The 141,019-nt window shown below is 34.8% G+C and overlaps 18 protein-coding genes across 20 annotated transcripts; 12 read left to right on the top strand and 6 right to left on the bottom strand.

Annotated features, from left to right (window-relative positions):
* Positions 1-3,854: 3,854 nt before the first annotated feature.
* On the top strand, positions 3,855-7,344 carry LOC100246472 (G-type lectin S-receptor-like serine/threonine-protein kinase At1g11410). The gene is made up of 7 exons (XM_010648608.3): positions 3,855-5,237; positions 5,331-5,459; positions 5,716-5,918; positions 6,045-6,255; positions 6,407-6,644; positions 6,722-6,872; positions 6,955-7,344. Exons 1-7 carry the CDS (start codon positions 3,971-3,973, stop codon positions 7,258-7,260), a joined length of 2,505 nt encoding a protein of 834 aa, XP_010646910.2. The 5' UTR covers positions 3,855-3,970; the 3' UTR covers positions 7,261-7,344.
* A 12,141-nt stretch (positions 7,345-19,485) lies between these two features.
* On the top strand, positions 19,486-28,045 carry LOC100855046 (G-type lectin S-receptor-like serine/threonine-protein kinase At1g11410). Its single transcript, XM_059740412.1, is given in 9 exon segments — positions 19,486-20,905; positions 25,425-25,431; positions 26,011-26,069; positions 26,130-26,139; positions 26,457-26,599; positions 26,726-26,936; positions 27,089-27,326; positions 27,404-27,554; positions 27,637-28,045. Coding segments are annotated over 9 exon segments (2,403 nt in total). The 5' UTR covers positions 19,486-19,627; the 3' UTR covers positions 27,943-28,045.
* A 12,959-nt stretch (positions 28,046-41,004) lies between these two features.
* On the top strand, positions 41,005-42,709 carry LOC100852694 (U-box domain-containing protein 8). Its single transcript, XM_003635593.4, has one exon. The coding sequence runs from the start codon at positions 41,107-41,109 to the stop codon at positions 42,436-42,438; it is 1,332 nt and encodes a 443-aa protein (XP_003635641.2). The 5' UTR covers positions 41,005-41,106; the 3' UTR covers positions 42,439-42,709.
* Positions 42,710-51,260: 8,551 nt separating this feature from the next.
* LOC100241452 (probable NAD(P)H dehydrogenase (quinone) FQR1-like 1) lies at positions 51,261-54,481 on the top strand. The gene is made up of 4 exons (XM_059740023.1): positions 51,261-51,645; positions 52,835-52,928; positions 53,657-53,919; positions 54,045-54,481. Exons 1-4 carry the CDS (start codon positions 51,623-51,625, stop codon positions 54,274-54,276), a joined length of 612 nt encoding a protein of 203 aa, XP_059596006.1. The 5' UTR covers positions 51,261-51,622; the 3' UTR covers positions 54,277-54,481.
* Positions 54,482-61,509: 7,028 nt separating this feature from the next.
* Positions 61,510-67,892, top strand: LOC109122624 (uncharacterized). The gene is made up of 2 exons (XM_059740122.1): positions 61,510-62,583; positions 67,716-67,892. The coding sequence occupies exons 1-2, from the start codon at positions 61,788-61,790 to the stop codon at positions 67,739-67,741; spliced, it is 822 nt and encodes a 273-aa protein (XP_059596105.1). The 5' UTR covers positions 61,510-61,787; the 3' UTR covers positions 67,742-67,892.
* A 2,172-nt stretch (positions 67,893-70,064) lies between these two features.
* On the top strand, positions 70,065-73,040 carry LOC100853785 (probable NAD(P)H dehydrogenase (quinone) FQR1-like 1). Its single transcript, XM_003635132.4, has 4 exons — positions 70,065-70,556; positions 71,680-71,773; positions 72,215-72,477; positions 72,604-73,040. The coding sequence occupies exons 1-4, from the start codon at positions 70,534-70,536 to the stop codon at positions 72,833-72,835; spliced, it is 612 nt and encodes a 203-aa protein (XP_003635180.2). The 5' UTR covers positions 70,065-70,533; the 3' UTR covers positions 72,836-73,040.
* Positions 73,041-77,193: 4,153 nt separating this feature from the next.
* On the bottom strand, positions 77,194-80,283 carry LOC100264251 (transcription factor bHLH112). Of its 2 annotated transcripts, none has more exons than XM_003635136.4 (7): positions 79,672-80,283; positions 78,765-79,383; positions 78,571-78,681; positions 78,387-78,452; positions 78,210-78,275; positions 78,036-78,086; positions 77,194-77,913 (listed from the first exon to the last, which is right to left on the bottom strand). In XM_003635136.4, the coding sequence occupies exons 1-7, from the start codon at positions 80,001-80,003 to the stop codon at positions 77,764-77,766; spliced, it is 1,395 nt and encodes a 464-aa protein (XP_003635184.1). In that variant the 5' UTR covers positions 80,004-80,283; the 3' UTR covers positions 77,194-77,763. The 2 variants fall into 2 exon arrangements, with proteins under 2 accessions (XP_003635184.1, XP_010646711.1); XM_010648409.3 differs by having other exon boundaries at positions 78,216-78,275.
* Positions 80,284-90,170: 9,887 nt separating this feature from the next.
* LOC104878738 (uncharacterized protein At5g39570) lies at positions 90,171-91,942 on the top strand. Its single transcript, XM_010649347.3, has one exon. The coding sequence runs from the start codon at positions 90,725-90,727 to the stop codon at positions 91,805-91,807; it is 1,083 nt and encodes a 360-aa protein (XP_010647649.2). The 5' UTR covers positions 90,171-90,724; the 3' UTR covers positions 91,808-91,942.
* A 3,817-nt stretch (positions 91,943-95,759) lies between these two features.
* On the top strand, positions 95,760-97,151 carry LOC100853952 (uncharacterized). Its single transcript, XM_003635135.4, has 2 exons — positions 95,760-96,272; positions 96,674-97,151. The coding sequence occupies exons 1-2, from the start codon at positions 95,810-95,812 to the stop codon at positions 96,724-96,726; spliced, it is 516 nt and encodes a 171-aa protein (XP_003635183.3). The 5' UTR covers positions 95,760-95,809; the 3' UTR covers positions 96,727-97,151.
* Positions 97,152-98,114: 963 nt separating this feature from the next.
* Positions 98,115-99,234, bottom strand: LOC100853869 (transcription factor DYT1). The gene is made up of 4 exons (XM_003635133.3): positions 98,975-99,234; positions 98,708-98,881; positions 98,437-98,613; positions 98,115-98,355 (listed from the first exon to the last, which is right to left on the bottom strand). Exons 1-4 carry the CDS (start codon positions 99,164-99,166, stop codon positions 98,284-98,286), a joined length of 615 nt encoding a protein of 204 aa, XP_003635181.2. The 5' UTR covers positions 99,167-99,234; the 3' UTR covers positions 98,115-98,283.
* A 954-nt stretch (positions 99,235-100,188) lies between these two features.
* On the top strand, positions 100,189-101,738 carry LOC100255730 (small ribosomal subunit protein mS79 (rPPR3b)). Its single transcript, XM_002268600.5, has one exon. The coding sequence runs from the start codon at positions 100,365-100,367 to the stop codon at positions 101,511-101,513; it is 1,149 nt and encodes a 382-aa protein (XP_002268636.3). The 5' UTR covers positions 100,189-100,364; the 3' UTR covers positions 101,514-101,738.
* Positions 101,739-108,230: 6,492 nt separating this feature from the next.
* LOC132254473 (uncharacterized) lies at positions 108,231-112,123 on the top strand. Its single transcript, XM_059740189.1, has 6 exons — positions 108,231-109,637; positions 109,733-109,972; positions 111,005-111,124; positions 111,226-111,743; positions 111,832-111,916; positions 112,013-112,123. Exons 1-6 carry the CDS (start codon positions 109,299-109,301, stop codon positions 112,121-112,123), a joined length of 1,413 nt encoding a protein of 470 aa, XP_059596172.1. The 5' UTR covers positions 108,231-109,298.
* Positions 112,124-113,940: 1,817 nt separating this feature from the next.
* Positions 113,941-115,098, bottom strand: LOC132254472 (uncharacterized). Its single transcript, XM_059740188.1, has one exon. The coding sequence runs from the start codon at positions 115,096-115,098 to the stop codon at positions 113,941-113,943; it is 1,158 nt and encodes a 385-aa protein (XP_059596171.1).
* Positions 115,099-117,774: 2,676 nt separating this feature from the next.
* LOC132254471 (small ribosomal subunit protein mS78 (rPPR3a)-like) lies at positions 117,775-118,914 on the top strand. Its single transcript, XM_059740187.1, has one exon. The coding sequence runs from the start codon at positions 117,775-117,777 to the stop codon at positions 118,912-118,914; it is 1,140 nt and encodes a 379-aa protein (XP_059596170.1).
* Positions 118,915-119,049: 135 nt separating this feature from the next.
* Positions 119,050-121,629, bottom strand: LOC100267150 ((3S,6E)-nerolidol synthase 1-like). The gene is made up of 7 exons (XM_019218308.2): positions 121,314-121,629; positions 120,951-121,215; positions 120,492-120,864; positions 120,183-120,401; positions 119,964-120,102; positions 119,628-119,876; positions 119,050-119,514 (listed from the first exon to the last, which is right to left on the bottom strand). Exons 1-7 carry the CDS (start codon positions 121,614-121,616, stop codon positions 119,224-119,226), a joined length of 1,839 nt encoding a protein of 612 aa, XP_019073853.2. The 5' UTR covers positions 121,617-121,629; the 3' UTR covers positions 119,050-119,223.
* Positions 121,630-126,618: 4,989 nt separating this feature from the next.
* Positions 126,619-127,758, top strand: LOC132254470 (small ribosomal subunit protein mS78 (rPPR3a)-like). The gene has a single exon (XM_059740186.1). The coding sequence runs from the start codon at positions 126,619-126,621 to the stop codon at positions 127,756-127,758; it is 1,140 nt and encodes a 379-aa protein (XP_059596169.1).
* A 1,822-nt stretch (positions 127,759-129,580) lies between these two features.
* LOC100266449 ((3S,6E)-nerolidol synthase 1) lies at positions 129,581-132,035 on the bottom strand. Of its 2 annotated transcripts, none has more exons than XM_002263681.5 (7): positions 131,733-132,035; positions 131,370-131,634; positions 130,911-131,283; positions 130,602-130,820; positions 130,383-130,521; positions 130,049-130,297; positions 129,581-129,935 (listed from the first exon to the last, which is right to left on the bottom strand). In XM_002263681.5, exons 1-7 carry the CDS (start codon positions 132,033-132,035, stop codon positions 129,645-129,647), a joined length of 1,839 nt encoding a protein of 612 aa, XP_002263717.3. In that variant the 3' UTR covers positions 129,581-129,644. The 2 variants fall into 2 exon arrangements, with proteins under 2 accessions (XP_002263717.3, XP_059596330.1); XM_059740347.1 differs by having other exon boundaries at positions 130,034-130,297; positions 131,733-132,012.
* Positions 132,036-138,550: 6,515 nt separating this feature from the next.
* Positions 138,551-139,802, bottom strand: LOC109122093 (DNA mismatch repair protein MSH3-like). The gene is made up of 3 exons (XM_019218309.2): positions 139,610-139,802; positions 138,935-139,189; positions 138,551-138,817 (listed from the first exon to the last, which is right to left on the bottom strand). Exons 1-3 carry the CDS (start codon positions 139,793-139,795, stop codon positions 138,632-138,634), a joined length of 627 nt encoding a protein of 208 aa, XP_019073854.1. The 5' UTR covers positions 139,796-139,802; the 3' UTR covers positions 138,551-138,631.
* Positions 139,803-141,019: the final 1,217 nt, after the last annotated feature.

Here is a 141,019-nt window from a genome sequence, read left to right as displayed (position 1 = left end):
TGTATACACCCTCTCTCTCAAGCACAAATTAGAACACGAAACCAATTATAGAACAAAGTGATAATATCACTGAGTAAGGAGTTCTCAACAAACATACTGAGGAACGCTCTCTTCTGGCAAGGAGATCCCACTGGTATGTCGTCTGAGATTTCTTCAACCGCCCTCTCCTTCTTCTCCACCAACAGCTTCTCACTAGAAAGTCTTCTCTGAAACTCCAATTTTTCCGCCTCTCTCTCTTTTTTTTTTTTTTTTTTCTTCTATGTGCTCAAAGTTCTCCCCCCAAAACCTATCTGTTATAGCTTTTTATAGCAAATAACAGTCCTTCTACGTGAGGAGTCTTCCTCTCTCCAAATTTTATCTTATGCACCGGAAAAACTCATTTTTTTTTAAATTTCAAACAATACCAATCCACGCATATCACCTACAATCCATGCATATCATTTAAAGAGTTTTACCGTTTTCAAAAACTTCTTCAATGGTAGACTTCTTCCATAAAAATTTCAAATTATTGAATTAAATAATAAAATAAATAATAAATAATAAAATAAATAAATAAATCGAAGAATATAAAATGATAATAATAGATAAATGAATAAATAACAAGATAATAAACAAATAAGTAAGAATACTAAATAACTAAATAACTAAAAATGATTGATAATAATGAAAAAATATTAAAATAAATGAATAAATAAAACCATAATAAATGATCAAATAAAAGTGGTTAGTAATAATAAAAAAATAAAAATAAATAAATAAGTAAATGAGATAAATGAGTCATACAACCATACAAGTCATACTAAAAAAAAGACTAATGGGCCAAGTGGGCCTGAGTGAACTTAGACAGGTCTGGGGTGTCTAAATAGACCAAGTGTATCTAAATAGGCTTAGGGTGCCTAAATGGGTCAAGGGTGCCTAAGTAAAGTCTAGTCTAAATCAAGACTACCGAGGATCACAATAAAGGGGCGGATAATCCCTTAACCAAAGTCTCCGAGGTGACTCAGAAAAAGGTAAGTCGTACGAGTAGTAATGGGCAACCAAGGAACTACCGTGGAGCACTGGAAGTGAATTTAAAGACATGTGCTAAAAGGACAAAATTGAGGGTCTACAACTATATAATAGTATTTTAATATGGTGTCAGAGTCTCATTTGGTGTGAGATCATGTATTCAAATCTAATTGTATATTTATTTTCCAATTTGTAGTTGTTTGCCTATTGGGGGTCACACGCGAGGAAGGGTATTAAAAACATAATATAGCTTACGAACTCAAATCTTATAAGTAGAAAAATTATAATTTGTTTAAACCTTTAGAAAACTTGTAGTTTAACATGATTAAACTTTCATATTTTTTGTTTTGATGAGACAAAAATGTCAATTTTAGATTGGATAAAAAATTTCAAAATTATTGTTGAAATTTCTTAAGGACTTTTAACTTATGTTTGGTTTCTTGAAAATAATATGAAACAAAATTATAAGAAAATGATTCCCTCTTGTTTAACTTATTATAGAAAATATTATAAAAATTTAAATATAATTAAAATGAGTAAGAAATTAATGTATTTTTAAATTATTTAATCTTTATATAGAAGAGAAAAAACTATTTTTTTTTTTTTTTCACTTTTTCCTTCTATTTTCACTTAGTGTTTTCTATCCCTTACATTTTTCGTCAAATCTTCCAAGAACCAAATATAGGGTTATATCTTCATCAAGACTTAAACCATACATAGCGATATAAAAGCAAGCAATTAATATTCTACTATATACTAAAATGATTCCAAAAATTTCAGATAGATTTTGGTATGGCTAAAAGATTTGGAGGGAACCAAATAGAAGGAAACACAAATCTGGTGAGGTTGGAACATGGTTAGTGTCATGCACCAAATGTCAAAACACAACATTGAACAAATCTTTCCAGTTTGTTTTATTTGTCACTGCAGCAGCTATATATAACTTTTGTGTCATCTGAGTAAGTAATGGAAGGGTTATTTTCAATAAAATATGAAGTTTATAGCTTTGGAGTTTTGCTATTAGAAATTATTTTGGGAGAAAAAACAATTAATGCTCACTACCATGATAATCCCTCCTTGAACTTGGCTGGACATGTGAGTTACTTGAATTTCTTATAGCTTACTTCTTCTTCACTGTAAGCTGATGCTATAAAAAAATAAATTCAGGTTTGTAACTTATGTAGAGAAGGCAAAGCTTTGGATATGATTGATCCTTTATTAGAAAAGTCAGATCCTGCAGATGGATGAAGTGCCGACATGCTTCCAAATTGGGCTCTTATCTGTGCAAGAATGCCAACTACCTACCATGTTCTTTGGTAACAACCCTACTCTTCCTTCTCCTAAGCCACCTGCATTTATTTTGAAAATTAGCATGTAACAATGGTGAGTTCCCATCAACATCAAGTGTAGGAAGCTTGTTTTGAAGCTTGCTGATTGCTCAAGCTCTGATAAGTTGTAAAAATTAATTATTTTACCTACCAGAGGTAGTGTACACAAATATCATTAAAGTTCTCTCTCTCTCTCTCTCTCTTCTGGTTTTTCTCCAAAGGCAACAATGACGTAAAATATTGAGAAGAACCACACAGTCTAACATCAGCTTCCTCCATGTCAAGAATGAGATACAAAGGTTGTAGTGTAAAAAGTTTAAAATATTGTTCCCTGGAATGATCTCAACTTCTTGATGATTTGTTTCTGCAGCATCTGCTAATGGTTCTTGACCTGTTTCTTTCAGCCCATAGCTGCTCCATCCTTGGCCCAATCTTTTTCTATTTATTATTGCGAATTAAACGAACCCATTCCTATCTGATCATGAACTGATCTCTTGGCACAAGGCCTAGATAAGACAGCCTGTTCTTGTACTTCTTTTAATGTTGCTACTACTTAACTAACAGTTCCAAGGTAGCTGATGCTGAGGGATATTTCACAATATTCACCATATTTTAGGTACCATTTTAAATTAGTATAATATATAAAATAAAAAAGAAAATAAAGATATTTTATCCTAGGTTTATTTATATATATATATTAACTTTTTTTTATTACTTATTTTGAAAAATAAAATTTTTTATTTATAAATTTTAAATATTTTTAATCATGAGTATTATTAATAAATAAATAAATAATTATTTACTAAATATCAAATTATTGAAAATTTTCTAAATATCATTAAATGTAAGAGAAAATTTATATTTTTTAATAGCACATATAGAAATATAATATAATTTTATTTTAAACAAATATTGGAAATTTGAGAAATAATATTCATAAGCTTGCAAACTTGAAAAGCCATATTGACATTTAACAATGAAGGATTTAAATGTGGTCTTGATTTTTTGACGTCCTAAAAACAGGTGAAAACATAAAATAACATTGACTTGACCAACTCCATGGGATATAAGTTTCAATGTGGTCAATAGAATCCATAAGCATTAATCAATAATTAAGTGGGTCCTTCTTTCCCTTGACTTGGCATCGAGTAGGCTAGCGCCAGCCTCATCTTCGCATGGGAGACGGCAAATGCACCAAATATAGCAGGAACAATTGAGCAATTGGCCATTGCCAAACACCTCTTTAAGTAATGCCTTCATCCTCCCTTCAAATATCTTAAATCGATTCAATTTTAGGTAGATATCATTGTCACTTTTGACCCTTACTTTTTATCATTAAGCTCCGTCATGTAGTCGCCACTCGCCAGTTCAATTCATGCATCAAAATTGAAGTTTAACAGTTGGGTTGGTGCAATTTTGAAGTGATCAATGCTATGATAGGTTTAATGCAACTGCAACTTTGTCCAATTCATAAATGTGGCGTGGAGATAGTACAAATGCAATTCTCACGTCATTTGCTCCACTTGTTCCTTCACGGTATGCCTCGTTAGTTTGTGTTGTAGACTTTCTCTGTCTCTTCCACCAGCGCTCAGCATCGGTAACACGGAAGTCACCACTTTATCAGGAAGTCACATATGCATCCTGTAAAGATGTTTCTTCAGTACTTGATTCTATTCCTTATGCTCCCACTTTGCAGCTCCACTGACACCATAACTCCTAACCAACCCTTCAGAGATGGTGACCTTCTAGTCTCTAAAGAGTCCAGGTTTGCTCTTGGCTTCTTCAGTCCACGGAATTCTACACTCCGATATATTGGAGTTTGGTACAACACAATTCGTGAACAAACCGTTGTATGGGTTCTTAACAGAGACCATCCTATCAATGATACCTCCGGAGTCCTCTCCATCAACACTTCTGGAAACCTCCTTCTGCACCGCGGAAACACTCATGTATGGTCCACAGACGTTTCCATCTCATCAGTGAACCCTACTGTGGCTCAGCTGTTAGATACCGGAAACCTAGTCTTGATCCAAAAAGATGACAAGATGGTTGTGTGGCAAGGCTTTGATTATCCCACAGATAATTTGATTCCACACATGAAACTCGGACTGAATCGGAGAACCGGTTACAACAGGTTCCTAACCTCTTGGAAGTCCCCAACTGACCCAGCAACCGGGAAATACTCGCTTGGATTTAACGTCAGTGGGTCTCCTCAAATATTTTTGTACCAGGGTTCAGAGCCGCTATGGAGAAGCGGTCACTGGAACGGGCTCCGGTGGAGCGGTCTGCCGGTGATGATGTACAGATTCCAACACAAAGTTAGCTTTTTGAACAATCAAGATGAAATCTATTATATGTTTATTATGGTCAACGCGTCGTTTCTCGAGCGGCTGACGGTGGACCACGAGGGATATATCCAGCGGAACATGTGGCAGGAAACGGAAGGCAAATGGTTCAGCTTCTACACAGCCCCAAGGGACAGGTGCGACAGGTACGGCCGGTGCGGACCCAACAGCAACTGTGACAACAGCCAGGCCGAGTTTGAGTGCACGTGCCTGGCGGGATTCGAGCCCAAGTCGCCACGTGACTTGTTCTTGAAAGACGGCTCAGCGGGATGTCTGAGGAAGGAAGGAGCGAAGGTGTGCGGGAACGGGGAAGGGTTTGTGAAGGTGGGAGGTGCGAAGCCCCCAGATACATCGGTGGCACGTGTGAACATGAACATCAGCATGGAAGCGTGTAGAGAGGAGTGCCTGAAGGAGTGTTCTTGCAGTGGATACGCGGCTGCAAATGTGAGTGGAAGTGGGAGTGGGTGCTTGTCTTGGCATGGGGATTTGGTGGATACAAGAGTGTTTCCTGAAGGGGGCCAAAATTTATATGTGCGTGTGGATGCCATCACTCTAGGTATGCTAGCATTTAATTGTCAGGATTCATGAATGATTTCTCTCCCAGATTTACGAGATCATTTATGATGTTTTTTTTCGTGTATTTTTTTAGCTGAAAATCAAAAGCAGTCAAAAGGTTTCCTTGCGAAGAAGGGGATGATGGCAGTTTTGGTGGTGGGGGCTACTGTGATTATGGTTCTGTTGGTCTCCACATTTTGGTTCTTAAGGAAGAAGATGAAAGGTAATCAAACAAAAATTCTTATGGCTCATTTAAGCCTTCTATCCAATGTTTGTGTCTTGGGCATGGATTAACATGAAGAGATTAATAAGAAAAGCCAAACATTTCTAAGCTCAGTTACCCAGTGAATTAATCTGGGATAGAGTCTTTTTTCCTTGCTTTCATGGTATTAAGGAATTGTATTATTTCTTCTTTTTTTTCCCATTTATTTTCCCCCACAATCAAAAAAGCATTATTTATTGTTATACTTCCATGACAGGGAGAGGAAGACAAAACAAAATGTTGTATAATTCGAGACCTGGCGCTACATGGTTGCAAGACTCTCCAGGAGCTAAGGAGCATGATGAAAGTACAACCAATTCTGAATTACAATTCTTTGATCTGAACACCATAGTTGCAGCCACAAATAATTTCTCTTCTGAGAACGAACTTGGACGTGGTGGTTTTGGCTCAGTTTTTAAGGTAGTCAGTCATTCTCAAATTTGTGATGACTATTGAAATTGTTGGACTTTCTTTCATTGCACAAACATTACGCTAAGCTGAATTTTTCTAACTGTGAATAAGTTAATTCTACATGACGATTATCAGGGTCAGCTATCTAATGGACAAGAAATAGCTGTGAAAAAATTATCAAAGGATTCGGGACAAGGAAAAGAAGAATTTAAGAATGAAGCGACACTTATTGCAAAACTCCAACACGTGAATCTTGTGAGGCTTGTGGGTTGTTGCATTACAGAAGAAGAGAATATGTTAGTCTATGAGTACTTGTCAAACAAAAGTTTAGACTCTTTCATTTTTGGTATGTAGCATTTATTTTTGCCATTTCCATTTCTTTAATCTTCTAAGGTTCTTGCATAATCACTTGGAGAAGTTATTTGCCTAATAAAAATCATTATTGGTATATCCTAATATTGTTTTAATGATTGATATTTTATATATCTTTCGGCCAGATGAAACAAAGAAGTCATTGTTAGATTGGAGGAAACGCTTTGAAATTATTGTCGGAATTGCTCGAGGTATCTTATATCTTCATGAGGACTCTAGATTAAGAATCATACATAGAGATCTAAAAGCAAGCAATGTTCTACTCGATGCCGAAATGTTTCCAAAAATTTCAGATTTTGGCTTGGCTAGAATATTTCGAGGAAATCAAATGGAAGGAAACACAAATCGAGTAGTTGGAACATAGTAAGTGTTATGTTTGAGATGCCAAAGAAACATATTAGTTAATATGTTTTAATAGTTTCTTTTATTTGCTATTGCAGTGGTTACATGTCACCTGAGTATGCGATGGAAGGGTTATTTTCAACAAAATCCGATGTCTATAGCTTCGGAGTTTTGTTGTTAGAGATTATTACTGGGAGAAAAAATAGCACCTATTATCGGGACGGTCCATCCATAAGCTTAGTTGGAAATGTAAGTGAGTTGCATGTGTTGCATTACTTTTTTTTTTTTTTTTTCATTCTTTACAGTAAGCTAATAATGGTAAAATTATCAGGTTTGGAACCTATGGGAAGAAGGCAAAGCCTTAGATATAATCGATCTGTCACTACAAAAGTCATACCCTACAGATGAAGTATTGAGATGCATCCAAATTGGGCTCTTATGTGTCCAAGAATCTGTAACGGATCGACCTACCATGTTGACTATTATTTTCATGTTGGGTAATAACTCTGCTCTTCCTTTTCCTAAACGACCTGCATTTATTTCAAAAACAACTCACAAGGGTGAAGATCTATCATCCTCTGGTGAGGGACTTTTATCTGTAAATAATGTGACTGTGACTGTGCTTCAACCTCGCTAAATGCTTACACTCTCACATGTTGTATGTTTATCCTCCATGACAATGAACACTACAAGAAAAAAGCCTTTCGTTGACAGTTTTTCACCATCATGGTAGGGTATATCTGTCAAGGTATATTACTATTTATATATGTCATCTATGCCAGTGTCAAGAAAAGTTTAAAGTTATCTTGACATTTACATATGTTAAGGTTGTTTCTATTTTTACCAATGATGGAATCTTTGTTAGTATGACATATGTCAATTTTCTTTCACTTTTGTCAAGGTTGGATTCAACATATGTCAAGATTTCTTGATCTTATGTTAAGGTTAACTTGCTCTTCTATTAAGGTTGCTACAACAAATGTCAAGGATAAGTATAATATGTCAAGGTTTCTAGCTATTGCAATGTCAATGTTGGGCATTGGCCATCTGTCAAGGTTGCTTATGACAAATTTAATATTATTTTACTATAATTTTTAGTTTTAATGGAAAATGAACCTATTACCATATGAAACTTGTTTCCAAATTAAATTTGATACATATTTAATTATGATAATAATAACTAAGTCCTAAAACAATGTAAATAAATCATTACTCAAGGGGAAAAATCTTTTTCTACTTACTCTCTATTTTTCTATATGCTAAAAAAAACTAATTGCAAACATTCAATTAAGATAATATACAAACTTAAATTGGAAAGTACAATACTATCTTCATAAGAGGTGGTCACTAATTCTTCATCATCTTCTTCTTTTTGCTATATTTCTTGAATACCTAGTAGGATAGACACGACATTAATAGAAAAGTTAGTAACAAGTATCCAAATAGCAATTTTCAAATTATAAGGTACTTTCAATTGCAAGAATACATTAAACATATATGCAATTTGTAGATACCATATCTCTAGCATTAATATTCAAGCCCGACCCTCTAGAAAGACCCCAAAATTGTCAACACCTCTATCTCAAACCTATGATAGAAAAAACAAACGATGTTAACAAAAAGAAAAGCTCAAATTGTGAAATTAGATGTCTAACTACAATGAAATATTTTTAAGATTGAATTCTAAGTTTAATTATTGTGTTTTTATATTATGGACCTAAATAACTATAATAGTATACTTCTTTTTAATTTCTAAAAGGAATGCAAAAAGGAAAAGAGAAAACAAAAGTTTCAAATATATCTTTCATGTTATTTTGGCTTCCAAATAGATAAAAACTCAAATTATCCAAGAAATCGTTAAAATTAAAATTGAGCATAAATTTTAATCATCTCAATCATAAATAATGAAATATCTAAATTCAATTTCATAGAAACCACACTAACTATTAATTTCATGCACCAAATGCATCTAATCTTAACAAAATAAAAAATCAAGGATATTCTCCTTCAATTCTAATAGGATAATAGATCTTATGTGTGCAAATTTTGTCTTTATTTCAAGAATTAATAAATGCACAAGCTATCTAGTTGAGAGCTTAAATCTGTAAATTTTTAAAAGAAATAAATTAAGTAAATAAACAAAAAAGGTCTAAGAAATGGAAAATCTCCAAAATTAAAGAGAAAATCAAGCACATTTCATAAATGGGAAAGAGTTATGCAATATGCTGCTATTTTTTTCTAACTAATGTGAAATTGAAAACAAATTTGACACAAAGTTGTGTGAGAATACATCTATAAGGTTCATAGAAATAATGTGCAGATTGCCATTTAAAGCTATGTAAACTAAGAATGACAAATAGCAAATTATATTATTTATATCTATCATACCTTGTTAAAATACCATGTCAAATATTCCATAGATAGACAACTAGGCATGAGTATGAAAATGTTGTCTAGATGTTTTTCTCATAGGCAGCTAATGCATGAGTTCATCGAATTCAAAACTTAACAACAATTAAAGCTGACAAAGCACCCAATTATCAATTATTAAAGAACTCTTAATGGGAGCAAAAACTAAAACTAATAAAGCAACTAATAACAAAATATAAGAGTTGCATTGGTACCCAATATAATGTTCTTCCTAATGTAATTGTGCTCATTAAAACAAAAAACTTCACGGCATAAATTAATTGAAGACCCCGTACAAGCAACAAGAAAATACTTCATACCATTATAGTGGTAATTAAGGATTATAGAAACAATTTTAGTTGGCTTGTGACTATGAATCGAAGAATTAAAATTTTGTGAGGGTTGATTTATTGCTTATCAATAAGATAGCATATCAATATTTAACAAAAGAAAGAGTTTCAAGCAATCATGAATCATAACATTAAAATTTAGCCCTAAAAAGAGGGGAAAAAACAAAGAGAAAGAACCAAACCAAAGGAGCCCAACTAAAAATTCAAGTGCATAAATAAGTAAAATTAAATAGTTAACCATATTAAAGAGAAAACCATGTCCCATTATGCAAATTGTTTTTGTGTGCCCAAATATATAGTTCTATTTCTTCAAATTGCATTAAAAGTCCAATGGTATCTGTAAAGGAAATAGTAGAGATAAAATTTAAACGTAATCTACTCATAATTATTTCAATTAACACATCCAAATATTATGGATCAACAGAGAAATCAATTTAAAGAAAACAAAACATCAGTCTTTACTAGCATAAAACGAAAACAAAAGTTTAAAAAAAAAAAAAATTCATTAGATATCAGATTATTTTTGGGGCAACAAAATTAAGACACATAATTGCATTAACCATTGATGCCTATAAACTCAATTCGAAACATAAAAATGAAATTGAACATGAATTTCAAGCTTCAAAATTGCGAACCAAAAAAACACTTACAAAATGTTAGAAAAGAATGGGAAGAAAATTTCTAAAATAGGATATTCTAAGATGCCTTTTTTTAGTTATCTTTCTTAGTTTTTCTATAATCAAAGAGAGTAAAAAAGGAAAAGAAAAGGTGAAGATGGAAGAGAATCAGATAATAGAGTACAATTCACCAATTATCTTAATTGCAATAATTTTCAAGATTACCCTTAAGCCATATTTGACTCTTTTTTTTTTTCAAACTTTCCTCGCGTTTTAAAATGAACTTCTTTACAAATGGAAAATCCCATAACTTAACATAATAAATGATATCTGTTAGCCCAAGGGTTCTCCTAATCGGATTTTGATGATAAGAAACCATGGTTAAGTGACTAATTGGTTTAATAGTTAAGAATCTTAGGCATAAACTCGAATATTCATCAAATGACCAAATGGATACAACATCGAGAATTTTGGAAGACTTGTGATCATAGGAAATGAATGCAAGATGAATGCATGAGTGCACTTAGGATTTTCATACCGTTTCATGCAACTTAAAATACTCGGTTTATTCTTTAAAACTTCAATTTCATTATAACCCGAGTTTTAACAAATGTATCTTAGGCAAAATGTTTTAAAATTGGCATAATAATTCACTTAAAGACCTTGCCTAAGTGTTAGAAAAGAAAGGAATTGAAAAAGATAGGTTTTCGAGGCCAAAAGGCTCAACCGGTCGAGGCTTTGGCCAACCAGCTCAATCGGTTGGGGAACTAGTCGACCGGTTGCCCTTGTCTGGTCGAGGTCTAGTCGAGAGATGTCCCAAATCTTCTCTCTCCTAGTAGCTTTCTCTTCCCGATCGAGGTTCATCTCTTCTCGGTTGATGTTCGATCGAGGCAACGGTAACCCGTCAAGCATTAAATGCTCCAACGGCTAGTGAACCGGTTGACCCCTAGCTCGACCGGTCGAGGTTACCTTTTATTGTTTTTGGTTCTCGAGCTTAGAAACCTATAAATTGAGAGCTCCACTTCATTTATTGTAGAAAGAACACTTGCAATCAATTGTCTACCTACCTGTTCTTGACCAAAAAGCTCTCATTTCTTTCTTAATGCATTAAATCATCACTTGCATATCCTTTAATGCACTCTTGTGTGTCATCCTAGCTTTGTCTTGTATTTTGAGCTATCCTTAAGCTAGGTTGAGGGATTCATTCTTGTAAAAGTTGAGTGTTAAAGCCTTTAAGAGGTTTGAATCTTGAAGAGATTGTGTAAGAGCCCATTGGAGCCGGAATCCAAGTGTAAGAAGATTGGAAGCTTGGTTGAAGCTTCAAGTTAGTGGAACTCTCACTCGGTTAGGAGATTGAGGAGAGTGGACGTAGGCAAGGAAGTGTCAAACCACTATAAAACCCAAGTTTGAATTCTCTAACTCTACATCTTTATTTTTGTTTATATTGTGCTTGAACTTGTTGTGTTTGAAAAGATTTTAAAAAACCCAATTCACATCCCCCCTTTTTAAGTGTTTTTCTTAATTAAGCATAGCCTTCATTTTCTCAATATCAAAATAGAGAAGTTTGAACATAAGTCAATAGCATGAGTATATTATTTGGATTCATAGAGATAGAAAGAAACCAAACTCTGTTATTATGTTGAAAAACCAATTTTCCTAAAAGTTTAAACTTATAGGATTTGAGGTCAATGTGTTTTATGTCTATTAACACTCAACACATATTTCAATAAAAAATTTCATGAACTCCTCAAACATTTATACTACATATAACTTAGGGCACCAAAGAATATGAGTAAAAGGAGTATATGCTAGAAGTCATTATTTCTAATGTTTAGTGGATTTAATATTTATATTATTAAAAATTAATATTTATGTAAGTAAAAAATATCTCAACATAAAATTAAAAATTTTGAATTATTTCTAAAGAAATGAATTAAATTTAGAATTTTTAAATTTTAGTTTTTATTATCTGATTTACTATTAAATGCTCATTGTTTTGGTTTTCTTTATTTTTTCAATGGTCTTTTTCCACGAATTATTTCATATGTCTATAGTTTTTTCGATCTTTGACACGTGGATTATCTTGGAAAATGTTCTTAATAACAAAGAAATATTCCTTCTCGTGATGAGTATGAACTAGAATTCTCATTTTTTAGCGAATAAAACTCCCCAATTTGGTGAGGAAATGAGATAGTCACTTTTTTTTTTTGTTACTCGCATTATGTACTCAAAGTATTTATCCAAATATCCGATACACTTACGAAACCACACTTTTCCATTTCCATAATGTAACATACGTGACGATAGGCTTGCACACTTGAAAAACAATATTGACATTTAACATCGAAGGATTTAATTATGGTCTTGTGTTTTTTGGAGGTCCTAAAAATAGGTGAAAACTTAAAATAAGATTGACTTGACCAACTCAACATGTGATTACGTTGTATACGTCGATGTGGTCAATAGAATTTATTTCCCTTAACTTGGCATCGAGTACGCTAGTGCCAGCCTTATCTTCCCATGGGAACTTGAACAATTTGAGCAATTGGCCATTGCCAACCACATTTTTAAGTAATGTCTTCTTTCACCCTTCAAATATCTTAAATCAATTCAGTTTTATGTAGATATCATTTTCACTTTTAAACCTTACTTATTATCATTAAGCTTTGTAACGTAGCCGCCACTCGCAAGTTGCATCAAAATTGAAGTTTAACCGTTGGGTAGGCACAATTTTGAAGTGATCAAGTTATGATACGTTTAATACAACTGCAACTTGGTCCCATTCATAAATGTGGTGTGGAGATAGTACCATAGTTTTAAAAGGTGCAAGGCACACCTAAGGCACAAAAGTATCCTATAGCTTAGGCACAAGGCACAACACAAAGCACGCACATGAGTGAAGTGAAACCTAACCTAGTATGCATATCAATTTTATAAAATATGATACAAAACTCAATCCACTCAATAAAAAATTTATTATTTTAAAAGAAGCATTCAAAAAAAAGTAATAAAATTATGTAGATTTTAATATACAATTAGAAATTTCAAGAATAAAAGTGTTTAAAAATGAAAAGTAAAATAGACAAGGCACGCCGCTTCAACAAGGCACATGTCTTGGCAAGCAATGTGCTATAGCTAGGGAGTGGTTGTGCTTTGAGCCTAAGCGTGCTTTAAGCAAGCCTTTTAAAACTATGGTTTGGTAACCGTTTTAAAAAACAATCCTGAAAAATAGTTTTTGAGAACAGTTTTTGAAAACTATTCTCTGATTCTTGTAGAATAAAAGTATATTTGGAAACCTAAAATGTTTTTATCTTGTTTTTAATATTTTTAAATATGTTTTAAAAATAATTTTTATATCTAGTATTTTATTTTTAATCATTTTATATGTTTGTATAATTATTTCTTAAAACAATTATCAGAAAACAAGTGAAAAAGTCATAAAATAATTTTTAGTTGTCAAACACCTTTTCTATGTTTTTTGTTCTAGAAAACAAAAAACTATTTTCAAAACCAGTTCCCAAACATGCCTTTAATATGGGGTTGAATGTATTTTTTTTTTTTTCTTGCTTTCAAGGTATTAAGGAATTATATTCTTAATTTTTTTCCCATCTATTTTCCCCACAATCAAAGAAGCATTATTTATTGTTATACTTCCATGACAAGGAAAGGAAGACAAAACAAAATGTTGTATAATCTGAGACTTGGTGCTACATGGCTGCAAGACTCTCTAGGAGCTAAGGAGCATGAAGAAAGTACAACCAATTCTGAATTACAATTCTTTGATATGAAGACCATAGTTGCAGCCACAAATAATTTCTCTTCTAAGAACGAACTTGGATGTGGGGTTTTGGCTCAATTTATAAGGTAGTTAGCCATTCTCAAATTTGTGATGAATATTGAAATTGTTGGACTTTCTTTCATTGCTCAAGTATCACACTAAGCTGAATTTTCCATAAAATAATTCTACATGATGATTATCAGGGTCAACTATCTAATGGACAAGAAATAACTATGAAAAGATTATCAAAGGATTTGGGACAAGGAAAAAAAGAATTTAAGAATGAAGTAACACTTATTGCTAAACTCCAACACATAAATGTTGTGAGGCTTTTGGGTTGTTGCATTCAAGGAAAAGAGAAGATGTTCGTTTATGAGTCCTTGCCAAACAAAAGTTTGAACTTTTTCATTTTTAGTATGTACCATTTCTTTTCTATCATTTCCATTTCTTTAATCTTCTAAGGTTCTTGCATAATCACTTGGAGAAGTTATTTGCCTAATAAAAATCATTATTAGTATATCCTAACATTGTTTTATTGATTGACATTTTATATATTTTTGGGCTAGATGAAAAAAAAAAGTCAGTGTTAGATTGGAGAAAACGCTTTGAAATTATTATGGGAATTGCTCAAGGAATCTTATATCTTTATGAGGACTCTAGATTAAGAGTCATACATAGAGATCTAAAAGCAAGCAATGTTCTACTAGATGTTGAAATGCTTCCATAATTTTCAGATTTTGGCATGGCTAGAATATTTGGAGGAAAACAAATGGAAGGAAACACAAATCGAGTAGTTGGAACATAGTAAGTGTCATGTTTGATATGCCAAAGAAACATAATAGTTAATATGTTTTAATAGTTTCTTTATTTTCTATTACAGTGGTTACATATCACCTGAGTATACGATGGAAGGGTTATTTTCAACAAAATCTAATGTCTATAACTTTGGAGTTTTGTTGTTAGAGATTGTTACTAGAAGAAAAAATAGCACTTATTATCATGACAATCCATTAACTTAGTTGGAAATGTGAATGAATTGAATGTGTGTTGCATTACTTTTTTCTTTTCATTCTTTATAGTAAGTTAATAATGATAAAATTCATAGTTTTGGATCCTATGGGAAGAAGACAAAGCCTTGGATATAATCGATCTGTCACTTGAGAAGTCATACCCTGTAGATGAAGTATTGAGATGCATCCAAATTGGGCTCTTATGTGTGCAAAAATCTACAACAGATCGACCTACCATGTTGACAATTATTTTCATGTTTGGTAACAACTCTTCTCTTCATTTTCCTAAACGGATTGCATTTATGTCAAAAACAACTCATAGGGGGCAAGACCTATCATCTTATGGTGAAGGAATTTTCTCTATAAATGATGTGACCATGACTTTGCTTCAACCTCGCTAAATGCTTACACTCTCACATGTTGTAAGTTTATCCTCCAAGACAATGAATTGTATACACTATGACAAAGAGAACACCTTTTGATTTAGTGATCATAGTTAGATAATTATCAACTCTGTAAGTGTATGCTCAAAGATAGGGCAAGAATGGAAGCTTGTAGGTATAGTCAAATAATCGATTAAGTATGATTAGCTCTCAACATTAAGGCCCTAAAATCATATAATTAAAATGGTTCAAATGGAGCTAATAGTTCAAATAGTTCCATATGGGTAATGGAAGAGCTTAGAATGAAGCAATGCGTTGGTTCTTATGCTATGCCTAATGATGGAAAGACTGAATGTTCAATTGGTAAATCTTCAAATTTTGAAAATAATTGGAGACTATCACGAGGCATTTATCATATTTTCCTTTTGCTAGGATGATCAAATCTACTTTCTCTTTTAAATTCAAGGCATACTCGTGGTTCCTAAAATGAATTACTAGGGCTATTCACTTTTCTTATCAAGTAGTGAGTGACAATTGGAAAATATGCCCATTTGAATTTTGGATCGTTGGTTGCCTTTACCATAAGGCATCTTAGTGTTGTATTGATTCCTGAAATAGTCAATAAATGAAAAGAAGTTTTTCTATTTTGGGCATGGCACATGATATCAAATTTGGCAGTAGATGGATGTTTAGTATATGAGCATCTTTATTGCAAATAATTTTACAAATTTTCAGTACATTCTTCATCAGATTTCTACTTTTGATCTATCAAATACTGTAGATGCTCGAACATGGGTGTCGACTACAAGGTATGACTTCAGATCCAAGACATCTGAAATTCAAAGTTAAGAATTGATTACGTGAATCAAGGGGGAAAATATCATTAGGAAATGAATTTTTTTTTTAGAAATGATAATTACGAAGACTTTAGAGAGCGAAAAGTTGATTGACCTTGGGTATAGTTGGACAATCCAATTGATTATACTATCATCGAGTTAGGTTGGGAGAGTGAGAGCCAACATATTCATAACTTTAAGATGAAAATTGGTTTAGTTTAAGGACCTCAGGGCATCCCTAATTTGGTTGGTTTTTAGTACTGACTAATGGTAAGATTTTCTTTTCTTTTTTCTTTACTTTTTTTCCAATCTCATTGACAAATGAGTGACAATGAGTGTTAAAAGAATAATTAAAGAGACAACATTACTTCGAGGCGGGGCACAAGGGAAGAAAGACAACAAAAAGTGTTATAATTTGAGTTTTATTGCTACATGCCTCAAAGAATTAGTCCCCAAGAACAAACGAGTGAAGTGTAAATAGTGTAAATTCTAAATTATCAAGGAATTCAAGATAAGGAGTAGAAGAATATAAGAAAACATGAATATAAGGATCCTGTGAAGTTCTTAGGTTGTTGCATATAAGGAGAAGATAAAGATGTTAGTCTAAGAATACTTATTGAACAATAGTTTGAACTCTTTTATTTTCATCCTATCTTTTTTTAAAAAAAAAAAAAAAAATTTGACAATTTCTAAATCTCTTCATCTCTTTTGCTTGTGATCTCACTGTTATCACATGGAAAATTTGTTTTACATTAAAACTATATAATAGTATTTTAATATGGTGTCAGAGTCTCATTTGGTGTGAGATCATGTATTCAAATCTCATTGTATATTTATTTTCCAATTTGTAGTTGTTTCCCTGTTGGGGGTCACACGCGAGGAAGGGTATTAAAAACCATAATATAGCTTACGAACTCAAATCTTATAAGTAGAAGCTTTTAGAAAAAAATATAATTTGTTTAAACCTTTAGAAAACCTGTAGTTTAACATGTAAACTTTCATATTTTTTGTTTTGATGAGACAAAAATGTCAAATTTAGATTGGATAAAAAATTTCAAAATTATTGTTGAAATTTCTTAAGGACTTTTAAGTTATGTTTGGTTTCTTGAAAATAATATGAAACAAAATTATAAGAAAATGATTCCCTCTTGTTTAACTTATTATAGAAAATATTATAAAATTTTAAATATAATTCAAATGAGTAATAAATTAACGTATTTTTAAATTATTTAATCTTTATATAGAAGAGAAAAAACTATTTTTTATTTTTTTTCACTTTTTGTTTAGTGTTTTCTATCCCTTACATTTTTCGTCAAATCTTCCAATAACCAAATATAGGGTTATATCTTCATCAAGACTTAAACCATACATAGCGATATAAAAGCAAGCAATTAATATTCTACTATATACTGAAATGATTCCAAAAATTTCAGATAGATTTTGGTATGGCTAAAAGATTTGGAGGGAACCAAATAGAAGGAAACACAAATCTGGTGAGGTTGGAACATGGTTAGTGTCATGCACCAAATGTCAAAACACAACATTGAACAAATCTTTCCAGTTTGTTTTATTTGTCACTGCAGCAGCTATATATAACTTTTGTGTCATCTGAGTAAGTAATGGAAGGGTTATTTTCAATAAAATATGAAGTTTATAGCTTTGGAGGTTTTCCTATTAGAAATTATTTTGGGAGAAAAAACAATTAATGCTCACTACCATGATAATCCCTCCTTGAACTTGGCTGGACATGTGAGTTAACTGAATTTCTTATAGCTTACTTCTTCTTCACTGTAAGCTGATGCTATAAAAAAATAAATTCAGGTTTGTAACTTATGTAGAGAAGGCAAAGCTTTGGATATGATTGATCCTTTATTAGAAAAGTCAGATCCTGCAGATGGATGAAGTGCCGACATGCATCCAAATTGGGCTCTTATCTGTGCAAGAATGCCAACTACCTACCATGTTCTTCGGTAACAACCCTAATCTTCCTTCTCCTAAGCCACCTGCATTTATTTTGAAAATTAGCATGTAATAATGGTGAGTTCCCATCAACATCAAGTGTAGGAAGCTTGTTTTGAAGCTTGCTGATTGCTCAAGCTCTGATAAGTTGTAAAAATTAATTATTTTGCCTACCAGAGGTAGCGTACGCAAATATCATTAAAGTTCTCTCTCTCTCTTTTCTGGTTTTTGTCCAAAGGCAGCAATAACGTAAAATATTGAGAAGAACCACACAGTCTAACATCAGCTTCCTCCATGTCAAGAATGAGATACAAAGGTTGTAGTGTAAAAAGTTTAAAATACTGTCCCCTGGAATGATCTCAACTTCTTGATGATTTGTTTCTGCAGCATCTGCTAATGGTTCTTGACCTGTTTCTTTCAGCCCATAGCTGCTCCATCCTTGGCCCAATCTTTTTCTATTTATTATTGCGAATTAAACGAACCCATTCCTATCTGATCATGAACTGATCTCTTGGCACAAGGCCTAGATAAGACAGCCTGTTCTTGTACTTCTTTTAATGTTGCTACTACTTAACTAACAGTTCCAAGGTAGCTGATGCTGAGGGATATTTCACAATATTCACCATATTTTAGGTACCATTTTAAATTAGTATAATATATAAAATAAAAAAGAAAATAAAGATATTTTATCCTAGGTTTGTTTATATATATATTAACTTTTTTTATTACTTATTTTGAAAAATAAAATTTTTTATTTATAAATTTTAAATATTTTAAATCATGAGTATTATTAATAAATAAATAAATAATTATTTACTAAATATCAAATTATTGAAAATATATCATTAAATGTAAGAGAAAATTTATATTTTTTAATAGCACATATAGAAATATAATATAATTTTATTTTAAACAAATATTGGAAATTTGAGAAATAATATTCATAAGCTTGCAAACTTGAAAAGCCATATTGACATTTAACAATGAAGGATTTAATTGTGGTCTTGATTTTTTGACGTCCTAAAAACAGGTGAAAACGTAAAATAACATTGACTTGACCAACTCCATGGGTGATTACGTCGTATACGTCGATATAAGTTTCAATGTGGTCAATAGAATCCATAAGCATTAATCAATAATTAAGTGGGTCCTTTTTTCCCTTGACTTGGCATCGAGTAGGCTAGCACCAGCCTCATCTTCGCATGGGAGACGGCAAATGCACCAAATATAGCAGGAACAATTTGAGCAATTGGCCATTGCCAAACACCTCTTTAAGTAATGCTTTCATCCTCCCTTCAAATATCTTAAATCGATTCAATTTTAGGTAGATATCATTGTCACTTTTGACCCTTACTTTTTATCATTAAGCTCCGTCATGTAGTCGCCGCTCGCCAGTTCAATTCATGCATCAAAATTGAAGTTTAACAGTTGGGTTGGTGCAATTTTGAAGTGATCAATGCTATGATAGGTTTAATGCAACTGCAACTTTGTCCAATTCATAAATGTGGCGTGGAGATAGTACAAATGCAACTCTGTCTAAAGCTTTTGTCATTTGCTCCACTCGTTCCTTCATGGTATGCCTCGTTAGTTTTTGTGTTGTAGACTTGCTCTGTCTCTTCCACCAGCGCTCAGCATCGGTAACACGGAAGTCACCACTTTATCATGAAGTCACATATGCATCCTGTAAAGATGTTTCTTCAGTACTTGCTTCTATTCCTTATGCTCCCACTTTGCAGCTCCACTAACACCATAACTCCTAACCAGCCCTTCAGAGATGGTGACCTTCTAGTCTCTAAAGAGTCCAGGTTTGCTCTTGGCTTCTTCAGTCCACGGAATTCTACACTCCGATATATTGGAGTTTGGTACAACACAATTCGTGAACAAACCGTTGTATGGGTTCTTAATAGAGACCATCCTATCAATGATACCTCCGGAGTCCTCTCCATCAACACTTCTGAACACCTCCTTTTGCACCGCGGAAACACTCATGTATGGTCCACAGACGTTTCCATCTCATCAGTGAACCCTACTATGGCTCAGCTGTTAGATACCGGAAACCTAGTCTTGATCCAAAACGGTGACAAGAGGGTTGTGTGGCAAGGCTTTGATTATCCCACAGATAATTTGATTCCCCACATGAAACTCGTACTGGATCGGAGAGCCAGTTTTAACAGGTTCCTAACTTCTTGGAAGTCCCCAACCGACCCAGGAACCGGGAAAAACTCGTTCGAGATTAACGCCAGTAAGTCTCCTCAACTGTGTCTGTACCAGGGTTCAGAGCGGCTATGGAGAACCGGTCACTGGAATGGTCTCCGGTGGAGCGGTGTGCCAACGATGATGCACAATATGATAATCAATACTAGCTTTCTGAACAATCAAGATGAAATCTCTTATATGTTTGTCATGGCCAATGCGTCGGTTCTCTCGAGGATGACGGTCGAGCTCGACGGTTATCTCCAGCGATACACGTGGCAGGAAACGGAAGGCAAATGGTTCAGCTTCTATACATGCCCAAGGGATCGGTGCGACAGGTACGGCCGGTGCGGACCGAACAGCAACTGCGATAACAGCCGCACCGAGTTTGAGTGCACGTGCCTGACGGGGTTCGAGCCCAAGTCGCCGCGTGACTGGTTCTTGAAAGACGGCTCAGCGGGATGCCTGAGGAAGGAAGGAGCGAAGGTGTGCGGGAACGGGGAAGGGTTTGTGAAGATGGAAGGTGCGAAGCCCCCAGATACATCGGTGGCACGTGTGAACATGAACATGAGCTTGGAAACGTGTAGAGAGGGGTGCCTGAAGGAGTGTTCTTGCAGTGGATACGCGGCTGCAAATGTGAGTGGAAGTGGGAGTGGATGCTTGTCTTGGCATGGGGATTTGGTGGATACAAGAGTGTTTCCTGAAGGGGGCGAAGATTTATATGTGCGTGTGGATTGTTAAAAGGTAGTCTTTTTTCTTCTCTTTCCTTGTGTGTTGAATACAATACTATATAGATTCGAAGCAAAGGAACCTATTCTAGCCTATACATATCTTGCGGCAAAAAATAAGGCCATCCCTTGAAGTATGGGATTTACATAAACAGATTTCTATACTTATCTCATTAGACAGCTCACGCCAACACTCCCCCTCAAGTTGGTGCATAGATATCTTTTATGCCCAAGTTGTCAAGTGAGTTGTAGAAATTCCTTGCAGACACTGCTTTTGTGAGTACATCAACCAACTGGTCTTCTGATTTGACAAATGGAAGCTAAATAATCTTTTCTTCAAGGTTTTGTTTGATGAAGTTCTGATCCACCTCAACGTGCTTAGTGCGATCATGTTGAACCGGATTGTGGGAGATAGCAATGGCCGCTGTGTTATCACAGAACAAGTTCATTTCGGAACTAGGAGCAACACCGATCTCAGCTAGCAGTTTTTTCAGCCAAATGAGCTCACACATTCCCTTGACCATTCCCCAAAATTCAACTTTAGCACTAGACAGGGCAACTACTTTCTGTTTCTTGTTCCTCCATGTAACTAGGTTGCCTCCCACAAAAGTAAAGTACCCAGCAGTGGATTTCCTGTCTGTGATGTTCCCTGCCCAGTCCGCATCTGTGTAGCCAGCAACCTTCAAATGACCATTCTTTGAGAACATAAGCCCTTTCCCTGGAAAGGACTTCAAATAACGAAGTATTCGCATTACAGCATCCATATGGTCTTCAATCGACCAGTGCATGAATTGACTCACTACACTCACAGCATAAGCAATGTCTGGCCGAGTATGAGATAAATAGATGAGTTTACCCACTAACCGTTGATACATCTGTTTGTCCGCGGTACCTGGTCTACATATTCTCCAAGTTTATGATTTTGGACAATTGGAATATCAGCAGGCTTACACTCTAGTAATCCCACCTCTGCCAGCAAGTCTAGTATATATTTCCTTTGGGAAAGAAATATGCCTTGTCTTGACCTTGCCACTTCAATGCCCAAAAAATATTTAAGCCCCCCCAAGTTCTTCATCTCAAACTCAGTTGACAATTGATCTTGAAGCCTGGATATTTCTTCTACATTATCCCCTGTAATTATCATGTCGTCTTCATAGACTATGAGGGCTGTTATTTTTCCCAATCGATGTTTTAGGAAGAGAGTGTGGTCAGAGTTGCTTTGTTGAAATCCATATTTCCTCATTGTCGAACTCAACCTGCCAAACCATGCTCGAGGTGATTGCTTTAGTCCATACAATGCTCGTTGTAACCTACATGCGATCTTTGCCTTTGATGTAGCAGTGTAGCCTGGTGGAATATCCATGTAAATCTCCTCTTCAAGATCGCCATGGAGGAAGGCATTTTTTACGTCAAGTTGGTGCAATGGCCAATCTAAGTTTGCTGCAAGAGATAACAGAACTCTAATAGTTTTTAGTTTTGCTACAGGTGAGAAAGTTTCCTGATAATCTATACCATGTTTCTGTGTATAACCCTTTGCTACCAACCTTGCCTTGTATCGATCAATCGACCCATCTGCTTTATATTTAATAGAAAAAATCCACTTGCACCCCACTGTCTTCCTCCCTTCCGGCAACACACTCAAAACCCATGTATTATTTTTCTGCAACGCCTCCAATTCTTCTTTTATAGCTTGAGCCCATTTCGGATCCGAGAAAGCTTCTTCAACCCTACTCGGAATCTGACATGAGGAGAGTGTATGTGCAAAAGCTCTAAGAGGTTCAGATAATCTTTGTGTAGACACATAATTGGCTATTGGATACTTGGATCGTCGTTCTTCTATGTCTGGGGAGTATCGATTTGGAGGCTTGCCTCAATTGTGTCTGAAAGGTAGAACATAACCCGCAGATGTATCTATAGCATTAGTTTGTAAAGGTGTGGTAGAAGAGCTTACCTTAGGAATATTCTCAGTAGGAGGGTCGTTGGGTACTAAAGAGTGAGGGAATACATCAGATTCTGCATCTTTCGATGATTCAGGTACTGGTTCAGCTTCAGTTCTCAGAGGTTCAGGTACAGGATCATGTTCAACCATGTCGTTGTCATCATTCGGATGTGTTGGATTGTCACCAACGTCTAACACTTCAACATCAGACCAATTCCGTTCTTCACCATAGATCTCTCCCTGAAGAGGGGAATTGGATATCGGTGAAAAAAAAAATTCAGATTCAAGGAAGGTGACATCCATGGTAATGTAGGTTCTTTTAGCAATGGGATCGTAGCATCTGTATCCCTTTTTATGTACTTCATACCCCAAGAATAAACACCAGACAGCACATGGGTCCAACTTAGTTCGTTGATTTTTATGGAGGTGAACAAAAGCAACACAACCAAAAATTCGGGGAGGAATCATCAAAACAGCCGGTAAGGAGACATGATAAGAAAGCACCTTTAGTGGAGTCTGAAATTGTAAGACTTTGGTGGGCATACGGTTCAGTAGATACACGGCTGTGGTAACAGCATCACTCCAGTATCTATTCAGCACATGTGCATTGATCAATAGAGCACAGGCAGTTTCTAAGATATGCCTATTTTTCCTTTCAGCAATACCATTCTGTTGTGGGGTTTGTGAACATGAGGTTTCATGGAGAATACCATGGTTGTTGAAGTATGTCTGGAATTGTTGATTAACATATTCCCCTCCATTGTCAGAACGAAGGATCTTAATTCTTGTAGAGAATTGTGTCTGAACCATGGCATGAAATGATTGAAAAATAGAAAATACTTCATCTTTGTGTTTTAGGAGGTAAAGCCATGTCATTCGTGTGCAATCATCAACAAATATTACAAACCAACGATGACCAGAAGACGTAGTTACTAGTGAAGGTCCCCAAACATCGGAATGTATTAAATCAAAAGGAATCATACTTTTATGCATGCTCATGGGATAAGAAGCCCTATGACTTTTGGCTAAGATACAAGTATCACATTTAAAATCTAAATGTGTTACATTTGAAAATAACCCAGGTAATAAGTGCTTCAAATACCCAAATGATGGATGCCCAAGTCGATGATGCCATAACCAAATCTGTCTCTCCTTGTTACCAACCTTGTGGTGCATGTGATTTGCTCTTCCCAAACTGAAGGCATCCACATAGTATAACCCACCCCCCCCCCCCCCTCTTAGTACCACGCCCAATTATCTCCTTGGTGAGAATATCCTGAAGAAGGCAAAAAGTAGAATACATCAATACCACACAATTAAGATCTGAAGTAACTTGGCTTACAGACATCAGTCTATTTGAAAGAGAGGGTATAAGTAATGTATTAGATAATGAAAGGGAATGAGATAAAGTCACTGTTCTAGCCCCTCTAACTGGATAGGTGACCCCATTAGCATTTGCAACACAGCTCTGTCTCAGCTGAGTTGTATTAGAGAAATCCTTTGAATCAAATGTCATATGGTTTGTAGCCCCAGAGTCGAGAATCCAGTCCTCATCATCCTTGTGACTAGAGATATGAAATGCCTTACTCGAAGTACCTGAATCATGTGAAGATTCAGCTTGAGGAATGAGGGATAACGAAGCATCACAGGTAACCACAGCAGCTCTCCCAGTGTGGTTATCATTAGCAATGATTTCCCCTTTTTTTCGTGCTTGAAGGTCATTCCACCAATCTGGATATCCATGCAGTTTGAAGCAGGTGTCACGGGTGTGTTTGGAGTTGCAGCAATGGGTACACTTCATGCCGTCAAATGGTGGTTTAGTTTTGGATGAGGAGTTGGATTTCCCGCTGCTTAGGGAAAGAGCTCCAGGTTTCAGTGGCATCTAGTGATGGCTGGCCTTGATCCCTTTGGAAGCCATAACTGCTCCTAGAGGAGTATCTGCACCCGAGATCATCACGGTCTACCTGACCTCTTCCCTACGGACAAATGCATAGGCCTGTTCCACCGTAGGGAATGGTTTAATTTGTAGAACATCACTCCCAGTTTTATCCAATCTGTCATCTAGTCCATCAAGGAAAGTATAAACTCAATCTTCCTGTAGAATGGAATTGTATTTCTGTATGTCAATAGCACACTCCATCGGGTTAGGACGACAAAAATTGATTTCTCGCCACAGCCCTTGAAGGTCGTTGTAGTATTTTTCAATGGATCCACCCGCCTACTTCATACGAGTAACCCGACGTCGGAGATCATAGACTTGAGACGTGTCTGTCCCATCAAAATAGGTTATAGCAACAGAATCCCAAACCTGTTTTGCAGTTGGGAATCGGATAAAATTGGCAATCAAGGAAGGGTCCATCGAATTGATCAGCCATCCCTTGACAATGGCGTTTTTGGTGCGCCATCTCCTGAATGAAGGATCGGTTTCTGGAGGCTGAGGAGAATCTCCATTGATATATCCCAGCTTGTCCTTGCCAGAGATATACATCTCGACAACCTGGGACCATAAGGCATAGTTGGATCCTTCCAACTTGATACCGATCGGAGTAGTTGACGAATCAGCAAGCAGAGGTTGAGGGGAGGTCTGGGCTCTAGTCAGGACCTCGGTCATTCTTGTAGTTAGATCGCTAAGGATGGAATCGGTCTGGGGAATGAGAGGTTGTGTTATGTCTCTAGATTCCGCCATGGAGTCTGTCGGTTCTGGTTTGACAAGATTTGCTGTATATTAACGGATAACCGGCTGGAGCACTGTGAGGTAGCAGGAATCAGAGGGAAGCAGCGCTGGAAATTGACTAGGAAGATGAAGATGATACCAGGTGGGTCTTACGGAGTTTTTTTCTGGTCATAGTGGCTGAGCAGAGGTCCTAGGGACGTGCTCTGATACCATGTTAAAAGGTAGTCTTTTTTCTTCTCTTTCCTTGTGTGTTGAATACAATACTATATAGATTCAGAGCAAAGGAACCTATTCTAGCCTATACATATCTTGCGGCAAAAAATAAGGCCATCCCTTGAAGTATGGGATTTACATAAACAGATTTCTATACTTATCTCATTAGACAGCTCACGCCAACATGGATGCCATCACTCTAGGTATGCTAGCTTTTAATTGTCAGGAATCATGAATGATTTCTCTCCCAGATTTATGAGATCATTTATGATGTTTTTTTTTTCGTGTATTTTTTTAGCTGAAAATCAAAAGCAATCAAAAGGTTTCCTTGCGAAGAAGGGGATGATGGCAATTTTGGTGGTGGGGGCTACTGTGATTATGATTCTATTGGTCTCCACATTTTGGTTCTTAAGGAAGAAGATGAAAGGTAATCAAACAAAAATTCTTATGGCTCATTTAAGCCTTCTATCCAATGTTTGTGTCTTGGGCATGGATTAACATGAAGAGATTAATATGAAAAACCAAACATTTTTAAGCTTAGTTAGCCAGTGAATTAATCTTGGGTTGAGTCTTTTTTCCTTGCTTTCACGGTATTAAGGAATTGTATTATTTCTTAATTTTTTTTCCCATTTATATTCCCCCACAATCAAAATAACATTATTTATTGTTATACATCCATGACAGGAAGACGAAGACAAAACAAAATGTTGTATAATTCGAGACCTAGTGTTACATGGCTGCAAGACTCTCCAGGAGCTAAGGAGCATGATGAAAGTAGAACAAATTTTGAATTACAATTCTTTGATCTGAACACCATAGCTGCAGCCACAAATAATTTCTCTTCTAAGAACGAACTTGGATGTGGTGGTTTTGGCTCAGTTTATAAGGTAGTCAGTCATTCTCAAATCTGTGATGACTACTAAAATTGTTGGACTTTCTTTTATTGCACAAACATTACGCTAAGCTGAATTTTCCTAACTATGAATAAGCTAATTCTACATGACGATTATTAGGGTCAGCTATCTAATGGACAAGAAATAGTTGTGAAAAATTTATCAAAGGATTCGGGACAAGGAAAAGAAGAATTTAAGAATGAAGCGACACTTATTGCAAAACTCCAACACGTAAATCTTGTGAGGCTTTTGGGTTGTTGCATTACAGAAGAAGAGAATATGTTAGTCTATGAGTACTTATCAAACAAAAGTTTAGACTCTTTCATTTTCGGTATGTACCATTTATTTTTTGCCATTTCCATTTCTTTAATCTTCTAAGGTTCTTGCATAATCACTTGGAGAAGTTATTTGCCTAATAAAAATCATTATTGGTATATCCTAATATTGTTTTAATGATTGATATTTTATATATCTTTGGGCCAGATGAAACAAAGAAGTCATTGTTAGATTGGAGGAAACGCTTTGAAATTATTGTTGGAATTGCTCGAGGAATCTTATATCTTCATGAGGACTCTAGATTAAGAATCATACACAGAGATCTAAAAGCAAGCAATGTTCTACTCGATGCCAAAATGTTTCCAAAAATTTCAGATTTTGGCTTGGTTAGAATATTTCGAGGAAATCAAATGGAAGGAAACACAAATCGAGTAGTTGGAACATAGTAAGTGTTATGTTTGAGATGCCAAAGAAATGTATTAGTTAATATGTTTTAATAGTTTCTTTTATTTGCTATTGCAGTGGTTACATGTCACCTGAGTATGCGATGGAAGGGTTATTTTCAACAAAATCCGATGTCTATAGCTTCGGAGTTTTGTTGTTAGAGATTATTACTGGGAGAAAAAATAGCACCTATTATCGGGAAGGTCCATCCATAAGCTTAGTTGGAAATGTAAGTGAGTTGAACGTGTGTTGCATTACCTTTTTTTTTTTTTTCATTCTTTACAGTAAGCTAATAATGGTAAAATTATCAGGTTTGGAACCTATGGGAAGAAGGCAAAGCCTTAGATATAATCGATCCGTCACTAGAAAAGTCATACCCTACAGATGAAGTATTGAGCCACATCCAAATTGGGCTCTTATGTGTCCAAGAATCTGTAACAGATCGACCTACCATGTTGACTATTATTTTCATGTTGGGTAATAACTCTACTCTTCCTTTTCCTAAACGGCCTGCATTTATTTCAAAAACAACTCACAAGAGTGAAGATCTATCATCCTCTGGTGAGGGACTTTTATCTGTAAATAATGTGACTGTGACTGTGCTTCAACCTCGCTAAATGCTTACACTTTCAATTTATCCTCCTTGACAAGGAATTGTATACACAATGTCATTAAGAGAACACCTTTTGATTTAATGATCATAGTTAGATAATTAACCAACTCTGTAAGTGTATGCTCAAAGATAGGGCAAGTATGGACGCTTGCGGGTACAATCAAACAACTAATCAGCCCCATTGAATTTATGAACATAAACTGTTTCAACATCATGGCCCTAAAATCATATAATTAAAATGGTTCAAATGGAGCTAATTCTTTACACATGCTCTGCTAAATAGGATCTATCGAACGACAAACCAAATAGTCCCATATTGGTAATGGAAGCACTTGGAAGGAGGCAATGCATTACGATTCCTAGGCTATGACTGATGACCGAAAGACTGAATGTTCAATTGGTAAATCTTTGGATTTGCAAAATTTTTTGAGACTATCAGGAGATGTTTATCACATTTTACTTCTTGCTAGGATGGTCAAATCTGCCTCCTCTTTTATATTCAGGGCATACCCGTGGTTCCTAAAATGAATTACAGGGCCATTCACTTTTCCTGTCAAGCAGTGAGTGACAATTGGAAAACATGCCCATTTGAATTTTGGATGGTTAGTTGCCTTGACCATAAGGCATTTTGGATGGATAATTACAAAACAAGGAATTATATTTGTTTTTCCGCTTTGGGCATGGCACGTGAGATCAAATTTTACAATATATGGATGTTTAGTACATGAGCATCTTCATTGCAAATAATTTTACAAATTTTCTGTACATTCTTCATTGGATTTCCATTTTCTCTAAAATATTGTAGATGGTTGAACATGGGTACGTGCAGACTATAGAGTATGGCTTCGGATCCAAGACATCTTAAATCCAAAGTTAAGAATCGATTATGTGAAATCAAAGGGAAAAATATAATTGGAAGTGGAAAAAACATTGAGAAATGATGATTACAAAGACTTGAGAGAGAGAAAAGGCTGAGTTTCACGCCTGACTAGTATAGCCACATGCCATTTGTTGATTAACCTTGGGTATAGTTGGACAATCCAACCGTTGACACTTGTCGAGGTAAGTTGGGAGAGGGAGAGCAGACATATTCATAACTTTAAGATGAAAAAGGTTTGGTTTAAAGACCTCAGAGCATCCCTAATTTGGTTGGTTTTTAGTACTGGCTAATGAGAAGATTTGGTTTTTTTCTTTTTTCCTTTAATTTTTTTATAATCTCATTGACAACTGAATGATAATGCATGTTAAAAGAATAATTAAAAAGACACCATTACCTCGAGGCGGCGCACGAGGAAGGAAGACCACAAAAAGTGTTATAATTTGAGCCATGTTGCTACATACCTACAAGAATTAATCCCCAAAAACAAAGGGGTGTAGTATAAGTAGAATAAATTCTGAATTATCAAGGAATTCAGGATGAGGACTAGTAGAAGAATTTAAGAAAACATGAATATAAAGATTTTAATCTATGAATACTTGTCAAACAACTTCTTGAACTTTATTTATTTTCATCCCATACTTCTTTTTAGTTTTTGACACTCTCTACATGTCTTCATATCTTTTGTCCGTAGTCTTGCCTTATAACATGAAAAAGTTGTTTTATATGAAATCATATAATAATATTTTTAATATAGTATATATCATAGTTTCATTTGATGGTAGATCATGTATTCAAGTCTCACCATAGGTTGGTTTACCAATTTGTAGTTGTTTGTCTACGAGAGCTGGAAATAAGAAAGGACATCAAAAAGCATGATATATATATATATATATATATTGCGAACTTAAATTCCATAAGCCTAAACTTTTATAAAAATTGTAATTTGAGATGATGGAACTTTATATTGCGAACTTATATTCCATAAGCCTAAACTTTTATAAAAATTGTAATTTGAGATGATGGAACTTTCATACTTTTTGTTTTGATGAGACAAAAATATCAATCTTAGATTAAAAAAAAAAAAGAAAAAAACTTCAAAATTATTGTTGGAATTACTAAAGGAATCTCAAGTTGTGTTTGATTTCTTGAAAGTAATATGGAAAAATTATAAAATAAAAAATGATTTTGTATTTAATTTATCACCAAAAATACTATAAAAGAATTAAATATAATTAAAATTAGTAAGAAATTAGTATATTTTTAAAGTATTTAATTTTTATACAAAAGAGGAAAAAAAAATACTGTTGATTTAGATTAAAACACAATATGTAAAAATAATTTATTAACTTTAAATCCATTTGTTATTTTTTTTCACTTTTTTTTTTCTTCTATTTTCCTTTACTATTTTCTTTCCCCAAGAACCAAATATAGGGTTATATCTTCATCAAAACTTAACCATACATGGGGATATAAAAGCAAGCAATTAATATTCTTCTATATACTGAAGTGATTCCAAAAATTACAGATAGATTTTGGTATGGCCAAAAGATATGGAAGGAACCAAATTGAAGGAAACAGAAATCTGGTGGGTGGAACATAGTAAGCGTCATGCATCAGATGCCAAAATACAACACTGAACAAATCTTTCCGGTCTGTCTTATTTGTCACTCCAGCAACCATATATTACTTATATGTCACCTGAGTATGTAATGGAGGGATTACTTTCAATAAAATCTGGTGTTTATAGCTTTGAAGTTTTGCTATTAGAAATTATTTTGGGAGAAAAAACAATGCTCACTATCATGATAATCCCTCCTTGAACTTAGTTTGACATGTGAGTTAATTGAATTTCTTATAGCTTACTTCTTCTTCACTGTAATCTGATGCTATAAAGAGATAAATTCAGGTTTGTAACTTGAGGAGAGGAGGCAAAGCTTTGGATATAATTGATCCTTTATTAGAAAAGTCAGATCCTGCAGATGGATGAAGTGCTGACATGCATCCAAATTGGGCTCCTATGTGTGCAAGAATGCCAACTACTTACCATGTTCTTTGGTAACAACTCTACTCTTTCTTCTCCTAAACCACCTGCATTTATTTTGAAAATTAACATGTCATGATGGTGAGTCCCCATCAACATCAAGTGTAGGAAGCTTGTTTTGAAGCTTGCTGATTGCTCCAGCTCTGATAAGTTGTTAAAATTAATTATTTTACCTACCAGAGGTAGTTTACACAAATATCATTAAAGTTCTCTCTCTCTCTCTCTCTTTCTTTTCTGGTTTTTGTCCAAAGGCAACAATAATGTAAAATAATGAGAAGAACCACAGCCTAACATCAGCTTCCTCCATGTCAAGAATGAGAAACAAAAGTTATGGTGTAAAAAGTTTAAAATATCGTCTCCTGGAATGATAAAACTTCTTTTTGATTTGTTTCTGCAGCATCTGCTAATGGTTCTTGACCTGTTTCTTTCAGCCCATAGCTGCTCCATCCTTGGCCAAATCTTTTTCTATTTATTGTGAGTTAAAACGAACCCATTCCCATCTGATCATGAACTGATCTCTTGGCACAAGGCCTAGATAAGACAGCCTGTTCCTGTACTTCTTTTAATGTTGCTACTACTTAACCACTAGTACCAAGGGAGCTGATGAGGGATATTTCACTATATTCACTATCAAATTTAAATGTTAACTAATTACCTATTTTACCATATTTGGGTTGTTGAATATAACATAGAATAAAATAAGACAAAAAATAACATATCTTTAATCGGTTATGGGATTTTGGATATGTTATTGAATATATTATTCACTATAATTTGTTTTATATTCATTCTAAATGACATATGTTAATTCTAAATTGAAATATAGGTAGGTATATGTGTATATATATCATGTACAAAAACATTATTTTTTTAAAAAAAATATTTTGACATTATTTATTTTGAAAAATAAAATTTTTTAGTTAAAAATAAAAACTAAAAAATTAGTTATGAAATATATGTCATTTCCACATTAAAATTAAGTGGGTGGCCCACTAACCTAGTATTTAGCCAATTAAAAGAATACCCAATATCTTTAAACTGTTATAAAGATATTTACCCTTGATGGAGTGGGTAAATTATAATAATTATAATATTATTATTTAGAATAAAAACAGTTATTCGAATAACACGTTTAGAACGGTTTTTGAACGTGTATTCTTGGCCCTCTTCTCCTATCAATAAGATATATATATACAGAAACCCCTTCATGTGCGGTGAGTGCTCTCTTCCATCAATTACAGAAAACAATTTTGTGTATTAAGGTTTGATAAGGAGAAGAAGAGATCAAGGATTTAAGATCTATAAACTGAAGGGAAATCTCTCATGGCTGCGTGTTCTTCAAACGGTATGTAATTTATTTTTTAATTAATGTTTTTATTATTTTATTATCAGAAATGAGTTTGAATTCAATGATCTGGATTATTGTGTGTTAATTTTCGTATTAAATCTCAACAATTGGTATCAGAGCAAGGTTGAATTTAAATATCCAGAATCATTGTTTTATAAAGATTAAATTTTGAGATTTATCTTTGATTAATTCGTCTCACTAAAATGAATAATAAAAAAAATTAATTAAACAAAGTAAAGACCAGCCTCAACGCGTAGAAGGAAGATTTTTATTTTTCCTTGCAACGTTGACTGGATCAATGTCGGTGAGGGGCGCTGGTTTGGCGTCAGTCCGATGGCCGTTTTCAGGCGCCATTGCTAGCCATTTTCAGGTGCCATTGCTGGTCATTTGGCTTGTCAACCCCTTAGCCACTTGATTCAGACCCGGAGAATTAGGCCTCATGAGTAGACCTTGCACCCTTGAGAGCCTAGGCGGAAAGCAAGGAAAGCCTGGAGGTTTGGTGGTTCAAACCCCAGGAGCTAAGTGTGGGGATCGCGGACAAGTCAAGCGCGCACTCCAAATAAGCGTTACCGAAGGATCCGGACATGTTTGCCCGGGGAAGTTGAATCGTCCTCCTTTCCCATCTGGCGATAGGGGTGCCGAATGTGAGATATCCAGGTGGAATAAGGGATTCCCGTCCAGGTGGAATGAGATGATTATTAAAGATACTATTTCCTTGATTTTTTTTTAACTCAAATAAAAGAATTAATTTCATCTTGTGAAATTTTATCCAAATGACAATTTATAAATGTAAGGTTAACTAATTTAGATAGTTGCCAAAGTAACCTAAATTAGTGAGCCTTGTATTTATTGAATTGCATAAAAGAATAAAAGGAGACTTGTAAAATTCTTAATAATTCTCTTTATAATTAAGAGAATGAGACTAACCCAAAGGAGAGTCAATTTCTGCTAATTATTAATTAATGTTTTTATTTTGTGTTGCTTAGAAAGGTAAAATGGATACCCAAAGGTAACATATAAATGACACAAAATAGTAAAGTGTTTTAAGCTCCCTCCAAGTGAACATTGGATATGTTAAAATTTACCCAAAGGAGAATTTTAATGATATCAATAGTTCATTGCTATTTATTTTATACTTGAGGCCTTATTGTGAGCATTGTTCTATTTTGTACAGTTCCCACTTCATTACACTCTCTTGCATCTGGAATGACTGTTTTTTATGGGTCGAACTTTTCTGAATGGTATGAAAGGGTTCAATTCTCACTAGGCGTATTGGATCTTGACCTGGCTTTAATAACGGATAAACCTCCTGAAGCTACGGATGACAGTACTCCAGAGCAAGTGGAACAATCAAAAGCCTGGGCAAGATCCAACAAACTCAGTCTGATGTTTATGAGAATGACTATTGCCAATAATATCAAGACCTCTCTCCCTCAAACCGAGTTTGCCTCGGAATTTCTGAAATCTGTTGAGGAGCGCTTCAAACACGCTAATAAGTCCCTTGCAGGCACATTGATGGCTGAATTGACCACCATGAAATATGATGGTCAGAAAGGTATTCAGCAACATATTTTAAACATGACTGAAAAGGCTGCAAAGCTTAAGGCACTAGGCATGGGTATGGATGAGTCCTTCTTGGTACAGTTTGTCCTTAACTCACTTCCATCACAGTTTGCTCCATTCAAAATCCACTATAATACTAACAGTGATCAGTGGAACTTGAATGAGCTCACCAGTAAATGTATACAAGAGGAAGTGAGATTAAGACAAGAAGGACATAATCTTGCTCTTGCTGTAACTCATGGAGTCACGAAGAAGAAAGGAAAATTCAAAAAATGAAAGAACTTTCCACCTAAGAAAAGCGGACCTGGGGAAGGTAGCCAGAGTCATGATGGAAAATTCACAGTAAGTTGCTACTTTTGTGGCAAGAAAGGGCATGTGAAGAAGGACCGTATCAAGCACAAGGCTTGGTTCGAAAAGAGAGGTATAAATCTTTCTTTTGTATGTTATGAATCCAATCTTGTTGAAGTTCCTTCAAATACTTGGTGGATTGATTCTAGAGCCACAACTCATGTGACTAATTTAATGCATGGATTCCTTACAACCAGGAAACCAAAGGAAAGTGAAAAGTTCCTCTATATGGGAAACCGTCTCAAGGTTGAAGTGGTAGTTGTTGGTACCTATCGCTTACTATTAGAGACAGGTCATCAGATGGATCTTTTAAACACTTTTTATGTACCTTCTATCTCTAGGAATTTAGTTTCCTTGTCTAAATTAGATGCTACTGAATATTCTGTTTTATTCAGTTTTGGACAATTAAGTTTGATGTTAAATTCTGTTACAGTTGGTTCTGGTATTTTATGTGATGGTTTATATAAAATTTCCTTGAATCATGAATTTTCACAAGCTTTGATAACCCTGCATTCAAATGTTGGTTCAAAATGTGGCTTAATTAATGAAAATTCTTCAATCTTGTGGCACAGAAGACTAGGGCACATCTCTAGGGAAAGAATTGAGAGATTAGTGAAGGAAGGAATTTTACAAAATCTTGACTTCACTGATTTTCATGTATGCGTGGATTGCATAAAGGGAAAGCAAACTAAACATACAAAGAAAGGTGCCACAAGAACTAATGAGCTCCTTGAGATAATTCATACAGATATTTGTGGACCACTCTCTGTTCCATGTTTTACAGGAGAGAAATATTTTATCACCTTTATAGATGATCTATCTCGTTATGGTTATGTTTATCTAATGCATGAAAAGTCTCAGACCATTGACATCTTCGAGATGTTCACAATAGAGGTCGAGAGACAATTAGATAAAAAGATTAAAATTGTGAGATCAGATCGAGGCGGTGAATATTATGGCAGATATGATGAATCAGGACAAAATCCTGGTCCTTTTGCCAAATTCCTTGAAAAGCGTGGCATTCGTGCTCAGTACACAATGCCCGGTACACCACAGCAGAATGGTGTTGCTGAAAGGCGTAATCGCACATTAATGGAAATGGTTAGGAGTATGATGAGTTACTCTTCTGTACCTATTTCATTGTGGGGTGAAGCCTTAAAAACCGCAATGTATATCTTGAACAGAGTTCCTAGTAAGGCAGTTCCAAAAACTCCTTTCAAGTTATGGACTGGTAGGAAACCTAGCTTGAGACATATACATATATGGGGTTGTCAAGCGGAGGCAAGAATCTATAACCCACATAAGAAAAAGCTTGATTCAAGAACGATATCTGGATATTTCATTGGCTATCCGGATAAATCAAAAGGGTATAGATTTTATTGTCCTAACCATAGTGTGAGAATAATTGAAACCGGTAATGCCAGATTCTTAGAGAATGGCGAAATCAGTGGGAGTAATGAACCAAGAAAGGTAGATATTGAGGAAATAAGAGTGGCTATCCCACCACCTTTTTTACCTCAAGAAATTATTGTCCCTCAACCTGTTCAACAAGTTGAGGAAAATGAGCAACATAATAGAGATGGTTCATTACCACCAGAAAATATTGCCATTGAAAATTCTGTAGAGCCACCACAACCGGCACCTTTGAGGAGATCTCAAAAAGAAAGGAGACCTACCATTACAGATGATTATGTGGTGTATCTACAGGAATCTGATTTTGATATTGGGATAAGGAAGGATCCGGTTTCGTTTTCACAAGCCATGGAAAGTGATGATTCTAGTAAATGAATGGAAGCTATGAATGAAGAGTTGAAATCTATGGCCCATAACGATGTCTGGTATCTCATTGAATTGCCTAATAATTGTAAACCCGTCAGCTGTAAATGGGTCTTTAAGACAAAGCGCGACGCTAAAGGCAATATCGAACGATTTAAGGCCAAACTTATGGCCAAAGGTTTCACTCAAAAGAAAGGTATCAATTACAAAGATACCTTCTCTCCGGTTTCCAAGAAAGATTCACTTAGAATCATCATGGCACTTGTAGCTCATTTTGATTTAGAGTTACATCAAATGGATGTGAAAACTGCATTCATAAATGGGAATTTGGATGAAGATATCTACATGGAACAACCTGAAGGGTTCGCAAAGAAAGGAAATGAACACCTAGTTTGCAAATTAAAGAAATCCATTTACGGTCTTAAACAAGCTTCCAGACAATGGTATATTAAGTTCAATAATACCATTACATCTTTCGAATTTAAAGAGAACATTGTTGATCAGTGTATATATCTGAAAGTTAGTGGGAGCAAGTTTATATTTCTGATACTGTATGTGGATGATATTTTGCTTGCTAGCAGTGATCTTGGTTTATTACGTGAAACCAAGGAATATCTCTCTAAAAACTTTCATATGGTTGATATGGGTGAGGCAAACTATGTTATTGGCATCGAGATCTTTAGGGATCGATCTCGAGGAGTGCTATGTTTATCTCAGAAAGGATATATTGATCGGGTTTTAAAGAGATTTAATATGCAGTCATGTTCATCGGATATTGCACCTATATTGAAAGGTGACAAATTAAGTAAAATGCAGTGCCCAAGGAATAACATGGAAAGGGAGCAAATGAAGAAAATTCCTTATGCATCAGCTGTGGGGAGTTTGATGTACGCTCAAACATGTACAAGACCGGATATCAGCTTTGTTGTAGGTATGTTAGGAAGATACCAAAGTGATCCAGGATTCGAACACTAGAAAGCTGCAAAGAAGGTGATAAGGTACTTACAAGGGACAAAGGATTATATGCTCACATATAAAAGATCAGAACAATTAGAGGTTGTCTGTTACTCGGATTCTGATTATGGTGGTTGTCTCGATAGCTTAAAGTCAACTTCAGGATTTGTCTTTATGCTAGCAAATGGGGCAATCTCGTGGAAGAGTGAAAAACAATCAATTACTGCTTCATCCACAATGGAGGCTGAGTTTGTTGCCTGTTTTGAAGCTTCAAGTCATGTTTTATGGTTGCGGAATTTTATCTCAGGGCTTGGTGTTGTCGACTCTATTGCTAAACCTTTGAGAATATATTGTGATAACACCGCAGTTGTTTTTTTCTCTAAGAATGGCAAATTTTCTAGTGGATCGAAACACATGGATTTAAAGTATTTAGTTGTTAAAGAAAGAGTCCAGAAACAACAAGTGTCAATTGAAATATTAGGACCACACTTATGGTTGTTGATCCATTAACTAAAGGATTACCTCCAAAGGCATATTTGGAACATGTTATGAGAATGGGCCTTTTGAGTAATCCATAATATGTATGCTAATGAATGGTGGTTATGTAATTGACAATTTGCGTATTAAAATTGTTTTTATTTATTCTTGTTTTCAATTATGGGTGCACGTTTTATTGTTTGATAAACAAGAATTGTCCTGACAAGACAAATTACAAGGGCTATTTGGCATTAAGGACTGGGTTAGTAAGGGTTATTGATGTGTGGTGCATGGAAAGAAACATGACATTATGGTCATGTGACCGCCATGACTCGCATTTATGATCTAAACTATTCAGTATTATGGTATATGATTTTGGATGTATTGGCTAAGTTTATTGAAATCGTGATCACGTGTCAAATTTATTTTCCAGTATATATTTTATATATAAACTATATATATTATAGTTTTCATAATCGGTTTAGTGGGCCAAGTGGGAGAATGTTATTTCCACATTAAATTTAAGTGGGTGGCCCACTAACCTAGTATTTAGCCAATTAAAAGAATACCCAATATCTTTAAACTGTTATAAAGATATTTACCCTTGATGAAGTGGGTAAATTATAATAATTATAATATTATTATTTAGAATAAAAACAGTTATTCGAATAACACATTTAGAATGGTTTTTGAACGTGTATTCTTGGCCCTCTTCTCCTATCAATAAGATATATATACAAAAACCTCTTCATGTGCGGTGAGTGCTCTCTTCCATCAATTACAGAAAACAATTATGTGTATTAAGGTTTGACAAGGAGAAGAAGAGATCAAGGATTTAAGATCTATAAACTGAAGGGAAATCTCTCATAGCTGCATGTTCTTCAAACGGTATGTAATTTTTTTTTAATTAATGTTTTTATTAATTTATTATCAGAGATGAGTTTGAATTCAATGATTTGGATTATTGTGTGTTAATTTCCGTATTAAATCTCAACAATATATTGTAAAATACATTAAAAAAAAACTTTTAGAGTATTATTTAATATATAACTTTTCATATATTGAATAATATAATATAAATTTTTTCTATTTATAAATTTTAAATATTTTAATCATGAGTATTATAAATAAATAAATACTTTTTTTACTAAATATTAAATTATTGAATAATCTCTAAATATCATTAAATGTGAGAGAAAATTTATATTTTTTATCCAAAAATTGAGAAATAATATTTTAGTTTTTATTTATTTTATAAATTAAATATAAGTATGACATAACATATTTCATTTATATATATATATATATATATTGGATATAATGTCCAAAATATCCCATTATTTATCATTTCCACCGGAATATGATACCTTAAGAATTAAAAATTTTATTCTATGTGGTGAATTATGTGTTAATTTATCCTCAATTTATATTTATGTGCAATCACTTTCTTAAGGTTTTTTTTTCTTTATTTTTTCTTTTTAACTTTTTCCTCTAACTTATCTTTTCTAAGTTGTTATAATTCTTTGAATGTGAACATAATAGAACTATCCACCTAATCTTCAAAGTAGTCATACTTTAGAGGGCACGATATTAAAATGACCATGTCAATGTCTCATTTTTTCTTTATTATATTTTTAGTAACTATCATATCTCATTTACCTACTTTCAGTCACCCCCTTCTTGATCAACAATCTATTGCATTATAACTTTTCTTTTTAAATTCAATACAAAGACCAGTCTTCTGAATTACATCTAATCAATTTCACCCTCTACCTCACCCTTTCCACTTAGAAGACGAGTAAGAATTGGCTTAGAAGATGAGTAGGAATTAGGACCTTTTCCACCTAACATATACTAGTCAAAGTTTGATTATTTTGCGGATTATGGAGGTCTCAATTTTCTTCATCAAAGGCGGTGGTAGAAGTGTCACAAAAATGATTTGTGAAAAAGAGTGACAATGATGATGATCGATCATAGCGGTGGGGAGATTGATAGTAATAAGATTTGATTGCAATAAGAGTGGTCATTAACGATCATAACTAAATATGATGGTGACCAACTTCAAATATCGTGATGTTTCTATGACTCAATATTAATACCCTCACTCTTTCATATCCCATTCACTTTCCAAATATTATATTATTAGTTTTTTTTTATTAGACTTTCATTTTTTTCACATGAAAACGTATAAAAAAAATATTGTTAATTTTATAAAGAAGTAGTTTTTGGAAAACCAGTTCAACAAACTTGTGGTTGAAGCCCTTTCACCTAATTAGTTCAAGCCCACCCGTGATATGAAAGATGCTTCTAATTTCTTTTTCCAATTTCTTCAAAGTCACCGGGCAAAACAAAGAATATATTATAATCCTCCAACTTCGTGGTGGCGGGGCCTCCAGTCCATTACAAAACTTTGAAGGCCGAGAAAATGAAAGATATTGGAAAAGGAAAAAAAAAAGTTGTGCAAGGAAAGAAAAACAGTTGCGGGTGTTTATTTGACAAAGGGAGAAGAACAAGGAAAAGGAAAAGGAAAAGGAAAAAACAGTGAAGGGATGGGACATGGGCATAAGCCATCAGGAAGCAGTAGCAAAAACAACCTAAGCCACTTACCCTAGAGAAACAAAATTAAAATTTTAGAGCTCTCTGTGGCATGCCTTCGATGATTGAACTTGGACTCTCTCTTAAACCACCACTTAAACATAGAAGAGAGGGGGGTGGACATGGGAGCAGAAGACATAAATTAAAGGAGAAAACAACAAACAGAGAAATGAAATGAAGAAGAGAAAGAGGCCACACACGTAGCCCAGGCTCATGGATCACGTGGTTTGATGAGTGACATATGAAACAGGAAATGAAAAGAAAGAGGAGGAGGAGGAGGTCCACATGGCCATTCACGACAAAGCCCCTCAAACCCAAAGGGGCTTGGCTATTTGCTAAAGCCTAAAAGGAACGCGTCGGCAGTCTTGTGCTCTAAGAGGCTCACATTCTTCGACCTTTCTAATCCATCCGTCACTCCCCAGCTAGTCCCTCTCGCTGGATTCATTGATTCAATCTAATCCATCACTTTCATCACAGCTGTCCATCTCTCTTCATTTTCATTTTTCATCTAACAAATGTAGGAGTGCTTTAATTTCCTTCGTAAATTACTTCCTTAATAAGACAACATAAATTTTGAAAATATTTATTCTGTGTCTTAAAAAAGCAAGTAGCTTTCTCGCATTAGCATATCAATAAAATAGCAGCTTGCATATAAAGATGGTGTCTCAAACTGTCTTATTTGGGCCATTTATTTATACAATTATTTTTAAAAAATAAATAAAAATAACAAAAAATAATTAAAATATATTCTAAATAATATTATGGCTGATCCTTCCCTGATAGGGACAAAATCTTTAAGTAGAATTTGTTTGGAATTTCGTTGTACAATTTACAAATTCCAAATAAAAATTTGGACTCGTTGCAACTTGCAAGGCCCATGATTTTCAAGCAATCACATCCAATATTAAAAAAAAATTAAAAAAATGAACCAGTCAATTCCACCGAAGATTAGTTAAAATTTTTACTTCATTTGAATCATTCTATAATCGCCATCTGTCCAAAATCTGTGAGTATGCAATGAATTGGCGAAACTACCCCTCTTAAAGCATATACTGAAAACATTGCTTTTGTTGTCATTAATGGAAAAGGTTAAGAGGAATGATGAGTTTTCTCCCTTTGAAAGGAAACCCATTTCTTTGCCTCCGGCAAGTAACCGACGAAATTGAAAAAAGAGACCATAACGGTAATGGGCGGTCCAAAGTACCCCTCCAACTTCAAATCCTATGTCAACCACAGCCCGGTCAACATCAAGGGTATTATGGTAACTGAGGTCGCCTTTATACCCACGTCACAGGCTAGGGTTCTCAGCCTCAGGTTTATTTCTTCTGTCTGCCCTACAAGGAAAGACCAAAACCTCAAAAACCCTCTACTGAGTTGGAAAGAGGAGTCAATTTTGGAGAGAGAGGGAGGGAGGAGCGAGTTGAGAATGGCGACTCAGTTTCCCGACGATTTCAAGTGTCCGATTTCTTTGGAGATAATGTCCGACCCGGTTATACTGTCGTCGGGTCATACTTTTGATCGGTCGTCAATTCAGCGGTGGCTGGACTCCGGTCACCGGACGTGTCCTATTACTAAACTGCCTCTCTCTGAGCACCCCTCTCTCATCCCTAACCATGCTCTGAGAAGTTTAATTTCCAACTATACCCTTGTGTCTGCTCCAAAACCACAGCCTCATCCGGAGCCCCAAACCCTAATCGCTACTCTCACCTCACCGTCTTCTCCGCTCCACTCCAAGCTCCACTCGCTCGACCAACTCAATCAGTTCTCCAAGCGTAACCCGGCTTTCCGTCGGCGGTTGACCGAGTCAGGCGCGGTTTCGGCGGTGCTGAACTGTGTTGGCTCGGAGGATTCGAGTCTGCAAGAGAAAGCGCTCTCGCTACTGTTGAATCTCAGTTTGGATGACGATAACAAGGTGGGTTTGGTGGCGGAAGGCGCTATCGGTCGAATAGTCGCCGCTTTGCACGGCCGGTCCCCCGATTGCAGGGCGGTGGCGGCCACTATGTTGACGAGTTTGGCGGTGGTAGAAGTGAACAGGGCCACGATTGGGACATACCCATATGCTATAAGGGCGCTTGTTTCGCTACTTCGAGACGGGAAAGGTAGAGAGAAGAAAGAGGCTGCGACGGCACTATATGCTATCTGTTCGTTCCCGGATAATAGGCGAAGGGCTGTTGAATGTGGGGCGGTACCGATTTTGATCAGAATTGCAGATTCGGGATTGGAGAGGGCAGTTGAAGTTCTGGGCCTTTTGGCAAAGTGCAAGGAAGGAAGAGAAGAGATGGAGAAATTCAATGGTTGCGTAAAGATTTTGGTGCGTGTTTTGAGAAATGGAAGCTCGCGGGGTGTACAGTATGCACTGATGACTCTGAATTCGCTGTGTAGCAATGGGGATGGGATGTGTTTGGAGACGATGAAAGAAGGGGTCTTAGAGATTTGTATGGGCTTGGTAGAGGATGATAATGAGAAGGTTAGGAGAAATGCTTCAAGTTTGGTTCAGACTCTGCAGGGAAAACATTAACTGTGGAAGAGTTTGAGGGAGATGAAGTGTGCAAGAGATATGTTTTTCTGTGACGCCACTTGGTCCTTTGTGGAGGTGAGTTGGGTGTTGTTGATTGGTTCTCCTATTTTGGATAATTCATGTACAAAAGAAAAAAAAAAAGGTTAGATTTTGGTGGGCATGTGGCTTTTTTGTATTGTACATTTCAAATAAAAATGACATATATGAGCTCTCTTCTTTTTGGAAAGTTTCAATTTTGCTTTGTAAATGATAATTCTTCTCGATTCACAAATTTTCCCTGTTTTCAAGCATATCTTATCTTCACAGCATTGCCTAGTAGTTTTCCATTTGAATGATTCACTTATAAATAAGCTTCAATGCAGTTGTGATAGATTATGCTATCAGGAGGAATGAAGAAACTAAATTAAAATTTTTAATGAAGCTGGTTGCTTCTTTTCCTTCACAAACATTTTATCTAAGAAGTTAGAATTAGGAAAGTACAAGCAACACTGTCGAAGTTTGTTCATTTCCAAGCCTTCTATGTATGGTTTAGTGTTTTATAATGGCTATCATCTGGGATAGTACAATACAATTTGTGCTTACTTATCAAAAAAAAAAAAAAAAAAATCATCTGGGATAGTACAAGTTGACCTGTCTTCGTTCCTATTTTTTATTGGGCCCTGTAATTGGTGCCACACCTTCCTGCTGAGTTCCAGCATGGGATAAAACTTGCCTCTCATAGTTCTCTCTGTGTTCCTAAGTTAAGCGCTGCTACAAATCAGCTTCTTTTCTTTTCTTGGGTGATTCAATGTCTATCTTTTTTATAGCTAATGTTTTTTCCCCTATTTGGTATATGGAATCAAACTAGGGCCTACCTCATCCCCGTCTCAACCCATTGACATTTGAGCCGGACCTGAAGCTCTCCTAGGTGGTTGAATATTGCTACTTGGATTTTGTCTGAGGTTATTGAATTTATACCAGTATAGATACATCTAAGTGATAACTTTGTTGTGTAATATTTGCACCCATTATTAACCAAGTAAATTGTTTCCTTTCTTCAAAAGCTGCTTAAATGTATATTAACTTGGACACACAATGCTTTGATCTTAGTAGTCAATATCATACTTTTATGTAACTTTATTGATATTTTAGCATCATGCATGATCTGGGAATAATATCTGAATATCATATGGAATGTTAGGCTTTTATGAAGACTGCGGTAGTTTGCTACACAAGGTTTATGTCAGAGGAATTTGATGAGAAGGATGAATTGAGGTTATTGGAAGTCTTTGTTATTTTGTAATTTTTTTTTCTTTCTTTTTTTTCTTTTTTTGATAGGTAAATAAGAAGGTTTAGAAAAAAAAATTTGATGAGAAGGTTTTTTTTTGTTATTTTGTAATTTATTTATGAGATGTTAGAGATAGAAGCCTCTTTTTTAGAGATTTAGTAATTTTCTTGAACTTCGTTAAAATGCTGGCTAGGCTAGGAGAAAGAGTATTCTTTTAGTGGATAATGGAATTTAATCTAGAGGCAGAGATAATGGTTTTGTCCCAAATTTGGAACTTTCATTCCATCATTCCTTCTATCAACCCACTTCAAGGTCATGGACTGTTAAGAAACCTTGCCCCCATTTTTTTCTCTAGTGTAGTGCAACAATCATCGTTACTTAAATTGCAGTTCAGAGATTCTTGTTTGTTTGGTGGCAGTGGAATGTGGAATGCAGTTCCTGTCCCTTGCTATCCCATTATAAGGTTCACATAGGTAACATGATCCAGAATGATTATGAGAATTCATCCCCTTGTAGCATTGAAAAGTGAGCATCTCATTCTCATTTGGGTTGGTAATTGAAAAAAAAAATGTCAAATTCCCTGTATAAGTTGAAACTGCATTCAAGTTCCTCTTGCAAACAAAAATGAGGGCATCTCTCGTCACTTCCCTCTATCTCATTAGTTCAGTTTCACTCACCCTCTCTCTCTCTTTGCATCACTCCCTTGTTGAGTATGGTCTTAGGGTAAGTGTGTTCTTTGTGCCTAAGTTAATTTTTGTTGGAATTTCTGATTTAGTTACACACATTTGAACAGATTTGGGTATTTCAAATAGGGTTCTTGTACATCTCTTGGATACTGAGAGTTGGTGTTGCTTGGTTTATATTTTGGTTGGGGTTTCCAACTCAGTTGCCAGTTGTGGTTGGAAAGATTTTGGGGTTTGCATTAGGTTTTTGTCAAACCTAAAGAAAGAGGGAACAACTTAAATCTTTTATTCCATCCTGCTACTGCCCACCATGGAAATGGAAGTTGGACCAATTTTGGAATTTGGGTTAAATTTTTTGTTAAACCCAGAGAAGCTGGAGAAACTTGATCTTTTGTTCCATTCCTTCATTTCCAAACTTGGGAGTGGGAAGTTAATGTGACTCTCTGATTTCTGATGCATCTAAATACAAGAATAATAAATGGCAGCATCCATTCTCATTCCTAGGTTGCAAGCCTGCTAAAAAAATTCTCATTCCTGTGTTGCAAGCTCATCTTACGGTGCCTCTTTTTGCTCCTTTTTTATTATTTGCCTTGTGTGTGTGTGTGTGTGTGTGTGTGAGAGAGAGAGAGAGAGAGAGAGAATGTGTTTCTTTGTTGTACTTGGGTTTTATAATCTAGTGTCCTAATCATCTCTTTTAGCTTTTATTTTTATTTTTTCCAAATTTTGTGGAAATCTCTATTGTGCACAAAACTTTTTTCTTTTCTTTTTTTGTTGATAGGCACAGAAGATTTTGATTTTGCACTTTCTTTTTGCATATATCCCTGGTTGCTTCATGGTTTATTACTTGTTCTTGTTTCCAACATTTTCCTAGTGCTTACCTTCTCATATACAATACTTGAACAAGTTAATGATGTGATTGGATTACAAGAACTTTTTACTATGATGCCTAGATTCCTTGCTGATTGTTGCTTTTCACTTGTATGGGGGAAACCGTTGCTTATCTGATTGATTCTCTGTCCACTTGCTTGTCATTAAAAACTAACTCATTTTCTAGTCACTGTAGGATTCCCCCATATTTAGCAGATGGAAGATTTTGGATTCCGTTTCCTAAATGTTTATTTAGTAGTGAGTGTGCCCAAGTCCAGTGACTTTTTGTGTGTGAATTTGTATCACAATCAAGATAGAAAGTTGGATTTAAAATGTTCATCTAATTACATCCTTTGCCTTGTAAGAATGCCTACTGTTGAATTACTGCTGAAGTAGCTACAGTCCTTTCCCCAACATGAGGGTATAAAACGTCCAGGGTCTTGAAATGTCAGTTTCATTCATTTGTCAATTTCTGGAATTCAGCATGTTAGAAGATATCCTGCACAGAGCATGTACCTGAGATGAAACTCTTTTGATGTTTTGCTATGCATTGTATTGGAGATACATGTCATAATCCATAATCCATTGGTGTTTTCTTCCTTGTTGGTTCCTGAATGTGTATGCCTTAATCTATCATTAAGGAGGCATAGTTGCTGAGGTGGATACACTGGTGGAAATGTTAGGTTTGTCTAACTTGGAAATCTAGGGTCTGTCCCTCTGGCCTTCTTTGGAGAATGGTTCTTTATATTTTGATTCTCTGCCACTGGAAGAAGTGAACACTTGAAATATTTTGACCAAAAAAAAGGGTGCTGGTGTAGGTAGACTGGCTAGTACCAAACAACATTTGACTTGGCCAAAAAAAAAAAAAGAATATATGGAAGGCTGCTGGCTACTTTCCTATAACATTGATGTTATCGATATTAAAACTAGGTTTGATGGATTCTCCTTATATAATATTAGTAATAAGATATCTTTATTGTCAAGTTGTATTTGACTATTTGTTGCTTTCTGAATGAATATTGTGGAAAGAAGGAAAGTAATATTTTCTGGGAGAACCAAATAACTTTGGGAAACTCGTGGTGGGGATGGATCCAAGTTAGGAAATGAGTTACGTCTTTGATGAAGATGTTCATACATTGTCCTTGACAGAAGTTTGCTTGTGCCTTTGTTAAATTTATTCACATGCACACCATCCATATGTTCAATTATCATTGATTCATGTACATGATTGATTATGGATATGCATAGTTGTGTTTGGAGTTTGCTAGTAGAATGGTCAAGATATTCCAATCCTCTGAATCGGTTGCTGGTTGAACTGCTGATGAGACCTAGTTCTGGATGCATGCCCATCAAGTAGTTTTTCATACTAACAAGCCCTAGTCAACTCTAAGAAAAGGTTTAAGCTTGCACATTCAAACTACTAGAATTTTACTCTCTATTCTGTCATTTGGAGTGTTTGATGATTTCCAAATTAGCTGGTTCTGAATACCGCGTGTAAAAACAAAAGGCTAAAAGAGTAAAGAGACTGAAACCAAGAATGCAAGATAAAAAATTGGAATTTAGAAATATCCCTGATTAGCGGATGATTGAAATGATGAGATCTTCCACATTGCGAAGAAAGAGTGGTGGTCCCAACAATCAACCCCTTGACTGGGACGGTGTGGGTGGCTGACCAACACTCTCAATTCTTTAGAAAAAGGAGGAGAAGATGTGGACAGAAAATACAGTGGAAAAGAGTAGTGGTGAAACCAACAGGAAGAAGAAAGTCCTCATAATGCTATCCTCTCAAAGGCCAACAAACACCCAGGCCATGATTGAGGTGGAGAAGGTGAAGTGGCACTTCTCCAATAGGAGGGTCTTGAAAAGAAAGATCTGGGGAGACATTTGGTCTCCCCTCCCAAGCACGCAATGCCTTTGGTATGATGATAGAGGGGCCTATAGACCATCCCCTTCTGTGGAGTGTGGACCAAAATCCATTTCTCCTGTGAGATAGTGAGTGTGTGTGATTACCACCATCTTATTATTAATGTACTTCTAATGGAAAGAAATGGACGAGAAAAGTCTGGGAATTGCTTGAAGAAAGGGGTGCGACTGGTCGAGTCTCCTTTCATCGCACAAGGGTGATGCCTAGAATATTGCTGCTGTTAGGAATTTAGGATAATAGGATGATGTGAAAATACCTTTCCAATGTACCCGTTCCCCATGTCTGCAAACTTAAGGATATCGGTAAATGATCCATCCTGTGTATAAAGATATTCACTTCATAATTAAACTACCGACAAACTAAACTTATTATATTAATGACAAATTAAATTAATCGTATCGTAAAATTGCATTGAATTCGAAAAAGGTTATTTATATTTTATTTTTTATTTTCATGTTCTAACATTAGTGTTTATTTCATTTCTTTTTCTTTGAGAATGCATTTAATTAATACAATCTTTTAAAAAATAAAATTAATAAAATCTTGTTTGATATTGAGTTTTTGTTCATCGGATATCATTAAAAATAAACATAACTAAATTTTATATAATACAAACGTATCATGTAGTAGAATATCCTTTCGTAACTTATTTAATAATTCAAATGACTTCGGACTACATTTTTGCTCACTCCAAAGATGACAATGAGCCATGAAACCACAGGTCAAAATTTTTATTTATGAGATAAAAGAATACTTATTGAACACTTTACCAACTTGTTTCTCACATTTAAAGTTTTCATTTATCTTTTGATGCATTAAACTCCTATTTGCATATCATCCTAGTATACCTTTGTTGTTCATTCTACCTTTCTTGTATTTATATGTATGGTTTTCATTCACATTTTTATTAAAGTAAGAAATTGAGTGGTAGTGCTTCAAGTTAAGGATATCCTTAAAGAGAAGTTGTAGTATCCATTAGAGTCAAAAATTCAATTGTAAGCATTTGAAAGTTTGGTTGAAGTTTCAAACTAGTGGAACTCTCACTTGGAAGGAGTTTGAGGAGAGTGGACGTGGACGAAATTGACTGAACTATTATAAAATTTGTGTTTACTTTCTCTTTACTCTTATATCTTTATTTTCTTTCTTCTATTATTTTTTATTAAGAATTATTTTCGAAAAAGTTTTGAAAAACCCAATATGCTCCCTTCCTCCTCCCTCTCTTGGGTGTTTTCTTTAGACAAATTAGACTTTTTTCACAATATACATATAATAAAATAAGTAGCATGGAAGCAATCTTCACTAGAGCATACAAATATGCTAGTCTCAAAGAAGATGTTGTAGCACCCAAGTTCTCATTATGATATGCTATGAGAGCAAAAAACACCTAGGAAATGAGGATGTGTCATAGCCAAACAAGTGATTTGCGAGATAAAAGGGAAGCACAAAACAAAAAGCTAGATTGTAAGGGAGATATTTTTGAAGTTGTGTTCACCAAGCTAAATGACCTCAACTCATTATTTTTTCAAGAATTATATGAATTGTTTGATTTTTTGTTAGCCACCATAATAAATTGATGATACATCAAAGAAAGACCAATGTAGATACCGTGCTTACTATCGAGCTCACAATCGCATTTTACAAGAATTTAGGAGTCTCAAAACATATTGTGGAGATATATCTTAAGCAAGGAGAGTGTTGCATCAATTATTTCCAAAAGGCAAAGAAAAGATAAAAACCTCTTTAAAATTACAAGAAGAATTAAACAAAACATGTAGTGGAGATGTACCTTTTAGTCCTATTCCACTATTTTTGCATGGCAACAAAACCCCCTCAATTTCTATAAGATCAAGATCAATAAGGACCTCAAAATAGTAAAGGGACTCAAGATACTTAAACTTAGGGAGTAGTTGTTTCCTATGGTGTGGAAGCTACTGAACCACAAGGGACACAATTTTGGCTAGAGGAAGATCACAAAAGGCTTTATTCAATATCTATCTATCCAGTAAATGATAAACTTCTAGGTCAAGTCTTTCTGAGACATTTATTAGAACCGATAAATGCCCTAACTAGCAAAAAGAATTGGAGATCTTTTGGACTTCTATATGCCATATGTTATGAGATATACTATTTTGTATACTCATATGATATTATTATGTAACATTTATTCATTTTATTTGGAAAGTTTTATTTAAAACAATACAATAAAATATTTTGATACATATAAATTAATCCACTAAAATAAGTGAATATCTAATATAAAAATATATTTACTTATTACATAGTCTTAAAAAACAAAATAAAATACTTATATAGGTCATCTATCCATTGTTCGTAGTTACGCTCATATTCATTTTTTATTTAAAATATTTATGTTCCTTTTAATTTGTAAGTTTCACAAAGTATTTAAGGTGATTCATTTCACTTTCATGTATTTAAATTTTTAGAAAATATTTTCTAATTTTCAAAATGCATTTTCAAATTTTTAACTTTTTTAAATTTACTAGAAAATAAAATTGTCAAACATGTCGTTTAATGAGGGCCTAGCTTTTCTATACGAAAGAAATAAAATTCTGTAGCCATGCTCCAAAGATGACCGGAAAACTTGCAATGAACAGAAGATGACCAAATTGTGCTCGGTACTTTTCTCTGTAAGCATGCAACCAGTACTATTTGACCCAAGTTTTCCTGCAGGAGCAGCCCATCATTTCTGAACCAGTCAGAGCAAGAATCAAGCCTTTCTCCAGAGGCACTTGGGGGGGTGGGTTTGTTTGCTTGTTTTTTTTCAAAGTGGATGGCTAGGTGGCCACCAGATCTACAATCTTCTAGTCGCAAAAGCACGCAGGCATCACAAATTGGGGACAAAAATCTCCAATGCTTTCCCACTCTTAGATATGCCAACAGGAAGAGATGGTGGCCAAGGATTTAACCAATTTTAGGTCCATTTACCACCTTGCAAATGCACTTGGACCAGCTTACCCAAAATCTCAATGCATTGGCCATTTTGAAAAAAATTAAGTGACCCCATGTTTTAAAGCAACAAAATCATTGCTTGTAAGCGTAAATGGGATGAAATTTAGAGGGAATTAAGAAGAGAAGCACGCTTCTAGACAAAGGCATTGATGCCAATTCCCATGTTTAGATTCCTCTGCAAGACACAGACAAGGACAAGTTCTAATTAAAACCCCCCGCATTACCCATGTGCCCTCCCTCTCACTCTCACTATCACCTCTTCCATTGCCCAAAGTCTTCATTGCAACCCATAAAATTATTGAAACCCAACTCATAAGCTTAATGGCATTAATACCCAAATCACGCCTAATATTCTACATGTCATAAACCACATTTGAGGATTTCAATTATCAATGGCCCCACTACAAACAGTACTGTTTTTTTCTTTTTTCATGTTATGGCAAGCCTTTTCCAAGAAGAAAGAAAAAAGGACCAAAAAAAGAGAAAATATTTTGCCTTTTAAGGTTAATGGTTTCCTTCTAATGAACAAATAATATGGAAATGAAAGCTGATCAATCCACTAATCAATTTCCTTTTTCATGACATTGTGTCATGCAGACATATTGCACACATCATAACATTAAAAAAAAGTTTAAAAAATCATGTCCAAACTTATGAAGTTAATTTTTCTATATGAAACGTGTCTAAATAAAATTCCAAACCGTCCAAAAAATAAACAAATTTTCCTTCACAGTCTTTTTCAGCCGCCTGCATGCATATTATTCCACCGGTGACACTTGCAGATTGGATAATTTTCCTCATAAACATACCCAGAAACAGTTGACCCTTCATACATTTTGATGCATTGTCTTCATCATAGAAGGAACGATCAATATCAGATGACTTTTCCAGAGTCCTAATTTATTTTTACTAGAGATAATACTCCAATTCTATTTGATGCCCTCCCACCAAACCTGTGTGAGGCCAATGCATCAAAATCTCTAACAAAGGAAAGTGATAATTATTTATTTTTGGACTATTAACCTTACATGGTAAACGGTGAAAGCTGATTGAATTTGGGGATGATCATCAGTATCAATAGAAGAAAGGCATGAAATATTTTCGTATTTGAAAAATTTTCTCATCTTTTCATTGTTAACAAATAAGGTATGTATGAAGACTTTCTGGATTATATAATGGTATTGTTTTTATGTTAAGGAAGAATAATCAAATTATTACGAAAATAATTATAGGCATGACATCAAGGTTCCATATAAGAGTTAGCAAAAATTGACCCACCATAATGATGCAATTAGCCCATTAACTAGGACTCTTTCAAATGCCGCGGCCTGGTGCTCTTCTGGGAAGTCACTATAAATAGCACCTCCTCTGTGCTTCATTTATCAACTTTTCATTTTGACTTTCGACTTTTCGCTTAAACCCACAAGCACAAAGGAGAGACAAAGCGTGGAGAGAGCAACAGATACTCCATTAATGGCTGCCAAACTCTATATCGTGTAAGCATTACCATCTATCCTTCTCTCCGTGATCTCTTTGTGCATGTATATGGTTCCTTTTATGATCTTCTGATGGTCTTGATTTGGTGATATTCGCTTTATGTGTAGGCTTTATACCGTCATTTTATGATTATGATCTCTGTTTCATCTTTCTGGGTGTTGTTTCTGTGATTTGTATCTCTACTTTACACTGCAATAGATATAGTGTTGTTCTGATTTTTCTTCTCAGCCATGTGAACATAGAGATTACATGAATGCTTCCTGGTGGACTGTTGGGTAGCAAAATCATAAATCATGTTCAAGAATTTGGTGCAATGGCCTTGTTTATGGGTGGGGTTGGATCTGCATTTTCACTTATCTGCAATGGCAATGTTTAGTCTTTTTCACTTCTAATTTTCTCAATTGCAGTACCAGATTCAGTTTCCCTTAAGATTTTTGAGAATAAAAACAAAAACTAATTCATGTAGTCTGAAACCATTCGCCCAATTGCACTGGGGGCCTGGATGTGCAATGAAGGCTTATCTCTTTCATATTGTTCTTATAAATGGATAGTTGTTGGAAAAAAGGAGAAGAAGAAAGGGGGATCAAGTCATGTTCTGCAGAAGATCCATTATCTCTGGTAAATCAGTAGAGTTGTGGTCGTTGTACCATGTGACTTTAACATATGCAGTGTATTCATTGGTTCTGTGTGATTATTGAGGGATCCCTTTTCTTCGTCGATATTATGTTTTCCCAAACTGGGAAAAAGGAAGTCATACTTCTTTTTAGATCCTAAGTAAAGTTTTTTGAACTCATGTGGTTTCTATATTCCATTTCTTTTGTAGGGTGGGCCTCACATTCATCATGACTGAAATTAGTTCTTAGTAGAATCTCTAATGTGCACAAAACTTAAAGTTCTTAAAATATTCAAAATCTTGGATCTTGTTAATTGCACTACATTTCTTCTATCCCACTTCTTTTCCTGGCACAGAATTCTTTATAACTCATGGATCTACTATGCACCCATTTCTATGCATTCACTATATAAATTTCATCCACTTCATCAGCCTTAATTTTATGGGTCAATGTCTTCACTTGTGTTACTACAACTTCATAATATAATATTAAGGGCCTAATTTTATGAGTCAGTGTCTTCACTTGTGTTACTATATCTTCATAATATAATATTAAACTATTTAATTCTGCACAGTTACTATTCAACGTATGGACATGTTGAAAAGCTTGCTCAAGAGATAAAGAAAGGAGCTGAATCTGTGGAAGGGGTAGAAGTGAAACTATGGCAGGTGGGTGGTTTTCTTAAGTTCATTATTTATTCTTTTAAACAGTTTTGAAGCATAAATTCCTTTTTTTCAATTGAATCATGTTTTGCTGGCATTAATTCATCTATAAATCTGAAAGAATTGTAATCAGTAATTTGTTTTTGTAAGTACAAAATTTTAAGATAACATAGGGCATTTATTTGGGTGGGTGGTGTTAAAAAATTTATTATAATAAAAATATAAAACAATTTTTTGTTCTTAAAAATATAAAATATCTTATTTTTATAAGAGAATATTTATTTTTTTTATTTGTTTCTAGTTGTTTTTACATGTTTTTAAAGGATTATTTTAAAAAATAATTATATAAATATGAAGAATGATTAAATATAAATTACTACATATAAAAATTGTTTTTAAAATATATTTAAAAACTTCCAATCAAATTTATGTTATGTAGATCATTAAAGAACAATTTTCAAAAACTATTTTTATGGAATTGTTTTTTAAAACAGTTTAAATTTTTGTTCTTGGTCTCAATTTGATTTGCAACAAATCAATATATTTGTTGAAGTATCGAAGTTGGTCTCTCTGCTTAATAGGATACCAATGCCATCATTCTAAGTGTTAGATACAACTGCTATTTTCATGCATTAAAGTGGGGATTTTCAAAATTTTACACATTTTGTTCATCATATGCTTCTGATTGGAGTGTGATTTAATATGGATTCACTTGTTCCTCAATCGGCAAGCAGGTACCTGAAACACTCCCTGAGGATGTTCTTGGGCTGATGGGGGCACCGCCTAAGAGTGATGTACCAGTTATTACACCTGCTGAACTTTCTGAGGCCGATGGGTTTATCTTTGGTTTCCCCACTAGATTTGGAATGATGGCTGGTCAATTTAAAGCATTCTTGGATGCAACTGGAGCGCTATGGAGAACACAGCAGCTTGCAGGCAAGCCTGCAGGCCTTTTCTATAGCACTGGGTCTCAAGGAGGTGGACAAGAGACTACTCCGTAAGCTCCCTTTTCACAAATCCCCCAATTCCTAAGGCCTCCTTTATTAGGCATCTTTGTTTCTTTTCTCTCATCTGCTAAATACAGTGCAGAAGAATTTTCTCACTTGTGGAAACTGTGTGCAGTTTGACAGCCATCACCCAGCTTGTTCACCATGGCATGATCTTTGTTCCCATTGGATATACATTTGGAGCTGGCATGTTTGAGATAGAGCAGGTGAAGGGTGGTTCCCCCTATGGTGCAGGAACTTACGCTGGGGACGGCTCAAGACAGCCTACTGAGATAGAGTTGGCGCAAGCTTTCCACCAGGGGATGTACACTGCTGGCATCACCAAGAAGCTCAAAGGAACTGCATGATTTCGTCTCACCATTCAACTGCATCTTCGTCTACCACACTGCATTTATTTTGTTTTAGTGTTTCAGTCCCCAAACTTTCATTTTCTCGCAATAATAATATGCACTTTGGCGTGTTAAATTGAAGACATCTCCAATGTAGAACTCACCAAGTTTCTACAATACAGTGGCTTCTATTAATGATGAGGTTTGCACACTCTTATATCTAGTTCTCCTCGATTTGCTTGGTAGTTGGTTAGGAATAAGGCGTCACAGAAGTGTCTAGTTTCAGTCTATCCACAAGGCTTGTTCTGTTGCTATGCAGTTTGTTTGCACTCTGTTTTTCAAGCAGGGAAATTGGCAATGGACTAATTGAGACCCAGATTTCCAATTTCATCAGAAGGTGTATAAACATAATGAACCACTTCCATTTGTTCACTGTGGGGATTCCTGCCAAGCAGGCATTCAGCAATAGCAATAAATGTTAAAATCAAATAATACGTTGCAATTTTGTTATAGCCGACAATGGGACTGGTTATATGTTGGCCCAAACATTGTTGAGACAGGGCTGGGTTTGGAGTCTCGCTCAAACAGGTTGGGAGCTTGTGTTGTTTGCCCTAATCAATAGAGGGAATAAGATCTCTCTCCAGTGTCACTTGTGTATCAAGATGTGGTCCCAAGAACAAAGGCGTGGAAAATTCGAATTAAAGAAACTGAAAATACAGATGGACTGTTCCCAATTAATCCATATCACATATCTATATAGTGAAAGACGTGGTTACCCATTTGTAAACATATTTACATACGAAAAGGATTTTTACAAGAGAATATCTCCAAGAGTGATCCATGTGATCTCATCGAGAGAGAGAGAGAGAGAGAATGTCCCAGTCATGACAATAACTTACATATGTGCAGAAAGTATTTTTCTCAGTTTCAGGCCACCTTTTTCATTCTCCTTTTATCTGTTGGGTTTGCAATCTCTTGGATAGATCATAGATCTGCTCTAATCCATATCGAAGTTGGAGAAACCTATTCTACACGGCCTTCACCTTTCATCACAAGGGACTACTAATCAGGCACTGAAACCAAGACTAAGTCCTTCAGAAAGAGTTGAATCCCACATTGTACACTGCTGTTGCCCAATTGGATCATCCAACCTGTTTAATTAGCAATCTGGCATTGAAACCAAAGCTTGACTTGTGCCTTCTGTCGCAAGCTTTAGGCAACATACCTAACAATCCCAGCTCCATTTTGAAGGGGACAGCTCGAGAACTACCCTTGTGCTGCCTTTGCCTGCGGCTAGTGTGCACACGACTCCTTGTACTGCCCAAGTGCTGCAGTCCTTTTGCCGATCTGATGCCACAAACCCACTTTCACCTTATTTCTTCCCTCAAGGCTGCCCTCATGGGTGCAAGGTGCCCACCCATGATACCCTTAGTGGCCATAGTGTCCAGGTCAAGGTACGGGTGCTGACACATGGCCAGAGCAATATCCCTTAGTTGTGTGGTCCTTTAGCTTGTCCCACATCATTTGATAGTGGCAATATAAATCCTTCGACGATACTAAATTTGCGCACAAACAAAAAGATAGGAGTAATAAAAAGAAGGTAAAACTAAATGAAAAGAAAACAGAGTAACGAAGTAACACAAACCAAGGAAAAAGAAGGTGAAAAAGCAATTCTATAACACGAGTATTACGCTCGTCTAGATCGTCTGGAACAAGCATTAAAGACGGCTGCAGTGAAGACGATGCCACAGAATGAGGTATAGGCATCAAATCAGTGAGTGAAAAATGGTGGAACATCTTTTTTGAAAAAAGATGTACCCTTCTAAAAAACACCCCCCAGTTGTCAACAGTGGTTGCGGGGGCATAACTGGGCATGGTTCCCTATTCACAGGAGGAGCAGTCGATCGAGGAATTATGGGCCGATCATCTCGTGGGAGAAGTGAAGGCTAACGAGCAGGGCGTTTAAAAGAAGGCCCCACAGAATCAGAAAATGCTCGAAACCGTTTGCTTATCTTCTTGGAGCCGCGAGACAGACCACTGACAGTATTCACCAAAGGGACGTCCGGAAGAACTCATTGTTGCACCCTCACTCGTCTCAGTCAATATTGATCACGAGAGAATTCTTAACTGACAAAGAGGAAGTAACGTAGTTAACCACGGTCTGATTCACTTCACTTGCTGCGGTAACCAGAACCCTTTAATCTTCGGCCCGTTCCCGCTCACGAGCAACCGTTTCAGCTTGTTTAATGTCTATATAGCCAAGATGAAGCTGGGGGGTTATACCTGTCCAAAGAGAAGACGGGGTATTTGTTGAATACGAAAATGCACTAGGTTCATCAAAATCGCCTTCAATCGGGATGATGACAGAAGTGATTGGTAATATCTTAATTTCCTTTTCGCTAAGGTGAAGCATGAAGTTAACCTTATCAAAACCCTCTGGTGGAAGCCATTCAACTCGTCTACCCCGTTCACTGAGACTTGTTTGAATGACAACAGGAAAGTTTGTAGAAAGAAAAAGGAAAAAGAAAACAGGAAGGGAGAAGTTGAAGGGAACAAATCGTAGAGAGAAACGGGCAAAATCAAACTGTACCAGATTTACAAAAGGACCCGTTTAAGGGGAACTCCTGTGAAGATCCTCCTAGGTTACAACCCCAATTTCCCAACACTATGACGTTACCACAAGTCGCCCCTTTGCTGGTGGTAGGCAACCCGACCACTAGTTGTAAGGAATGAGTATCAACGGAGAGAGAACTTCCCCAAGCAGACAATTTTAAAGGATAAATAAAACAGACCTCCTCTAAGCCCAAGTGTAACTCATGAATAAAGTTAAAGGATGGAAACACCAACTAGAATGTGAATAATGTTCAAGTGCACATGTCCGAGATGTATTCGAGTATAGTATATGATCTTGCCAAAAATAAACATCCCAAAATGTACCTATGATTAAGGTCCTCTACAAGATATAACCTTCAATTAACACCAATCCGCTTTCCTACCTACCATTAAAAGCAAATCTACAACCACTTTTTTGGCCGCTGGTGGTCAAGGTCAGCAATGAGTTGGCTAGATACTAAAAAAGATAGTCAAACATATGGAAGAAAGAGGGAAGAAACTCTCCCGAAGCTTCATGTAGGAGGAGCATATATGTAGCTCCTCCCCAACCAAAGAGAGGTCGGCTCCCCCTTGAAAAAACTCTCTCAAAAACCCTGAAACTCATTTCTGCATGAAGAAACCTCCTTTGAATCCAGAAATGGTAGAACCAAAGTTTTCAATTATTTATGAAGATTTTTTAGCATTTTCAGTATAGAAACTGATGCACCAAGCCCCACCGCAAGGTGATCACAAGGCCAATACATCAAATCATTTGGCTCCCACACTTGGGTAGTATCATGAACCTCCAAAGGATCACTAGGGAAGTGAATACCTACATCTTCAAGAATGGAGTATGAACATCAAAAATCAAGTTCTCATACCTGGGCCAAGGTTATTCCATGACCTAACCCGTCACTACTTAAATCATGTGGACTTTCCTCTAGGCTGTGGGATGCGACATAGTCCCCAATAGGCTCCATCACTTCCCCTTCAGTCTAAGTAAAACTAGATGAACAACCAAAATTTGATCGTGACATTTTTTTTCAAGGGACAAGCAAAGACACTTATACAAAAGACATCAATTTAGCCACTAAGAAAACGTAGAGCCGACCCCCAAAAAATCCCTTGAGGAAATAATACTATGAATGGAAAGAAAAAGCTTTCCAAGGAGACGCAAAGAACGTAGGGAAATACAAGAAGGAAAACTAGTGGAAAGCAAACTAGAAAAAAAAAAAAAAAATCTACTGAAATCAAGACAGTAAATTTAAAGGAAACGTCAAGAAACTTACTCACCAAACAAGGAAGATTGAACAACAAATCACTACTTGCAAAGATGAAGAAGAAAACTCCTTGAGTGAAGCAGTTCTCTAAAGCCAAACTAAATAACATGATAAAAGAGAAAGAGAAGGGTGTAAATAAGGAAAGTCGATGGATAACCAAAAATGTTTAAAAAAGGAGAAAAAGAAATAATAAGAAAGCGGAGAGGTACCACATTAAAGAGGGAAGAGAATGAGAGCAATCATAACTCATCGCCTTCTGTAAATTTCTAGAAACCTTCAACACGTGGCAAGAAATGATGCATTTTTTTCCATTAGGGGGTAGCTGAGTATAAAAACAATGTGTTCAAAATTTTTTCCCACCAAACTCATGTTATGCCCAAAAGTACTGCTTTTGAGATGTGAAGAGGACAACTCAAGAACTGCCCGTCTAGATATAACGGTTGCATGATCCCCACGTAAACTTTGGCAAATATTCCTCGTTGTATGGCTTCAGAATGAACCGCCCGTATTAGGAGTAACATGGGGTGGCCATATTAGTGATACTACGGGGAGCTCGTGTTAGCGATAACACAGGATGACCATGTAAGTGAAAACACGGGAGGCCTTGTCAATGATTACACAGGCAAAGTGCACCTAGAAAAAATTCTTTTCTATTATGACCAAAACCTTTGAGAAAGTGACAAGTGTAAAGGATTAAAGGATATCTATACTACTATAAAAAGTGTAAGGTGTTTGTCAATTTTTTCATTTTAAAAATGTCTTACTACTTATCTTTTAATTCTAAAAATACCTCTCATCAATTTATTTCTTATAGTCTATTAACATCTAACATTGCAAAGTTTATTCCATTATCATAACATATTAATATCAATTGACGTTAGACATGTTATTCTCTTTAAAACCCATAATACTATTTGACTCTTGAGGATGGGCATAAGCCCTATTTTTTCAATGCTCACATAACCCTTTTATATCTTTTTTTTTCATCTCCATGGTTGTAGGAACTTCTTCAAGCCCTTTGCAAAATTACCATCATAATGTTCTTCTTTGCCACAAATGGCAGCCAATTCGAGACTTTGTTTGGAGTTATGGTTATAGTTTTGGAAGGTTTGGATCAATGAAAGTGTTATGCCTAGGACAAAAGAGAGTTTTAGTGAAATGCAATGTTTTGTGCAAAGCTGAGAATTTGTACAATGGTGGCAAAGAAGGTGTTCCTGAAAAGAACAAACATTTTGTACAGTGGTTTCGAGAGTTGTGATCGTATTTGCACATACATAGGGTGTAACGCCCAAGCATTTTCTTTTAAGGGTAATTTAGGAAATTGTTATTAATAATTAAATTAGTTAATTAATTAATTTAATAAAAAAAAAAGGGTAAAAGAGTAATTTTACGATTAATACCCTAGGTATAAATTAGAAATTTTATTCTTTCCCTTCTTTTCTGAATAGAGTTCCTGTTCGCAGAATTCCAGAGAACGTAAGGTTGGAGTCAGATTTCAGGGTTGAAGAACAGATCTCTATAGGTAAGATTCTAACCCCTAGTTTAATATTTTAAATTCATTGATTAATTTCAAACACATTAGATATATTTTTTTTGGAAAACCCCAAATCTAGATTAGGGTTAGATTTTTTTTTTTAATTCGTTTTAATATCAAATAGTGAAAATTTAATATTTTGATTTTAGTATCCAGGAAGGAATGAAAAAAAAAAAAAAAATGGGGGCGTACATGTACTGTGCTGGAAGCCACATGGAAGGAGTATATATATATATATATATAATGAATCATGATGATGGCAAAAAAAAAAAAAAAAAAACTTGCTTTTTGGTTTGGTTTGGTGTACCCGAGAATGAGTAATGGTTAAGTAGCTATTGAATTGGATAATAAAAAAAAAATGATATTTAGTTTTAGATTAATAAATAAGATAATAGTAATAATGGTATTTTTATAATAAATAAAATGAGAGATTTAGCAATATATATAGAATTTTATAATGAAATAAAGTTATAATTTAATTAAATTAGTAATGTGTTATTAGAAACAAATTGAGAATTTATTAGTTTTATTTAAATAAGGAATAGATTAGTTAAATTATAAATAAATAGTAATAATTGTTTCTCTTATGTATATTAGGTGAATAGTAGATTATATTTTTTTCAGAATTATTCTTCTCCCAAGCTTTCAAGGACTTCTTTTGAGGTAAGGGAAGTTAATGTAATATTTATAAAATTAAATTATTTTATATGTTATTTTGAATTGTGGAAAATAAAATGATATTTTGTTACCATGCATGGATCAAATTGTTTTGCACTAAATGTTATGTTGGAATATTTTGTTTTATTTATGACACAAAATATGGAGATATTATGTTGTGTAAATTTGAATACTTGAACAAAAAAAAACATCACTCTGGTTTATTTGGCCCTTGTCAATGAGATATAATAGTTGACTATTCGGCCCTGTCAACGGGATATAATAGTTGACCTTTACATTTCATGGTGGGAATGTAATTGATTTAGACCCCAACCTCTAGGGGTTTGGTTAGAGGTTACTAGTACTAGTAGTGTTTGGTACCGTCCACCAGGAACAATTTGAGGCTAGCCACCCATTTGAAAAGTCCCACCTAACTGGGCATTTGATATTTGATAACCAGAGTAATGAAAATTGAATGGATTTGATTGAATCTTATGTGAAAGTGTTTGAATTTAATATGAAAATGGTTGGTTGAATTTTGAATATATTGGTATTTTTGAAACTCTGATATTTGATGAGAAAAAAAAAATGATATCTCCTATTTGAAATGAAAATATTTGATTCATGAATTGCATTAATTTTCCTTATTGGGCTGTGAGCTCATTCCCAATTGTTGAAAATTTTTCAGGTACTCTTAGTTCGGGTGAGGAGTGATGGCTAGGCTGAGGAATGGTCATCATTAGGATTTGACTTAGGATTTTATGTTGGATTTTGTTTAACTATTAGTTATGTTATTTTGGATCATTTGGTATTTGGAAGTTATTTGGAAATTGAATTTTGAGGATTTTAGATTTTGTTTCCGCTACTTTGAGCAGGTATTTGGTAATTGGTAACATCCAGTTACATTATGACTGTTTGGGTCAGATTATACTTTAAGCCTTCGGGTTTGAGGTGTGAAATGACCGTCACGCCCTTGGAGTGGGTCTTGGGGCGTGACAGAGTGGTATCAGAGCACTAGGTTGTGATCTTGATGGGAACTTGTTTAGTGTACCTTTGGGAATAGATGAGTGACGTATTAGTTTAAGTTTCAACTTCATCTAGTCTGATTCCTTTTATTCCTTACAATTCTGATTTACTTATTTGACTTTTTAGTGACTAATTTAGTTACACCTATTGCTTTATAGGACACCATGCCACCAAGGAGACCTGCATCTTCCCAAAACAGTCAGGCTAATGATGATGTACCTCCAATTGAGGGTTTGCCTCCCGTGAGTGCAGAAGGGATCTATAGGTATCTTGGGACACTAGCTGGTTTAGTTGAACGCCAAGCTCGAGCTGTTGGGACTAATGTTTAGGGACAGTCTTCATCTTCTAGGGGTAGCTCTTTTGATGACTTCAAGAAATTGGGTCCTCCTTACTTTTCTGGTGCTACAGATCCCACAGAGGCAGAGGCTTGGATCCTTAAGATGGAGAAATTCTTTGGTGTCATAGATTGCTCTGAGGAGCAAAAAGCCTCTTATGCAGCTTTTATGTTAGATAAAGAGGCAGATCATTGGTGGCGTATGACTAGGAGACTTTTGGAGGATCAGGGACCCATAACATGGAGACAATTTAGGGAGGCTTTCTACAAGAAGTATTTCCCTGACAGTGTTAGGCGGCAGAAGGTGGGAGTGTTTATTCGTTTAGAACAGGGGGATATGACTGTGGCTCAGTATGAGGCCAAATTTACAGAGTTATCACGTTTTTCCCCACAATTGATTGCTACAGAGGAGGAAAAGGCATTAAAGTTTCAGGATGGATTGAAGCCTTATTTGAAGAACAAGATATCTATTCTGAAGCTTGGTGTCTATTCAGAGGTTGTTGACAGAGCCCTTATAGCAGAGAAAGATAATGAGGAGCTTCATCAGTATAGGGAACAGCAAAGGAAGCGAAATAGGAGTGATGGTGCTCATGGTAATCAAGCACAGCGAAGGTCTACATCAGGAAGAAATCAGAATAAAGGGAAGACAACGCAGAATTTAGATGGGGCTTGTCCTACTTGTGGTAAGAAGCATGGGGGTAGGCCATGCTATAGAGAGACTGGAGCCTGCTTTGGTTGTGGGAAGCAAGGACATTTGATCAGAGATTGTCCAGAGAATAGGAAGTTCATCACTGGGAAGCCTAAAGAGGAAAATAAGGAGGATAAACAGAAACCCAAAGCCCAAGGACGGGTGTTTGCTATGACTCATCGAGATGCTCAGGCCACTTCTGATGTGGTGACAGGTACTCTCCGAATCCACACCTTATTTGCTAGAGTCTTGATTGATCCTGGATCAACACACTCTTTTGTTTCAGTATCTTTTGCTGGTTTGTTGGGTTTGCCTGTTGCTAGCATGGACTTTGATTTGATTGTTGCTACTCCTGTGGGAGATTCTGTTGTGGCTAGTAGAATGCTTAGAAATTGTATTGTGATGATTGGTTATAGGGAAATGCCAGTTGATTTAGTACTCCTTGACCTTCAGGATTTTGATGTGATTTTGGGGATGGATTGGTTAGCTTCCTACCATGCCTCTGTTGACTGTTTTGAGAAAAGGGTGACGTTTAGTATTCCTGGTCAGCCTAAGTTTAGCTTTGAAGGGAAGCATGTGGACAGACCATTGCGTATGATCTCAGCCTTGCGAGCTAGTAGCTTGCTCAAGAAGGGTTGCCAAGGATTTTTGGCTAGTGTGGTGAGTAATGAAAGTGATTTGAAGTTGGAAGACATACCTATAGTAAGGGAGTATCCTGATGTCTTTCTAGAGGATTTGCCTGGCTTGCCACCAGAGAGAGAGGTGGAGTTCACCATCGATCAGGTACCAGGAACAGGTCCTATGTCTAAGGCCCCATACAGGATGGCACCTGTGGAGCTTAAGGAGTTGAAAGTTCAGCTTCAGGAGTTATTAGACAAGGGTTTTATCAGGCCTAGTGTTTCACCTTGGGGAGCTCCTGTTCTATTTGTGAAAAAGAAGGATGGCTCAATGAGACTTTGCATTGACTATAGGGAGTTGAATAAGGTGATAGTGAGGAATAAGTATCCCCTTCCTCGGATTGATGATTTGTTTGATCAGCTACAAGGTGCTTGTGTGTTCTCTAAGATAGATCTTCGATCGGGTTATCACCAGTTGAGGGTTAGAGGGGAAGATGTACCCAAGACTGCTTTTCGAACTAGGTATGGGCACTATGAGTTTCTTGTTATGCCTTTTGGTTTGACTAATGCACCTGCTGCTTTTATGGACTTGATGAATAGGGTATTCAAACCCTATTTAGATCAGTTTGTGGTGGTTTTTATAGATGACATCTTGGTATCCTCAAGAAGTAGAGAGGAGCATGAAGGCCATTTGAGTATGGTATTACAGACCCTCAGAGATAAGCAGTTGTATGCTAAACTGAAGAAGTGTGAGTTTTGGGTAGACCGAATTTCTTTCCTTGGGCATGTGGTAAGCAATGATGGCATCTCAGTTGACCCTGGCAAGATAGATGTTGTAGCTAATTGGAGAAGACCTAGTACTGTGACTGAGATTCGAAGTTTCTTGGGACTTGCTGGTTACTATAGGCGGTTTATAGAAGGGTTCTCTAAGATTGCCCTACCTTTAACTAAGTTGACACAGAAGGGAGTTAAGTTTGAGTGGTCTGATGATTGTGAATGTAGCTTCCAAGAGTTGAAGAATAGATTAGTGTCAGCTCCTATTTTGACTATCCCTTCAGGTTCAGGAGGATTTGTGGTGTATAGTGATGCCTCTCATCAGGGTTTGGGTTGTGTTCTTATGCAGCATGGGAGAGTTGTAGCTTATGCTTCTAGACAGTTGAAGCCTTATGAAAGGAATTACCCTACTCATGATTTGGAGTTAGCTGCTGTGGTTTTTGCACTTAAGATTTGGAGACATTTTCTTTTTGGTGAAACTTGTGAGATATTCACAGATCATAAGAGTTTGAAGTATCTATTTTCCCAAAAGGAGTTGAACATGAGACAGAGAAGATGGATAGAACTACTTAAGGACTATGATTGTATTATTCAGTATCATCCTGGGAAGGCGAATGTTGTAGCTGATGCCTTGAGTAGGAAGTCAGTTGGTTCTCTAGCAGCTATTAGAGGTTGTCAAGGGCAGTTACTTGAAGAGTTGAGGAGTTTACAAGTCCACTTTCGAGTTATGGGCTTAGGAGCACTTGTAGCAAATTTTAGAGTACAACCAGACTTAGTTGGGAGAATTAAGACCCTACAAAAGAATGATTCCCAATTAGTGCAAGTTATGGAGGAAGTTAAGAGGGACAGTAAGCCTGATTTTGTTTTGTCAGATGATGAGATCTTGAGATTTGGGACTAGACTTTGTGTCCCAAATGATGAAGACTTAAGGAGGGAGCTTTTAGAGGAAGCTCATTGTTCCAAGTTTGCAATCCACCCAGGAGGGACAAAGATGTACAAGGATTTGAGGCAAAACTATTGGTGGTCAGGTATGAAGCGTGATATTGCACAATTTGTGGCTCAGTGTTTAGTGTGTCAACAGGTGAAGGCTGAACATCAGCGACCAGCAGGGTCTTTGCAGCCACTTGCTATTCCTGAGTGGAAGTGGGAGCATATTACCATGGATTTTGTGATAGGATTGCCAAGAACCTTAGAGGGTAATAATGCTATTTGGGTGATTGTTGATCGGTTGACAAAGTCTGCTCACTTTTTGCCTATGAAAGTGAACTTTTCTTTAGATCGTTTAGCTTCTCTTTATGTGAAGGAGATTGTGAGAATGCATGGAGTACCAGTTTCTATAGTGTTTGACAGAGATCCTCGTTTCACTTCTAGATTCTGGCATAGTCTACAAAAAGCTTTGGGCACTAAGTTGAGTTTTAGTACTGCTTTCCATCCTCAAACTGATGGCCAATCAAAAAGGGTAATTCAGGTTTTGGAAGATTTGTTGAGAGCTTGTATTTTGGACCTGCGAGGTAATTGGGATGATCATTTACCTTTAGTAGAGTTTGCCTATAACAATAGTTTTCAAGCTAGCATTGGGATGGCACCTTTTGAGGCATTGTATGGTAGGAAATGTCGATCTCCTATCTGTTGGAATGATGTTGGAGAAAGGAAACTTTTGGGCCTTGAACTTGTGCAGTTGACTGTTGAAAAAGTTGCTTTGATTAAAGAAAGATTAAAAGCAGCTCAAAGTAGACATAAGAGTTATGCTGATCATCGTAGGCGAGATTTGGAGTTTGAGGTGGGTGATCATGTGTTCTTGAAAGTTTCACCTATGAAGTCTGTGATGAGATTTGGGAGAAAAGGAAAACTTAGTCCTCGTTTTGTGGGTCCGTTTGAAATATTAGAAAGAATAGGCACTTTGGCATATAAAGTAGCCTTACCCCCAAGCCTGTCTAAGGTTCATAATGTGTTTCATGTTTCGATTCTAAGGAAGTATATTTATGATCCTTCTCATGTTGTGGAGTTGGAGCCTATTCAAATTTTTGAGGACTTGACCTATGAAGAGGTACCCGTTCAAATTGTGGATGTGATGGATAAGATACTACGACATGCTGTTGTCAAGTTGGTAAAGGTCCAGTGGAGCAATCATAGTATCCGAGAGGCCACTTGGGAGTTAGAAGAAGAGATGAGAGAAAAGCATCCTCAATTATTTCAAGACTCAGGTATGTCAAGTTTAGAGGACTAAACTTTTGTTAAGGAGGGGAGGATGTAACGCCCAAGCATTTTCTTTTAAGGGTAATTTAGGAAATTGTTATTAATAATTAAATTAGTTAATTAATTAATTTAAAAAAAAAGGGTAAAAGAGTAATTTTACGATTAATACCCTAGGTATAAATTAGAAATTTTATTATTTCCCTTCTTTTCTGAATAGAGTTCCTGTTCGCAGAATTCCAGAGAACGTAAGGTTGGAGTCAGATTCCAGGGTTGAAGAACAGATCTCTATAGGTAAGATTCTAACCCCTAGTATAATATTTTAGATTCATTGATTAATTTCAAACACATTAGATATATTTTTTTTGGAAAACCCCAAATCTAGATTAGGGTTAGATTATTTTTTTTAATTCGTTTTAATATCAAATAGTGAAAATTTAATATTTTTTTTTTAGTATTGGAATTTGGGAGATCTTAAGTTTTATTAAAAAAAAAAAAAATCCTTGGAATATTTCGATTTTAGGTTAGGGTTAATTAAAAAAAAAAAAAAAAAAAACGCGTGTGCACAACACTGGAAGGAAGGAAGGAAAAAAAAAAATGGGGGGCGTACGTGTACTGTGCTGGAAGCCAAATGGAAGGAGTATATATATATATATATAATGAATCATGATGATGGCAAAAAAAAAAAAAAAAAAAACTTGCTTTTTGGTTTGGTTTGGTGTACCCGAGAATGAGTAATGGTTAGGTAGCTATTGAATTGGATAATAAAAAAAAAATGATATTTAGTTTTAGATTAATAAATAAGATAATAGTAATAATGGTATTTTTATAATAAATAAAATGAGAGATTTAGTAATATATATAGAATTTTATAATGAAATAAAGTTATAATTTAATTAAATTAGTAATGTGTTATTAGAAACAAATTGAGAATTTATTAGTTTTATTTAAATAAGGAATAGATTAGTTAAATTATAAATAAATAGTAATAATTGTTTCTCTTATGTATATTAGGTGAAGAGTAGATTATATTTTTTTCAGAATTATTCTTTTCCCAAGCTTTCAAGGACTTCTTTTGAGGTAAGGGAAGTTAATGTAATATTTATAAAATTAAATTCTTTTATATGTTATTTTGAATTGTGGAAAATAAAATGATATTTTGTTACCATGCATGGATCAAATTGTTTTGCACTAAATGTTATGTTGGAATATTTTGTTTTATTTATGACACAAAATATGGAGATATTATGTTGTGTAAATTTGAATACTTGAACAAAAAAAAACATCACTCTAGTTTATTTGGCCCTTGTCAATGGGATATAATAGTTGACTATTCGGCCCTGTCAACGGGATATAATAGTTGACCTTTACATTTCATGGTGAGAATGTAATTGATTTGGACCCCAGCCTCTAGGGGTTTGGTTAGAGGTTACTAGTACTAGTAGTGTTTGGTTCCGTCCACCAGGAACAATTTGAGGCTAGCCACCCATTTGAAAAGTCCCACCTAACTGGGCATTTGATATTTGATAACCAGAGTAATGAAAATTGAATGGATTTGATTGAATCTTATGTGAAAGTGTTTGAATTTAATCTGAAAATGGTTGGTTGAATTTTGAATATATTGGTATTTTTGAAACTCTGATATTTGATGAGAAAAAAAAAATGATATCTCCTATTTGAAATGAAAATATTTGATCCATGAATTGCATTAATTTTCCTTATTGGGCTGTGAGCTCATTCCCAATTGTTGAAAATTTTTCAGGTACTCTTAGTTCGGGTGAGGAGTGATGGCTAGGCTGAGGAATGGTCATCATTAGGATTTGACTTAGGATTTTATGTTGGATTTTGTTTAACTATTAGTTATGTTATTTTGGATCATTTGGTATTTGGAAGTTATTTGGAAATTGAATTTTGAGGATTTTAGATTTTGTTTCCGCTACTCTGAGCATGTATTTGGTAATTGGTAACATCCAGTTACAATATGACTGTTTGGGTCAGATTATACTTTAAGCCTTCGGGTTTGAGGTGTGAAATGACCGTCACGCCCTTGGAGTGGGTCTTGGGGCGTGACATAGGGACAACACATTTGTTGTCAGTGAAATCATTGTCAGTCCCTACTTGCGAATAAACTTTTATTGAGTTTCACAAAAGTAATTTGGAGGATTGGTTCAACAAGTGGTGATACTCCATATTCAACTATGCTTTTCTTTTGTGTTTTAGGGACTAAGTAACCATAACACGCATATTGGTGAAAGGAGATTGTTGTTTATCCCCTATTTGTTTAAAGAAGGAATTGTGTTTATGGAGTTGACAATTTTTAGCACTCAATGGGGTTTTTTAGAACACAATTAGGTTAATTAGTGTTGTCATTTAGTGTTCTTGATGATTTTGCTTATATGTTTATCAGAGAAAGATTGGAACCCTAGGTGTGTGGTAAATTTGAGAGCTAATCCAATTTAGTATTCATGTATACATTTTTTTTTAATAAATTCTAATTCTTTATTTTATAATCCAACTTTTTTGGGAATTGAAGTTTGCTACTTATTTTATAATTTTAGTATTTTTGTAAATACTTTTAATTGAATGTTAATTTTAGAATGATGAGAACTCTTTAAGCAATAAAATCTTTCATTTTTTTTAATATAAATTATTATTCTAGAAAGAAATTCATTTCTTTATTTTATAATCCAATGTTTATACGAATCGGAAACTATAGTTCTTTGTTTTATAATCCAATATCCATAATAATTGAAAACTTCTTTATTTTATAATACAATGTCTATAGGAATTGGAGATTCTTAATTATGCTATAAATTTAGTATTTCTACAAATGTTTTTAATTTTTCTTATTTTATTTCTTTTAATTTTCTTTTTAACTAATATTCACAACTTAAATCTTATAATAAGAATAATATAGTTATTTATTTTAATTGAAATTAAGTGTTTTTTTAAGAGTTTTTTTTTTCATTTTTAGTTTAGCTAAATCTTCATTTTGGAATTACTAGATTTTTTTTCACAATCTTTATTTATTTTATTTTTTTAAATACCAACCACTATTATTAAGGAAATTTTAAATAACTATATTTAATGATTTGAAAATGGAATACCAAGCGTATTTGGGAGATCAAATTTTTATTCTTAATAAGATATTTCTATTTTTTATTTGTTAATGATTTCTTTTTACTATGATTTTGTATTACAATCCAATATCATATAGTTTTTTTGTGTAAATAAATTGATAAAATTAAAAGAAATTGACAAGGAAAGTATGTAAGAAAAAAATATGTTTGGATAATTAATCTAATTTGTATTTCTTTTAATATTCATATACTTTTTGTAAAATAAATAAAATTTGGTATTGCTAAGGACTAATGTAATATTTATTTTGCTTAACTTCGAAAAAAATAATTTTAAAAATAATTTTACTATCTAAAATTTTGATATGGAAAAGTGTAACTTTATTTATATTCCATCCAAGTCATTTTTTTTTTCAGCTTAATAATTTTTTTCCCATTTTGTTTTATGTCTAATTCATAATTTTTTTTATATTTATATTTCAGCCTAATAATTTTTTTTTCTGTTTTGTTTTATGTCTAATTCAATTTTTTTTACTTTGAATCTCTTTTTCATTAGTTTTCTATAAATATTTTAAAAGAATAAATTCACATATTCTTTTTTTTTATTGGATTTTTTTTGTATTAGCTCATGTGCATGGCACGTTAAAACTTCCTAGTATATATAAAAGCGAAATGAGAAAGAGGATGATCTTTTGAGACTACAAGAAATAATATGGAAATGAAAGCTTATCCATCCACTAATCAATTTCCCTTTTCATGACATTGTGTCATGCAGACATATTGCACACATCATAACCTTAATTAATTAGAAAAAAAAAAAAAAAAAACACTAGTGTCCAAATTGATACAAGTTAATTTTTCTATATGAAGCGTGTCTAAATAAAATTCCAAACAACCCAAAAAATGAGCAAATTTTCCTTGGCAGTCTTTTTCAGCCGCCTGCATGCATGTGATTCCACCGATCACATTTGCAGATTGGATAATTTCCCCATAAGCATACCCAGAAACAGTTGACAGTTCGTATATTTTAATGCATTGTCTTCATCATAGAAAGAACCATCAATATCAGATGACTTTTCCAGAGTCATAATATATTTTTCCTACAGAATAGTACTCCAATTCTATTTGATGTCCTCGAAAATGATCATTTGCAATTTTGAACTATTGATATTACAGGCTAAAAGGTGAAAGCTGATTGAATTTGAGGATGATCATCAGTAGAAGAAAGGAATGAAATGTTTCCGTAATTGAAAATTTGTCCCTTCTTTTCATTGATAAAAAAAATAAGGTATGAAGACTTTCTGGATTAGATATGGATATTCTTTTTAGGGAAGAATAATTATTTTCAAACGCCCCGGCCCGGTGCTTGGCTGAGAAGTCGCTATAAATGACACCTCCTCTGTGCTTCATTTATCAACTTTCATTTTCCCTTTCAACTTTTCGCTTAAACCCACAAGCACAAAGGAGAGACAAAGCGTGGAGAGAGCAACAGATACTCCATTAATGGCTGCCAAACTCTATATCGTGTAAGCATTACCATCTATCCTTCTCTCCGTGATCTCTTTGTGCATGTATATGATTCCTTTTATGATCTTCTGATGGTCTTGATTTGATTTGATATTTGTTATTCCGTCATTTTATGATTATGATCTCTGTTTCATCTTTCTGGGTGTTGTTTCTGCGATTTGAATCTCTACTTTAAACTGCAATAGATGTTGTGCTCTTCTGATTTTTCTTCTCAGCCATGTGAACATAGAGATTACATGAATGCTTCCTGGTGGACTGTTGGGTTGCAAAATCATAAATTATGATCAAGAATTTTGGTAGACTGGCCTTGTTTGTAGGTGGGTTAATGGGTGGGGTGGGATCTGCATTTTCACTTATCTGCAATGTTAATGCTTACACTTTTTCACTTGTAATTTTCTCAATTGCAGTACCAGATTCAGTTTCCATTAAGATTTTTGAGAAGAAAAAAAAAAGCCAAAACTATTTCATGTAAGTTTGAACCCATTCGCCCAATTGTAATTGGGGCCTGGATTTGCAATGAGGCTTATATCTTTTATATTGTTCTTAGAAATGGATAGTCGTAAAAAAGGAGAAGAAGAAAGGGGGATCAAGTCATATTCTGCAGAAGACCCATTAGCTCTGGTAAATCAGTAGAGTTGTGGTCATCGTACCATGTGACCCAACATATGCAGTGTATTTATTGGTTCTGTTTGATTATTAAGGGATCCCTTTCTTCATCCATATCATGTTTTCCATTGTCAGGAAAACTGGGAAAAAGGAAGTCATACTTCTTTTTTGATCTTAAGTAAAGTTATTTTAACTTATGTGGTTTCTATATTCATTATCTTTTGGATGGTGGACCTCACATTCATCATGACTGAAATTAGTTCTTAGTAGAATCTCTAATGTGCACAAAACTTGAAATTCTTAAAATATTCAAAATCTTGGATCTTGTTGATTGCACTACGTTTCTTTTATTCCACTTATTTTTTTCCTGGCACAGAATTCTTTATAACCCATGGATCCATTATGCACCCATTTCTCTGCATTGACAATTCATCAGCCCTAATTTTATGGGTCAATGTCTTCATTTGTGTTAGTACATCTTTATAATATAATATGAAACTATTTAATTCTGCACAGTTACTATTCAATGTATGGACATGTTGAAAAGCTTGCTCAAGAGATAAAGAAAGGAGCTGAATCTGTGGAAGGGGTAGAAGTGAAACTATGGCAGGTGGGTGGTTTTTTTAAGTTAATTACTTATTCTTTTAAACAGTTGTAAAGCATAAATTCCCTTTTTAACTTGCATATAACACATCTATAAGTCTGAAAGAATTGTAATTAGTAATTTTTTTTCTGAGTATAAAATTTTGAGGTAACCTGGCATTTATTTGGGTGGGTCGTGTTAAAAATTTTGAGGTCTACCATTTTTTCAGTATGACTTGCCAATTGCATACCAAAATATCTACTCTATGTTGACTTTTGAGAATGTAAGACCTTATTTGGCAACTGTGTTTTAAAAATGTATTGTATTATCTAAAACAAAAGAAAAAATGGAAAACAGGATTGCTATTTTCATGGGATTTTCAAAATTTTACACAATTTGTTGATCATATGCTTCTGATTGGAATATGTGGTTTAACATGCATTCACTTGTTCCTCAATCTGCAAGCAGGTACCTGAAACACTCCCTGAGGATGTTCTTGGGCTGATGGGGGCACCACCTAAGAGTGATGTACCAGTTATTAAACCAAATGAACTTTCTGAGGCCGACGGGTTTATCTTTGGTTTCCCCACTAGATTTGGAATGATGGCTGGTCAATTTAAAGCATTCTTGGATGCAACTGGAGCGCTATGGAGAACACAGCAGCTTGCAGGCAAGCCTGCAGGCCTTTTCTATAGCACTGGGTCTCAAGGAGGTGGACAAGAGACTACTCCGTAAGCTCCCTTTTCTCAAATCCCCCAATTCCTAAGGCTTTCTTTATTAGGCATCTTTGCTTCTTTTTTTCTCATCGGCTAATTACAGTGCAGAAGATTTTTCTCACTTGTGGAAACTGTGTGCAGTTTGACAGCCATCACCCAGCTTGTTCACCATGGCATGATCTTTGTTCCAATTGGATATACATTTGGAGCTGGCATGTTTGAGATAGAGCAGGTGAAGGGTGGTTCCCCCTATGGTGCAGGAACTTACGCTGGGGACGGCTCAAGACAGCCTTCTGAGATAGAGTTGGCGCAAGCTTTTCACCAGGGGATGTACATTGCTGGCATCACCAAGAAGCTCAAAGGAACTGCATGATTTTGTCTCACCATTCAACTACACCTTCGTCTACCATACTGCATGTATTTTGTTTTAGTGTTTCAGTCCCCAAACTTTCATTTTCTCGCAATAATAATATGCACTTTGGCGTGTTAAAATGAATACATCTCCAATGTAGAACTCACCAAGTTTCTACAATACAGTGGCTTCTATTAATGATAAAGTTTGCATACTCTTATGTCTAGTTCTCCTTGATTTGCTTGGTTTGTTGGTTAGGAATAAGGCGTCACCCAAGTGTCTAGTTTGAGTCTATCCACAAGGCTTGTTCTCTTGCTATGCAGTTTGTTTGCACACTCTGTATTTCAAGCGGGAGAACTGGCAAAGGACTAATTGAGATCCAGATTTCCAATTTCATCAGATGGTCTGTAAAGATAATGAAACACTGTGGGGACACCTACTAGCTGTAGTGTGATTGAAATATAAAAGCAATTTGAAAAGGGTTTAGAAAAAATCTTCCTGATAATTCACCTCTTGAGTTGTTTTGATTTTGATTGATTACACATTGAAAAATCTGTTGTGCCCATCTTATGGGTCTTTTTTCTCGAGAAACCTCAATGTCAAGCAGGCATTCAGCAATAGCATAAAATGTCAAAATCAAAGAATACATTGCTATATTGTTATAGCCGGCAATGGGACTGGTTATATGTTGGCCCAAACATTGTTGAGATAGGGCTGGGTTTGGAATCTTGCTCAAACAGGTCCGGAGCTTGTCTTGGTGGCCCTAATCAATAGAGGGAATACTCTCTCTCCAGTGTCACTTGTGTATCAAAATGCGGTCCCAAGAAGAGAGGCATGGAAAATTCGAATAAAAGAAACTGAAAATACAGATGGGCTGTTCCTAATTAATGCGTATCACTTATATATATAGATAATGGCATGGTAAAACTAGTACTGTTGACAGTTGTAGTGAAAGATGTGGTTACCCATTTATAAACATATTTACATACAAGAAGGGTTTTTACAAGTGAATCTCCAAGAGTGATCTATGTGATCTCCTCATCGAGAGAGAGAAAGAGAGAGAGAGAGAGAGAATGTCCCAGTCACGACGACATCTTACATATGTGCAAAAAGTAATTTTCTCAGTTTCAGGCCACCATCTGTTGGGTTTGCAATCTCTTGGATAGATCATAGATCTACTCTAATCCATTTCAAAATTGGGGAAACCTATTCTACTTGGCCCTCACCTTTCACCAGAAGGGATTACTAATCAAGCACCGAACCTAAGACTAGGTCCTTCAGAAAGAGTTGAATCCCACATCGTACACTGTTGTTGCCCAATTCGATCATCCGACCTGTGTAATTAGCAATCAGGCATTGGAACCAAAGCTTGACTTGTACCTTCTAGGGATGGCAACGGGGCGGGTTCGGGGCGGGGCGCCCCCCTCCCAACCCCGCCCCGTTTATTTAAATCAATTCCCATCCCCGTCCCATTTAAAAAATTAAACGGGGCGGGGCGGGGCGGGTATGCTACATTCTCATACCCGCCCCGTTTAGCTTTTTATTTAATTTTAATTTTAATTTTTTTAAAAAATTACTTTTAAATTTTTTTAATTATATTAAAATAAATATATTTTATAAATAATTAAATAATTATATTTTTTATAACTTATTTTATTAAAAATAATTTATTATTATCTATATATTAAAAATAATAAAATAAAAATTAAATTAAATTAATTTTAAATTTTAAATTAAATTTAAATTTAATTTTAATTTTATATATAATCGGGGCGGGGCGGGGCGGGGTAGGGCAATACCCGAACCCGCCCCGGGTTTCAAAAAAAATCCCAAACCCGTCCCATACCCGTTTAGAAAAATAATATCCCACCCCATTAGGGGCGGGTACCCGAAATGACCCGCCCCATTGCCATCCCTAGTACCTTCTGTCTCACGCTTTAGGCAACATACCTAACAATCCCAGCTCCATTTGTTCACAAGTAGCACGTTTACAAGCACCAAGTCAGCCATTTCACAAAATAATTGCACCGGAAGAAGTAGACATGACATATGGATTATTCCTTTTTCATTTTCGTTACTGTAAGGTTCCGTACAGCATTCTTGAATATGAAAACAAGCAAAATATCTTTGATTTTGAAAAACTTGAAGACTGTTGGGAGAGTATATTTATGCTAGCAAAGAAACATCACATCAGAGAGCATCCCATCCCAGGGGTACTATGAGAGAAGGTATATAATATTTTGGGAAGCCAGTATGCAAGGGTGCTTGGCATCACAACCATTGAAGAATCTACACTGATACATCAATCATCTCCAAAAGGGATGAAGCCACATGTCATGGTTTGTCAATGCACGGCCCAGAAGATTAGATTCAAAGGTGGTGGCAGAAAGAAATAACCCTTTTAACACAGAAAAAAAAAATAAAGAAAAATAAATAAATAAACTTGTAGCAGAAGACAAAAGTGTATATATATAGAGTACGCCATTGATTAGCCGAAAAATGAAAAAAGAAAGTCTGCCATTAAAGTGAGATTGTAACTGCTGAAGGTCTGTATACTTTATTAGCATCACAATGATGCCAAGATGCTTTTCCTTTTCTGTATTCCTTTTTATGTTTCGTCCGTCTCCTTTATATTAACAAACCATACCTTACAAAAACTATAAGAATTAAATTCCTCATGGACTGTACTCGAGAGCAAGAGGTACTGATCCCGATGCTTCAAGTAATGGTATAATACCCATCAGACGATCAATTCAAAAGTCACCAAAAGATGATAAAGCTGGGTGCCCAAGAGATACCAATCAATATGATTTTTAACTATTTAAAGTACTTTTTCATGATTAGTCACTTGTCACTGGGATTCTTCAATATTAAGCTTTGTTTCTGTTTCTCTCATAATTCATTGCTGCTCTTTACATGCTCCTTGCAAATGTGTGATGTTGCTTTATTTATGGGATTAATCTTCATTATCTTATTGCTCATATCTTGGATAGATGTAGGGGGGCATCTCAAAGTGATTAACTTAAAACAAAGACTTCCTTTATGATTTCATATTCACTGATTCTCCATGTCTATGTTCGATTTTGATATTCAGAAGTCATTTTTACTGTTGAGTTGAATTGAGATGCATTCTCCATATATAGACATCCATGAGACCTTGACTTCCAACAACTGATTCTCCATATCTATGCTCTATAATTTTTGATATTTCACTAGTCATTTCTGCTTAAAAGGAAGCTTGCAGGAAAACTTTTTAGTTTTTGTTTTTTTGCTCAAACTAGACGCAACTTGCAATCATATGAATAGAAATAAGCACCGTTTACTGTAAAGAATTAATTGCAAACAAAACATGTGTTCATGTTCAGTATGTTGCAAGGAAAATCATTTATGAAGACATAAAGGCATATTACAATAATGGCTTCAAATAGTAACAACCATGGCATTGTATGTTAGATGATTTATACATTTATATATATAAGTATATTATAATCTCCAATTAAAAGAATAGTGCAGATATATGTATTCATTGCTGTGGACTATCAATTGGTGGAACCGAAAACAACTTCACACATTGGCTTGGGAAGGATTTGTGACCACCCAAAATTAGTTGTGTTTTTCACAAGTAACAAAAGTTTTTTCAGCAGTTTAAATCTCATTTTCTCTATATGTTGATAAAATACTAAATTGATATCTTAGAATTCTCCATGATTACATGAAAACAATTAAAGCGGCACTCAAAAGGAAAATTTTCGATCAAACTCTTGGGTTTTTAAACTTTGATTTTCAGTTCATTGTAGTGAAATTAATATCAATGTATTTACGGTATTAATTGCCAATGACTTCACAAAGGTGGTGAAGAACTTCAACAAAGGTGTGATCCACTAAAAATCAATAAAAGGAGGTACCTTGAGTTCCCTAAAAACCGCCTGGCATTCAAGACTGGGTCTGGAATGGCGTAGAGGGCTTATAAAAAGACTCACGGCAGATCATGTAATTGGAGAACCGTCTCCGAGAGTTGGTCTTTGGAACAATCTCATATATATATAAGTATCTCTGATTTTGCAAATAGACAAGCAATTCAAAGAGTAAGCTGCGCAGAAACATAAACTGTCGATGTGGGAAAGAGACATGAGGTTGGGTTATCTTTCTTCACCACAGGGTGACCACAGCACAGAAACGAGAATGCCGTTTTGGAGTATTAGAGTTTGAAACGCGCTCACACAAGTGGACGCGCGCATGCAATTGAAAATTAAGTGTAAAGGCATAAAACAATAAGCAGAAACCCAAAAAGCAGGAAGAGTGGGCCGCCTCTGAGTCTCTGACTTCCACTACCACATTCCAAACCAATAAACAAATGAAAAGCTACAACCCCAATCAAATGACCTCCACAAACTCATTGTTCACTTGTATTCTTCAATTCAATGATCTCACCCTTTATTTTTCTTTGCCTTTACTTTCTTTTCCTTTACATAAATAAAAGGATGTGCCAGTCCTATACAACATACAGAAACAGGAACAAAAGCCCCTTTATCCAGTTCTGCTAAATTCAGCTCCTTTAACAACAAAGCACCTCTAAACTAATCTGAATTTCCGCTAAATTTAGCACCTGTTCCTGTTCCTAACCCGCATTTAATTATAATACTTGAATTATTACAGCAATATATTCTACTCCAATGGTCCCTAATCATTTGGTAGCCTACATCATTCTGCTTGTATCTGGCCCAGCATTGCCTGTCCTTCCTTGATGGGTCACTTCCTTTCCTTTCTCTTTTTCTTTGTGTATTTTTTTTAAGCTTTTTCTCAACACCAGCACAGCACAGCACAGCACAGCAATGTGGCTCTTCTAGCTTACATTATCTTCATCCTCTTTGTAAATTGAAGTTATCATTCCCAACTTGGCTGGGGACGTTTGATACCATAATTCTTGTGGAGATGGCTTCTCTCTCTCTTTACCTAAAAGTTCCTCCAAATGTTGGTGTCCAATAATCAGCTGTAGTCTCGTTAGCAACTGGGAAGGTGCTCGAAATTGGCACCAAGCAAAGTCCTCGGCTCCTTAGGTCTTGTTTGGACCCTTCTGTGTCCTTCAGTTTTTCAGAAGTCTGCAAAATGGATAAATGCTTCCTAAGTTATTCTGAGAAGTGGAATCCTAAAGTAAAATTATGCTTGTTTCCTTTGGTACGACTGCTTGTACTGACTGAAGAATAGTAGAAAACTATTGTACCTGTTGTGGTTGAATGGGAGCCCCATTTTTCATATATGGAGTGCTTAAAACCTGAAATCAAACCCAGAAAAGAGAATAAATATATTAGGCTAGTCAACACATCCATGTCTACCAGCTAGGGTTTTCCCATCAATTGATTAACTGTTTCAACAACAAGATGATAGTGGAACCTACACTGACTTGATCATGGAGGAACTTGATGTACTCGATGGCCTCATGGAGAACTGATGCAGTATCAGTCTGGAACAAGCATATGAATCAAATTAGCCCAATTATGCATTTACTAATTCATATTGAAAAGATTTTGAAAATTCTTCTATGAAAAAGCAAAGGAAAAATCCAAAAACTTACCTTTCCGAAAGGGGAAACCAATTGCTGGAGTGCAGTGATTCGGTCCCCTAGCTTCTCTTTACGGACCTGATAACAAAGCTACAACTTGTCATCCGTTTCTTTCAAGAAAAACAATTCATAATTATTACAAAGGGAAGGATTGAAGCTCTCTCTAATAAAAACCTTCATTGAATCTATATTTTACCTTAAAAGTTGGTAATGGCGATGGTGTTTCAATTCGAGGCCTTTTGAATGCAGGTTCAGCGCTGCTCTTCTTCAACACTGATCCCGAGTCTCGAACTTCCTCGGTATTGAGCTGGAATTCGAATATATAAAGAACAATTCAGTTTCAGAAACCCTAGTCGAACTCATATCCTATCTAGCTATCATTATATTTACCTTTGTGGTGAGCTTGGAACAATTGGGCTTCTCTTCAAATGTTGGTGTGAGAAACTGCGACTGCGGTGAAGGAAAAAAGCTCGCTCTGATATCATTTAGAGCCGCCGCAGAGGCATTCCAGAAGGGTGTATTGTTGGTGAAGTGCAAATGACTATTAGGTTGCTGCTTAGGCAATGAGGGTTTCATGTAGGGAGAGTATTTAGGCCAGGAAGGCGATAATTCATTCATGCTTGTCCGGTAATTCGCCATAGATGAATAGTTCATTGACCGGTTATCAAAAAGATACTGCTGGGGTTGAGGATCAGGGTCATATAAACCTTGCAACAATGTGGAAGGGTAGCCATATGAAGCTGAACCCATGGGAAAGCCTGAAGAGAAGCCTTGGCAAGTCACTGTACTGTCGCCGGAGCTATTGATAGAATTTAAACGCTGCTGGTCTAATGCAAAACCCTGATTCATGGGCTTAAGCGCGCATATGGATGAATCTTCACCGCCAGTGGAAAAGTTCTTCGGACTCCAATCCTTCTGAATTTGAGGAGAATCCATCCCATTCAACCTCGAACTCATGTCATCTTGGAGCATGGAATGATAATTGCTCTCAGCTCTGCCGCTACCACGACTGGAAAAAACAAAAAAGATAAAGAGAACATAAGAGAAACCGATTGGTAAGCAAAATATTATGTAGTGCTTTTTTTCTGGTAAAAGGAATTTAATTGATTAAGTTGACCAAAAACAAATCTCAAATATCTAACTTTTTTCATTGCCCGTCCACAAAGTATTGACTCTTAGAACTTTTGAGATTTAAATTTCAACGAATTCAAAAAAGAATAGTTGTAAATCATCATAACTAATTAGGCTGCTATGCACCAAATGGAATTAAAACAGTTAGGCGCAGCTCCAAGCTTACATCAAAGCTGGATTCCAATCCGTTGTCGTCGACGATGACGAAAGGCCAAAACCCATCATTTGCAAAGTCGATTCCATCAACATGCTGCCACCGCCGCTGGCGGAATCCGGCTGCTGGGGTTTCTGAATATCTTGGAAAACTATGGAGCTATCGGAAACCGAAGCGGACTCCTCACACGACCTTGCCTTGATGTCCACCATCTCAGTCGGCCACCCAAAGCTTCCCGTATCATTCAGCGCCGTGGAGCACGGTGATGGCCCTCCGATGAAGGAGTTCCTCGCCGGATTCCACCATGTTCCGCCGCATACCCCCGTCTGAAATTCATCTGCCATCGTTAAACCTCAAAGATACAACACCTTTGATTTCTCTATATGGGAATCTCCCTTTCTCTTTCTCCTCCTCCTCCTTCTTCTTCTTCTTCCTCTTCTCGTTTCTCTATCCCTATCTTTGAGTTAGGTTTATAAGAAAGCAGCTCAAGACTTGGGGTCTTATTTATATATACAACGGTTTGAGGGTACGGACGGTGGAAACTACCGGAATCAGGTTGACATTTCAAGGGATGATTGGACAAATGAGAGCCCATTTTGAATCCAATTCTCTTTTTCTTTTTTTTCTTTGATTTCATTTTTTTATTTTTTTTTTATTTTAGAAATTCTTTGTTCTCTTTACCTTTTATTTATTTATTATTTATTTGTGAGCATTCGTGTTCCTTACGAACAAAGCGAAGTGATATGATGAAGGTTCTTGATCTGGCTGCCACGTCACAGTTGCATGGAAATAGCGTACCTCTATGTATAAAGGGTTAATTTACTAATGCCGATTAATTAATTAAAGAAATGGATAATTAGGAGAGTTTATAATCGAAGACCGTAGAGAGTAGGTCAATGCGCGTGAGAGTCACTCGAAGGACATGTGAATTAGTAGAAGGTGAGAGGAGGGAAGTAGCTAACACAAGTGCAAGTCTGTGGTAAATTCCCAAGGTATTCCCCAACCTTATCTCACCACCCCATCTTTCTTTCCTTCTACAATTTTGTACCACAAGCTAGTGATGCAACCCTTTTTCTTTCTTCCTTTTTTTTAAATAATATCTTTAGGTATTATTTTAAAATAGGGGATAAAAAACATTTCACAAATTCACAATATTTTTAGAAAATAAAATCATTTCCATAAATGACCACTTCAAAAATTCATGATTTGTTTTGTGGAAGGACAACATTATAATTTGACAAAGTAGATGGTATTCATCACAAACTCTTTGAAGATACCACTAGTTAAATTTCTTAAGAAAGAGAATAAAAAAATCAAAATCAAAAGTTTTATTGGAATGAAATATGTAATTTTATTATAATTTCCTCATATTAAAAAAAATTACATTTATTATTATAGATATTTATATAAAAAAAACAAAAGATATCTTAAATGAATGGATGAAGAAAAAAAATTTCATTTCTTAGGTCCGTTTAGTCATTTTTTCTATTTTTTAAAAATATATTTTTTATTGTTTAATTTAAAAACAATTTTTAAAAATAAATTTAACAAAATATGATCAAATGGACTCATATTTAAAAATAAAAAAAATTGGTAAAAACAATTTCTACATATTATCTAAAAATTATTCTTTATTTTATTTTATTTTTAAAAATAAAAATTTATTTTTAAATTATACGATGAAACAAACTCTTAAACCTTATTTGATGAAATAGATTTGAGACAAAGTAAGCAATCTATCTACAAAATGAAAAACCCAAAACTGGGGCTAATGGGTTTCCCAAATTTGAGGAATGAGTACCCTCATGTTATGATGAAACATAGATATTTTTTTTTATTTCAAAGTTCAAGTTAACAAAAGAATTGAAAGAGAGATACTTTTGATTTCTACCATAGCAAACATGTCCTTATAACATAGGAGAAAAGCCTTCACAGTTGCCAAGAAAATTGAAATTTAGGTTGTTATGCCTTTTCGTTCATGTGGATATTTACAAGGTTGGATTGAATCGTGCCACAATCCACATGGCCTAGGTAGAAAGTTAATTAGGCACCCAAAATCCATATGCCCTTTCTCAAGTTTCTAATAGTGCTAAGAGCACGCATTCTCCATATAGCACCTCCCATTGGGATTAAATCAGAATAATAGTTCACAATGGCCACACCACACATTCAATGTTAGAAAGCACTTGCACAAGAATGGAAGCTTCAGTATACCAATACGGTTCTGGAATAGACAAATGATTGGAATTGGCTTAAGAAAAAGCTTCTGCTCCATTGAAAGATAAGCCCATTTTTTCATGCTTGTTCTGCACGTACCACTGAGATGGAGTCCACTCCATCCATGAATGAATTTTAGCATTTGCACTTAACATGTTAGGAGGCAATGAATGGGAAGAAGAAGATTTTTAACTTAGTTGTAGTCTAGCGAAACCGCACAGTTGACCCAACAATTTGGTGCTCGTTTGTCGCCAAAAAGCGTAGGAAAATTCCTAATTGGGTTCGTATGTTGTGAACCGAATTATCACCTTTGTGAAAACAACCACAAACATTCGATGATGTTCACATAAACTCTACTCATCATGTAAGAGTTGATTATTCAGAAACAAGGGGACGAAGTTAGGAGTTTGAAAGGGGGGGGCGCGGCGGAGTCGCCACATTCATTGCTGCAAGCTCACTTGACACTGATGCCTCTTGGTTGTCGATTCGGCTCATTGAAGAATTATGCCATTGTTTCAATTTCTTGTTCGTATGAAGGTTCACATGTGATTTAATTTTCTTCCTGTCATCAAACCTATGGACCACCACCATTACTTGACGGCATTGCGAGGGTTCACACCCACAGCCCACAACCATGAAGAAAACCTTCATCATGGACAATTAAAGCCAGCCATCCTTTTCCATACAGGCAACATTATTTCCCAATGTGGATATCAGCTGTCCAAATATGTAAATACGTCGAGGATGATGATGATGATGATGATCCGCCCAATAAGTATAATTCTTTCTGATTCAATTCTACATTCTACATTTTGGTGTGTATATACAAAAGATGCGACGTGATGCTTGCGAGGAGAGCGAATGGTAATGAGTCAACGTGGGACCGAAGAGGCATGCGCTCGCGTGCCACGACACCTGGGGCCAAAGAGTCAAACCCAGATTGTGACCTCTTTCTACATCCCCATCATTGCCCTTTCTCATTTTTCTCAGCCATCCTTCCTCAAAATTTAACCTCCAATTTTCCAGTTGTCCAATCAGATCTATTGATCCCTTTCAAATTATGTGAATATGTGAAGGAGAGCGCGTGTGAGAAAGGTTGAGAACTTGAGGGAGAGGTAGAGGTAGAGGGAGAGGGATTGACCTCAGAACCCAAAAGAGAGGTAAGACACAGCGGTCGCTTTCCAGTTGATGCAAAAGGGTATTTCATTAGGTGACACCCATCCACTCCTTTGGATTTTCTACTTGTCTTCTTATGCTCTGTGGAATGTTCTCTCTCTTCCCAAATTCACCATTTTGGCCCTCAATACCCTTACGTCATACCCCATGACTCCCACCAAACTTAATTGAGTTGTTCATCAATCTTAGTCTTAATCAATATCCAAATTAGTATATACATGTTTTTTGTTTTTTTAGTTATTGATTACCCCCACTTGCACACGTTTTCACTGGATCACCCAAATTCCACACGTGTTCTCCCACTTAATTTTAAGAAATTATATTCTTGTAAAATAGAGCTAAAATCATTTTCTTGTTTCCAATTATACCATGGAGTATAAGGTTTAAACAAATGCTTACAAATAATATTTAGTGATGTCACATTGAGGTCAGCTTGAGGTGTAGAAGATGACAAAATAGGACCGGGTCCCTACAAAGTGGTGACCCACTAGAGTACCACGGATCACGTGGCACGTGGAAATGGCCCATACAAATAATCACAATTATAATTCAATGAAAAAAATAATAAAATAATAATAATAATAATAATAATGCAAAGAAAGACGAAGACGACACACGAGTATGTGTGTGGCCATGGGTTGACTCGGGGGTCGGCGTGCAAACGAGTGTCTCCTATGGCTCATATGTTTTTTGTCAATTAGTCAACCCAAAACTCACTAAATTCCACCACAGACGTTGACCATTTTCCCTTTTTTTTTTTTTTTTTAATTTTCCTTTCATATAACCAATTCTCCAAGTCTGCATACCACGTACATTTACTTGTAGATGTGTTTCACGAAAATGTTTCTGGGCGTTCCCTTTAAATTATTATTATTATATTATGCTATGATTAGCTGAGTAATGCTGTAACCCAATTGGTGGGTTGAAGTTGATTTCTTGCCTAGCCGTGTGGAATTGAAACACGACTCCGTGCCCAAAATGTCACGAATCGGTGCAATTTCAGTCTTATGACATGAGCTATCTTTTTAATTGTTTAAAAATAATACTAATCTTTCTACGCGTCAACAGTCTTTTATAATTAAATTCCAATTCAATGTCAAAACTGAAAAAGAAACGTGAAGAACCTTTTTTGGTTTTTTTTTGTTTTTGACAGGTTCATACTAAAGTTTTACCCTCGTTGACCAATTAATTTCACTAAACATATGATCATTAGCTAAACGTCAGAAGGCAGCTATGAGAATGTTTGTCCTCTGAAGTACCAAAGGGTTAGGTTGAGATTTTTTCAAAAAAAAAAAAAAAAAAGTCAGCTAGCATCGATGTTGTCACCAATGGTAGCATAAGATTTTCATATTACTAAATTTGGATCAAGCCACCATGGTTTAAAATGTTAAAAAATAAGGATTGAGTTATCAAGGATTTGTTATTTTATTTAGAGGATCAAGAAACGGTCAAGTGTCAAGCATTCAATATTATATAAATGTTCACGCTCAATAAAAAAAATAATTAAAAACAAAATTAAAGCTCCCAACTTTGCTTTTTTATTAAACCATCCTATCCGATCCTACCAGTTCAGATGGTTTTATTGTTAATGTCTATATCAGAGTTTGGTTGCTCAAATCCTTGTAATGCTCACCTACTCTTTCTGAACACATAGAGACGTCTTTTTAGAATTAGGGTTTGCTCCCTTTATGGCCATTTCTCCTTGGATTGACTTGTGTGGATTGAACTTTGAACTCATCTTCCACCAAAGGGAAAGTCCCTTCAATTCCGGAGAATGACAAAATATTAATCATTGGCTTTGTGAACTTATGAAATGTCACCAAAAAATTTTAGTCTTCCCTTGGTGGGGTTGACACGGATAATTGACCCATGTTGAAAGCTACATTTCCTTGAGTCATCATTGAGTCTCTCACATTTCATGATCCCCTCTAAAATTGAATTTGGGACATTGATTGAATTATGGGTCATTCATTGTCCCATGTTTGTCTACATAAATTTTTGTAAATACTAAAGTTCTTGTGATGTTGAATTTAGGGTATTGATTGTTGAAAATAATTTTGATAAAATAACATGTCACATGTTCCTAGATTTGCTCATTATGAGAATGACCAAAATTCTCTAGATCAAGAATACAAGCAATGTAAAATTTTGAATTTATAAATGTTATGCCATGTGGCTCTTCTCTAAATGACATCACACTTGTAGCCCAAGAAATAAACAAAATAAAAAGAGGGTCAATTTTATTCTAATTGATCAAAGGACTTTCAATGGGGTTATATAAAGTGGTATTGTATTAGGTTTCATGATGGTAAGATGGAGTTGAGAGGAGGGTTGGACCTACTCTTTCTCTATCTTTTCTCTCTTGCCATAATTGCTAAAGAAAGAAAACCCCATACTCAAATTTGTATGTCCACACACATTTTCCCCCTTTTGCCCCTTACCTTGGATCACTTTTTCCCAAAGCCTCACCTTTATGGAAAGGGTAATTAGAATTTTCACAACACTAGAGGAATGGTGTAATTCCTTGAGGGAGGACACTCAAAAAAAAAAAAAATTCTTCTTCCACATTTGGAAATTCAAGCAGAGAAATCATTCTTGAGGCCTCCTCAAATGGGTGGTGAGTGATTCCCACAGTGGGTGAGTAGATGATTAAATATTTGGCCTCTCTTCACACTTGGCACAATTGGGTGAATAAGCTGAAGGGTTAAGTAACTTACCCTACATGATAATACAAACAAACTTCCTCCAACGATAATCATATGAAACAATATGCTTTGGACTATGTGAGATTAGGCCATTTGAGAATTGGTAGCATAGATTAGATGTAATCTCCTCATTTATGTTTCTGATTTAAGTCAAACAGAGGTGAGCTAAGCTGTTATCCTTTAAGACTACAATGTTGCTTGACTCCAAGAACAACATTCCAAAAAACCCACCAGAGAGGTTAAACTGCTCTTCTTAATTCACTAGGGATTTTGAGGGTATTAGGAACATTAATAGATGTGTAGAATAATAAATTCAAATGACCTTAGGCTATATCCACAGAAGAAGACATCAAGGAAGGGCTAGACCATATTTTAAGAATCCAACCCAACCGGTTAGACCTTTGAATTAGCTAAGGTTTTTGCCTATTTTTAAGGATTGTCCCATTAAAAACCTATTCATACGGTGACCAGGTTTGAGAACCAGTCCATTAATTATTTTTAATTTTATATTTTATTTCAAATTTTCATCATGAAAGACGTTTTGCTCTAACTCTAGATCCCAAACTCGAAATTTAGAACTCAACAAATTGAAGCGATATTTAGGTTTTTTTATATTATGAAAATTAGTAAATTATTAGAAAAATAACTTTTAAAATTTGAATTTATTTTGTTGCTATTTTTAATTATTTTTAGATGTATTTTTAATTGTTTATTATTATTTTAAATTCTAATAATATATAAATTATATATTTATGATGTTATATGAATTTTAAAATTAAATAAATTGTGAAGAAAAGAAAGTAACAATTTTGGTATAATAATGGAAATAAAAAAAATTCCAGTCTTTTTATTTTAAATAAAATAATGAGCTATTCCAGTACTCCAAATACTATTGAAATCTTTGTATTTTAAGATGTAAAAATAATGTAAATCATAACTTTTAAAAAAATATATATCTTTTTTAATAAATATTTATAAAAGTATACTGTCAAATATATATATTTTTTTTATGTTACTTTCATTTTTATTTTTTATGTATTATTTTTATTTAAAAAAAATTATAAATATGTTTTAAAAAAATATTGATCATTCCAACATTTTTATTATCATTTTTATGTAATAAAAATTGTGATAACACTGTGGACATTTGGCACCATCTTGTTTAAAAGAATTTGTCCATTTTTTTTATTTAGAAATTTAATTATATTCCTCCACCCTAAAAAAAAAAAGAAAAAAAAAGGAGAGACTAGAAAAATTTTCCATATCATTTATATTTTATAATAAGCCAGCTATAAACTTCATGAAAATTTTGAGAAAATTGAAAATTGGAAACTTGGAGCCCAAATAGCTATGAAAAACTAAGCAGAAATTAAGACCAGCAACAGTGTAAGGATAAGCCTAACCAAACAACATTCTAATTTGGACAAAATTCTATGTTTGGGAAAAGAAAATTTCCCATCATATCTCTTTTTTCCTTTCTTACTGGAAGATGCAAATTCCAGTGAGTAGTGCTCATGAATTGGAAAACCACAAGCTTGTCTACCATATTAATGGAGTCTACTTTGAATATTTCTGCAGTCAAATGTTTGACAAGCCAATCCCTTCTCCCCATATCAATGCTTATCTTCCTGATATCTTCAACATCAATTCCCTTCCCTTTCTCCCTTGGAATCTAACTCTATCATACTAAGGAATATACATATACTGAAGTCATTTCCATGAGGGTATAAATCCCTAACTGTCCACAAGCTAGAAGACTAGCTAGAGAACAGTCTTCTAAGAAAATTGTAGTTTAAAAAGTGACCACCCTACACAAATAAATAAGGGTTTTCATAGCCAACCTTCTTCCTTACTTTGTGCATATAATTTAGAACAAACTGGTTTTGTTTAACTGCTGACTTGATATTATATAGGGGAATGGGTTGATCACCTTAATTTACTCTCCTAAAATATGGCTGTTTGAGGGACTGAATTGTCGTTGACGTATCTCATCAGGCATTTTCCTGATCTTTGTTGAACTGGACTTTCATGGACTTAGTGATGTAATGGGCACCTAATCTTGTAGCCATTCGAATGGAAAATAAAATAGCGAATTCGTCAATGCCTTGAACCATTTTAGTCTTGGTTCCTTTTGAAGATTCGGCGTGTTTCATTGCCTACGAGTCAATTGTGGAGAAGAAAATGAGGGTCAGTGAGAGCGACTGAATACGTGATTACGTGAGTAGGAAGGCGTTAGATATATGCTTAACAAAAAACTTAGCCAAGGACTGAGCTCATAGGAAGTTCTGTAAAGAGTATTTTTCTCCATGTCAAATGAGAATTTTCACAGATTCCAGGCAAACAGGTTTGGTGAAAAGTAGAAGAGAAAAGCTTTTGCAGACTGTAATATTGGAGAAGTTGAGAAGAGAATAAGCTTCTGACAGACTCTCCCACTCCATGATTTTAGTCAATTAAGGTGCTTCTTTTTTCAGTATGGTTATTAGATAGCTCAGATTGGAACAAATGATGGGAGTGGGATGTGTGTGACATGCCTAGAGGAAGCGGAACCATGGCATGTATTGACATTGAAAAATAAATATCATCATCGGAATCTGAGACCGGGGGGTGGTTGTTCAAATCTGATAGGATGTAATCATTATTTAATGGTTTAAGATTTTAGTATCTTACGATTCCTTCTCAAACCAGGACCACTAGAAAACCCAGAGACAAAAAATCTTCAAAAGTAGCAGGAAAAAACAAGTAGAAAGATTTGAAAGAAACCCTTAAAAGAGGGTCATTTTCCCTGATTGTAAACCTCCTTCCTACGCACTCGCATTCCAAAATTTGTGCCTTGTGGCCCAAACTAGAGAATTTGGGCACTCCCACCATCCTAAGTCTAAATGGAGTCTAGGCCCAGCCTTGGACCAGCCTGGGTTTGATCCGAAGGTCTGAATTTGGCCTCTCATTCTCAAGCCCAATTTGTTGACCCTCCACCCTCAACATCACCTTTTGTAATCTCCCTCAACTTGATCCAAAGGGCCGAGTCATGTTTGCTGAGAAGAAATGGAAATAGAGAATTCTTTTTGATTGAAATGTGGTTTGCGGAGGTTGCTTGTATTGTTAGAAAGTTTAAGCAAATGAGGTTTTGTTTAGAAAGTATTTTTTAAAACAGTTTTAAAAAACAATTTTTAAAAATTGTTGTATGATATATTTTATAAAACAAAAATTCATTTAAAAATTTGAAATATTTTTAACTTGTTTTCTAGGCTTTTAAATATATTATAAAAATAACTTTTTCCATTTAATTCTTTATTTTTATTCACTCTCTATATTTAAATAATTATTTTTAAAACATTTTTTAGAATACAAGTGCAAATAACTGAAAATAATAAAAACATGTTATCATAATACAATTTAAAAAAAAAATTAGAAGTAAAATATTATTTCCTGTTTTTTAATTATTAAGTGAATTTTTCTTTTCTTTTTTTAATTCTGAATAATAAAAAAATTGACAGGCCTAGGGTTGGGCCTAGATTGTCAATTAACTGATTGCCCGCTATATAAGATGTGGTTTTTCTTTTGGGCAGAAAATGGATTCAAACTTGAAAAAGGGAAGGAATCTGAGCTAGTAAGCGAACGCTTTGCGCTGGTCCTAGATGGTTTACCAGACAAGCAAACCACCATAGAGGGCATTCAAAAAAATTTTCAAAGGATGGCTTCTTCTCATGTTGTAACTTATACTCAATCCCCTTTTTGTTAATCAACTGTTGTATAAAGCTCAATCCGTCGCAACGTGGTGGATAGCAATTGGCAACCAGTCATTTGGCACGGATATCTACCTAGATGCGAGAGGCCCCCTCCCACAAAGCAAGCTTAAATGCACTGCCTTCAACTAATACTGATCCTGTATTTAATTTTCCGACACAAAGCCTTTAGTAATAGAGAGAAAAGAAAAAGAAAGAGAGAACCACTCTTCTTTCTTGAAAAAAATTTGACGTTTCTTTTAATAATGTACATGTGTCTTCAAGTCACAAAGATTATTTTTAGAATTGTTACGACCTATTATGTATAAACAAAGCTCATAATATAAGAGATAATAAGAACATAACCGGCCGTTCCTGAGTGACTGAGAGAGATAGTCCTAAGCGACCGAGGTGGAGGTTGTCTGAATATATGCACCTCGGCTTCCCTTATAAATACTTATTCTTTTGGTGAGCTTATAGCTAAAAAGAATAAAAAGAGTGAGGGCAAAAGATAAAAAGTTTTTCCAGAGATTCAAAAGATTAAAGGGAAAAGGGGAACCAAGGTTGCTTCCAATCCCTACTTGCTTAAAAACAAAGGGAAAGGGTTCCTTTATAAAAAGGTAGGACCATTTGTCTCTTTCTTTCACGTGGTTTTGAACTGAGTGTGGAAACCCAGAGGCAAGAGTGTTGGTACTTTTCTCCCCATCACTGCATCTTTCTCCTACTGAAATTGCCTCCGTGGCTGGGCCACTATAGTTTTATCCAAGAGTCTTAATATCAGACCATACTCTCGGACCCATCAGCTCAACCCCACTATTTTTCACCTTTGAGGCACCATCATTCTCACTTACCAAGCAAGACACCATCTTTCACTCTAACCAACTAGTGAGGCCAAATTTCTTAAGATTCCTTTCCACTCGCCTCAGAGTGCTAAAAAGTAAACATTTCCATCATACCCGTTTTTCTTTTTGGTGCCCAGATGACAACAAATTCCTGTGCTTACATAAATGCATTTCCTCATTTTCATTATTATTGCTTCACACCCATTACCCTCGCCATGTGGCTAAGATTTGAGAGGCCTGGATTTTTCTAGTACGTATTGAAGAGTTATCCTGAAAGATTTCGGTCTGATTATGAATAAAAACCAGTTTCCCTTCTCTGAGGCTGTACAGAAGAGGATATGTAGTGGTGGCCTCCTTCCATGATTGCTGTCAGAGAGAAGAGAATAACAGAGTTGATTGATCTATGATGGCTTACTTTGGATCCAATTATTATGAGGCTGAGCCTGGTATCTACCTTCCAACCCCTAACGGTGGTGGTTATGATTTTGCTCCCAGCCACCACGCCTTAGCCCCTTACTCTGGCTATGAATTCAACGAGCCCAGCTTTTTCCAGTATGGTCCTAATCCTTTTGTCGGTGCTTATGATCCCGCCCCAAATCGGTCGACAATTTCTTACTCTGTCTCGACCGTCAGCCAGTCAGAGCTGGTTGTGTATGACCCTACTCCTTATGGCGGTGGCTATGATCCTTTCCACACCCAATTCACAGTCTCTTACAATAAGTCGGGGTTCAATGAGCCAGATTTTGAAGAGTATGATCCAACACCTTACGGCGGTGGGTATGATATTGCTCAAACCTATGGGAAACCCCTTCCCCCATCTGATGAAATATGCTATCCCCGTGATGCGCCGCAGGCCATTGCCCCATCTTTGGATCCATTGCCTAGTGGGAAAAAGGAGGAGGATCATGAATCTGCATCAGAACCACAGAAAGGCAGCCAACCGTCCAAGGCTAGTGAAGAAGAGCAAGAGCAGCAGTCGCATGGTGGCACAGAAGATGTGCTGAACAGGGGATATGAAAATGGCCATGGAAGCAATCTTGGGGAGCCTCTGGGATCTAGCCAGAGTGGAGAAATAGAGGGGAATTACTACGATGATTACTATCCTTGGACCGGTTATGAATATGACTACGGAAATGGAAGAAGTGACAAACACGAGAATGAGAAGCAAGTGCCTCAAGATCCATGGGGATACAGCCCAGAAGCAATGGACTTTTGTGAGAGTATTTTTGGTCATTGGCCCTGCCTGTACAAGCAGAAAAGGCACGGACATCAAGGAACCACGAATGAAGAAAGAAACAGCAACCAGTGGAAGGGAACTGAAGATTTTATCTTTGGAAGTTCATATCCTTACACCCATCAAAGCGATGAAGGAGGCAGCCATGGGGATGCCATCTATGGCTATGAAAGGCATTATCAGGAGCAACCTCATTATCCACAGGTTGAGAATGAAGAGAATTCATGGTTGAAGAAATTCAGCATATTTTGAACACTGCAGCATACTTGATCTCTGCTTTATTTCAATTTCCATTACCAATTGTTGTAAGTCACGCAATAATTCTTCAGATTTATTCGAGATCCGTCTATAGTTTTCATGAATTACATCAAAAGCACTGAATTATAACCGATAGAACATGTTATGTTTCAGAAAATTTCCAGTTTGTTCAAACAGTTGATGGGAAATGGAAAGAATTTGGTCAGGGGAGATCCCCACATTGCGTCATAAAATGCGCATCAATTATTAGACTTTACGATTGTGGCCAAACTTAGTGATGAAAATTTGTCTGCAACTGGCTCTATTTGCGTTGGGTCTAGTTGTCTTCTTATCCTTCATAACACAATTGTTAAGTGGTAGACCAAATTAAACAAATCAATACATAGGAAGAATTTAAAAACATCAGTTTGGTGATGGTAAGTTGGTAACACAATGCCTAGTAATCTCATCAATCATTTGATATTTTGAATGGGCTGGTTCACATCAAGCAGAATATCCTTCCTCCCTCTAGACTGTTTAACAATACATGCAATCCAAGAAAGCCACATTATATGTACATTAATGGTTATAAATTAATACAAATTCTATTACCCAAAAACATATAAATATAAAAAAAATAAAAAATAAAGCCATCAATATTGGGAATTTCATTACAATAAATAATTTAACTATCGTAAGAGCATCTTGTCAATATTATATATTTTCAAGGATAAAAATATTTATTTTAATGAAATATCGGTAATTTGATTCTATGAATATATTGGGAAATATCGATCAAAATTTTAATAAAAAAATATTGATTGGATGAAAATTGATCAAAACTTGTAGAAATATTGGTGAATTTTTTTTTAAATAATAATAATATATATATATATTGAAATTGATTTGTTGAAGAAATTGGTACACTCATGATATAATTTATAATATTTAGCAATAATATCATGTGTGTGGATAAAAAAAATATGAATTTCATAAGTGTACCCTCATATTAATTTATAATAAATATTTGATTTTATTAAATACCAATAATTTATACATATTATACACTAATGATTCACTTCAGTCCTAAAATAAAAATCAATGCGGTTTCATAATTTTATTAGACAAATAAATCTTATCTTGTTGGAGACAATATTAACACCATTATAGAGTTTTGTTAGTGTTGATTGTAAAAACAAACATGTCATGCATAAGCATCTCGATCCTATTCATCGTCTCACCAGAGAAATCATCTTTTATCGTTGGATCAAGTCCATATTGAAAATGGATGAAATCTAGCTATTGTGATACTTTTCAGTAATTGTCGAAAGTTGCTTAAAATGTAAGAAAGGTTCTCCTAATTCAAGTGAGAGATATATTTTAAAACAGAAGAACAAGTGCAACATAGAATTCTAAAGAGAGGGGCATCAATGGGGTTGCCCCCTTTTTTTCTCTTTTTGTTTGAGGTTGTTAAAGGTTTTTTAAATTTAATTCCATCATAATATAAGGACCAATCATGACAGGCCAGGCCTATGAGGTTCAAAATTAATCATTTTCCTTTTTTTCAAACACATGGAGGGGGTAAAATGAAGCTCATGACTCTGCATTTACACTTGGAATTCCCTTTGGAATGTTCCTCAGATTGTGGGATGCTGCCCCCTGTTTTTACAAACCCAACCCCAACCCCAATTCATCCTATATATACATATTTTTAATGAAATTAACTCTAGTTTAAAATTGATGATTATTATTCATAATTAAGGCATGAAAAAATGTGATTTTAATTACTTGAGAATGCCCCCTAACGCTTCAACATCACCTTCTGTAACAGTATTGCCGTATTATTAACACCCCCATTAATTTAGTTTTTTGTCACATTAAATCACTATTTATCATAATGTAAGAGCACCCATTACTACTATAGTCTCTATGGATCAAAGGTACAAATAATTTTTATTTTTTTTTTATTTTTTTTAATTTTATAAAATATTTGAATAAATTTAAGGTATAAGGGATTGGAAAGACATGAACCTAAGATTTACTACTTCGGGTTGGTGGAAAAAAACAATAGGAGGGACAGAAAAGAAGGTGGGAAGGAGTTGGCAAGGCAGGCCCAAGAAAATAAAAGGCAGAAGACACTCCAATCAACACATGTACGACCATATAATTAGGGAAGGGCAAGGAGTCATGAAAATGATTATGTATTGTTTCGTATTATTAAAATACAGCATTAGCTTTTGTGGCCTTTGATTTCTCTGCTGTCCTGTTGAGTCTCACCCTCACCCTCACCCTGGGTTTATGGGACATTCAATTACGTTAATACCCTCGATTGGGTTCATACTGGATTGGGCACTATTGGACAGCTTACATCCTCCACTCTAATCATATCATTATCAAATTTATTTTTAAACTAATTTTTGTGACATTTACCTTCGTAATTAAGGTAGCGATTCACGATCATTCTGATCTGTTTCTTGTCTATTTCATTGATGGAAATTGATAAAATAATAATAATTCAGGAAATAGAGAGCAACAAGAGCATAATTCTGGGGTCCGAGGTATTTAATTCTAATCCTCTTTGTCCATGTTAGTGTGCGATTAAAGAAGGAGTAGAAGATTGAGGAGGGTATAATATCCACCGTTGGATGAGGTGTGGGCCCGGCCAATCAGGTTGTTCTTCTTTTATTAGTCATTCCTTGGCCTCGGCTGAGTGGTGTGAGCCGTTTCTTTCTGACACGATTCGTCCCTGGCCCTCTCCCTGTTCTCCACCACATCCAGTTGCCTTATGCCAGGTCAGCATATGCAAATTTAGTGAATCACCCCCCTGTGAAGAATTTTTAATGTCTATCCTTAATAATGGAATCCGAGATTTAAATATTTCTCATAAAAAAAATATTTTTTTCTTATCATATTTAGTTATTTATTTTGAAATATATATATATTCTTATACTATATTTGGGTCTGAGAAATGTAAAAAAATAATTATAATAATAATAAAATTTTTCATTTAATAAATTATTTCATTTCTTTAAATTTATTTTTCTTATTTCTTATAACAAGATTAAATAATTATAAAATATATAAATTTAATATATATTTTTTTATAGTAAAATCTATGAGAAAATCATTTTTCTTTAACATTATTTTTTTTCTCAATATTTTTCAAAACCAAATATAATCTTAATAAATGCACTATTTCTAAAATTATATTTGGTTTCTAAAATTAACTTTTTATTATTAAATACCTAGAAAAAAAATAACAAAAATTAAGGAAAAAAAGAGAGAAATATTAATCATTTTCTTCTTATTTTCCTTTTTCTTTAAAAAAAGAGTGATGAAAGTTTTCCAAAAATACATTTATTAGATAATTTAATTTTTTTTTACCTTTCCTTTTTTAGGAATAACTAAATAAAATCAAAATTATATAATTCTTCTTTATAACTTAAACAAAATTTTCCTGTGCCTTAAGGAGTTCTTATTTATTATTGTTCTTATTTATTTGAAAATTTAAAAATAATAGCCACAATAATTAGTAATTACTAGGCTGTCTCCGAATATTTTTCATTATAAAGACTCTATCATATTAATAATGATAAATGTATTTTTCCATTTTATAGAAAAAATATATAAACTATCATTAAATCTTATGAAGGGTTCTTGTGAAAATAAATTATTATTATTATTTTTTTTTAAACAGCCTCTTAAATGCAACGCTACATGATCCAAAAAATAATTTTTAGTTTATAAAAATTATCAAGCAATATATTGTGACAATAAATAAAGTAATTTAATGGGAAATTGGCATGGAATACAGATAAGAAAAATTGACATGGAGGTTATTTTGGTAATATCATAAACCAAAAAAGAAAAAACAAATCATTATTTTTACCTAAAACCAAAAATATCAGGAAGGGTAGTGTGGTCTATTCAACTTTGCCAACTCATTTTTAAACAGTCCCTTTCTGAGCCCAGTGTGTCACTGCAAAACCTGAGCAGCAGCCACCAGCCAGATCAGCCATGGATTCTCTGCTGCTTCTTCTCCTGCACCATCGTCACAGACCCTTCGCAATGTCTTCGATGCTCACCATTTCTGCAATTCTCGTTCTTCTCCCGTTCACCAACTCGTACTCCATACAGGACCTCCTCCGAAGCAGAGGCTTGCCAGCAGGGCTCTTCCCGAACAACGTGAAATCCTACAATCTGGACCAGAGGGGGCGTTTGGAGGTGTACTTGGAGGGACCCTGCATGGCCAAGTTCGAGAACAGAGTCTACTTTGAGAGGGTGGTCACGGCCAATCTCAGTTACGGTGGGCTCATCGGAGTGGAGGGTCTGACTCAGGAGGAGCTATTTCTATGGCTTCCGGTTAAGGACATCATTGTCGACGATCCCAATTCCGGTCTCATTTTGTTTGACATTGGTCTTGCTCATAAGCAGCTTTCTCTTTCTCTCTTTGAAGATCCTCCTGTTTGTAAACCTCAAGGTACTTTTTCTCTCCAGTTTTTCAATTTTTGGCCTCTGATTTTGTTCTGGGTCTGAGCCTCCATGCTTGTTTGTTGCATTGTTTACTGGGTCTCCTCTTTTTTCCGTTTGGTTGTTGAGAAACTAGAGAAAGAGTAAAGAGAAAAAAAAAACTGAGACTTATATTGGAAACTGGAATTAGCTCGCGTACAATTGTTTGCTGAATTGGGTAGCCATGAACAAACTTAACCTTTTAATAATGTTTTCTTTCCCCTTAGTTTTATGTGCAGTCAAACAGAGGATTACTGAGTTTCAATTTTATAACTTCGAGTCTTGTGTGGAATCGTTAATTTTCAATTGCATTTCTCAAATGAATCCAAGGGTTTCCTGAAATTTAACCGTGAAATTAAATATATCATGCAGGGGTTTTGGAGATCAGCGGGAGGAAGAATAAGGAGTTCCAAACCCAGAGATGAGATGAAAGACGAACTCCACCCTTTGAGATGATTTCCTTTCTTTTTCTTTTTGGACCTTCGTGTTTTTTTTTTTTTGGAAAAGAAAAAGTTGGATTAAGGTTCTTAGATGCTATTAGACCTGTAAAAAAAAAAAAAAAAAAAAAAAATTAAAAATTGGGTATAAGATTTGGGAATCATAAGAGAATTTTTTTTCCAAGTTCTTAATTCATACAGATATGAAAAGAAAAAAAAAACGAATCTTAAGTGATTGTGTTCATCACTTAATCTACTTATCTCTGAGGATTGTTTTAATTTAATAAAGCTTCTTTTCCCCAATAAGGGAATGAAGTTTGGGTTTTGTGTGATCCAGATTCTCATGTAAATGAAGTTGAATTGAGACACCTTTCTGCCAGAAAATTAAAATTATGATAAGGTTGTATCTTTTCTTTTTCTTTTTCTTTTTTTGTGGCAGAAATAGGCAAAAACTGAACTGATATTTTGGTGCCATCAATTATTTTGCAAAATTGGGAAAAAAATAGAGGAGATTCTTTATGAAGTAAGCCCAACCTTTTATAATAATTGATTTGGACAACTCAGGCTGCAAATGCTTAACCCAGAGTGGTAGGGCATAATTGAGATCCCAACTCCAGTCAAGGCCGGGTTATGTTCTGGTCCTTAGCATAGGACAACCATATTGGACTGAATGGCTTGGCCTATGTGGACCCATATGTCTGTGTTGTCCCTGTAAGCCTGATTCCATTCTATCTAGGACTCCTTATTATTCATCTAAGTCTTCCAAAATTACCTTACTTTAATACACCTCACCAACTTGAGTCCAGTCGGGTCTGTTCTGGGGTTGGGCAGCTTGTGGAAGCCACAGACATGGGGTTTTCTTGGGCTCCTCCCGTAGGTTTTTTTGAAGGGTATTGGAGGTTGTGTTTTGGGTTCAGATTGGCTACTGTTTTTTTAACTTTTCACACAGCGGAAGTTAACCAGGTGTGTACCTCAGTTGAAGGTCATGGGTGGTTTTGGATTACAGTGGGATTTTGCTTACTGGGCTGTAGGCCCCCTTTCACTTTAGGTTTGTTTTGTGGGGTTCATTTATTTACCTTTCCTTGGGTCATGGAAAAATCTTTATTCTATGGACCTGCAGGATGGTGAGGTTATTTATATATTTATTCCATCTTCTTGTCAAAGGAACATTGTGCATCTCATGTATTCTGTAATGCTTTGCCAACTAAGCTCTGTCACAGATTTTCCCAACAAATTTGTAAACAAAAAGACCAGTGAATGACCTGTTAGCAATTAGCAGTAGGAGAAACCTGCCCATATATGAAAAGTTGCAAGCTTTTGAATTGATTGAGTGAGCTTCTGTAGTCTTTTACCCTCAAGCTCCAGTGGGCAAGGTGTTGAAATGGTTTTCTCCATACATTAGATTCCATTAAATGCAGAAATTTCATATAGTTTCTCACTTATCAGACCCATTGGTATGACTTCAAAGCAGAGAAATAGCCAGCAGCTGTAGTCAGAAATAGACTAACCTAGACTAATCAAGAGAGAATGAATTATCAATGATGCTTATATGCCTTTAATAATCTCCTGCAGCAACTCCCTGGTTTCTGCAGCTGCAAAGGTCTCACCATAAATTCCCTGAAACCATGTTACATGTGTCAATTCAAGCTTACGAAAACCGATCAAAGCATGAAGAAAGTAGTTCTTCTCCTAGCTCACCTCCACGCATGCGGTAATAAGAATTGCTCCTTTGGAGGTAGTAACAGAGGTATCTGTAAATTCAAAGCCAAGAAAGTTCATGGCTTCTACCAGTTTTGTGAAGCTACTCCTCTTTTTCTGAATTACTATCTTCAACCAGAATTTATTCCCATCTATATTAGTCACTTCAACATCTTCCTGCAATGATCAATACCAAAAAAACACTAATCATTATGAAAAAATCTATATGTTTTACAAACTAATAGTATGCAGAACCAATGGAATATATAACCTCGATTCCACATTTGTTCATCTCTTCTGCAGCATCAATGGTTTCGCTCCTCTGCTTTGCTTCCTCTTCAGAGGATGCTTCCATTTCAAGAAGCTGGTCACTGAGGTCCTTCACATTCTTCTGAAGTTCCTTAATGTAAGTGATGGCATCCTCAATAATGGTGGCTTTATTCATCTAAAACCAGGCGACGAACCAAAATTAAAAAATAATGAAAAAAGTAAGGTCTGTTATATTGAATGAAGAGAAATTCAGGTTCTGGGTAGTCACATTTGTGATGATAGGGACTAATGCCCGCAGAGCAAGGAGCCTATCACTGAGTTTCTGCCTCCTCCGCCTCTCCGCTTGAAGGTTCTTAGATTTGTATTCCCTTTCTTGCCCTCTCATTCTCATCCTCCCTTTGCCACTACCTGCTCCTTCACTTACGCATGATCCATCTGGGGCACAGTCCGCATATTCCATTGTGGAGATTGGTCACTGTCAGTGTTAGAAAAATGAGAAAGCAGAGAGCTCCTGAACTGGCACATATATATAATAAGTAGGAGATGGGGGTGATTGGTTATGAAACTGCACCTCACAAGACCAACACTTGTTCTGGAGAGAGAGAGAGAGAATTTTCATGGTGAGGGGTTGTTGAGTTTTCGTACAGTCTCACAATGATCAGTTCAGTTGGTGTGAGTTCCAATTGGGCAATTCAGTTCAGTTCTCACTTGTTGGAATCCTAGTAACTCAGCTCATAACATAATGGCTCCACTGCACCAATCTTCATCGTTAATCCATGGATGTGGAGTCCTTGCACGGCTGGGATTAGATCACAGGGTTATTGGTATCTAATATCAACCATCCATTTCCGGGTGCTGAAAAAAAGAGCTGCTAAGTGACTCTTCATATAGAAACTGAAAAGTGTGTTGGCGGTTAGGACTATTGACTGGAAAGTACAAGGGAGTTGTTAGGCCACGGTGTCTTCTAGCTAAAGTACAGTTTGATTCTTTAAGAGTGGGATAAATTTACATGCTAATTTGGTAAAAATTTAAAAATTCAAAATCCCATTATATGGAAACAATTTAAATAAAGAAATGGACTAGGGTCAAGATTATAAATTTGGATCAAATTAAGAGCTTGTTTGATCATGTTTTTAAAAACAAAAAATCATTTTTAAAAGTAAAATAAAATAAAAAATAATTTTTAGAAAATAAGTATAAATCATCTTTATCAGTTTTTAAAAATAAAAGAAAAATATAAACTTGCTTCGTCATTTTTTTAAAACTTATTCTTAAAAATAAGTTTCAAAAAATATAGTTTTGTTAAAGCTATTGTTCAAAATATTTTTTTTTATTAGTTTAAAAATCATATTTTGAGACTCCCTTTTGATACAAATTTAGATATTTTGAAATAAAAATTATAATTTTAAAATAAAATTTTAAATTTGTACTAATTTAATTAATATTAAAATAGGCTCAACCATATTTTGGCAAGGCCATATAATATTTTTTTTCCTTAAAAATTAAAATGTAGGAAAACCTAGTCTGAAAAATTAGTTTTAAAGATGGAGCGAAATTATTATTCCAAAACCCTAAGTCGTAACCAGTAAGCAGCCTAAAACCCTTCTTCCCAAGAAGAAACAGCAAGGCCGAATCACAAACGCTGTCCAGACTAAACGATGTCGTTTCTCTCGCGCCGACTCTACCGCGCCTTCTCCACTTCCACAGCTGCAACAGCCCAGGCCACCGGCAACCTTGAATCCGTATTCAAGGACATCTACCGTGAACGCAACCTCAAAAGACTAGTCCAGAAGTTTAAGAAGTCCTCCGAGCTAGACCGGTTTCGAACCAAAACCGGCATCTACGAAGAGACGGTTCGCCGACTCGCCTCGGCCAAGCGCTTCAGATGGATCGAAGAAATCCTCGAAGAGCAGAAGAAGTACAAAGATATTTCCAGAGAAGGCTTCGCGGTTCGGCTTATCACTCTTTATGGGAAATCAGGTATGTTCGACCATGCGTTCAAGGTGTTCGATGAAATGCCGGACCAGAAATGCGAGCGCTCCGTGTTGTCGTTCAATGCCCTTCTTGGGGCGTGCGTTAATTCTAAGAAGTTCGATAAGGTTGAGGGGTTTTTTAGTGAATTGCCGTCAAAGTTGTCGGTTGAACCAGACTTAGTTTCATACAATATTGTGATTAACGGGTTATGTGATATGGGCTCCATGGACTCCGCTGTTGGTATGCTAGATGAAATGGAGAAGAAGAGTTTGGAGCCGGATTTGATAACGTTTAATACCCTTTTAAATGGGTGTTATACGAGCGGTCGTTTTCTAGATGGAGAGAAGATCTGGGGTCGAATGGAAAAGAAGAACATTCTCCCTGATATTAGGAGTTACAATGCAAAGTTGGTTGGATTGGTATCAGAGAAGAGAATGTTGGAAGGGATTGGCCTAGTTGAAGAAATGCAGACTAAGGGTATTAAGCCTGATGGGTATAGTTTCAATGCTTTGATCAAAGGCTTTTGTAATGATGGGAAGGTGGACGAGGCTACTAATTGGTATGGAAAAATGAGAGAAAATGATTGTTTACCTGATAAATTAACTTTTGCAACACTTGTTCCCCTTTACTGTGAGAAGGGCTCTTTTGATCAGGCTTTTGAGCTGTGTAAGGAGATCTTCAACAGGAAGTGCCTAGTTGATGAGGTGTTATTGCAGAATGCAGTTGATGGATTGGTTAAGGGAGGTAAAGTTGTGGAGGCCAAGAAACTTGTGCAGCTGGGGAATTCAAATAGCTACCGTCGTTATAACCTGAAAATTCCCACAGACAAGTAGTGGAATCACTCTGTTATTCTTATTTCAGTATGTGTTCTAGTTCCTTTATGATTGTTCAACTATTTTTCTTATTTAAGGCAAGATTCTTATAGAGCTTGAGGGCTGAATAAGTACTTGAGTTTTGGTCAGAAAATGCTTTAATCAGGTACTAACAACCATTTTTGTGTTCACTCTTATTTTTGAATTTCTTGTGGCAATTAACTAGATACCTTTTCTTGCTGGTGATCTCACTGATTATTTGTTTTTAATTTAATTTTCAAATTTGTTAATAGGCATACCGGTGACATTTGGTCTTAAATCTTGATATCGAACAATTCAACTAAGAATGCTTTCATTAGCTCAATAGTTGGAAATGTAGCATGTCATTTTGTTATATGTTTTTGTTTTCACTAAATAACTTTGTTATATTGTTAATATATGTTGCATGGTATCATTTCATTTTCTTATATGTTTATGTATCTCACTAAATAACTTTGTTAGATTGTTATATATGTTGCATGGTGTCATTTTATTCAGTTGACAGTTTTTAAGGTTTTCTCTAGATTTTGCATGCGTAACTTATAAATTTTGATGTCTAGCTCAAGAAGATTGAAAAGAAAAGCACTTGTAATCCTTATAATTTATGGTACATGCTTTGTGCATATTTTAAGCTTAGTGAAGGTTGAAAACTCAAGGACTGAGTTTAGTTTGGTAACTAGATTCACTTTAACTGAAGTTGAAATCCTTATATAATAAAACATGATGTTTCAGTTTCAATGTTCAGTAGATTTACGAACATAATTCTGATTTCCTGGATGACTAGATATAAACTTCTTGGATGATTTCTTTAAATTATCTTATGTAATAGGTGATGGCTGGTATTAACAAAAGAAAGGGGACAACCTGAGTAAAAATGTGAAAATATGACAGAACCCCTAAAGAAATTAGGGGAAAAAAATTAAGGGTAATGGAGGGAAAAGAGCAAAAGAATAAACAGAACCACCTATCACCTAGTACTATACATCACCCAATGCTCAATTCTTCAATAAAATCCAAAAATGATCAATTAGGATTCATATTATACATAGACAATATCATTTTTTGTAAGTTTTCAAACTGAAATTTTATAGGTCTTTTACTCTCACCACAAACCTCAAGTCATGCTTAAAGAGGCTGCAGCTGACACCTGTCTCCAGATTCCCATGAGCTTACTGAGCCATTTAACCAGTTATTGCTTCAAAGTCTTGCAGAAGATCTATTGAATAAAAAAAGAACAAGATGAATCAGAAGATGATCCACACTCTTCCCATCCCTGTTGTGCATATTACATCAATTTGGGATGCTCCTTCCTCTTTTCACTAAGTTGTCAATAGTAATGAGATTTGCCCAATTTACTGTCTACACAGAAGAAGCCACTTTGGGACCCTGAATTTCTCTTACAGGGAAGCCAACAACACTATATTCCCTCTCCTTGTAAAAGGACCTAATAAGAATGTTTTATTCAAAGGCATCCTCAGAATGATATCATCCTCCTTTTTCAGGCTCACCTGAATGTGTGCAAAAATGAAACAACCTCCTCCAGCTTTCAGCCATGGAAGAGTCTAGTAAATCTTGGAACCCGAAAGCTACCTGCATTCCCTTGGGCCCAAGTCCAACTTCTATATTTTTATGCTTTCTGGATCAGTTGGAAAGAGTATAGAGAAGTTGCAAAGAAATTTTCTGTAGGGTAGGCTAGAGAAGAAGACTTGCTGAGGTAATGGGAAAATAATTTGTTGCCCAAAGTAGGGGGTTGGGTTAGGCATCAGGTATTAGGAAAAGATGAACAAGGAAAATTCTGACACATCTTATTGGAGGCTCTTGTGCAAAAATATGTCAGTCCTAAGTTTATTGTAAAGGGTTTTCTTACCTGCTTTTGATAGGAGAATAAAATTTATCAAAAAGGAGCCTAACAAAAATGGTGGCACCAGAAGTTTATAAAGAGTGCAAAAGGTGAGAAAAAGGGGGAAAAAAGCATATTCTAAACTTCCTAGCCCTTTCTAGAGAGTTAATAAAGTGAGTTAAGATCTAGAATTAAAGTCCTAGGGGATCATATTCCAAGAATACAAAGTATCTAAAGAAACTCTTCACCTTCACTTCCAAACTTTCCATACCAAAGATCTTCTATTCCACCCTAACCAAATACACAAATCAAGCAAACATGGGCAGAAATCCAGAACCTCCTACCACTTGTTCTAACAAAATATCCAAGTCAGCCAAACAATTATTCCTTGTATGACCAGGGACACACCTGAGCAATACCAAATAGAGAGAATGATATAGCCCATAAGTTTGTGTCAAACCATTGAGAATGAAAATTTGATTAGTTAACTCCTCATCTCACTCACAAAGCTTTTTGGTCTTGAACATTATCTGTTTTAAAAGTGCCCTAGTTTGCAATTATAGTCTGTAAAGCTATTTAACAATCAAGTAGAGCTTTTGGGTAATCCAAAAGCTGCATTACATGGTTCTGATCAAAATAAAAAAGAAAAAGCTGCTCTAAATGGGGGCTAAGTATGACTAAAAGTGGAATGTTGGGTCATGAAGGTAAGGGGCCATTTGATATGGGGTTCTTGAAAGATATTAGGAGAGTTTACGGTTGGTTCTCTGCCCAGATTCAAGGTGCCAGAATAATTCTGGCTCAATGATTAGTTTGGAGAGGGGAGAGCTAAGGATGAGGTTCCTAGGTTTATTCAGAATATTCATAATGGCAGTAAAGAAGACAATTGCATTCTGCTTGATTTATCCCAATTCAAGAAATGAATTTTTCAGGAGTAATTAGATGAAATGAAACTTAAGCTAAAACCCTTGTGTAACGAGAGTTGATGTCACATGTTTGGTGATCAGTATTTTGCACAAGATTTTACAAATTTCAATCCACTTCCTAGATGAGAAATTTTGTTCAAACATTCTGCTTAATTTGTTGTACCTGTTTTCCACTTCAACAGTTAAAAAACAAAAAAAAAAAGAAAAAAAAAAAGGAAAAGAAAAAGAGACATACTGCTCACTCAGAAGAAGGAAATTGAACAGGTTGTTAAATTTTCTGGGTTTTTTTTTTGGTTGCATGGGAAATGTTCTGTTCTTGAATAAACTGTTGGGACACTGAGGATGTATGTTTCTGCACACTTGGTTCATTGCAACGCCAAATCTTTTCCCTTTGTTTGTTCTCATCTTTTTGTAGACATCAACTAGATCCAGGTATTGGGGCACCTACTGCAGCTAAAATAATACCCAAATGGTGAGAATGTTTATGTCTGCATTGATTGAGCATGTCACACTTGATTCAGCATAATGCCGTATCTATTCCCACTGCTTGATCTCATCCCCTTGTCTACATGGATTTGCATTCACATCAAAGTTAATGAAAGTAAAGAACTTGGTGGCGCTTAATTTTTTTCCCCCATATATTTCCTTGGATGGTGAATCTCGTAATAGTCCAACTTATTGAGTTGATGGCAGTACAGAAAAAGGGCCTCCTTCAAATGATGGATTCATTTGATTATTTTTCATTGTTACTCTTTGCGATGATATTTATGTTTTTGGTGAAGTGTCTAATCAAGTCTACATCGTAACCAAGCCATTATTGAGAATTTTATGGGCTATAATTTTTTTCTTTATGCATTTATTTATTGTAGTGACTCTTAGCCACGGAAAGTAAAATTTTTTAGAGCTTGTTACATTTTAACCCTCAATCTATACCATGTCTTGCACATTGTCCTCTTAAGTTTAAACTCGAGAAATGTACCTTTCACGCTATATAATTACATGTAATGTACATTTTTTGACTCATGGTGTTTTTTGAATGGGAGGTGCATGTGTTTTTTGTGTAATCGATGGCAAAAATGTCATTTTTTTAAGTGAGGGCAAAAGGGTCATTGTCATATTAAAATCCCAAATTCCAGCCCTCTTCTTCCTCATCAACTATTCCTCCTCATTGCTGGTGTTGGATCCTAAAGTTGAAACCCTAGAATCCGAAGGAAGCTAATGCAGGGTTGATATTGAATAGAAGACATGGAATTCAATGATATTTCTTTCTCTTGCAATTTCTTTAATGGGTAGAAATATGTCAGGAAAGAGGGTTAGGGTTAGAGTCAGACTTTTGTTTTGATGTTTCAAAAAATTTGGGGAAATTTTGGGGAAAATAAAACTCGGCAAAATTGAGGATTAGAGTTTAAATTTTTATGTTATGCTATCGTTTTAGGGTTAGAGTTTTGTTTTAATGTTTTGGAAAATTAGGGGAAATTTTTGGGGAAATTTTGGGGAAAATAAAACTTGGCCAAATAGAGGGTTAGAGTTTTTATGTTATGCTTCTATTTTAGGGTTAGGGTTAGGGTTTGATGTTTCAAAGAATTGAGGAAAATTTAGAGAAATTATATCTCGGGCAAAGAAGAACAACTGAGATGGAGAAATTATATGGGATTCAATAATCGCTTTGTGGGGATTAGGATTCTAGGGCTTCAAAGGGGAAGAAAGAATGGGGAGGAGGTGGGTTGCAATTTGAGGAGCAATGGTCGACCAGAAGAGCTGGAGGTTGGGGTATTATAAAGAAATTGACCTTTTTACCCTCGGTCATGTGAATAACCCATGCCCTCCTGTCCAAAAAAGTAACACCATTAGTAAAAAAAATATATATATACATTGCATATAATTATATAACATAAATGGTATATAATTACACTAGAGGTGTGTGTAACTTTTGGCCCTAGGTTTGCTCCTTAATGGTCATTAGTTTGAGTCCCCTCAAGGCCATTGGAGGATTTACTCAATCATTAACTTTAGGGTCCCATAGGATTAGTCGAGATGTGCGTAAACTGGTCCGGATACCCACGGTTATATATATATAGTATGAAGGGCATATTGTTTGATTTTAAATTCAAGGGCGTAATGTGTAAAACATTGTATAGGTTAGGGAGTAAAGTGTAATAAATCCAAAATTTTAATCTTGAACAACCTCCACAAGGCAAGAAAATGCAGAGGATTTTGTATTATTAAATAACATTTGATGGCAATATCTGATTAGTCAGCACGCCCGTATGACATGGGAAACAGAATAAAGAGGATTTTGTATTATTAAATAACATTTGAAGGCACATTAGTAATTACTCAGCAAGCCGTGGCACCATATTGAACAAAGGATCTCAAGACCAACAACAAGCAGTGGGGAATATTCTTGTTTTTTTTATTTTATTTATTTGTTATTATTATTACTAAAAAGGTTTTTTAAATCGGCAATTTTTTAGATAAACATTATAATTATATTTTTCCTTAAAAATAATTATAGCATTGTTTTTTTTTTTTAATAATGGATCCTAATATATTAAATTTTTGCCTATTTAAAAAAAATAAATAAATTATAAGGAATAAATATATAATAAGTGAAAAATAATTGTTTTAATAACGAATATATGATTACTTTGTACATAATAATGTTTTACAGAAAATTATAAAAGATAAATATTAATATTAATAAATTTATAAATTGTATTTATTTGCTAAAAATAAATAATAATAGTTTATAAAAAATAATAAATCTTAAGAATATTTTATTTAGAATAACCATAAAAATGAGTTCAATTCATTTTCAAATTGTAAATTAACGAATTGTCTTCATTACATGTATAAAGTTTACTTCTCAATCACTGTTACAAGGGTTGGGTCTAAATTCTAGTAATAATTGGTATGATTTTATTTATTTATTTTTAAATGATTACAATCAATAACAAATTAAAACATCAAGTCTCACATGATTTTAAATGTGTTTATTTAGTTAAAAATTGAGAAAAAATATTATTATTTAGAAGAGAAATCGATATATGAGAATTTTAAATATTAATTTATTTAATTTTTTTAGTTGTAAATTATTTTTAAGAATTACTAAAATGTGTAAAAAAAAGGGATAACCGATTAAAAGGGACAAAAATCCCTCAATATTGCAAAACTAACCCTTTACTTATTTAGGTCTCAAAAATGACCCAATTCGGACAAAAATACCCCCTCACCCCCTCAGTTATCTTTTTCAGCCATTTTTCCCTCCAACTCCAATTTTCTCTTGTATTGTGTCTCTTCGTTACCCTTTTTCCCTCCAACTCCAATTTTCTCTTGTATTGTGTCTCTTCGTTACCCTGCAAACCCATTTGTTCCATCTGTTAACCTGCAAGAAAGAAATCACGAAGGATTTTTCCGTTTATTGCAAGAGAACAAAAAGGCAACACAATACAAAGAAAAAACAGAAAGTAACTGTTTCATTATTTGATTTTGGTTTTTCGAACTGTATATATGAATCTTCATCCATGAAATGAGAAAAAACCCTAAGTGTCTTATTTTGGTTCTTATTTTTTTCTTTTAATCAAACCCGATTTTTCATCTTTCTGATATTGTGTGTTGATTCAGTTCATGAAAATGGAGGAAGAAAAAAATTCTGTGATGAAAAATACGAAACAGAAGAGGTATAAAATTTTGGGAAAAAAGAGAAGTGAAAGAAAGCCAGGTTTTGAAACCTCTTCATCGTCATCAGAAAATGAGAAGAAATCAACTGATTCAGTAAGCATTAATTGTCTACTTGAAATTTTGATTTTTAATTTTTTTTTTAATTTTATCATTTTTAATAGATTTTTTTTTGTGAATTTATTTTTCATGAATTGATAATCTAATTGTTGGAAATGTTCTCAGTGAGGTTATAGTCCAAGGTTTAAAGCAATATTTGAATTATTAGAAAAAACTAAACTTAACTACTATCAAGTTTACCATCAAAAGGTTTTGAAATTTTGTGTAATGAAGTTATTTGTTATGAATTTATAACGTATTTGAATATAATTTTTGTGAAATTATTTTATCCAAATATTTAGAATTTTGATTTAAATATATATGTTAAGAAGAAACTGAACTTAACTGCTATCAAGTTCATTGTCAGGTTGCAATTTCAAAATGGTTTTGTTTTGTTTCAAATTTCAATAAACACTAGAATAATGTCTCCAATTTTTTGTAGCTGCAACTTACTAAAATATAATAGCTTCAATTGCATTAGTAAAATAATATCTTTAGAATATTAGCATTTGACATGACATCCTTAAATAATAGGAAAATAAAGTCTATGTTAAGAAGTAATACAAAATGATGGATTTAACATAGTTGGATAAGTTTGGTAATATAATTTTGCTCAATTTATATTGATATTTTTACAATTTGTTATTATTTTGCAGATTGACATTCCTCCTCCTCTCCTATCTTTTATATCTAAAATATCTAAAGAGGAGTACTTTCCTGGAAAAATTGCATGTTTGTCTCACTTGGTAGCCATTGAAAATATTAAGAAGAAATTGACTGAACCACAATTGGAGATGTTTAGAAAATCATGTTTTGGTCATTTTTTACTCCTTCCCGAACTTAGATTTTCAGCCCAAATTGTTCATCAATTGTTGTTACGTCAATGTGAAACCAAAAAAGACAATGAAATATGGATTTTATTAAAGTCAAAGGGCTTAAGATTTAGTAAAGAAGAGTTTGCATTGATTACGGGCTTGAGTTTTGGTCCTATTACAAAATGTGATAAAAAATCATTATGAATAAGGGACACATACTTTAAAGGAGAAAACAAGGTGCGTAATGATGAGTTGGAGAAAGTTTTTCTTTCTTTAGGAGAGGAAAAGAAAAAGAAAAAGAATAAGAAAAATAAAAAAAAAAGGATTTGAAGATGAAGAGGTGATAAAGTTGGCACTTTTGTATTTTTTAGAGCATGTTTTATTTGGGAAAGAAGGAAAAAATTTGATAGATATGGAATGGGTTGCTTTGGTTGATAATTTGGAGGCTTTTAACAAGTATCCATGGGGGGGGATTTGTTATGAGAGGACACTATTTGGTTTGCAAAGAGCTTTGGAGAACCGGGTATCCAAATACCAAGATAAAAAGAAAACAAAGGGAGAAGCTGCAGTTGAAGCATATAGTCTTGTTGGATTTCCATATGCATTCCAGGTTTGGGCATACGAGGCTATTCCACTTATTGGATTGAAATATGCCACTCGTGTATCTGAGAGGTATCCTCGAATATTAAATTGGAGTGCAACAAGTGCTCCAAGGTCTACTGAGGTTGAAAATGTATTTCTAGAGCCTCATGTAAGTAATTCTTTACCTTTACATTTTAAGAATGCAATTATAAATATTATTGTATTGTTGTTTATTAATAATTATATTTGATTTGGACTTTGTAGTTAACTTTTCATTCGCTTCTAACACCCACTTTAGAGGAGCAACAACAAGACTATTACAAGCATGTAGATAAACAAGGAGCTTCAGCAGAAATGTTGCACCAATCAAATGCCTCACAAGATGCCAAGAATGATGACTTAAGGCATGAAAAAAGCTCATCTGACACTGCTGCATATGTTGCTGCTGCTACTGCTGCAATGGCAGAAGAAACAACAAATGATGCAATCACCCCATCAATAGAGGTAACTTAAACTAAACTTAGCCATCATAAATAATGCATGCATGTTTTTTTTTTTTTTGGTACTTTATTTAATATAAGATGTTCATTCCATAATTAACATGTGGAACCTGACCTTAACTATAAATAAACAAGAGCTATTACAAAAGCAACCTATTCATTGGTTGATTACAAGGGTAAAATAGGTATTTACAAAGCTAAAAATCAAGCAAAATATCTTGGAGAACCGGTAGTGGAATAACATCAACAATGTCTCAAAACAGGGGATTCAAAGGAATTTCGCAATGTGCCTAATCCTTCTTGCGAAATTTTCGCAATGTGTTTCTTCATGGTGCGAAATGGCAAAATTTCGCACCATGAAGAAAATCCCCTTGCGAAATTTTCGCAATGTGGCTCTTCATGGTGCGAAATGGCAAAATTTCGCACCATGAAGAAAATCCCATTGCGAAATTTTCGCAATGTGAAATTCACCTTGCGAAATTGGCCATTTGACATGATGCAGTTGTCTTCCGAAGGCCATATCTTCCTCATTTCAGCTCCAAATCATACACGGTTTGAAGCGTTGGATTCTTGACTTCCTAAGCTTTCAAATGGTATATAACATGCAAAAATTGGACTTCGGGAAGTGCCTCAAAAGTGCGAAAGAAGACTGCAGCTGTTTTCTTCACTCTGTTTTCCTCTTCTCCATTGCTTGTGCTCGTGTTTCCACTTGAAATTCAAGCCTATAAACGTACAAAATCCTTGCTTAACTCGCCCAAGTAGCTCCTCCAACAATTGGCATGCTTGAATTGGTTCATAAGCTGATAAAAACATGTAAACTTGCCACAAAATGGTTAAAACCAATTACTAAGGACCTTAATGAATTAATTGGGTTAAATGAATATGATTACTACTCAAAGGTGCTTAAAACCATTATAATTAGGTCTACAAAATAGCACTTTTTGGTAGTAATCACAAAGTGAACAAACTTGTCATAATATATATATAAATATTGTAAGTGTTAAATTTTTATTTCATTTATGTGCAATATGTGCAGAAATTATGGATGGAGTTTGTGAAATTCAGACAAAGCTCAGAGTTAAATTTCAATCATCTAAAGAAAGAAATTGAAGGACTCAACTTGAAGATGGATGAATTGAAACAACTTTTATTAGAAGTTAGTGACATGTTTACTTGTTTAAATTTTCTAATACTTCAATGTTTTGACATTTGTGTTTTCTCATATTTATTATTATTGGGTGGTGTATGCAATTTTAGGTTAAGAGTTCGAATGAGGAACACGGTATGCATGACACTAGATTCAGAAAATCTAGTACAAAAGAAAATGATAACAATATGGGCTTTGATTTCCAGACTGGAATTTTTGAGGATGTTACAGATGATGAAGTGGAGAGAAATGACATTCCCATGGATGTGAACATTGATATGGAAGCTTCTAGAAACCTTCAGCTTGCAGAAAAACACATGACTAAAGAGTTGAAAGATGACTACTCTATTGATGATCCAGTTATTGATATTGCCAAGTTGTTTGGTACCCCAACTATGTCGGGCGAGTTTTCAGTATATGTCATACCTCACCATCTATCTCCTGCCATTTTTAAGCGAAGGCGTGAGATTAAAAAGTCTCATATCTTACAGCACCCTTTTACAGATCCCACCAAGAGAAAGAAACTAAGAAAAGAGATTGAGAAACCATTAACTTCATTTGATCCTTTGCATCCAATCTCTGAAGAAGCATTAGAGTCCTTTCAAAAGTGGATGAGTGATGACCAAGGGTAAGTTGTATACATCCATACTTGTAAATTTGTGTTCTTCACAAGTTATAAAATTACTAATGTTTTTATTTTTATTTTTATGTCAAAGGTCCACAATTGACATTGACTACATGCATATAGATAAAAAATGGTTTCAATCACTGTCTAATCATGGTTCATGGCTTGCTGACACGGTTTGTAAATGATGCATTTTGTTTTTATTTTTATTTATTATTATGTTCAGCTTACAACCAAATAATATAACTAATTTACTTTATTGTAATTGTTAGCACATTGATGTTGCCTTCTTCTTTTTCCGAAAGCGGCGAATAGAAAATCCTCATCTTTTTTCCCAAAAGTTTACCACAGTAGATACTATGTTTTGGGTATGTGTAGTTTGAATTTTAGTTAACATTTTTAATTTTTTTGTAATAATGAATCTTATGATCTTGGTTATTTATTTATGTATATTAACTTTATTCTATGTAGAAAAATGCTCAAGCAAGATGGATTAAGCATGGCAAGAAGTGGAACCAATTCAAATTACTAGAGAATGACATCCTTATTGATTATGCCAATGGTTTGCAGCCTCTTTATTCTGTCAAATGGCCTGATGTTGACATTGTGTATGTCCCTATCAATGTTCGGGCTAGTCACTGGGTATTAGGAGTTGTCCACCTTCATCGAAGGATTATATACGTATATGACTCATTGATGGGCATCAATAATAATGCAAGATTGCAAGTTGCCATTAAACCATTAGCCAAATTGTTGCCGCATATATTGAATGCAATAGCATATTATGGTTTTCATGGTGACACAAAAGTTAACTACCAAGAATGGGAAATTGAACGGCTGCAAGATATTCCTCAACAGGAAAATGAGTAAGTGATCTTAAATTTACTTTCATAACTTATACACTTAATCTTTAATAATAGCCCTAACATTGATTATTTGTGTACCATGCAGTGGTGATTGTGGCATGTTTGTTATCAAATATGCTGAATACTTAATGCACAACCATCCATTGAAGTCATTAACAAGTGCACGAATGGACTGGTTTCGGGAAAAGATGGCAGTAGAGTTATTTTATATGAAATACTTGCCTATGTAATGAATTCATGTTGATATTTCACATTTTGATAATGTAGTTGGATGGTTTGTTATATGTAATTGGATAGCTTCATATATGTAGTTAGGCATTTTGATAAATGTAGTTGGACAGGTTGATATATCTACTTGGATATTTTGATGAATGTTGTTCGATAGTTATGTATACAATTGACCTTTTAAACTAAACTTCAATGTTGTCAAGTTGTTATGGGTACAAACTTGAAGGTAATTAAGTCCACAGTCTTAATAGAACACATGAACTTAACTACTATCAAGTTAACTGTGAACAAACTTGACAGATATTAAGTCGAAATCTATTCCAGAATAACATATTTAATCTGGACTTAACAGGTATCAAGTTGATCTTCTATAGACTCATAAGAAGTTGTGTCTACAATTGTCATTTTTACCTGAACTTAACTATTGTTAAGTTATTTTATGAACAAACTTGAAGGTAGTTAAGTCCACAGTCTTCAGACAAAACCTGAACTTAACTATTGTCAAGTTGTTTTATGAACAAACTTGAAGGTAGTTAAGTTCACAGTCTTCAGACAAAACCTGAACTTAACTATTGTCAAGTTGTTTTATGTACAAACTTGAAGGTAGTTAAGTCTACAGTCTTCAGACAAAACCTGAACTTAACTATTGTCAAGTTGTTTTATGAACAAACTTGAAGGTAGTTAAGTTCACAGTCTTCAGAAAAAACCTGAACTTAACTATTGTCAAGTTGTTTTATGTACAAACTTGAAGGTAGTTAAGTCCACAGTCTTCAGACAAAACCTGAACTTAACTATTGTCAAGTTCCTTATCAATAAACGTGAGAACAGTTGAGTCCATAGTTTGAGAATAAACATGTAATTTTCATTTATACTTTATACATAACTCATCATAACATATATGTACAAAAGTAAAAAATATCTCCATTTCTATGGTTATGCAAAAAAAGGGGATCATTATTACAATATTCATCTATGTGCTTATCCTATCACCTTATACAAAAAAGTAACTTACATTTCTGTTCACATGGGTACCAAAAAAACAAAAAAGCTCACTATTACAGTTTTCATTCCATGTAAGTTCATAGAGTGCCAAAGCTATCATGATATCAAGGGATTGGTCGTTTGCATGTTTTCCGATTATGCCCATATTGACCACATCGACTACAACGAGATGTGCGCTTGCCCTCTCCACCAGAAGGAATTCTTACTTTCCTTGGTCTTCCTGTTGGGCGTCTTGTTTTAGGTGGTAACACAACTTTATCACGAATATGATTAGGTACTACCCAATCTATTTCATTTCCAGTTGGATAAATACACCCTGAATATGAAGATAACAATGCTTTAGTAGTAAAATGCTTGGAGCACAAAGTGTAACATGAAATGTTGTAAAATCTACAAGCAGCAATAGCATGTGCACATGGAATATGATCAAGATCAAATTGTCGACATGTGCATGAACGAGTGTCTAAATTCACTTGAGCACTAATGCCAGCATAGTTAACATTACACTCCTTGGAGTTGATAGGTTCCACTAGATATGTTGCTGACATATTATACCTAGAACGAAGTTCTCCATCAGCCCACATGGTAAGTTCAGTTGACATTGACATTGCTTGTTGTTGACGAGTCACAAACCATTTTTGAAGTAAGTTTCTCAATTCTTCAACCAATTGCAAAACCGGAAGATCTCTAGCATTTTTCAACACAGCATTAAGGCTTTCAACGATCCTTGTCGTCATGATATTATATCTTTTTTCGGTAGAATATGAACGTGCCCATCGATCAACACCTATATCCATCAAATATCTTGCTGCTCTTGGGTCAATCATCTCTAGTTGCCCAAATATAAAATTAAACTCTGAAACACGATAAGCATGGGCAGCATCATGGAACAACTTATGAATTGCAGGATTCTTGAACTTTGTCTTCAAATTTTGTCCAACGTGATAAGTGCAGACACCATGCCTCGCATGGGGAAATACTTTATGTACTGCTTTCTCAATGCTACCATGTCGATCTGATATCACAAACAAATCATCAATGTGTCCAAGTGCATCATGTAGTTTTTGTAAAAACCACTCCCATGAGGCATCATTTTCTGAATCACCAATCCCAAAGGCTAAAGGGTATATCTGATTGTTGCCATCTTTACACGCTGCAATAAATAAAGTCCCTAAGTACTTTGCTTTCAAAAATGTCCCATCAACTGCAACCACAGGCCTTATTGATGTGTGAAACCCAGCAAGAGATGCACCAATCGACATAAAAAAGTATTTGAATTGATTATCACAATCAGTAACTATATCAGTAATGGTACCAGGATTTTTTTGCTCTAAAACATAGCAATAGGATGGTAAAGTGTTATAAGACTCCTCAGGTGATCCCCTAATAGAACCTAGAGCAAGTTCTTTGGCTCTCCACGCCTTATCATAACTGATTTGAATGCCATACTGCTTTCGAATGTCTGCTACAATGTCATTTGGTCGAAATTCACAACCAATCCCTTGATATGTTTCTCTTATACTCTCACCAATCAACCAACTACTTGCATGTCGATTGTCACGAGACATCATATATAACCGACAAGTGTGTGTTGAATAGAATTTCATTATTTGAAACATATTCGAAATCCCCAACTTGGTAGCACGAACTCGCCACTTGCATTCTTTATCAAAACATTCAACAAGCAATAACTTAGTAGTGGATTTAGTTGTTTTGAACTCAAACTTCCTTTTCAGAGCCATCATATACAACTTCCTTTGTAATTCTTTCTTACTTGAGTAAATTTGGTGTTCTTCTAGATGGTCATCACTAATTCCACTAACTATAGGTTGTTGCATCATGTTTTGTCTTTCATTTGCTACATCTTCGATTATAGTGGGATTGTCATGTATGAACCCATCACTTGTATCAATCATGGTCAAGATTTCTGCACTCTGAGCTGAACCAGTTCTGAATGAGCCAATTTGGGTCACTTGCTTATCACTAGTAGGGTTAGTATTCATTCTATAATCCTCCTCATTAATTGCAGTCTCATTCATGTTCCAATCATGAACTTTATACCCTTCATGTGACTCATTTTGAAATCTTGGTCCATTTTCACCATCAACAGTAAGAGTTTCAACTGAATCACAATGAATGTGTCTACTTTTATGCATCAACATTGAGTCCTCATTCAATTCTTTATCAATCTCAGAAGACATATGACATTCGAAATAAGAATTGAAAATTGATTTCTGATTGTGATTATCAATTCTCTTTTCAACTGTGATGCACAATGGAACAGGCAGCTTACCATTTGTACAATTTAAACCAATAAAGAATTTCACATCCCCATCATCAGTTAGTTGTATAGGACTTGTGGGTATGTTGGCATTGAATACATACTTCATTGAAAGAAAACAATTTGTTGGATCTAGCTTCAAAATATGATGGACAACCCCTAATAACTCTTTATATGATATAGTTTTCGTGATCTCAATGCCTTTACCTTTACTTCCTTCGAAATAGAAAACATTTCCATCTCGTACCCATTCTCCTTCATGTAAAAGCATTATTCCTACTTCATCAACCACTGAAATAACAGAATAATTCAATTAGTGGCATCAACAAACAATATTAGAATATTTTTTAGTTACATCATAGCATTAGCACCAATAAGTAGGTATTAATTTTTAAAAACTCATTCATTATTAAATACATATTATTTCATTACACATATTTATTTTTTTAATAAACAACAAATAAATAACATTATTAATCATCTTTACTACCTCAAATAATACCAATAATGATATAGAAATACAATGTATATAGTTATTAAATAAATTCAGACATTGTAACTCTAAACTATTTTAAACAATAAAAATATATTTGTTTACTAAAAGATTGGTTATGTTGTAATTTATTTAAGGTCAAGGCTAATTTGCAAATGATTCAACTCAAATTGAGTATAATTAAATACAATAACAAAAATATAATGTTACTATAAAATAACTATATACAATCTTAACTTACTTCAAGTTCAACTTAACACACGTCAAGTTCAACTTAATATCCGTAAGGTTTTGATATATAACTAAAAAAGATAACTTTATATATTATGTCAAAACCCTATTAACACATATATTTACATCTATATAAAGCACAAATGTGCAAACAATACCAAAACCATCATAAAATTCCATAAGTTTTATTACTTACCATCATTTGATTTTTCCATATAGACAATGTTTCTCCACGCTACACTTTTTAAGCTGATTGTTTCCTTCTTTTAATCCCTTTTTTCATGGCTGTAAATGATATTAAAAAAATTATAACAATTTCAAACTTATTTAAATATTTACTACATCTCATTAAATGTTTGAAAATATTCAATAAATAAAACATGAAAGAAAAAAAATATGGAAAAATAAAAATAAACGTACACTGTTTATCCAACCACAACTTAAAGCGCTTTAAGTTGAAGAAATCTGAAGAGAAACTGTGTGAGACTTGAAGAAATGCACTGAAAAGAGAGAAACGGAATAACAGGAGAAAATGAAAAAAATGAGAAAGTGGAAGAAATAATAAAAAGGAGGTGAATGGAGGGAAATAAAATTAGAATGGGAGGGAAAAAGGAGTTGATGTAGCTGAGGGATATTTTTGTCCAGATCGGACCATTTTAGAGGCTATTAAAAGTGGAGGGTTAGTTTTACAATATTGAGGGATTTTTGTCCCTTCTGATCAGTTTTCCCTAAAAAAAAATCAACGCACCAAGTCTTATTTGACTTAAAATAATTTTATTGAACAAAACAATTCAAGAAAATTAGCAAACTACGCTGCCTCGCACCTACCGTCCGATCTGAGTCAGCATTTGCCCCTTTCATTTCAGTAGAACTCTGCTATACTCCCAACAGTTTTATACCTAGCATTCTGCGGCGCAACGTTACACAGCAGTAATGTCGTCTCTGGCTCGTCGTCTCCGTGGCATCTTCACCTCACCTCTGCCGGCCACCACCAAAACTCCAGCTAAAATCATCAAGCGTTCGTCTTCCAATAACTCTAGACTTAAAGAAATGGTCGACAAGTTCAAGAAATCCTCAGACTCCAAGCGATTCCGATCCCGCTACGGGTACTACGAGAAAGCGGTCCTCACACTAGCCAAGGCCAAAAAATTCTCATTCATCGAAGACATCCTGGAACACCAAAAACAGTACAATGAGATCTCCACTGAAGTCTTCGCGATCAGACTCATGACTCTGTATGGGAAAGCGGGTATGTTCGAGCATGCCCACAAACTGTTCGATGAAATGCCAAAGCTGAACTGCGAGCGCACCGTCATGTCTTTCAATGCTCTTTTGTCAGTGTGCGTTAATTCGAAGAAGTTTGATAAGATTGATGGGTTTTTCCAAGAGTTACCGGGGAACTTAGGGATTGTCCCCGACGTCGTTTCATACAATATTATTGTTAATGCATTTTGTGAGATGGGGTCATTGGATTCAGCACTTTCGGTGCTTGATGAGATGGAGAAGGTTGGCTTGGAGCCTGATTTGATTACGTTTAATACCCTTCTCAACGCGTTTTATCAGAGTGGTAGCTATGCTGATGGCGAGAAGATATGGGATTTAATGAAAAAGAATAATGTTGAATCTAATGTTAGAAGTTACAATGCCAAGTTGCGAGGAGTGATTTCAGAGAATAGAATGTCAGAAGCAGTTGAATTAATTGATGAGATGAAAACCAGTGGGATCAAACCTGATGTGTTTACTCTCAATTCTTTGATGAAAGGCTTTTGCAATGCTGGAAACCTAGAGGAAGCTAAAAGGTGGTATAGTGAAATTGCGATAAATGAGTTGCCTCCTGTTCGGGCTACTTACATGACACTCATCCCATGTCTTGTTGAAAAGGGTGATTTTGAAATGGCTACTGAGCTGTGCAAGGAAGTCTGCAGCAGGCGCTGGCTTATTGAACCGGCTTTATTGAAGCAGGTGTTGGAGGGGCTGGTTAAAGAGTCAAAAATTGAAGAAGCAACTGAGCTTGTGGAATTGGCAAAGTTGAAGAAGTTTCGCATTACACTGGAACTGCCTTCAGATAAATAGTATATTTTGTTGAATTTTTGCAGTGATTTAACAAAGCAGGCTCCCAGTATGGGTTATGTTAGTTTCTGATTTTCGGATCTTATCAGTTGTACTTTTTACTTCACTTTTATCCAGTGTAAGATAATAAATCTCTGATTCATAAACCAATTCCAACACTTCCGTATCCTTTTATTCTTTCTTTTAATATGGAAGCTGGCTACCTTAGCTACCATTATATGAAGAAACGAAGAGACAATCCTGTACTGATACATTAAGCACATCAGTGGCTCTTATATTTTAATTTTTTGATTCTATATATATAGTACCTCCCTACAGGGGAAATGCTTCAAAGAGGAGGGACTTCATATGTTCCTCAAGGTGTGGAAGACTCTGATTGTCATCATAACTGTACATCAAAGGAACCATCCTTGCAATGTTAAGGGAACCCTTTGAAAAAGAAGTTGAAAATGGATGCTGAGAGAGGCACTCCTTGTTGAGGCGCTTCCATAAGTCTGAAATCATATAGGTCACATTTTGCCGTGCATTTTCCATGGAAGAGCCTTGGTGTTCCTTAATGTAGCACTCGATGTATGACCCGTCGTGGCCGTCTTGATTCTCATCCTGTCAATGAATCCATGAATGTGTTAGTGTTGATTTAAAACTAAGTAGGCTAAGACACTATCAGAACTAAGGAATTAAAGACTTGAGACATGAATAACCTGGTTTTACATTACCTTGGCGCTTCCCAGGTCGTCCCAAAGACGAAGAATGGCAGCTGTGGAAGATATGATGCTGGGGAAGTCATCCACAAGATCCACATTTCCCCTGGTTATGCCATGGCCCAAGAGAAAGAACAAGTGAACAAGCACCACATGTACCCCTGAACTGATGACCCCGTTTTTCAAGTACTCGTCGGCCTTTGGCACATGCCCAGAGGCAAACCATTTGGCTTCTACTAGAAACGCATTGCATAAACTCATCCACTGTAGCAACAGAGAGAATCCGTTTAACATGTGGTGCTTGTAATTCTCGTGAAAATTCAATATCCATAGACAAATGAATGTACATACCGTCTTCCGTAGCGAGTCTACTGGGTTCCACCCGTGCTCTTTGTAGACCTTGTTGCTGATTTCATTTGTGATTTCATCTAGAGTCTTGAAGCATATCTTCATGTAGTTTGGTAGCGTCTCGAAAGCAGCTATATCCCATCTGCATGCAAAAATTAACGGGTCAATTTAGTGGAACTTTGGTACGGTGATGAATGGATTAATTCCATTGTTGATGCCTACCTATTGACAGCTTCTGTAAAGAGAGTGAGCTCATCAAGCGTTCCATGAACATCAAAAATGTCATCGATTATATAGATCATAGAGATGGGTTTTGTGAGCTCAACCCTTTGCTCTGACAAGCTTGGATCGGGGAGTACTGCCATGGGCCACATGTGCCATTTCAGTGGTTGGTCTCTTGCAAATTTCAACTCCTCAGCCAAACCTAGGTCTTGCCACCATCTAATAATATGATGGGTATTTACGATTAGAAGAGTCTTAAGAATATATGAAACCAAAATACTTAACAGGTGAGTCAGTTTTCAAACTTACTTCGAAATTTGAAGTAATTCCTGCTGATGTATGGATTGAACCATATTGAAATCCGCTTTTGCAAGTTCTTGCAAGACAGTCAGCCATCCATTTGGCCCCTGGAAGTCCTTAAGGAAGCTTTTGGCCATGAACCTTGGCAAGCTCTTATGATGGGGATGCTCCAGTGTATGCCCAACAACTGTAGCTTCGTGGTGATCAAGATGTTCCAACCCTGCGTTAAGGAGTGTGCTGCTGAATCTTTGGGCTTCCTCGAGGATATCTTCTCCTTCTATACTCAGTTGTGAAGCTTCATATAAACCCAACAATCCCTTGATGTCTTTGCTGAGATTTTGTTTAAACTTCCCCTCCTTGTTCTTGAAGTTGTTAAACACATCTATTCATGAACAATAGCCAGTAAATTCCTATTTGAAAAACAATGCGACTCATAACAAATTTTGCTGAAGTCAAAAGAAATCCCACCTGCAGGCACATGGTAACCTTCTTGTCTCAATAGCCGAAAACGAAGAGCAACCTCGTAGAGATCCTGAATGCTCTCACCGTGAGTGCTGGCTTTCATATACTGTCTCTGTAGAACTGCTTCAATTTCCTCTTTGAAGTGGTAGTCAATGCCCAACCTTTGTATGGCATCAATCATCATCAAACCTTCCAGCGTATCCTCTCCAACTTCACTGAATACGTTTCTAATTTCATCCAATCTTTGTGCATGCTTGATGTAAAATTCATCCTGCAAGAGAAGCGTGTCAGCCGCGCGTAGTTATTCGATAGCTAAAATCTAGCAGAATAAGAATTAAAAGAAAATGAAAACGGAGACGTAAACTTAACAGTAAAGCTGAGATGTTGAGATTGATGATTATGCTTTCTTAAGGGCTTATAAACCAAGGTGTGGTCGTGGGCAATGCTCCATTTCTGAGCAGTAGGCACAAGCACAACATTGTTGAATTTGGACTGGCCTAGCTCTGTGAATTTGTTAGGACCAACTGGAGGAATGGAGCAAGCGTAAAAGGCAGGAGAGAATCCCATTGGGAGAGCGAGAAGGAAGAGTAACTTTAATTCAGAGGGATAGAACGAAGGATTGAAGTTTGTGTTGCTGATACAGCACAAGGGACCAAATTTATAGAATTTCATAAACGCGGTTTGTGTGCTTACATTCTACTGGATAAGTTTACCTTCCTAGGATGCATCTACTGACTAGTTTCGCAGAGGCCATGTTTTACACGTTCCAAAATGTGAAATATCTCTTCTCGTGTCTCACGATAAAGCACACATGGGGAAAAAATTGCTGTCACTTCAAATATCTGGACGACAAGTCAAGGAGTTTGTGACTTTGTCGGACAGAACGTACACATGTGGACCAATCTTCATGATACTTATGTAAAATGAATTGGTTTATTAAAAAAATGTGATTATTCTGGATTACAAAAAAGTGTTGGTGATTGTTGCAGAGGAAATGAAATAGAAGTTATCATATATATAGCTAAGACAGTTATTGTACAATCTTGGTTTTTGTAACCCCAATAATGTTTGGCAAAGAATTTTTTTTTTTTTTTTTAAAGTTTCTAATAGTTTGATTTAGTATACAAAATAAGATTTATATATTTTAAAATTATTTAATTTTATAAGAGAAAAAAATGGAAAGAATTTAAAGCTAAATATAAAGACAATTTATTAATTGGGTATATGTTTTTATTTTTCTATTTTTCTAATCAAACGTAAAGTATCCAAAGAAAAAAGACGGTGACATAATTCAATATTTTTCGACGTAAATGGTTGACCAATCTTCTTTGTTGTCCAAGATGCTAAGACTTTTATTTAACAACTCTAGTAAAAAAAAACAAAACAAAAAAAAGAGTCATTATGGTTATTATTGTACTTCAGGTATTGTCAAGGACTACTTTATGAAAATTATCAATAAATGAATTGTTTTTGTTTGAATCCTAAAATGAAAAACAATATATAAAGTAACTTTTATGAGGTGAAACTAAGTTAAAAAAACTAAATTAATAACAAAATGGATATTGATTTTTAATTCAATTCTAGAGCTTTACACAATCCAACTTAAAGTATAGAAAAAGAGATAACAAGGGTTTCTTAAGTAAAATGATCTTAGGATTTTAAGGTCTTTGGCATTTCGCAACCAATTTGAGTTTTATAACTCAAAACTACATCTGAAACCTATTTTTTCCTTTTTTTTAAAAAAATTCCTAAAATCATCAAATGGATGAGATTAATTACTGGTTTAAGGTTTAACTTTTTAACCCTTCCTACTCCTTATAGTTTTGTTTCGGGGTAAATAACGATAGGGAAGACCATGATAACTAATGATCAAGAGTTACCAAGAATCATTAGTATCAGGTAATAACATACCGTATCATTTCCTAAACTAACTCACAAGAATATGATAAAAAAGTGATAAATTGTAATTCAACCAATAGTTAATCTCATTGTTATAATGGTTTATCCATTGTCTCTATAGGTTTCCTAACCTTTATGTTTTCATGCTTTAAGCTTTGAGTTGACTTTTTAGCCTCTCATGGGGGTGATGTCACATTCACAATCCATAATAGGGTAAAAATTCGTAATTTGAATCAAAAGAAAATAAAAACAATATATTCAATAAAGAAAACCAAAGTTCTCGTTTTCTTCCCCACAAAATTATTGAACTCCTGGTAAACCCTAGAACTAAAAGAGTTTTTATAATATCATTAATTACCTAACATGTGACACACTCTCATTGGTCATTTATTACAAAAAAATATTTAAAAATGACTAAATAAAATAATAAAATGGTGATTTCTAGTCGTATGAGGCCCACTTAGGGCAGATGAAGTGCCCTAGATGCAATTCTTAAGGTAAAAGAGGTGAAATAGTGGGTGAATTTGAAATTGGAGTCATTTCGAATTGGATTTCAAATTTATAAGTTGTATTTCGAATTCATAAGTTGAATTTCAAAATGGTCATTTAGTTTTACGCAATTATCTTTAAATGACCATAACTTCTTCATTTCAACTTCGATTTGCATATTGTTTGAAGCGTTGGACTTCTAACTTCCCAATATTTGAAGTGATATTTAGTATGCATAAAATAGATCACAAAAAGTGCTCAATTTTTTTCCTCAAGTTCAAAGTACACGTTACCACTAGATTTTGAGTTTCAAACTTCCATGCAACTTGATAAATTTGCTTCATGCCGCATAATCTATGTTCGCTTGCCTTCATTCTTACTCCATAATGGTTATTTCTCATTTTTCACACTCATGATATCCTTGTCTTTCTTTTCTTCATGGTCCATGAGCTTTTGACTTGCTTATTTCATCATTTAGAACTTTCTTGATCTTCCAAAATCTAAGGTGATTCAACTTGTACCATTTTCTTCCATTCAACTTGAGATAAATCTCCAAAATACAAGTTAAAGTCATGGCTAGGGCCTTTGTATCGATTTAGGTCAAGTTAAGTGATTTGAGTGTCCTCTGGTGCACAAATCATATCGAATATGTGCCATTAAAGCACATATTTGGGCTTCAATCAATGGTCCAATGCTTGCTTGCCACATGATAATTTTCTTGTCTCAATAGGTGAAATTGAAGTGCAACCTCATAAAGATCCTCATCACAATCACCATGAATGCTAGATTTCATATACTGCTTCTTCAAAACTACTTTAATCTCCTATTTGAAGTGATAATCAATGCCTAGGTGTTGTATGACATCAATCATTAGCATGCCTTCCATTGCATTTTCTCTTAGTTCGCTAAATACATGCTTAGCTCCCTTTAACTTTTGTGCATGTTCATTGTAGAACTCATACTGTAAAGTTAGGAACTTAGAAAGTTTGAAAATGCATGACATAATAAGAACTACAAAAAATTGGAAAGTAGTAAGGCAAACTTAACAGTAAAATTGACAAGTTCAGGTGGATGGTTATCTTTCTTTAAGGGGGTAGAAACCAAGGTGTGATCCTGGGCAATACTCCATTTGTGAGTATTAGGCATAGACACAATTCTGGTGAAATTAGTCTTGCTTATTTCTCAAAAGTTGTCTAGGTCAAGTACTACAGGAATGGAGCAATCGTAAAAGCCACTTGGAATGGAGATTTTGAGAGATAGAAAAGCAGGTAAAGAAGATATAAGAAAAGTAAAAGTCTAGCTAAATAAGGAGTTTGCGATGAAAGACGTAAGAGTGACAAAAAAAAAAAAACTTGGAATAGAGATTCTAAGAGGTAGAAAAACAAGTAAATTATACCTAAGTCAGAAATAGTACATTGAGAAAGTTCTTCATAAGTTCAATATGTAGAATGTCAAACCTGTTAGTACTCCATTAGCAGCTCATTTCAGACTTTCATCTACCTTATCTCCACAATCAGATGATGATGTTGACTATATGTCACGAGTTCCATATTCTAGTGTAATGGGGTCTCTCATGCAGGTTATGGTTTGTTCACGTTAAGATTTATTATATGTAGTCAGTAGATACATGACAAATCCTGATAAAGAACATTGGAAAGCAGTTTAGTAGATTTTTAGATACTTGTGTGGCTCAATTGATGTTTGTTTGCATTTTGGGAGAACTAGAGATGGAGTCATTAGGTATGTCGATTCTGATTTCGTTGGTGACCTTGATAAAAAGAGATCTCTTAAAAGGTATGTTTTTACTGTTGGTGGTTGTGTTATTCGTTGGAAAGCTACTTTGTAGACTACAGTTGCTTTGTCTACTATCGAGACCAAGTACATAACTATTATAGAAGCTTGTAAGGAAGCTATTTAGTTGAAAAGACTATTTGGTGAACTTAGTGACAACTTGTAGATTACCACAATTCTTTTTTTTTGTGATAGTCAACTATTTTCCTCACAAAAGATCAGATGTTTCATAAGAGGACAAAACACATTGATATGTAGTATCATTTTATGCGTGATATCATTGCTCATGGTGATATTGTTGTGGGCAAAGTTAGCACCCATGATAATCTTATTGATATGATGACCAAGACACTCCTTGTAGCCAAGTTTGAGCATTACTTGGACTTGGTTGGTATTCATTGTTGAGTTGCCCTTTGGGGTTTGTGGAAGAGGTGAAGAGCTTTTGATGAAGATTGGAGTTTGTTTTTAATTCCTTACATTGGAATTGATGTCGAGGTGGAGATTGTTAGAGTTTGGTGACCTAGATTCTTTTTTGGTCCAACCTAAAAAGTTTGCGGTGCGACATATGTAGTGAATAAAATTTATGGATTTTTTGGGGGTCTATGGTGGTAGCGAAGGGATTGGGCCGATAGAATTTAGGGTGTATATATATATATGTGATGGTGTATAGGATTTAGGGTTATGCAGTAGCTTGTTGATTCTCTTCCATTTTATACCAATTTTTTGATATAATGGATTTTCTTCTCCTCTTCTCATGGTTTTTCACTTAAATCTGTGTTATTATTTTCTTGTTACTTATTCTCGTTTTTCTATAATAATTAATTTGGAGAGGGGAGGACTAAGGGTGAGGTCCTTAAGTTTATTCAGAATGACAGTAAAAAAGACAATTACATTCTGTTTGATTTATCCCAATTCAAGAAATGAATTTTTCGGGAGTAATTAGAAGAAATGAAACTTAAGCTAAAACCCTTGTTTAATGAGAGTTGATGTCACATGTTTGGTGATCAGTATTTTGCACAAGATTTTACAAATTTCAATCCACTTCCTAGATGAGAAATTTTGTTCAAACATTCTGCTTAATTTGTAATTACTCAGCAAGTCCTGGCACTATGTTGAACAAAGGATTTCAAAACCAACAGCAAGCAGTGGGAAATATTCTTGTTTTTTTTTAATTTTTTTTTATATTAAAAAGGTTTGTTAAATCGGCAATTTTTTAGATAAACATTATAATTATATTTTTCTTGAAAAACAATATAGTACATGTTTGGGCATAGGGTAGTACATGCTTAAATAATATAATGTGTCTAATGAAATAAAATAAAATATTATTTTAATAAAAATTATTATGAGTAATAATATTTTAAACTGCGCTGCCTCGAGGGTCTACCGTCCGATCTGAGTCAGCGTTGGCTCCTTTTATTTCAATACAACTCTGTTATACTCCCAACAGTTTTTTATCCCCTACCATTCTGCGGCCCAACGTTACACAGCAGTAATGTCGTCTCTGGCTCGTCGTCTCCGTGGCATCTTCACCTCACCTCTGCCGGCCACCACCAAAACTCCAGCTAAAACCATCAAGCGTTCGTCTTCCAATAACTCTACACTTAAAGAAATGATCGACAAGTTCAAGAAATCCTCAGACTCCAAGCGATTCCGATCCCGCTACGGGTACTACGAGAAAGCGGTCCTCACCCTAGCCAAGGCCAAAAAATTCTCATTCATCGAAGACATCCTGGAACACCAAGAACAGTACAATGAGATCTCCACCGAAGTCTTCGCGGTCAGACTCATTACTCTATATGGGAAAGCGGGCATGTTCGAGCATGCCCACAAACTGTTCGATGAATTGCCAAAGCTGAACTGCGAGCGCACCGTCATGTCCTTTAATGCTCTTTTGTCAGCGTGCGTTAATTCGAAGAAGTTTGATAAGATTGATGGGTTTTTCCAAGAGTTACCGGGGAACTTAGGGATTGTCCCCGACGTCGTTTCATACAATATTCTTGTTAATGCATTTTGTGAGATGGGGTCATTGGATTCAGCACTTTCGGTGCTTGATGAGATGGAGAAGGTTGGCTTGGAGCCTGATTTGATTACGTTTAATACCCTTCTCAACGCGTTTTATCAGAATGGTAGCTATGCTGATGGCGAGAAGATATGGGATTTAATGAAAAAGAATAATGTTGCTCCTAATGTCAGAAGTTACAATGCCAAGTTGCAAGGAGTGATTTCAGAGAATAGAATGTCAGAAGCAGTTGAATTAATTGATGAGATGAAAACCAGTGGGATCAAACCTGATGTGTTTACTCTCAATTCTTTGATGAAAGGCTTTTGCAATGCTGGAAACCTAGAGGAAGCTAAAAGGTGGTATAGTGAAATTGCGATAAATGAGTTGCCTCCTGTTCGGGCTACTTACATGACGCTCATCCCATTTCTTGTTGAAAAGGATGATTTTGAAATGGCTACTGAGCTGTGCAAGGAAGTCTTCAGAAGGCGCTGGCTTATTGAACCGGCTTTATTGCAGCAGGTGTTGGAGGGGCTGGTTAAAGAGTCAAAAATTGAAGAAGCAACTGAGCTTGTGGAATTGGCAAAGTTGAAGAAGTTTAGCATTACACTGGAACTGCCTTCAGATAAATAGTATATTTTTGTTGTTGAATTTTTGCAGTGATTTATCACTGCATGCTCCCAGTTTGGCTTATGATAGTTTCTGATTTTTGCAGTGATTTATCCCATGTGTTTAGATAATAAGGTCTATTTGGTTGCTGTTTTTAAAAACTGTTTTTATTTTAAGAACAGTTTTTTTGTGTTTTCAAAAACAAAATTATGTTTGAGAATTGGATTATGCAAAACGGTTTTTGTTCTCAAAAACAAAAAATACATGTTTGGTTGAGTTAATAAAAAAGTTTTTTAGAACAAGTAAAATAAAAAACATATTTAAAGGTTTTTTTTTCTTTAATTAACTTGATATCGTAAGCATATAAATAATTTTTAAATTTATATTTTATTAAAATTTAAAAAATTATTCTCAAATTTATTTACACCAATTATAATTTTTGTTAACTTTTAGTAGATAAATATGAACATGGAATATGATATAGATAAATAAGGTCAAAAATTAATAAAATAAAAAATAATTCAAATAAAAATATAATTTTTATACCATTTAAAAATAATTATTGATTTCCTAATGCAATTTAAAATATTATAAGATAAAAAAAAATTACATGATATAATAAATTAAAAATGATTTAATTGTAAATATAAATATATTTACCATGTTCAACATATAAATGTATCTTATACAAACCATGTCATTATTTATTAAATATGATATTGCCTTTTACATGATATAATAAGTTAAAAATAATTCAAGTATAAATGTAACCTTTATAACATACAAAAATAATTATTGATTCACTAATATAAACCTATTATTAAAATGTTGTTTTTATAATTATGATTCTTTTAAAAATATATTTTTTAAATAATTATTGATTTTCTACTTTAATTTGGAATGTTATAAGACAAAAAATTTAGATTATATAATAAATTAAAAATATTCAAATGTCATCCAGGTTATTCTCATTAAATCTCATGGTGCATATAAATCATAACATTCCAGTTTTACTTTACTTTCCCAAATATAGTTTTCCCCGTCCCCATGTTCACCCGATTGCAAGTTTGCAACCCACGATAGAAGCTCTCCCTGAATAGTCGTCGTCACCAGAAAAGGTATCCAATGCTTAGTCCACTTAAATCGACGTTGAGGAGTCACCATCCATCAACCGCAAAGCTCCCATGCTTCGTTGATTGTGGTGAGGTAAGTGAGCCTTCATCTGTCTGATCTCTCCTCTTCTAGACTTAAAAGGAAGTCACGACTCAGTTAAATTTCAATGTTTCTTCTTCCTCTGATTTTTTTGGAAAATTTTATGATCTTTATGTAATGATTTGAAAGGGAAAAAAATCAATGATTTGAATTAGAAAAACTTCTGTAATTTAATTGATTCAACCGAGTTACCTTATGGAGTTACCTTCGTTTCGTGCTACTAGAGATGCCGCCACTATGCTGGAGAAGAGGAAATGTGAGAACGGGAAGAAAAAAACATGGAGAACAATTGTTCTCTTATGATTTTTTTTTTGTTCTGTAAACAGTAAAAAAAACAGGGAAAACAACATTTTTTTTGTTCTCCAAAAAATGTCATTTTGAGATTCTCCAAAAAATGTCATTTCAAGAACACGAATAACAAGAAAAACAAAAACAATTTTTTCAACTAAACAAGTTTTTAATGTTTTTTGTTTTCAAGAACAGGAACAGTTCTTGAAAACACCAACCAAACAACCCTAAATCTCTTATTTATAAACCAATTCCATCACTTCCGTATCCTTTTATTCTTTCTTTTAATATGGAAGCTGGCTACCTTAGCTACCATGTATGAAGAAACAAAGAGACAATCCTGTACTGATACATTAAGCACATCAGTGGCTCTTATATTTTATTTATTTTTTATTCTGTATATATAGTCCCTACAGGGGAAATGCTTCAAAGAGGAGGGACTTCATATGTTCCTCAAGGTGTGGAAGACTCTGATTGTCATCATAACCGTACATCAAAGGAACCATCCTTGCAATGTTAAGGGAACCCTTTGTAAAAGAAGTTGAAAATGGATGCTGAGAGAGGCATTCCTTGTTGAGGCGCTTCCATAAGTCTGAAATCATATAGGTCACATTTTGCCGTGCATTTTCCATTGAAGAGCCTTGGTGTTCCTTAATGTAGCACTCGATGTATGACCCGTCATGGCCGTCTTGATTCTCATCCTGTCAATGAATTCATGAATGTGTTAGTGTTGATTTAAAACTAAGTAGGCTAAGACACCATCAGAATTAAGGAATTAAAGACTTGAGACATGAATAACCTGGTTTTGCATTACCTTGGCGCTTCCTAGGTCGTCCCAAAGACGAAGAATGGCAGCTGTGGAAGATATGATGCTGGGGAAGTCATCCACAAGATCCACATTTCCCCTGGTTATGCCATGGCCCAAGAGAAAGAACAAGTGAACAAGCACCACATGTACCCCTGAACTGATGACCCCGTTTTTCAAGTACTCGTCGGCCTTTGGCACATGCCCAGAGGCAAACCATTTGGCTTCTACTAGAAACGCATTGCATAAACTCACCCACTGTAGCAACAGAGAATCCGTTTAACATGTGGTGCTTGTAATTCTAGTGAAAATTCAATATCCATAGACAAATGAATGTACATACCGTCTTCCGTAGAGAGTCTACTGGGTTCCACCCATGCTCTTTGTAGACCTTGTTGCTGATTTCATTTGTGATGTCATCTAGAGTCTTGAAGCATATCTTCATGTAGTTTGGTAACGTCTCGAAAGCAGCTATATCCCATCTGCATGCAAAAATTAACGGGTCAATTTAGTGGAACTTTGGTACGGTGATGAATGGATTAATTCCATTGTTGATGCCTACCTATTGACAGCTTCTGTAAAGAGAGTGAGCTCATCAAGCGTTCCATAAACATCAAAAATGTCATCGATTATATAGATCATAGAGATGGGTTTTGTGAGCTCAACCCTTTGCTCTGACAAGCTTGGATCGGGGAGTACTGCAATGGGCCACATGTACCATTTCAGTGGTTGGTCTCTTGCAAACTTCAACTCCTCAGCCAAACCTAGGTCTTGCCACCATCTAATAATATAATGGGTATTTACGATTAGAAGAGTCTTAAGAATATATGAAACCAAAATACTTAACAGGTGAGTCAGTTTTCAAACTTACTTCGAAATTTGAAGTAATTCCTGCTGATGTATGGATTGAACCATATTGAAATCCGCTTTTGCAAGTTCTTGCAAGACAGTCAGCCATCCATTTGGCCCCTGGAAGTCCTTAAGGAAGCTTTTGGCCATGAACCTTGGCAAGCTCTTATGATGGGGATGCTCCAGTGTATGCACGACAACTGTAGCTTCGTGGTGATCAAGATGTTCCAACCCTGCGTTAAGGAGTGTGCTGCTGAATCTTTGGGCTTCCTCGAGGATATCTTCTCCTTCTATACTCAGTTGTGAAGCTTCATATAAACCCAACAATCCCTTGATGTCTTTTCTGAGATTTTGTTTAAACTTCCCCTCCTTGTTCTTGAAGTTGTTAAACACATCTATTCATAAACAATAGCCAGTAAATTCCTATTTGAAAAACAATGCGACTCATAACAAATTTTGCTGAAGTCAAAAGAAATCCCACCTGCAGGCACATGGTAACCTTCTTGTCTCAATAGCCGAAAACGAAGAGCAACCTCGTAGAGATCCTGAATGCTCTCACCGTGAGTGCTGGCTTTCATATACTGTCTCTGTAGAACTGCTTCAATTTCCTCTTTGAAGTGGTAGTCAATGCCCAACCTTTGTATGGCATCAATCATCATCAAACCTTCCAGCGTATCCTCTCCAACTTCACTGAATACGTTTCTAATTTCATCCAATCTTTGTGCATGCTTGATGTAAAATTCATCCTGCAAGAGAAGCGTGTCAGCCGCGCGTAGTTATTCGATAGCTAAAATCTAGCAGAATAAGAATTAAAAGAAAATGAAAACGGAGACGTAAACTTAACAGTAAAGCTGAGATGTTGAGATTGATGATTATGCTTTCTTAAGGGCTTATAAACCAAGGTGTGGTCGTGGGCAATGCTCCATTTCTGAGCAGTAGGCACAAGCACAACATTGTTGAATTTGGACTGGCCTAGCTCTGTGAATTTGTTAGGACCAACTGGAGGAATGGAGCAAGCGTAAAAGGCAGGAGAGAATCCCATTGGGAGAGCGAGAAGGAAGAGTAACTTTAATTCAGAGGGATAGAACGAAGGATTGAAGTTTGTGTTGCTGATACAGCACAAGGGACCAAATTTATAGAATTTCATAAACGCGGTTTGTGTGCTTACATTCTACTGGATAAGTTTACCTTCCTGGGATGCATCTACTGACTAGTTTCGCAGAGGCCATGTTTTACACGTTCCAAAATGTGTAAGTATCTCTTCTCGTGTCTCACGATAAAGCACACATGGGGAAAAAATTGCTGTCACTTCAAATATCTGGACGACAAGTCAAGGAGTGTGTGACTTTGTCGGATAGAACGTACAAATGTGGACCAATCTTCATGATACTTAGGTAAAATGAATTGGTTTATTAAAAAAATGTGATTATTCTGGATTACAAAAAAGTGTTGGTGATTGTTGCAGAGGAAATGAAATAGAAGTTATCATATAGCTAAGACAGTTATTGTACAATCTTGGTTTTTGTAACCCCAATAATGTTTGGCAAAGAATTTTTTTTTTTTTTTTTAAAGTTTCTAATAGTTTGATTTAGTATACAAAATAAGATTTATATATTTTAAAATTATTTAATTTTATAAGAGAAAAAAATGGAAAGAATTTAAAGCTAAATATAAAGACAATTTATTAATTGGGTATATGTTTTTATTTTTCTATTTTTCTAATCAAACGTAAAGTATCCAAAGAAAAAAGACGGTGACATAATTCAATATTTTTCGACGTAAATGGTTGACCAATCTTCTTTGTTGTCCAAGATGCTAAGACTTTTATTTAACAACTCTAGTAAAAAAAAACAAAACAAAAAAAAGAGTCATTATGGTTATTATTGTACTTCAGGTATTGTCAAGGACTACTTTATGAAAATTATCAATAAATGAATTGTTTTTGTTTGAATCCTAAAATGAAAAACAATATATAAAGTAACTTTTATGAAGTGAAACTAAGTTAAAAAAACTAAATTAATAACAAAATGGATATTGATTTTTAATTCAATTCTGGAGCTTTACACAATCTAACTTAAAGTATAGAAAAAGAGATAACAAGGGTTTCTTAAGTAAAATGATCTTAGGATTTTAAGGTCTTTGGCATTTCGCAACCAATTTGAGTTCTATAACTCAAAACTACATCTGAAACCTATTTTTTCTTTTTTTTTTAAAAAAAAATTCCTAAAATCATCAAATGGATGAGATTAATTACTGCTTTAAGGTTTAACTTTTTAACCCTTCCTATTCCTTATAGTTTTGTTTCAGGGTAAATAATGATAGGGAAGACCATGATAAACAATAAGTCAGTGACACGCCAATTCACTTTATTGGTGGCCGGTGACTCTTCTAGCCAACCACTATAGGCGGGACCCAAAAAGGTTGTACATCTTTATAAACTGTGGCTGATATCTTTTGCACTTCTATGATTGCTACTCGCCAAATGTCAAATCATTAGGAGTTGTGCACTCTTTAAAAAATGTTATAAGCGTTTCATTAATCAAATCTCGACAAACTCCAAGACAAAGGGCCGGAGGCTTTTGTATCGACGTACAGATTCCTATTGTGTGATCATTACGGTGCCACACGTTTAAGATTTATTTGAGGTAGAAAAAATATGTTTGATTATTAAAAATTATTTTTTATATTATTAAAAAATGAAAAATAAAGTATTTCAAAAAATCTTTTTTTTTTTTTGGACAATTGTGTTTTGAATCCACTTGAACTCAAAAATTAAGCTTTGATCCATATAAATTCATCATTTAAGCTCAAGACCTAGAGAAAGTGTGAAAATTGAAAAGAATGATATGAAAAGAAATGACATTTGCTCACTACGAAAAAAAAAGAAAAAGAAAAATATTAATTTAAATTTCATTCTGCGGCCCAACGTTACACAGCAGTAATGTTGTCTCTGGCTCGTCGTCTCCGTGGCATCTTCACCTCACCTCTGCTGGCCACCACCAAAACTCCAGCTAAAACCATCAAGCGTTCGTCTTCCAATAACTCTAGACTTAAAGAAATGGTCGACAAGGTCAAGAAATGGACTGGCCTAGCTCTGTGAATTTGTTAGAACCAACTGGAGGAATGGAACAAGCGTAGAAGGCACGAGAGAATCCCATTGGGATAGAACGAAGGATTGAAGTTTGTGTTGCTGATACAGCACAAGGGACCAAATTTATAGAATTTCATAAACGCAGTTTGTGTGCTTGTGGAGTTTTGACAAAAAAAAAAAATAATAGTATTTTTCTTTTTAAAAAAAATGATTACCTAACCTGAATTCAAACTAATACTCAATTTAGCACACCTAAACCATGTAAGATTCCATATTATAAAACCGTATCAATCATAGTTTTGAATTGTTTTTTAATTGGTCAAAACTCTAGTCACCAACAACACATCAAAATGTTTAAGTAATTTTATCTTTTCAATTAAATCTCTTTAAGTTTTTAGGGGTATCTCATTGTTTTATCGAAAACAAAACCCTTTTTGTTCATTTCAAGCTCAAAATGAAAATAAAATAAAAAAGCCAAATCTATTTACAATAAAAAATTAAAATGCATTTAACCCAAAAAAATTTACAATAAGAAACTAAAATACACTTAAACCGAATAAATTTACAAGGTTCTTATAATAAAAATCTATTATGATACTTTTTTTTTAGGGTTGTTATCAATGACTAGTGTGGTCCTCTCCATTTTTGAATCTTTAACAAAAAAATCAAAACCGTAGTCAATTTTTTTGTGGTCCCTTTTATGTTTTGGGTTGTTATCAATGGCCAGTGTGGTCTTCTCCATTTTTGAATCTTTAACAAAAAAATTAAAACCGCAGTCAATTTTTTTGTAGTCCCTTTTATTTTTAGGGTTGTTGTCAACAACCAGTGTGGTCCTCTCTATTTTTGAATCTTTAACAAAAAATTAAAACCATAGTCAATTCTTACTTGGCTTAGACTTATTAAATTCGGCATTAATTTAAATTCAAGTTGAGTTTATAGAAATATTTTTTGAAACTCTTATTTTTGGTCAAAACTCCATTTACTATGTTAAGATGGATCTTCCGACTAGTTTCCCATAGGCCACGTTTTACATGTTCCAAAAATGGAAAAATCGCTTTCTCATGTCTCACGATAAAGCACACCTGGGGAAAAAATTGCTATCACTTCAACATAATGGCACTATAAGAAAAATGAGAAATAACGCTTTTTATGTGTCAAGAAAGACAAAAGATGATACTTCTCTAAAGCGTCCTATTCGGCTCTGTCATTATATGTGTTAGCCAATAATAACGCTTCTAGGAAGTGCCATCTTTGATAAATGCTTTTAATGATGCTTAAAGAAACGTCATCTTTGAATAATGTTAATAATGACACTCATAAAAAGTGTCATCTTTAAACATATTATAGTGAAATAAGTTTTACAAAATTAGTAATCTTGATACTTATTGGAGTGTCATCTTTAATAAAATTGATCAATGACACGTTCAAAAGTGTCATCTTTGATTTATGTTAACAATGACACTTATAGAAGTGTCATCTTTGATCATTTCATATTAAAAATGATATTTATATTCTGTTGTTAAAATAACGATTTCATATATAATTAAATAAAAAGAAAAAAAAAACTCAAAATCAAATTGAATATTACTAATAAAGATATCTTCAAATATTGATATATAATAACCTAGTTCAAACCATTAATGTAGCTACTTATATACAATAATTGCATACAAATTTGTTAATTACATCAAAATATTTCGAACAACAATTTCTAATTCTTTCAACAAGAGTACAAATATTACTGCAACAATTATTAAGATTTATATTCTACAAAAAAATATTGTTCAACCTTCAAATGACTAATGATGCAATCTTCATGGTGGTTTTCGATCGACATCACCTCCTTTAACAAATTTGGGTTTTCTTCTTTGGGCAAACCAGTTTCCTTTGCATCCTATAAACAAATATAGGAAGAATTAAAAACTCATAAATTATACATGCAACAATCAATAAATACAATTGAAACAATAACTTTCATAAAAATTTGAAAGGAAAAAAAAAAACAAACTAGAACTAATATAAAATGAAATGAGAAAATTTTTAGAAAAATAAATGAGTTAGAAAAAAATAGTTAGAGCTTATCACTTGAGGATTAAATGTTGTTCACTAATTAAGTAGAAAAACTTTATAATAAAATAGTGATTCCTTAGTAAATAAAATAAAGTAAAATCTTCAAGGGTAACATATTTCCAAATATGATATAACATCAAAAAGTTAAAAATTAATGAATACACCAAAACAACAAAAGGATAAATGAAACATAATATAAATAACTAACCAAAACATAAAAAATTCAAACATACAAAGGAAATACCAAAGGAATACAAGACTAGGTGGGTGGCTTCTCTAGAGATTCAAAAATTATAAATAGGGGGGGGGGGGGGGGGGGGGGAAGGGGATTATAATTAATTTTCATGTTATATTTTCTTAAAAATTTTCAAATCTTGAAATCATGATAGGTTAGACTTTAGACATGACATTTTTTTCATCAACTTTTTTATAGGCTGCTTTCTAATAGAAGTAAATTAATTTTTTCATTCAATCATCACTCATCTTTTTTTATTGGTCAAATGGAAAAAAGGAAAAACAGAAGAATGATATCTTTTTTAGTGGTACACTTCTATTGATATCCTTTGTTATGTCATGCAAGTGCATTCACACACAATATTTAGTGCATAGAAGAATGACAGAACTTGGTACACAGGCACATTCACCCAAAAAAAATAAGTTAAAAGAAGCAAGACATCTTATAGTATCAATCACTGGAGACATAGGTACCTGCTTCTTTACTATCACATCTCCCCAAAATGGAATATATGAAGGTATTGATACCTGTGGAAAAAGGTCAAATAAGAAATTAGCTTTTTACCACATTTTCCTTTAATTAGAAACAAATAATTCATTTTGCAAAAAATGAATGTACAATACAAATTTCTTAGAGAGGAACACAATTGCAAAAATAAGACAATGTAGAAGAAAGAAAAATCTAAGAAAATGATAATTATTTAAAAAAATCATGTATACCTTGTAGACTGTTTGAGTAGATGTAACATGTAATTTATGGGATGAATTTTATGTATGACTAATTGATTTTTGTCAAGCTTAAGATTGGTACTAAATGAAATTAAACATTAGTAGAAAGCCTAATTTTTTAAAAGATAATAGAAAAAATTGAATGTGCAAACAACTAATCAATGTAGTAGATATTGATGTTTAGTTCGTTGTAGTTCATCCTTCCAGAATACCAAAAAAGAAACCTGTACTAGCGTATTGCTTTGACAAGAAAAAAAAAAAAAAAAAAGTTTCACTAAGGATCGAAATTTCAACAAAGCTCTTTTCAATCAATTGCTTATAACATTGTGGGAAGGACTACAAATTTTGAGTCTTGAAATTCTTCAAATATGGGATTTGGGAAAATTTGTTTCAAAATTTTGATTTCTAAGAGAAACTGAATTTAAAAACTCACTCAATTACTAAGAAAAAAAATATATCAAAATTTTAAGCCTTGGATTTCAAATTAAGGCCTCATAAGATGTGACTACATAAGTTTGAGTTGAGTTAAGTAGAATTGGATAGACTTTTTATCATGTGCTATCTAAGAAAACTTCCTCAGAAATAAATTGAATACTTTAATTCACTCCTGACCAAGAAAATGCAAACTCAAAAACATAAACCCTTATGAAACCTCAAAAGAAGTGATCTAAATGAAATGAATAAAAGTATATCAAAGCAAACCCTCTTAGGACTAGTCATGTAAGTATCCAGAAAAATCTCCACACTGAGTAATTAAACAAATAGAATGAGTAATAGGAATCAAACTGTATGATTTTCTATATAAGAAACCTTAAAATGAGACCCCTTCATAACTTTTCAAGTCTCACGAAAATTAACGAAAAATCAAACAGCAAAAGAAAACTAAATGTTATTTCTTGTAAATGAATGAAGTCCAAAGTGGTTAATTATTATGTTTCTGCAATCTGAAGAAGTAATCTCTAAAACTCATTCATGATGAATAACACTATGCACAACAAGGAAATGAGATGGGAATGGAATAATAGTACCTGAAGGCTCCTCAGGGAAATAAATAAACATCAAGGAAGCACTGAGGCAGAGTGTAATTGCCAATACGAAGATCAAGGAAGACCTAAGCCCAGTAATAATGAAATATTCATTGTACCAATATGCACAAGTGTGCACACACAGTATGAAACCATTTCAAGTGGTCAATGCTGAATCTCAATTAGAAAGCCGCCAACAATTTCATGAAAATTGGGGCATTAACATAATCCAAAACCTATTTTGACAAAAATATGTGTGCAGTCAGGATGCACTGTATGGAGGGTACATTCTAAATGCTAATAGGTTATTAAATGCACCAAAAAAAAGTCGCAATTATTAACCAAGAGTAAAAAGGAAGGGTAAATAAAAAAAGGAAAGTGAAGGACTAAAAATCATTCCTTCAGTTTTCCCACATTAAGCTTCTACAGGACAGAACTAAAACGCTTCCTACTCAATACTCAAACAATTGTTAACTTCAAATTAATCTGATAAAGTAAGGGCTAAAAGACAAGAGGCTTAAAATTGTAAATCAAAGGAAAAAAATGATTAATATCTAGCAGATCAAATAGCATTAAAATTATTAGAATACTTTGTTATCTGGCGAGGTACATATATAAGTTCTCGCAAAATTTGTTTCGCTGAACTACCTTTATCAAATGTGTGGTCCCAGAAACACTCATGAATTCCAAATTGTTCATTCGAAGCTGCTTCCGATACAATCCAATTAATAAATCCAATTTCTCCTTTGCTGATTGAACCAGTGACCTTGCTTTAGCAACCTGTGCATAAATGAGGTATTGAAGTACAAAATAGAGACTAGAAAATATATGAAGACAGTAAAGCATCACATTCACAATATGGAACACAAATTGAGAAGATGAACATTTCATACAAACCTCTGGGAATTGGCCACTTGAAATATTGAATAAGTTAGGTAAATCCCCTTTATCAGCTGCTTCTTTGTTTAGGGTGGACAATAGTTTTGCAGCATTCCCAATTATACCAGATGATGAAGCTGTCAAAATCAACTTTCTTAACAAAACAGAGTGCATACTCCTTGATTGCCCCTTCTCATCAACATCTTTCTCTTCTATGTGAAGTCGCTGAAGTTGTTTCCCAACAAATAAAATAGCTTGCATGACTGAAATGAACTGTACCATCCAATCATTGTTAGCATGTAGTAATAAATGTGCTGTCAAGAAATGCAATTTTATACAAATGGCTCCAAAATGCTGCAGCTAAAAGGCATTTTAGGAGCATCTTATTTAAAAATAATAAGGATTCAACTATTTAAGAATTATAACTCTAAGGTGGAGGTGGATCCAAGAATTCTAGGTTACTCTAAAAGTTGTTTTGATGATCAATAGCTTTCTCATACAGCAAACAGACCATGACTAATTCAATAAGTCATAATGACCTTATCATTTCAGTATGGATTTCAAGTCTGTTAAGTAAGATAGCACCAAGAAAACCTACATAGTAAGGATCACTATAAATAAGACTTTCTAAGAACCAAGTGTTAATTATATACAGATAAGAAAGTCAAACACTAGAATAAGGCATTTATTTACTTCAGATGCAGTGGCTGTCCGGTGGAAAATTCTTGTTAGTCCACGTTGAATATCTGGTGACCTTCCTAAAGTTGTTAAAACTAAAGAAAGCAAATAATTAACCTCAGGTTGTACATATGTGACATTAGAGTCTCCCTCATCAATCCCACCAAAATTTTGCAATGCTTTGCAAGAACCCATGGACATCACAATCTTAGAAACAGCATCAAGACGAGCAGATATCATGTTTCTATCACATAAAGGGTGAGATACCTATGCCATGCAGTATAACTCAAAAATCAAATTCACGAAAATGAAGACCAAAATTGCAAGAGCAATATCTCATACCTAGTGCCTAAGAAGTCTCGAACCAAATATGGTAAGAGTGTGGTTCATGGTATGCAACAAGGAGCCAGACTCAGATCCATCAGAGTGATTATTTAATACCTAAAAGCATTTAACCATTTGGTTAGTGTCAAAACAAGAACAAAATTTTGAAATGTGTTAAAGAACAAAATATCAATTCAAATCACCTTTTTAATTACATGGAATAAGTGTGAAAATGTCCTAAGCTTCAAAACATAAAATTTGATAATCTATGCTGAATTTTTTTTCACTAGTCATCATCCATTGGTTCAAGTTGATGCCTAGAAATAGATATGGTTATATTCACAAACCCAAACACATTACTTATGTCATTCACAGTAAATGTAGAATAGTACATAACTTAAAATGTAACTAGTGAGCTTAAAAAATGTCCAACTAATAACATTTCAGAAATACATATTAACAATGTCAATTACCTCTAATGCATTCGCCGAAAGGGTCATCTCCATGTTGCTTGAAAAGGACCGAAATGAAGCTCCCATACATAGAATTCTTTCCAAACCAAATTGTTTCAAATGACGAATGGTTAAGGCCAATGCTTGAACAGCCAAATCTGGCATGCTCATAATTCCCTTAAAAACCAAAAAAGAGACAGTAAAATAAAAAGGTAAATCATTCATAAAAACCATTCATTATCCTCCACCCACCCCATCCAAATAAATAGATAAATAAATAAGTAAAAGAAAAAAATCATTTTTATTGGAAAAATCACAAAACTAATAAGATAATCATAAAAGTCACAACCTTAGGCGTGAAAATTCAACGAAGTTCCATGCTAACAACTAAACCTTTTAGGATAACATAGCAAAAAGGTCCAGAAATGATAAATGTGAAATCACTAGAAAGAGGAGAAAGAATCTATATAGCTAATATGAAAAGCAATAATAGTGAATGAGTATGAGTTGATTTTTTAGGTGAAAATTTTCATACATTTGGAGATAAATTGTCAATTTATCAACCACCCCTAAAGCTAAAATTCAATTTGATAGAGTGTCTATAACAGATATATAATTGTCAATTTTCTAGCTATGTTAGAGTTTCTTA

Source organism: Vitis vinifera, chromosome 10 (assembly GCF_030704535.1).
Source record: "Vitis vinifera cultivar Pinot Noir 40024 chromosome 10, ASM3070453v1".
Lineage (NCBI taxonomy): Eukaryota > Viridiplantae > Streptophyta > Magnoliopsida > Vitales > Vitaceae > Vitis > Vitis vinifera.
Note: the sequence above shows the minus strand (reverse complement) of the source record. Positions and strands in the feature narration are given on the sequence as shown.

What these genes read in the sequence shown, in the direction of transcription:
- LOC100246472 (XM_010648608.3), top strand. Translation starts at nt 3,971, where the DNA reads ATGCATCCTGTAAAGATGTTTCTTCAGTACTTGATTCTATTCCTTATG. An exon ending in TGTGGATGCCATCACTCTAG is followed by an intron (nt 5,238 to 5,330) that starts GTATGCTAGCAT and finishes GTATTTTTTTAG; the next exon opens with CTGAAAATCAAAAGCAGTCA. An exon ending in CCATAAGCTTAGTTGGAAAT is followed by an intron (nt 6,873 to 6,954) that starts GTAAGTGAGTTG and finishes TAAAATTATCAG; the next exon opens with GTTTGGAACCTATGGGAAGA.
- LOC100852694 (XM_003635593.4), top strand. Translation starts at nt 41,107, where the DNA reads ATGGGCGGTCCAAAGTACCCCTCCAACTTCAAATCCTATGTCAACCAC.
- LOC100241452 (XM_059740023.1), top strand. Translation starts at nt 51,623, where the DNA reads ATGGCTGCCAAACTCTATATCGT. An exon ending in TAGAAGTGAAACTATGGCAG is followed by an intron (nt 52,929 to 53,656) that starts GTGGGTGGTTTT and finishes ATCGGCAAGCAG; the next exon opens with GTACCTGAAACACTCCCTGA. An exon ending in GGTGGACAAGAGACTACTCC is followed by an intron (nt 53,920 to 54,044) that starts GTAAGCTCCCTT and finishes AACTGTGTGCAG; the next exon opens with TTTGACAGCCATCACCCAGC.
- LOC109122624 (XM_059740122.1), top strand. Translation starts at nt 61,788, where the DNA reads ATGGAGAAATTCTTTGGTGTCATAGATTGCTCTGAGGAGCAAAAAGCC. An exon ending in CACTTCTGATGTGGTGACAG is followed by an intron (nt 62,584 to 67,715) that starts GTACTCTCCGAA and finishes AAAATTTTTCAG; the next exon opens with GTACTCTTAGTTCGGGTGAG.
- LOC100853785 (XM_003635132.4), top strand. Translation starts at nt 70,534, where the DNA reads ATGGCTGCCAAACTCTATATCGT. An exon ending in GCTGCCAAACTCTATATCGT is followed by an intron (nt 70,557 to 71,679) that starts GTAAGCATTACC and finishes AATTCTGCACAG; the next exon opens with TTACTATTCAATGTATGGAC. An exon ending in TAGAAGTGAAACTATGGCAG is followed by an intron (nt 71,774 to 72,214) that starts GTGGGTGGTTTT and finishes ATCTGCAAGCAG; the next exon opens with GTACCTGAAACACTCCCTGA.
- LOC100264251 (XM_003635136.4), bottom strand. Translation starts at nt 80,003, where the DNA reads ATGGCAGATGAATTTCAGACGGGGGTATGCGGCGGAACATGGTGGAAT. An exon ending in GTTCCAAGCTCACCACAAAG is followed by an intron (nt 78,682 to 78,764) that starts GTAAATATAATG and finishes TTCGAATTCCAG; the next exon opens with CTCAATACCGAGGAAGTTCG. An exon ending in TCCTCCATGATCAAGTCAGT is followed by an intron (nt 78,087 to 78,209) that starts GTAGGTTCCACT and finishes GTTTGATTTCAG; the next exon opens with GTTTTAAGCACTCCATATAT.
- LOC104878738 (XM_010649347.3), top strand. Translation starts at nt 90,725, where the DNA reads ATGATGGCTTACTTTGGATCCAATTATTATGAGGCTGAGCCTGGTATC.
- LOC100853952 (XM_003635135.4), top strand. Translation starts at nt 95,810, where the DNA reads ATGGATTCTCTGCTGCTTCTTCTCCTGCACCATCGTCACAGACCCTTC. An exon ending in TCCTGTTTGTAAACCTCAAG is followed by an intron (nt 96,273 to 96,673) that starts GTACTTTTTCTC and finishes TATATCATGCAG; the next exon opens with GGGTTTTGGAGATCAGCGGG.
- LOC100853869 (XM_003635133.3), bottom strand. Translation starts at nt 99,166, where the DNA reads ATGGAATATGCGGACTGTGCCCCAGATGGATCATGCGTAAGTGAAGGA. An exon ending in TGAACAAATGTGGAATCGAG is followed by an intron (nt 98,614 to 98,707) that starts GTTATATATTCC and finishes TGATCATTGCAG; the next exon opens with GAAGATGTTGAAGTGACTAA. An exon ending in TTATTACCGCATGCGTGGAG is followed by an intron (nt 98,356 to 98,436) that starts GTGAGCTAGGAG and finishes ACATGGTTTCAG; the next exon opens with GGAATTTATGGTGAGACCTT.
- LOC100255730 (XM_002268600.5), top strand. Translation starts at nt 100,365, where the DNA reads ATGTCGTTTCTCTCGCGCCGACTCTACCGCGCCTTCTCCACTTCCACA.
- LOC132254473 (XM_059740189.1), top strand. Translation starts at nt 109,299, where the DNA reads ATGGAATGGGTTGCTTTGGTTGATAATTTGGAGGCTTTTAACAAGTAT. An exon ending in ATGTATTTCTAGAGCCTCAT is followed by an intron (nt 109,638 to 109,732) that starts GTAAGTAATTCT and finishes TGGACTTTGTAG; the next exon opens with TTAACTTTTCATTCGCTTCT. An exon ending in TGGATGAGTGATGACCAAGG is followed by an intron (nt 111,744 to 111,831) that starts GTAAGTTGTATA and finishes TTTATGTCAAAG; the next exon opens with GTCCACAATTGACATTGACT.
- LOC132254472 (XM_059740188.1), bottom strand. Translation starts at nt 115,098, where the DNA reads ATGTCGATTGGTGCATCTCTTGCTGGGTTTCACACATCAATAAGGCCT.
- LOC132254471 (XM_059740187.1), top strand. Translation starts at nt 117,775, where the DNA reads ATGTCGTCTCTGGCTCGTCGTCTCCGTGGCATCTTCACCTCACCTCTG.
- LOC100267150 (XM_019218308.2), bottom strand. Translation starts at nt 121,616, where the DNA reads ATGAAATTCTATAAATTTGGTCCCTTGTGCTGTATCAGCAACACAAAC. An exon ending in CTCAACATCTCAGCTTTACT is followed by an intron (nt 121,216 to 121,313) that starts GTTAAGTTTACG and finishes CTTCTCTTGCAG; the next exon opens with GATGAATTTTACATCAAGCA. An exon ending in ACGACCTGGGAAGCGCCAAG is followed by an intron (nt 119,515 to 119,627) that starts GTAATGTAAAAC and finishes ATTCATTGACAG; the next exon opens with GATGAGAATCAAGACGGCCA.
- LOC132254470 (XM_059740186.1), top strand. Translation starts at nt 126,619, where the DNA reads ATGTCGTCTCTGGCTCGTCGTCTCCGTGGCATCTTCACCTCACCTCTG.
- LOC100266449 (XM_002263681.5), bottom strand. Translation starts at nt 132,035, where the DNA reads ATGAAATTCTATAAATTTGGTCCCTTGTGCTGTATCAGCAACACAAAC. An exon ending in CTCAACATCTCAGCTTTACT is followed by an intron (nt 131,635 to 131,732) that starts GTTAAGTTTACG and finishes CTTCTCTTGCAG; the next exon opens with GATGAATTTTACATCAAGCA. An exon ending in TTTACAGAAGCTGTCAATAG is followed by an intron (nt 130,522 to 130,601) that starts GTAGGCATCAAC and finishes TTTTGCATGCAG; the next exon opens with ATGGGATATAGCTGCTTTCG.
- LOC109122093 (XM_019218309.2), bottom strand. Translation starts at nt 139,795, where the DNA reads ATGTCCATGGGTTCTTGCAAAGCATTGCAAAATTTTGGTGGGATTGAT. An exon ending in GGACAGCCACTGCATCTGAA is followed by an intron (nt 139,190 to 139,609) that starts GTAAATAAATGC and finishes TGGATGGTACAG; the next exon opens with TTCATTTCAGTCATGCAAGC. An exon ending in CAAGTGGCCAATTCCCAGAG is followed by an intron (nt 138,818 to 138,934) that starts GTTTGTATGAAA and finishes ATTTATGCACAG; the next exon opens with GTTGCTAAAGCAAGGTCACT.